This window comes from Cardiocondyla obscurior, linkage group LG04, assembly GCF_019399895.1.
Source record: "Cardiocondyla obscurior isolate alpha-2009 linkage group LG04, Cobs3.1, whole genome shotgun sequence".
Classification (NCBI taxonomy): Eukaryota; Metazoa; Arthropoda; class Insecta; order Hymenoptera; family Formicidae; genus Cardiocondyla; species Cardiocondyla obscurior.
In genome coordinates, this window is record NC_091867.1 from 5,234,402 (window position 1) to 5,357,299 (window position 122,898).

Sequence of the window (122,898 nt, forward strand, 5' to 3'; positions counted from 1 at the left end):
TTTCCGTATTACGATAGCACTTAGCATTAGACCGGGATTGTCTCCGAGATAAATTCGCAAGCAAGTCACGCACGTGCGCGTGTTTATTCCATTGAAAAATAATATCTGTTATTCGAGCGTAGATTAAATGTCTCCGAGCATCTCGCGGGCTAAAGTAAAGCGCATACTATTTCATTTCGCGGTGGCAGGCTTCCTTAACTTGACTCCTTCGTATCGCCGAGCATTTTACCGCCAGATGACCAGTAGTCATATTACCGGGTTGCGACTTCCATTGGAAAGGAAAGCGCTGACCGGTCACTTTATTATATCGCCGTCGCACTTGGTAACCGGTTCTCGAACTCACGGCACGTTGATTTACTTCCGCGCTGAATCGCGGAAGATATCATGATTTAATAAGAGCTTGCTTTAAAACATAAATTATAGCAAAGATAATTGGAGAGATTTTTGAAAAAGAAAAATTTTATTTTTAAACGAAACAGCACGTTTCTAATTCATTCCGCGAATAAATTTCTATGGTCCGCGCGGATTTAATTCTCAATTGCGAAAAGCTCCAGAAATCGATTGCAATAAAAGACATTTTATTTACGATTATCGTCTCGGTTTGGCGCGACACGCGGAAAAATCCGCACTCTCTACTGTTCGTTTAATCTAATATCAGAGATCGCAGGCTAGCTAGTGGAAGAAGTTACACAGCGAGAGAGCAATACGGTGCGAGCCCGCACGCGATCTAATTCCGCTCCCGCGAGAATGTCTAGTCTGCACGATCATTACAAGACTTAGGAAATTCACGAGCCCGATCCTTCTCGAGTGTGCAGTAAATATTTAAGAAAAATTAAAAGCCTGGTATAGATTTTAATTTGAGAGCAGAAAAAACCTGCATGTTGTTTTATAGATCGAACAAGCAGCGAAAGCTAAGAATCGTTTCCCATTTATATTCTTTAATTAAAACCAGATCTAATTCCGTCGGCCGGTTTTATGAAAGATACAAACGCGTATAACGTATAGCGCGCGCGAGCTTTTGATTGCATCGCTGAGTCATTGGCAGCGGAAATTTATGGGAGCGGGGGATGGGATTCTTTTTCGCGTGCGGATAAACGGGTCAACTCTGTCCATTAATTCATTTTTACGCGTTCGCTCGCGCGTATATTGCGGCTCCATCGGCAAAGATTTACAACTCGCACGAACAGTTATCACGCGGCGATGGCGACGTACGGTAGCCGCGAGTAGACTTACGAGTTTTCCTAAAAAAAAAAACGTTACCGGCAAGACGATTATTGTGCGTGCAAGTCGCGCTCGTAAGTTCAACACGTTTTATTAAGACTTTACGTCGGTGTCGATTTATTCTCAGAGCGTTTTTAGTACAATCTACCCCATTTTTCTTTTCTTTTAGAAACTGTTTTATTTCACAGATATTTATAGAAACCGTTTAGAAAGATCGCTAGGCGCCGTGCTCGCATATCCGAATGTCTCATTTGCCGTGCCGGTAATTCGTTACTTTTCAAGTCGACGTCCGCATACAAATTTCCGTGAAACGAATCGTGGAAGATCGCGAAGCGGGCTTTTATGCCCGTTCTCAAGTCCATTAAATGTTTATGCATTTTCACCAGCTGACGCACTTTCACCGCTAACGACGAAATGATGATTCAGAGAAACCGTTATTATTTTGTAATTTATCACAATTTAAGATTTTTTTTAGTACAAGCTCTTTAAAATTTTTTAGCGGCCCCTTTTACCTATGATTATTTCAAAAACGCATATTGAAACGTAAAGGGTTAAGAGGTAAAGGTTTTAAACGTACGACTCGTAATATTAAACCGTGATTTTTATTCACGACGATTTAATTAATATGCATTTATATAACATAACGATTAACAGTAATTTTATTCGTATTTAACTACTGTTTTGCGCTCGGCTATTAAAGCGAATCATGACAGAATTATCACTACCTTCATCTTTAGTTATTGCATGGTTAAATGCACCACCCCCGCCATCGTCCTCGTATCCGACTTCATTCGCGTGACGTTCTTGATTCCACAGAAATAATTTATACTTCAGCCATAGCCTCGCTTAGCTGACGGTTGAATAATAGTAATTTATAGCAACGATTTCCTTGCTTAACGTTAAGTAGTACGAGTTATTGATACACAAATTGGTGCTCTTCTCGTTAAAATATTCATAATTTTGCAAACTTTTATTTCCTAATGCTCGACAAATTTATCGCTTCAAATTAAATAAATTCTTTCCTTATTATTACGACGTTCCAGAAAGATATAAATTTTTTTAATGAACATATTAACGTCAGCTTTATGTTTGTTGAGGGCGGGGGAAAAAAAATTAACTTTGCGTTTACAATTAACACGTTCTGTAAAATCTTCACGAAATTTCTTCTCCGCGGGGAAGGCGCGCCGATTAATCTCGATCGCAATCTGCGACAGTCGCGTTTACCGGGAAATGAAAAACTATCGTCTCAGCAGCGCGGAGGTAGTGAGGCTGTGTTTAAGTACTGTCCGTTCCCCGAGCAATTACTGCGAAGTAATCTGCACCAGCAGCCGTTTGTATCCTCGCGAAGCATTCGTGAAAAGACTTTGCCACAACGTAACGCTGGCTTAATTACGAACCAGAACGCTTAGCGTGCCCAGGGCAGTTCGGTATCCGCGGTTAATCAAGTACCGGGAGCGAGGATGAGGGCGGCAAGTGACGATGGGGACGCTGGTGCGAGTACAGACATCGGTTTCTCTGATCCGAATACAAACGCGCGCTCGCATTTGCTTAAGTAAACGAGTTTCTCCGGGCTGGTCGATCGGTCGAGCGACCGTCGTCGCGGGTACTACCAGGGGGGGTCACTTCGATGTTTGCGAGTTCAAGTTCCACTTTGGAAGCCCTCAGTAAACCGCAAGCCGCATGCCGTATTTCCCTTTGAGCCGCCTCTCTTCCTTCGCATCCTTCCGCCACGCTTTTACCGCCGTCGTTCGATCCCATCCACCGCCTTCCGCCCATCCGGCAGGCTTTTCCGGCTACGGATCACCGTGGAACCGCGACGAAAATCTTTTTCATTTCGTTGAACGATAACCGCGTGGTCTCTCGTGACGTGCATAATTCGGGAACGTTTCTTTCGGCGTATTTAGAGATAAAATTGAATTTTCTACAACTTTGTGCCTTTTCGCATATTAAAAAGTTTAATTTACTTATTTAAATTTTTGCAAAATAAAAATTTAAAAAGAAAATAGGTTTGATTTCAATTTTATTTTCATCGTAATCTCAGATAATTTTTATGTTACCGTGGAGGATTTTTTTTTTGTTGTTTCGAATCGCGTCCACGATACGTGCAACGTTTTAGAAGCTTTCTATCTCTGACTTTACTGGAAGAGCCACCGATAAACCACAGCGACTCGTCCCAATTCCCTTTGAATGCTCTCGCGTTTCCTCTCTCTTTCTCTTTTTCTTACCGCATCCGATCTCTATCGATTCCTTCATTTATCGAACATGACGATTCACCGTTTGGCGATGGTGAGACGGGTAAAATATCTTCCCGCAATCTCTTCTGCAATGTATGGAATTTCGCCACTATCCAAAAGAGGATAGACACGAAAACTTATGTAAATTGATGACCCCGGCCGATTCCATTGCAGCGCTATTGAATATACATTATTTAACCTCCCTCGAGCAATCAAATGCTAAAATGTCGATCACCGGCACTTCACGTGGCAGCCGTGTCACCGTTTCGTCGACCCAGATTTCGATATGAGGCTCAAATATACGATAAACTCGGTATTATACCGATAGATCGATAAATCCGCGATTTGAGCAGAAAAATACTTTAACATTCGCACATCTTTTCCGGAGACAGTTGTCGGCATTATTAATTAGTCATAGCGCGGACGGAACGAATTCTGCTCTGAACTTTCTCTGTGAACGAATGATAAACAGCTTCGTAGATTCGGCTAACTACGACGAACACTTTGATTGAATGTACCAAGTGACGGAATAACTAATTGGTCCATTTTAGGAGAAGTTGAAAGTTCTCGCGGATGCTGTCGTAGATGGGCGGAAAAGTGTTGGACGATGGATAGTCGAAAGAGCAGGCGGCGGAAAAAGAGATAGAGAGATAGAGAGAGAAAATGGGGACGTCTAATGAAAAGTTTGCTCATCTTTTTGCATTCGGCGTCGGGGAACGTTGGGCGAGACGCGAAGAGCAGGGAGGGAAGCTATGTAGCTTCATAATCAGTCTTAACTCGGAAGGATGTCGCTAATTTGTTCAGGCCGCGGAATCACGACGGTGGTCGACGGAGTTTGCGGCTGGTGACAGGCACGCGGGCCACGGCGAGTTTCGAGACGGTCGCCGAAAGTGCCGTTGTCGTCGGAAAAATTCCCCGTCAGAGCAGCGACTACGAAAAGAGAGACAGCCAAAATAAAACGTAACCGTCGGGCGCGACGACGAATCAGAAGCGGGAACTAATTTCGCAACACCGACACAAACAGAGGAGGAAAAGGAGCGAGATTTCGGCGTTAATTAAAAGTTCCCCAAAACGTAATGCCATCCGCCATCTGATTATGATCTGAGATAGTCTAACGAGTCTTCTAGGAACTTCTACCTCCTAACCTAACCGACGTTGCACTTCGATGATACGGGCACCGGCACGAAATCCCGGAATACCCGTTGTACATGATGCGCAATTATCTCACCTCCTCTTTTCTCTCTCTTTCTCTCTCTCCTCTCTTTGTCTGCTGAATCTCTCATTGGGAGTACGTGCTAAAGCGGTTGATCCTATCGTCATCGCGCTATCATTAGAGGCACGCGCTTTTAACTCTCTCGTTGCACGTGATAACTACGTCGTTCATAAAGAACAAAGACGTATAGACGAACGAGTATTTTATGAAATATTACATGTGTATTTTCTGAAATGAGAATGCGAGAAACTAAAGCGCGCATTGTTACGTAACGACGTTAATAATGTATTTTATTTATATCGCGTGTCAGTCGCGGCGCGTTCTAGTATAGACAACCGTGTAATCCGAATTTATATCGCGTGGAAGAAACATTTCAGGGAGCGGGGGAGAGAGAGAGAGAAAGAGAGAGAACTATGATCCAGAATGGAGAAGCGATTGAAGCTACCACTGATGAATTATCTCGACAGCCGCATCGCGCGGAGCGATACGCGGCAAGGGGGTGATGGTTTTCATCATTAGTTTACAACAAAGGTTCTCTAGAACGTTGCATGAGCAAAAGCCGCGCGCGTCATCATTCTTCATCCAGTTAGATCGGCTCTGGGAGGCGTTGACAGGTGAATCGGCCGTAAATTATTATCAATTTCGCCACCGACGATTATTTATAATTGACCCAGATACACGCGCGACATATGTGGAGCGCATTGTTATTTATGACGCTTATGGGGCGCGCCATAGCGCGATAGTTTAGCGCTGCGCAACACCCTGTATTCTATCACCGCCAGCTGTTTTGGCGATGCAATTCCGAGATGATTTATCCCACCCGCAGAATTGACCGAGGGATTTTTGCGCGATACGCGTGAAGAGAATCGTGACTCACGATCCGTGAGACTGATATGCCGTAGATTTTTTTTTTTTTTACCTTTTAACCATTAGATGCTTAAATTTTCGTGAGAACTGCACGTTTCTCATAATTCGTTATAACTTTCAACCTACTCTGTTAGGGGAGGAAGGCGGAGGACATAGTTATTTCACGTCGTCCGTGGTCTTTTCATGTCGTGGCAAGATACGCCCGGTAGATCTCTGACGGGAGCGGCTAGTCGAGCGCAGTCATCCCGTCGTAACGAGCACGTCACGCGATTGCCCAACAGTGAAGATACCGAGGCGGAAAGCAGGGTGAAAAATGAGCCTCCGGGTGTGGCCACAGTGGGTTTCGAACCGTCGTCCGATGCACGAGAGTTCATGATCGATGAACTTCGGCGAATCTCTCGAAAATACGACGGAAAGCTCCCCCCCCTCTGCGCGCGACAGCGACGCGTTTTATAAAACCGCCGCATCTCTTCTTGATCTTTGACACGCGGCTTTCTCTCGCGCGAGATCTCGCGATCGCGTCGCGCCGCACGATATCATTTTGAACCACGGCGGTTCTCACTGCGCGGATAATCGCGAACGATGCTTTCATGCAGAAAATACGAAATGGCTGCCGAGTTAGAAACTGACTCTATGTGAAATGGTTGAAATAATGATGTAATTTGCGTAGTACATTTGCGCGATCTGAACCAACGGAAAGCGCGGTGTAATATCGATCGTACGCGGACGATGGCAATCTAATTTCGAATGGCTATGAAGAGTACGTAAACGCGCTAACGAGGAAATGACACGTGCTTGAAATTACACCGCGCCGGACATAATCCCTCTTCGTAATTTAATGTTGATATTGCGCATAATAACGCTAACCGCGGATAATCACGATCGAGACAGCGCATAGAAATTTGCCAAACTGCGTGTGTTTGCACTGATCATTAGTAATTCGCGTAAACCGTATTTCCAACAGTCGCAGCGTGCATATTGATGCGCGATGAGAAAAATGTCGCCGCGATTGAGCGGCGGGGGGAATGTCATAAACCTCCACTTAGCGTTCTAACCGTGCAATTCCATTTTCCCGGTAGCTGCCTCGCCTTCTTTTAGGATCGCTATCAATATTTTAATGCCGATCGATTTTTATCGCCGCTGCGACCGGTTACTGCTGAATGTTAAAACGGTATCTCGGCGCTGGCACCTTCGGGAAAACGGCTGTGCCGCTGTAAAGACGAGTCGCTATCTTGTATCTCCGAACACCCGAGCTAAGTAGTCTCGAGCATTTCTCTTCCAGCTGACACCCGCTCGTTCTTCTCCCGGAGACAAGGCGAAGAAAAAGAATGACAGAGCGGAGGGGGCGAGGGAGGGCACGACTGAGCGGCGACGCTTCGTTCGTTCCAGCATTAGGAGCCACCCCCGTGGTAAATTCGATTAACGAGGAACAGATCCGGCGCTATTGAATCACAATCGCCGCGCTTTGATCTTTGTTACATTCACGACTGCAATTCGATTTCATTTCGGGGCGCGCCTCATCCCACCGGCCGACGTAACGGGATGAAAACATCGTGGATATAATTCGAGGACCCGTCGATAATGGCGCCGATGGATCGGACGCGATAAAGGCTCCCCGGGCCGGGGATTAAGATACGCGAGCCGTCGATCGACGGATTAAAGGATCACAAAAAGCGTCTCGTGTTACGAGTCGAGTCGGATTAAGCAACGTCGGGGGGGAGGGAGGTGTGTAAGAGAGGTGCGATCGGGAGAATTTCCTCCGAGTAATTATCGACGGTCGTACGTCTCGTTCGCGGGATATCCTCGCGACGGGAATTGGAGTGGAACATGGAGAGACATTTCGCACGACGCGTTATCGCACATCCGACGCCGTTTTCGCGCGCGCTGAAAAATTTCGCGACGTCCCGAATCCCGTTGTAGCCAACGTCCGCGCCGTGCAATTTATATACATAGCGATTTAATTATCTTCCCACGGTTGTTGCAACGGTCCCCGGGCCCGTGGAAATCTCGTTACACGGGAGGCGTTGAAGAAATGCACGTAGGCGCGTACCCGCGATTTGTCATAGCGCTTTCCGCCGCGCGACGCAAAGTGACTAATGCTGATTAGCTGCCGAGCGATCCGAGTATATCCAATTATGCCGTCGCTCGCGCGTCCAGCCTCTCGTCCGTTCGCGGACTTTAATCCCGCGGAATAATTTGCTTCCGCGCGGTCAGTCATGCGCCGTCAGCGAAACAGGCACCGAGCCCGCACACGTCGGTCCGGCTAAAAGTGCGTTCGCGCTAACGATTTCTTACCTCTTTAATTCTTTTTTAAGCCGCGTGCCGAAACGATGCCTTCATGCCGCTGACAATTCGCGTGAGAAAAATAAAAAAAAATAAATTAATAAAAAAGAAAATTGAAAAAACGCAATATGCGCCCGCGAGTCTTGCGTGATTTTTGGCCGAGAAACGACGAATCAATTAATCCGCCAACCGATCCGTTAAATGATTTCGCCGCGGTCGAATCGATTCGTCGAGACGTCCGCCGGCGCCCTTTATCGTCCCGGAAGAAATCGCGTAATCATCGCGCGTCAGCGTATCCTTGGCGGGATCGGTCTCGCCGACCGAGCCACGGATATCCAAGCGATCCCTATTGTACTTCTCGCGCGACGAAGATAAAGCTGACTTATTGTCGGATGAATCTTGATATACGATACGACGAAACGCCGGCTCGCCGTTATAACGCTCTCCTTTTCCCCGCGCGGGACTTTTGTGCCGATTTATCAAACAGACGGCGGACAATGATACGTTAAGGAGTAATTATATAATAATTACAGATTGCATGCCAATAAATTAGAGGCGGTGGAGAAATCTAACACCTCATCATTAACTTATCGGGGAGCCCAGAGTCAATTGCAGCAACGAGGCCAGTCGTGCGTTACATCGGCCAGAACTCTCACTTCGAATGTCTAGCTCGGCTTCGCGATTCCCTCGTTCGCCCGACTCTTCTTGAAGCCTTATTATAACGTGCTTCTTTCGCGGCGCAACGGTACTTCCACCACACGACGATGATAATATTATCAAGCGGGCCGTGCCGTCGGACGTGCAAATTATATATTGTTGGGCCTAACGATGCCCGCACGGGCAGCTCTTCGTTCGCTCTCGGCCGCATTTCGCGGCGGTGCATCCCGCGCATTAGGGCGGATCGCGCTTTCTAATCCGCGTTCGACATCGCGGCCGAACAACTCGGCAACCCGTTGTTTGATCGTCAGCAAAAGCAATCGCAGTCCTGATCTCGCGTCTCTTTGACTGCTCGAACTTGCTACACAAAGAGACCGCGACCGCACTTTCTCTCAGAGATCGGCCGGTTTTACGAATTTTTTTCCTGCCACCGAGTTCTCGTGATCACTCAAGCGCAATTATTTAATTGACTTTACCATTAATTTAACGACGGATGTTGTCGAAAGAAAATTTGACCTGCGGCCGTTTAGCTGATTTGACAATTGACAATTGCGCTCTTGAATACAATCTATCCTAGTCTACCGGGAACATTGACACCTTTCCTCTCACGGCGGCTCGTCCGTTCCGCCGTGTTTCTCGAGCATTGTGTCTCTTCGCGATCTCCGCGACGTTATGCGCCGGACAATAATCGCCGATGTCAGAAGAGAAAGAGAGAGAGAAAAAAACGATAAGGCCCTTAGTCGTCGATGCTGCGCTCCGGACAATGAACGATCGCCGCACGATGGATCGCCTTTTAATTCCTTACTCCCGCAGCCCTTTTTTCGCGAATGCCGGCTTGCTAGCCGGCGTCGATCAAATGGAGCGTGAAACCATAGCGTGCCCTGTTCTCCACGAATTGCTTCAACCCGTTGATCTCTTACCGTCTGCCGTGCATCTTTTTCGATTTCGCGACGACACGCGAATGGCGCTTTCGCGAGAAAAAGAGAGAAAAAAAAAAATGCGATCATCGTCATTGTGCGAGTATGTAGCGAAAAGCGATGTTTCGAAAGTACCGTATCGAACACGCTTCCGAAGTGTTTTATCTTTTAAAAATGTTCCTTGAGGGAAAATTTGTATTCTTTGACGTAGCCGTAGTTACTTCTTTCTCAATTTGTAGTCAATTTTAGCATGAATGAAAATGTCGAGGTATCGATAGCTTTAGAACAGGGTAATTGAAAACGGGAAGCCTTGCACGAATTAAACTTGGCATGATACGCTTTGTGCTAGCTCAGTCGGGCAAATTCAGAGAGTGCAAAGGGTAAAGTTATATATCGACAGGATATACGAGACTTTGGCCTCTCGCGATGGACATACCGAGTAAAATGGAAACCACATGAATGTATATGATCAGAAATACGAAGACCTTCAGCGATCTCTTATACATTGGGAATTTCGATACAAATTGTAATACGATTCGAAACGACGAATATGCGTCTTTAAAATCAAATACGGACTCTCGTTCAAATATGAGAGCCTTTTAATTATGCGTCATTTTATACTCGGTTTACAACATTTCCTTTCACAATTTTTTTTTTTTTTTTACCCCTGACAGTTGCTGTACAAAATGCAAAGTATAATATTTTACAAACCGCTCTTTCATTTCGAGTTTATCTGCACCATATTTTTATTTAACATGAAAATTGGGATTTTCCACGCTTATCAGTCATTTCTATAGAATTGGCTCGTTTCATTAGTGTTAATTTTGCCATATATATTTGCAGACCAATCACGGGATAACCCAAAATAATTTCACTGTTAAGTCATCCGCAAATATCGTTATTTAAAGTTTTAGTGAAAACGTGTACCTACTGTGAGATCTGCTTTGAAGTAATTAATGAAACAATTGCACTTTTAATTAATTAAGAAAGATTATTCGTATTCCCAACTTATAATATGGGTCAAGAATATTACTCGAGAACGGGGAGGGAAATGTTATTTCAATGAAGAAGTATATGTATATAAATATTATTAATTTATGGATATTATTTCAACATTGTAATAATTTTATGCTTTGATGAAATTCCTTTGAGGAAAACAAATAATAAACTTAATGAATTTCTTGCTTTTTTTCTTTATTTTTCAAAGCAACGCAATATTTTTCTAGTAATTGAAGCGAATGCATTATCAATTTACATAAGACAAGTAGTAATTGCTTTTTTTTATTTAATTAATAAAATCTCTACTAATTCCTATAGTCTTACGTACAATACAGATCTCGTTATCATATTAAATTAATTAATAATTCTGCTTTGTGTCCTGTTTTATGTATAATTACGCACATCGCGTTAATATTCGTATGACAAGATTATATTAAAGTGGAAGTAAATATACCATAATCGGTTTTGCGTATCTGTGTACAAAAGGACGCATAAATTATTAAATACAAAGGAACTGAATACACTATTAAATATCTCTAATAATTTCGCGTTTAATAAACCGTAGCAGCTTCTATACGATCAATTATCCACGTAGCTCTGAAAATTTATTGTTGACGATTCCCATAAAACCCACATAAAATACCTACGTGTTATAAATATTCCGAGCTGAGAAGGGGAGGAGATTTTTTTTTCTCGTCCGCAACTTGCTCGCTCAATCGCCGATACTATCAGCCTACATAATGTGCGGTATAATAAAACGCTGAGTACTGGACCCTTGTTGATCGCATAAATAGCGTTATACCGGAAATGCCGATTGGCGTCATCGGGTCGCGCAAACCGTTAAAAGTGCCGGTCACGTAAAGATACTGAGGGAGGAACGCCAATACTCTCTTTTTAAGAAACTTCGCCGCGAAAGTAACGAGTATATGCGGCGGTGAGGCTTTCCGCCACGAAAAACGTCTGCAATCGGGTGGAAGCGGACCATTTAGAATCGCTTGACTAGTTTATATTCAAGAGTTCCGTTAATTCGTCGCGCTACTACTACTGCCGCTGCAAGACGACGCTAGGGGCTTCGGATTATCCAGTGGAGTTGGAGCGCGTTAGCGCCGCCGTTGCGGCATAAAGTTGGTAATCCGGACGTGGCGTAAACTAAATGCATAAGTAAATCCGATACTTTGCCGCGCCGTTCTCGCCGGGTGGAGGTAAGAGCAATGGATCAACCGGTGGAAGAAGAGGCACGCATACCAATGCATTGTGCATCGTGAAAACGTATCAGTAATAAAAAATAGATGTTTGATGTTATCGTAAAAAAGAAAGTTGGCGAAAATCAATTTCCTGATATATCTTTATAATAATTGTCTATCAAAAAAAAAAAAATTTTTGTTTCAATGAAACGTCCGTACATTTTGAGAGTGCCATCAGGATTACGTTCGGAAACGATAAAAAACGTCATAGCAGTTTTTCTCCCACCCCAATTTTGATAAATTTCCACCTGAATTTGTTCAAGTGGCAGTAATGTGATTAGTGTTAAATAATAGCAGCTCTAGATCTTATTACGTTAAGGCAAAGACATTTTTAAAGACATCGCCAAATTTTTACGTACGTATACTTCTACAATTAATGGAACGAGAGATTATACTCGAAGTATTAAAAAAGTGGACATTAAATTCTAAATATTTGAAAGTAAGAGAGAAATTTGTTCTCGTACATACGTACACGATGACGTGCACGAGCGAGCCCGGTCGCTGCCAGAGTTATAATTTCGCCATTCCACAGCGATAGCTACTTTTCAACGATCGCCGCCGTCGTCTTTTATGCGCTTGGAAGCGTTCTGAGACGATGGCGTTACAAGATGATCTTGTAGGAAAATGCGAGTCGCGGTGGAAGCGAAAGCGAGCGAGAGAGACATGAAATACGACAGTGGAAAATCAGGAGGCACTTCGCGACGCTCTTTAAGTCTCCTTTCGGATTAACGTCGATGACGTTAAAGTGGCTTTAATCACTTGCTAAGCACGTACTTTATTTAGCGCGGTTGTTTCACGAAAGTGCGAGAACGCGGAATAAAGTAGGGTGCGATATCGCGGAGAAAAGAATCGCGCGGTGATTAAATTACCCAATAAAATTTCATTTTAATGCGGGAATGTATTCGGGATGTGGCAACGATTCTTAAATCGCGTATTATGAATCACGGTAAGGCTGCGCTGTACGCAGCGATGCGTGCAAATAAATATATTCGCTGGACTTAACAGAAATCAAGCCGTAATTGCGAAATAAACAATTTGATAACTATTAAAATAAAATATATAAAGTAACAAGCGTAATAATATAAACGATGTATTAAACGAGTGTTAATTGTACGACACTCGTGACATATCGCTATAATATTTTGATTAGCGTTAAACCGGGCTAACGAGAGGATCGGCCGTTATCGCGATTAATACCGCTCTAACGATTAATTTCGGCCACGGTAAATGTTTCGAAATTTCCGTATAATTAGCCTTTTTCGTAAAAGTGTAATTTATGTATGGATGAAACTGCGCTTTTCTCCGCAAAACGGACACCGACCTCGCTTATTTAGCATGCTTTTGTTGCGGCGTGTTGCACAATCTCATCTGGAAAGCACTATAGCCGCAGAATGGTCCGTGATGTGTTTTTAATTAAACGTCTATTTAATTAAACCATTTAATTAAGGCCTCATAAATGTCGACTGCTCAACAATAACGTCGATGCTTTTTACTCTTTCTTTCTCTCTCTCTCTCTCTTTTTCTCTCTTGTTTTTAGAATTTTAAACGCTATTTAGAAACGCCATTAACCGATTGCTAAAATAACTGTAATAATTTTTATTTTATTTTTATTGCGTTCGCCGAAAAAGTAAAAGCGCTCGTCCGCGTTAAAAACGTCAACGAAAAAGCAAGCTAATTATTTTTTTTTTAACCTTAAATTTATTACACTTCGAAGAGTGACGTTTCGAACGAAGGTTACAAACGCGAAAAAATTTATTACGAGTTTCATTACCGAGAAATCATGCAGTCTGATATTCATCCCGGCGCTTTTCTTTGCGTTTTACGACGATCCTGGAAGACGATAATTAAGTGGAACGAGTTTAATTGCGAACAATAAAGTACAATGTAGTCGAAAGCCGGCGATACTCTCGTGTATGTCTCGGAAAGATTATGTCGGCAGGCGTGGTTCTTTACGCGCATACATTTATTGGCTGCTAATCAATGAAATCTGCGATCGAGGACTCGGATTTTCTCACGAGACTGCGAAATTCTCGCTGTTGAATCAAATAACGTGGTCCGTCGCACGTGTCTCGAGCGATACGGGCATTGATTGCGGGTCGAGCCTGTGATTCGATTATGTTACACGCCCGTGTAATAGTGGCGGGACGTCTGCAGTCGTGAAATAATGTCGCGCGATTGATAAATACCACCGGGCGCAATCGAACCAAACCGTAAATTCGCTCCTTCGTAATTTATTGCGTATTTGAGCTCCAGGTTATCCGGAATGGTGCAAGTTACACGAAACATTAAACAAATCGAATGAACGTCGCGTTGTGATGAAATTACAATGGCATTCCGATACCCATCCGCGCTGTTTGTCATCCAATTGAGGCCTGAAGGTTTTGCAGCCCTCCCCCGTATTTAACTACCGGATCGGAAACATTATCTCGACGCCCTGTGTCGTTTTAGTCTAATCAACGTGTATCTTGGCTGGTGTCCAGAAAATCGCGAACAATCGGCGGGAGCTGGGACTTGCCAGCGAAAGGACGATGAATAATAGCAGAAATTTAATTATGTCTGACACCCCGCGCCGCGCGTAGAATATTGCGCATAAATCCCGAATGGAACGGAAACTCAGGTGATTTGCTTAATTGAGACTGCCTCATTCGCCACCGCAGATCTTACGCATTTCCCGGTAGGCACGATCAGTCGAGCCGGCTTCTCTTTCCGTACGTTCTCGGTTTAACGGCGACGATCGCGCTTGATTAATCGAGCTCTGATCTGGGAATCATCTCGTATCTCACGAGCTGTTATCCGAACCTCAGCCGCAATTCTCGCGGCGCGTTATCACTATCCCTGAATTTTCTGACAACTGCCCGGCAACTTCGCCGGCGAGCGTCTTCGACACTTGACCTCCGGAATTAAGAACGACGAATAGTTCTGCTCCATTGATTACCGTTACCCCGCCGGTAAAATATACCGGCGAGGCGAAATCTCGCCGCGTGTCCCGTTATACGATTGATAATACTCGTCGGCGCTCACGGGCCGATTTATTATACACTGTCTATGCGATGTAAATCACACCGCGCCGCTGCCGCCGTTGCCGTGACGAAAATATCTCACTGTTTTGCGATAATCTTAGTGTACGTGTGTGCGGTGTGATTTATCTCGCGCACGTAATCCATCGCGATCAAATTGTCGGGGATAAAATCCGACGGAAACACGCCCGTAACGCCGTGTGTTATTGCGCAAAACTCTGGAAGATGACCGCTTTGCTAGTACCCGATGATTCAAGGGGATATCATTAACAATTAAACGCAGATTTTTCAGACGGAGTCGCTTAACGAGTAAATCCAACGATCTTTAAATAATTCGTACGTATTCTAGCAGCGAGATGTAAAAAAATGAAGCTCTCGAGAGGTGGAAACAATAGCCTGCGGTGATATCGAGTACACTAACGATATTGTCTCGAGTATATGAAGGAGCCGCGGCAAGCGTGTAGCATACGCCGCACAAAGGACGGGCCAACGTGCACCGGCACACGTGCATTCAACACGCAGGGTCGACGAGACGTGATTCTGGACGGGTCGAAGACCGACCGTATCACGCCTCCGCGCACACGGTCAACCACCAAGGAGGTCGGGCTAATTCCATTACACCCTTTGTTGTTTACTACGCCCGAGGGCTCGGCCGTCGGTCACCCTCCCGCCACCCTTTCGCAAGTACTCGCGTAAGGGAGATCGCGTGCATTACGCTCGCGCGAATGCCCGTCCGACGACGACCGTATCGCCGAGCCGCGGGGAATTCAGATCGTGCGGCCTTTCGCGTAATACGCGCGTCTCGCCTATCTATCTCTCTCTCTCTCTTGCCTCTGGTCACGATATCTCGTGTTGCACCGTACGGCGATTCGCGTGCCACGAGCCGACAGGGAGGCGCAGTCTGACTCGCGTTTACGTCCGTTTCGTGAAACCGCGCGTGTCTTCTCTCTCGGACGGGATATGCGCCAAGTACTTAACCGTTCGTGCCAAGAAGTTCTCCCGAGCATCTTCCGAGACAGGCGATCTCGATAAATTTCGCGCCGTAATGGTTATTCCACCCCCGCGTTCTTTTCCGAAAATAACACATGACTCTTAAATGTTTTATCGCGAAATAACGGCGTCCTATCTCTCCCTCGTGATAATTCGTTATACAAAAATAGTATCGCTGATGAGTTTTTTAATAATTTACATTGCTATTCTGTGTAATCATATTTAGATGAATTAGGGAGATACGAGGAAAGAGGTACAATTGTTTGAAATGTTTATTCGTGCGGAAGATAAAGGTACGACTACATCATGCCGACGTGCCGTTAAGTATTTATATAATGGGTTCTAATGATATTCCACCTTTATTCGAACGAAAAGAAGATAAATTCTTTATAAGAGAGGATTCTTCCGTTGGTACACCGATCACGAAACTTAAGACTGTCACAAATAGCACTGTAACATATCGTATAGTATCTGGTGATGAAGACAACCCGCTTTTTACGATCGACTCTCACGGTCAAATCACTTTGGCGAGACCATTAGATCGAGAACTAAAAGACAGTCATTTGATCGGAGTCCTTGCTGAAACAGACTCAAGCCCTCCGCTTACAGCTCTTGCCGAGATCTCTCTTCAAGTATCGGACGAAAACGATCATGCACCGAAATTCGAAAGCAATCCGTACGCGATTAATTTGGCTGAAAACATCGAGGAGGGAACATCGATATTAAAAGTTATTGCGCACGATATGGACCTCGGTAGCAATGGTGAAGTACGTTACTCCTTCGGATCCGATATAGGAGAATTGGCGAACGTTTTTGCGGTAGACGCTTACACCGGTTGGATATCGACATTAGTACAGCTCGACAAAGAAAAGCAGCCGGAATATAAGTTTCAGGTAATATAGATATATATAATTTAAACTAACTTATATATAATTAAAATTTATTTATGTATAATTTTTTAAATATTGACGCTAGAAAATTTAAAACGTTATTTGTGCAATGATTTTTTTTAGGTGGTTGCCACTGACAATGGAAATCCGAAACACTTTGCGAGAACATCGGTGCATGTCAAATTAAAAGATTATAACGACAACTCGCCTGCTTTTGTCAACGATCGTTACGAGGCTACAGTGAACGAAGACGCTTTACCAGGAACGGTTGTAGTGAAATTAATTACCGTCGATAAAGACACAGATGTTATTACGCCGATAGAATTTTATATAACATCTGGCGATCCTAGATCGCAATTTCAAATCAGATCTACCGGCGAAGTGTACGTGGCGAAATCTTTAGACCGAGAAACTACCGATCGTTACGAGCTTCAGATCGTTGGGACTGATGGAAAATATGTTTTTGAGACAAAAGTAACTGTGCAAATTTTAGATGTTAATGATAACCCTCCGTATTGTCTCAGATACCGTTATAGAGAGATACTTTCCGAGGGTTCGCATCCTGGTACTTATGTCTTGACCGTGTTAGCCACCGACTACGACGACGAACCGAATGCGAAATTACGATTTTACTTAACCGGCGACAATAACGATAAATTTTCGTTAGATAAGGAAACAGGCGTGCTAAAAACTGTCGGGCAACTCGATCGAGAAACGCAAGCCAAATATTCTTTGACAGCTCACGTGCAGGATCGAGATAAGCCGGCTTGGGAATGTTCGTCACAGTTGGAGATTCTCGTTTCCGATCTCAATGATAACGCACCGAAATTTACTATGTCAACTTATAGCAGCTCTTTGCCCGAGGATGTCGAAATTGGCACACTCGTGACGAAAGTACACGCTACAGACAATGATATTGGTATTAATCGGAAGATCCGGTACGAATTTATTGACTCTGCGGATGGCCATTTTCATATTGCGGCGGATAGTGGAATAGTCACGCTGGCTAAGCCTTTGGACAGGGAAACGAAGGCTATGTACAATGTAACAATTCAGGCGCTTGATCAGGGCACTCCTCAACTAATGGGAGCCGCTTCTCTTATCGTTAATGTACAGGATATCAACGACAATCCGCCAGAATTCACTTCCAAGATTTACTTTGCAAAAGTGCCTGAGATTTATGCAGTTGGTACTGAGGTAGCACGAGTGCTCGCTACTTCTAAAGATACAGGTGTAAATGCCGATATATATTATTCGATCGTCGGGGGAAACGAACATAAGAAGTTTCAAATAGACGCCAAGACGGGCGTTTTGACTATTGCCGAACAGCTGGATTATGAACGCGCTCGCGATTATTTTCTCACTATTCAAGCAGTCGATGGAGGTATTCCACCGCTAAGCAATCACGCTACCGTTAATATTACCGTCACCGATAGTAATGATAACACACCTATCTTCAGCGAAGTATCGTACAGAGCTTTCATAAAAGAAGATGCGAAAATTGGAGAGCAAGTTACACAAGTAAGTTTTTTTGAAATCTAATTACTTGCATAATAAATAATGTATAAATTTATACTAATTATTTGAAAAATATAAATTATGTGCAATGCAAAAGTATATGTCTTATTTATAAAAATACGTTGTTTCAGGTATATGCAAATGATTTAGATAGTGAAGAGAATGGTAACTTATCGTATTATATAGAACGTGGCGATAGACAAAAGCAATTTTCCATCGACAGAAAAACCGGACAAATAACTGTCGCCGCGCCATTGGATCGAGAAGAAGTTAGTGTCAAATATAATTAACCATAATATCTATTTATGCTTATAATTATAAACATAAATTAATTATTAAACGTTCTACTTTCTTTTTCAGATTGCGAATTATATATTGGAAGTTCATGCTCGTGATAATGGCATACCGACACTTTCAAGTTTTGTGATGGTAAATATCGAAGTTCTGGATGCAAATGATAACCCGCCGTTGTTTTCCCACCCAAATTACACGGCTGTCGTGCAAGAAGATAAACCACTTGGGCACACGGTTTTACAATTTGTCGTCACCGATGCGGACGTTGAACCGAATGCCGAACCGTACACTTTTGACTTCCGTTCTGGGAATGAGGGAGACGCGTTTCGATTGGAACAGGATGGTACTTTGCGAACGGCAACGAAATTTAATAACAGAGTAAAAGATAAATACGTATTGCACATCCGAGTATTCGATAATGGTAGCCCGCCACTGTACTCAGACGCATGGGTTGTAATCAAGGTGATTGAAGAATCGCAGTATCCACCGGTAATAACGCCTCTTGAAGTTATTATTAATTCTTACATGGATGAATATCCAGGTGGCATTATCGGGAAAGTGCACGCGACCGATCAAGATCAATACGATTCGCTTCTATTCAGTTTAATACCATCCTCGCTGATCCCGAGCACCGATCTCTTTCAAATAGACAAGATCGATGGCACGTTAGTCGCTTTGCCCAGACTCGACGTGGGTGAATATAGAATAAATGTTAGCGTGACGGACGGCAAATTCCACTCTTACTCCGTCGTGAAAGTTGACGTCGATCTGGTAACTGAGAAGATGCTCGAGAATTCGGTGATCGTGAGATTTCGAGAGGTTAGCCCAGAGGATTTTATGTTGAGTCACCGCAAAGGTTTCGTTAGAACTGTTCGCAATGCAATGAACTGCCGACTTAAGGACATAATTATTATTAGCGTGCAGCCATCATCTGATGAAACGAATTTAATCAAGTCTCGAACGATTCGTCAGGCAGTTCACAATGATCTTGATCTTCTATTTGCCGTAAAAAAAGCCGCGAATCCTGCGGGTTTATCCGGTTTCTATGCATCGGAAAGCATACGCGAGGCATTGAATCAGCACGTGGAGGAGTTGGAAGAGTCGACAAAGTTAGTCGTCGAAGAAATCGTCCGATTTAAGTGCAATAAAGGTTACTGTTTCTATGGCGATTGCCAAGACAAGATTACTCTTGACCCTGCTCAAATCACACCTGTGTCTACTGACGTAATGAGTTTTGTATCGCCGCGGCACAAACACAAGATGGAATGTAATTGCAAGGAAGGGTACGCCGGTAATCACTGCGAAGTAGTGGTCAACGAATGCGCCAGAGATCCATGTCCTCTGTTCAAAGTTTGCGTGCCAGACTCTTCCATTCAAGGATACTCGTGTCAATGTCCTGAGGGATATGCTGGTCAGACTTGTGATATAGATATTTCTAAATGCCACGACGAGTCGTGTTACATTCCACGGAATCCGATATCTTTCAGTGGCAAGAGTTACGCGCGTTACAAGATTGACAAAGCATTAATAAGACAAACGATCGAAGACCGTCTCAGTTTATCCTTGAGAATCAGGACGATGCAACCTACTGGTAATCTCATGTATGCGGCGGGTAAGGTAGACTACAATATTCTTGAAATCGTTAACGGTGTGATGCAGTACAAATTCGATCTGGGCAGTGGCGAAGGATTGATTAGAGTGAGTAGCGTATACGTGAGTGACGGGCAATGGCACGAAATCCAGCTGGAACGAGAAAGTAACAGTGCTCGTCTAACAGTAGACGGAAAACATATTGCTCACGGTTCCGCGCCCGGTATCAATGACATCTTGAACCTGCAGTCAGATGAATTGTATTTAGGTGCCGAGGTGAGACAGCATCCGTCAATCATTGGCTTTGAAGACGTGCAACGCGGTTTCATTGGCTGCATGGATGACGTCAGAATTGCCCGAGTTTCCGTGCCTTTGCACATGAGCGGTGCCAGTAGTGTAGCAATTCTCAAGCGATTCGCCAACGTTGAATTCAGTTGCGATACGACAACTATTCTAGTACCGCCGGGTGTTTGCGGCTCGCAGCCGTGTCAGAACGGCGGCACTTGCAAGGACACGGGCAGCGACAGCTACGAGTGCCAATGTCACAGTCGGTTTGCCGGTTTGGCTTGCGAAATCGATACGGATCCGTGTGCTTCCTCGCCCTGTCTTTACGGCGGGCGTTGCAAAATTTTTCCGGAAGGTGGTGATTACGTCTGTGAGTGTGTCGGACCAAATCTCAGCGGCAAACGGTGCGAGTTCGGCAGGTACTGCAGCCCGAATCCGTGCAACCACGGAGGAGTATGCGAGGAGGGCAACAATGGTCCGATATGCAAGTGCCAGGGCTTCACGGGTGATCGCTGCGAGACCGACATAAATGAGTGCGACGCGAATCCGTGTACGAACGGCGGTACCTGCGTCAACGAGATCGGCACGTACAGATGCATTTGTCCGCCGAACATGACCGGACTGAATTGCGGCAATCCCGCCTTCTCCACGCCTATCATATCCAGCCACTTCAACATTCAATGGGAGCATCTTGTGTGGATCGGCATCGCGGTGCTGTTAAACGTGTTATTTATCATCATATTCGTCGCCTTCTGGCGAATTCGAACGAAGCGGACCAGGACGCGCGCCAACAACATTAACAACGAGACGCGAAAGCAGATTGTTCTGAATTCTGCAAGACCGCACGAGCACGAGTTCAAGCGCAGCTCGAAACTGAGCAATTTGGAAGTCATACAGGTATTACCGTTTTTTTTAATTTTTTTTTTTTTTTTTTTTAGACTGATTAGCCTTATCTAAAAGCATGAATTTTTCGAGGGCCAACATATATTTGTTCGAAGGCATTATTTCAATATTCGTCTATATAAAAATTGAGATTTTAAAAAACCTCGTTTACAATTACGACGTAATGCCTTCAATTCTTTGTGGCATATAATCGCTATTTTTTTTTATTATCGACATTGCGTTCGGCGAAACAACCGCTCAGCGAGTGCTCAGTGAGCTCTTGCATTTAATTAGTGAATATTTTCAGATTTTAAAGAATATTCTAATCAGATGCAAGAGCTCACTGAGCGTTCAGTGAGCGGTTATTTCGCTGAACGCACTTTAACGTACATTAATGCTGTTTTATTTTTCGTTTGCTACCATTTGTTTTGCCGTCGTGATACAATCCTTCCCGTGCCCTCGTCGCAGCGGTGATCCCGTTTAAGGTCTACGTGATTCTTTTTTACAGAGAGAACCTCCCAATGTCCTCCCAGACCCGCCTCCTACACCCCGAGCTCGAACAACGAGCCTGCCACGTACGGTAACTCGGCGGCGGTGGCTTTAAATAACTTGGACACCCTGCGAAGCTACGGTAGCGCGGGCGACGAACTTGAGAATTTCCCGCCGGATTACTTGCGAAATCTGAATCGCAGCACTCCTGTACCACCCCCATCCTTGACTCTCGCTAATCCGGTCGGTGGAAACGCAACTGGCAGCGACACGGACAGTCTACACAAGCCCACCTGGCAAGAGCAGATGCAGCTGGCCTCCTTCATAACGGACACTACCAAAATCAAGAATGGTGAGTGTTCCACTTTCGCGCCCGGTGAAAGAGGAACCTTCCCGGCTGCGTCCGGTAGCTTTTTACTTTTGATTTCGCTTGTAGCATGTGATCGTAAGGGGTATAGCATTAGGCGATATCCCGGTCTCATCATCTCTTTGACGAAACTTTCCTTTCTCTCGCTCTGTCTTATTCTCTTTAGTCTCCCGTTGCAATCTCTTCGTCATTAGCGTAGCCAATTATTCAATTAACACTAGCGTGTTTCGTGTTGTGTGCACTAACAGACCTGAAACGAGCGAGCCCAGTGGTACCAGAGCTGACCACTGGAGGACTACTACTAAACTCTTCTCGACGGACGTCTCATACGGTTGGGTCTTCCGTTGCCTCCGTCACATCCATCGAGGATGATCCTCGCATCGTCGGTGGTAAGTCGAGATAGCCCGCTCGTACGGCTCATAATACAGAGTATCCTGCGAATCACCTATTGTAATTTTAAAGTTAAAGATTAATCAAGTTTTACAAGCTTATTTACAAGGTGATTTTAAGATACTCGGTATATATACTTGAGTCTTTGCTTTTTCGCTTGTACTATTTGTCTTCAATCAAGTACTATTATTTACTTTCGCACCGTTTCCGCCTCTCACTTCTCTCAGCACATCACTATTCTGCATCGCATGTAGCGTGTCAGAGTACAGTCGTTGTCTGCAATGCTTTTAGGGTATCACTGGGACTGCTCAGACTGGGTCAGACCGAGTCAAAATCCGTTACCTAACATCACGGAGGTACCTGGAAGCGAGGTCCCAGACTCGTCTAGTTTCCATAGCAATGAGAGTAATGAATCTAATACTCATCAGTTACCAATGAGTAAGTAATATAAGTGCATGCGTATTGAGTTACCTTTTTTTAATTCAGCATGGAGTGTTCGATTATTTAATTTTTTTAATGTACACCACAATTATAATATATTTTATGTATTATATTTGTATGCAGCGTTTTTGGATAGAAAATAATTGAGATCATACGGATACAGACAGTAATAATGAAATTAATCAAAAACTTAAAAAACGATTAAATGTAAAATCTTCCATCACTACTTCGACCGCCACCGGCAGATCGAAATAGTAATGGAAGTCAACTAACGCGAAGTCAAACATATTTTATTAATCATTTTGTTTGTATTATATTATATTTTGTTATATTTTAAATTTGATAGAATCGAATGTATGTGATACTGTTCACGATACAACAAAGAAATTTAATAAAAATTAACAACTTAATATTATAATTAACCACATCGACATTTACGCATGACGAAAAATATTATCATTACTTTACTAAGAATATTAATTACAATAATTTTAAATTTTCTTATAATTTGCTGCTTTGTATAAAAATATAACATGAATAATTTTATTATAGTGCACGGTCCGATAGATCCAACGAGGGATATTGAGACTTTAAACGAAGATCAGGAATCGGAATATGTCGGTGATTCTGAATGCGGGACTGAGTTCTCAGAGCAGTATCATTGTGCGGAGACGCAGCGTTTAAATCCCCTCGACAGCGGAGGTGAGGGGGAGTATAAGTACAAGGGTTCCGAGAGCTATTTACGTCATCCAAACACGTACTTGCCTCATTACAATATTCACACTGACACGGAGAACGAGACGAACCCGCTCAACGGCCGTCTTAGCACCCTCGAATCCGACGAAGAAGAAGACGACGTAGTGCCTTATGGTTTTCCGAGCACCCGCCGTAACCGATGCCACAAAGTGATTGAGGAGGATGAGATTGGGTCTGTCATCACCACGTTGGAGGAAAGAAACTCGTTATTAGGCGGCGCAACTAGTAATAGCGATCTCTCTACGAATCTCTGCGAGATCGACGATTCAGAGTATGAGATCGCGGATCAAAAGAGCAACGGGCGCCTATGGTTATCGGGGAATGGCATCACGCAAACCTCAGTGTGACAAACGGAGGTGCCGAAGTACGCGAATAGACTGAAGCGTGCGAGAGTGTGTTTCTTCGTGCTTCTACGACCGAGACGCACGGATGTCTGTGAATATGCAATTTTGTACATAGAGTGTTACATTGTCGTAGAGAAATAAGACAGACTGTACAGGCAGCTATGAAATAAGAAATTCGTTTGTGCGAGCCACCGGCGTGTTCGAAATGCACGCCACACATATACGATGTATGCCGTCGCGGAAATACATCATGCCTCAAATCTCCTCCTACACAGGTAGAGTTCAAGGATCAGCGTACTTAATTCTGCAAATTAATCGCGAATAGTTATGTTCTATGACTGCAGTGAGTACGTCGTATTGTATCTAAATTGATAAAAAATTTAGATCGTTTTTCTTTATTTATCGGACATATTATATGAATATTTTTTTAAATAGTAATTAGACACGTATATATGTATATACCCGCCCTTTGTCCTCCTCGGAGGAATTTAAGAAAGTAATTTTCCTCTCAAAAGATCTAGATTGCTAATGGAAAAGTAATTATTATTTCCATTTGTAACAATTAAAAAATATTAATTTTCTTTTAGCTCTACCAAGGAGATGAGATTTACTAGAGAAAAATAAACTGTGGCAATTACGAATACACGCGTAAGAAATTATCTTTATTAAAAAAGAAGGAATTCATTACTCGAGAAAAGTAAAGCTAATCACGACCGTGTCGTCAGACCAATGACTATTGTTTAATAATCTATCGTTTAAATTTAACGTGTTAATCCAACAACTATAATTCCAGTGCAAAAGATACATAGGTACATTTATGTATTTTTACTATTTGCTAACTAACTTTATTTTGATTACGTATAAATGAACCGACGGACTACTTAATAATGCATATATTGAGTAAGAAGTAGCAGATTAGCGTGTAAGTAAATGGACTCTAGTGAAAAAGAAAAGCAACCTCCTTCGCGTTACGGAGCGGCATGTGCGCGACTGTGCACGTGTTTATTGCACAGATTAATAGTTAAAAAAAATATATGAAATATTTTTACTGTGATGATAATAATGTTTATACGATGATCAAATATTATAACTTGTATCATAATAATTGCAATGTTAATTACCCAACGTTTTATAACAAATTTAAGAAAAAAAAATGAAAAAACGATGGAGGAGGTAATGTCCTCCTCTGCGTATACGTAAGCTAAGTCAACGTTCCGTTTATTTTACTTTTTTCCCCCCTTTCTATCTTTTTATTCGTCAGCCACCATCAGTACGACCGATAAATCTGCATACATGGTGCTACTATTTACATCACGCTTTATCGTCTATCTACACTAATAAGACTGCTCAGCGGCGCGAGATAATTCATCTCGTCGCGCCCTTTACCAATTTGCCATTTGCATCTCATATATTGTTCATAGGAAACTCCATATAATATATAATGAAATACTTTTTAAAACTGCCAATTAATTCTTAATGCCATATAAGCAATGCATTTTTTTCGATTAATTTATAAAAGATAGAAAAATCGAGGAACAATCTGTTATGCGTCCAATGTTTTTTACTCATTGTCACTTCCATTTAGAATACTTTTCCTTAACGGATATTGTATAGCGGCAGCTTATTTGGGTGAGGTATAGATGTTCTTTTATACACGTAGAATTTTGTTGAGAAATTCGACTTTATGTTCCTGTTCTGTAAAGGATGCCAGCTATCCTGCTAGTTTTGGTAGGATACATTAGCGAATCATATTAATAATAATGCTAAACAGGGTGATTTTTATGTTGACCAAGAAAAAGCATCGTCTCTCGTCCTTGCATAAGTTAAAATCGACTGTGCGTCTACTTTCTGAAATTTAAAGCATTATCATTCATGTTCGTACAACAAAATTTTTTACTGATTTTATATTAAAATCGTATAATAATACAAGATAAAAGAAATATAATTGATTTTATCAATTGTAAAGAATTCAATAAAAGTAATAGGTGATCTAAAATTTCAGTTAGTAACATGAGGCACAGGTAAATATTATATAATATATTTAGATTAGTTTTATTTAAAAAAAAAAAAAAGAAACGATGAAGCACATTGGTCAAAGACTGTAAAGTAGAAGATATGGATGTGACAGCGGACTTTTTATAAATAGTATATGAATCATTTAGTAATCTTATAAAAATTGCAAAAACCCGCCTTTTAGAATTTTTCAATTAATAAATTAATAACAAAAAGCGATCATCAGTGTTTTAACGTAGTACAGAATTGATTAAAAACTTATATAAATAATTTGTACATATAATTTTCAGTACATTATTTATTGCTCCAGGCCTACTTATTCACGAGTTGCGTTCTCGAAAAATTAAGAGAATGGGGGAATAAATAATTTTATTAAATATTTACGCATATTTTATATAAAATTATTTCGTAAAATTATTTATTGCTTGCCATTTGAATAGTTAAGTGTATAACTTTTAAAATCATAGATTGTGAATAAAAAATATGGGAAACATGGGTACAATTTCTAAATTCGCCATAACATCTAGCCCTGCTAATAGAATACATATCGATATCATGAAATCTTTAAAGAAAACTGAGGAACTTGACTTGTTATTATTATAAGGCTATAATTAATTTGTACAAGATCAACCTATTGTAATAAAGAAACCAATCTTGCCTACAATAAGTTATATTCCTTTATCCAAATATTTTAAATCATAGAACAATATTAATATTTCGCTTTAATATTTTAATATTTTTGCAATGCTAAGGTAAGTAGCTCATTCATTGGTGTCAATAGTATGCGCGGATCTTCAATTAGACCAGCACCAATCATGGCACCGGTAAACAACTACAATAATAAATATTTTGTTAATAACATATTTAAAAGACGAGCCTTAAGTATTCAAATATATTTTTATTATAACATACCTGCTGTATTAGAAGATTAGCTAATTCGGTGTTAGTAGTTGTTAGCTTACACAACTTTTTGATGAGAGGATGATTTGGATTTATCTCGAAGCGCGGTTGAAGCATAGAATATCGCATTTCTTCGTTCATTTGATGACTTTGCATACGGATAAAGTGCCTTGCACTTGCCATATCCTGAACGGTTACAACGCAAGGATGTGATTCTAAACGATTTGTCATTTTAATATCGTACGCCTTCTTATCGAGAATCTTTTTCATATAACTTATAAGATTGTCCAGTTCATCCTTATTTATGATACCTGCATGAAAATTATTTTTAATATGTTTTAATTAATTTGCAAGTGTGTAAAAAAAAAATATTATATACCTAAGTTTTCTGGTTTATTTGCTTCTGTATCATCCCGCATTTCTTTCTCCACGGATGTTAGAAAGTTAGACTTATATTGTCTCAAATGCATTAATACTAATTCATCATATGGTTCATAACAAAACAAAACTTCAATATTTCGTTTTTTCAAAGATTCATAATATGGCGATTGCTCGGCTAGAGCTCGACTGTAAAATAAATTGCATATCGTTAATTAACATTAGCACGAGTTAATCAGATTATGTTTTAATATACCTTGGCGCAGATAAATAATATATATCTTTTTGATCTTTAGCTAAACGGCTGCAGTATTGTGGCAAACTGACTAATTCTCCTGGAGCAGCAGCAGAAGATTCAAATCGTAGAATTTTGCCTATATCTTCCTGTAATAGAGCATTAAATTAATAAATTTATCTGTGCTTTAAATATTTATGTAGAACATAATCAATTACCTTTTCAGACTGATCAGAACTAGTTATAATACCCTCTTTTAAAAATAAGCCATAAGCTTTGTAAAATTCATTATATTCTTCCGGTTGCTTCGTAGATCGCTCGTGTAAAAATTTTAATATACGTGCAGTCAACACATTTCGTAATTTTCTATCAAAATTAAACATTATACATTTGTATATCGTAATATTAAAAAAAAGAAAAATATCATACATTTATTCTTACCCAATTAATGTACTATTTTGTAGTAATTCACGACTTAAATTCAATGGTATGTCTTCCGAATCTACTACGCCTTTAACAAAACGTAACCATTTTGGTAAGATATTTTCTGCTTTGCTTTTAATTAGAATTTTTCGGTTGTAGAGTGATACTCCACTGGTAGTATCTCTCGCTAGATCAAATAATCCAGGTTTTTCCTCTGGGAAGTATAACAGTGCCTTAATACTCAATGGCACGTCTGTTGAATAATGTAGTATAAATCTTGGTGAATCAATACAATTTCCTATAAATCGATAAAATTCTGCGTGTTGCATAGGAGTGACGTCTTTCGAATCAAACATCCACAATGGCTGTTCCACATCGACAGAAAAGAATATTTCGTTAGAATATTTCTTATTATATAATATTTGTTACAATATTTATCAAAAATAGAGATAAGATAAATGCGTAAGAAATTATAATTAATAGTACCTGAATCGTATTAGTTCTCTTTCCATTTACGAAAATAGGGCTTCCGACAAAATTGCTGTACTTATTAATAATACCTAAATAGATTGATATTTTATTAAATATGTGTAAAACAATATAAATGCACATATATTCTTATTACTAATGCACTTACGATTAATTGTATTCTCATCACTGAATTCTCGACTATCTGGTTTCAAGTGTATGACAATTTTTGTGCCTGGCTGCACACCATCTGCATTGGAAATTTCAAAGATACCCGATCTGCACATGAAGATATTATTTATAATATTATATACTAGTATTGTTAACAATTTTATTAATCGTAAGAAAAATAAACGATATTTCTTATTACCCATCTGAAGTCCAACAAAGGCCTTCTGCATCTCTTGCAAAGGACTTTGTAAATACTTCTACTTTATCAGCAACCATGAAAGCACTATAAAATCCAACTCCAAATTGTCCAATAATTTTGGAAGAATCACCTGAGTTTTGTTCTTCTTTCAATTGTTCTAAAAACGCCTAAAAAATATATATATATATGCAATAAGAGTTATGTATTATACATATATACATTATAATCAAAACCATTTTTAATTATACTTTAAAATATGTAAAAGTGTAATTTTTATTTTCAATAAAATCGAAAATTATTTAAACAATGTGTGTAATATTTACTTTAGAACCAGATCGAGCTATAGTTCCCAAATTGGCTATCAGTTCATCTCTAGTCATTCCCACACCAGTATCTTGGATTGTTAGAGTACGATTTTGTTTGTCAGTGCCAATATGTATCTCTAGACCTCTATCACCTGCCACTTGTGCAATCTCATTATCACTCAAACGTAGGTATCTTAATTTTTCCAATGCATCACTAGCATTTGAAACAAGCTCACGCACAAATACCTAGAAAATAAATTTATCATTGTTTAAATTATTCCTGCATGAACTATTTACAACTATTTACTTAATTACCTCTTTATCTGAGTATAAAGATTTTGCAACTATCTGCAGTAACATTTGTGTCTCTGACTGAAATTCATGCTTAGCACTCTCACCTACAAATGACAAACCATTTAATCTATTATTTCCTTTCAAGTAGTTTTAGAGATATAATTATTTCATCAACAATTGAAAAAATTACCTGTGGATTTTTCTGTATCTTTTATAATATTATGATACTCTGTAGTTTGAACTTCTGGTTGAGATGACCAATGTTGTACATGACTGTAGATGACTGTAGAGTTAAAAATATTTAGTTCTTTAATAATCAATGAAATAGATTTATAGAGGACTTACAAAATAAAATATACATCGTTGAAGTGCAATGAATAGATGTAAAATATTAATGGACATGTGATAAAATAAAAAGTTTGACAAACCTGGTAGTCGCTGACATTGCGACTGAATCAATTTCTCTTGTAAATTCCTATTTAACGATCTCGAGAGAGATCTTCCTAATTTAATAGCGTGTTTAATTCTAAAAGCAGCAGCCATTCTTGAGTATGTACATGTGCGTTACTAATATAACTGATAATGAATACGTCTCGCAAAAGTTACACATACTATTGCATCACGATCACACATTCGGCGCATGTGTGGTTGTATGACGATTGGTGCGCTGTTTTTGTTGCACATCCAATGAAAAATAATGTTAGCTTGTCCGGACTGCTATTTCGAGAATCTCTATTTCTTTCTCCAACATAAGTCATTGATAATAGGCGAGTCTAGTAAATCACTCGTTCATGCCGTTGACGGCTAACCATCAATTGGCTCCGTGTTCAAAATACGTTCGGCCCTCATTAAACGTAAAAAAAATCGCGTTCGATGTTTCGATAAATTATCAAGTGACCGGTCACGTGACTACACCTACGAGGGGCACCCTGGCAGTCCGACCATCAGACACGCGGGCACACACGGAGGAGCAACCTAGACGATCGTTTTCTGTAACCGCGACCTGACCATTTCACACGATCGTCTTTCCGACTCCGAATCACCCGGCAGACAAAGTTTTAGGCAAATTCGCACGATTATTTCGTCCCACGACTCGCGATTATGATATCTCTTCAGTCTCACAATCAGGTTTGCCCTCCCGATGTTCTGGAATTGCATCATGCTTGTAACAGCATATTTCGCATATCTCCCGCATATATATATCATGCAGATATTTACCGTCTTTTAATAATACAAGAATATTTTAGCCTCTGTTGAGCATGTTTATTTATGTACCTGTTGGCCTGTTTGGTCACACGATGTAAAATCAGTTTCTTTGAGATTGCAGATATATGAGATAGATATGTGCAGTGATTGCAACATACTGTCAGATGCATTATTTCTATGCTATATTAAGATTAGAACGTCCACAACAATTGATAATAAAGTGGCGTGTTATCGATACAATAAAAAGTTTTAAAATCAATATTTTGCTTAAAATTAAACTTGTTTACTAAATTTTGGTTACAGCTATATATATGTTGATGGTTATAATTAAAAAATAAAATTTATGATTTTTTTTTTACTGAATTTAGAATAATGTAAATATTATGTAACATTTTAATAAGTTAATTTTTGACTTTTAGGTCTTGTACCATTTAACACAATTGGCATTAACTGCAAGTCCTAGGACAACTTCATATTCGGTTCAAGTTAAGAAACAGGATGAATCTTTACAAAATGCAGAAGAGACTACAGTTTGTCCTGACAGTCTCGAAGAGGTATTTTTTCAGCATCTATTTTTTTAAATATAATAAATTTGTATATTAACAAATTGATTACATTTAACTCGGTATAAAAAATATAAAAATTAATTATTTTTAACACTAATTTCTTTTTTATGCTTGTCTTATTATATAAAAGATAGTGGTATATCTCACTGTTTTTACACGTAACACGAGACGCTATTGCGTCTTTTGATTGTAGTAGTGAATAATATAAGCGGGATTTTTTATTTGTTTCAGGCAACGAGAAATTGTACTGAGCTACCAGAAATAAATTTAAACACTTCAAACGTGTTACGAATGAAAGACAATAAGGTGTGCTTAATGCTGGATAATGTAGCAATCAGTTTATTTAGAAGACCTTTGGAAGAAAATAAGTGGAAAGTGTCGTATTTATCTGGCCTAAGTTTTGCTGAGAACAAACGAGACTTTCCATGTTCTTCCTTTACCGAGCCTATTATTTTACCAGTCATTCATCTAGCATCGGAACAACAACACAGATTACTGCACACATGGTATAGCAAAAAACTGTACAATCATATGCCGATTCGTACATTCAAGTCCCAGCGTAATATAAAACTGGAACTAGAGCAAAACCCACCGTTGATTAATAGAATAAAAAAATGGCTTGGCTTATCTTCTAACATACAAATGGTATGAACAATTTTTATATTATATTTAAATGATTTAATTTATTAAAGCATGCCTTGTAAAAGCATTTTTATTTAACAAATAAAACGATTTGATTTTATTTTCTTGCAGGGTTTAATACCCGAATCAAAGGGTGCAGATTATGAGAAATTAAAACACATTTTCAACAATACTGATGCGACAATGGATGAACAGAAGAGAATAAAACTTGCTTTCGTGGAGGGATACGAGTCTGGGTTACAACGCCAGATGCGAGGCCGAACAATGTGGTTGAAAATTATGCAGAATATGATAACTGTTTCTGCTATTATTGTCGTAATTTGGCTTTATCGTACGTATAAAATATAAAAAAGTATCAAATTTTTACTTTTATTGTATTAAAAGTCTATATTGACTAAATTGTTCATAATGTGCAGTCAGCTATCCAGGAGGAGGAATATTCAAGCTTCCAATGAGTCATAGAATTGAAATTGATCCTGAAGATATCCATGTTACTTTTAATGATGTTAAAGGAGTAAGTAATAAATATTTTTTAAAAGGTTTATTATTTATCTTTGATAATTGTGCTAAATTAATTTTATTTAATAACTAAAAACTACGCAAATTCTAAACAAATCTCTGAATATTTATAAAAATTATAGGTAGATGAGGCAAAGCAAGAACTACTAAATGTAGTAGAATTTTTAAAAAATCCCGATAAATTTTCGGCTCTCGGCGGGAAGTTACCGAAAGGGGTGTTATTGGTTGGTCCACCAGGAACAGGAAAAACATTACTAGCACGTGCTGTCGCTGGAGAAGCCGGTGTACCATTTTTTCATGTAGCTGGTCCTGAATTTGATGAAATTCTAGTTGGCCAAGGTGCCCGACGTGTCAGAGATTTGTTTAGTGAGTAAAATTTAATAGCATTAATTACTGTATTGTTAAAATTGTAAAAAATATATTAATATTTTATATAATTTTACAGGAGCAGCAAAAGAAAAAGCACCCTGTGTAGTGTTTATTGACGAAATCGACTCTGTGGGAGCAAAAAGGACGAACTCAGTTCTCCATCCTTATGCGAACCAGACAATTAATCAGTTACTTTCTGAAATGGATGGGTAAGTTCACGAGTTGTTAAAAATTAAACGTAATTATATAATTGAATATTTTAAATTCTATTATATTACATATTCCTCGAGAAATAAATATAGCTACAACTATATATAAAATATTTTATAAATTTTATATTTTACTATGAATTATTAACTTATATAGTTATATTTTTTTTAAGTTTTCGTCAGAACGAAGGTGTCATAGTTCTTGGTGCTACAAACAGACGGAAGGATCTCGATAAAGCGCTTATGCGTCCTGGTCGTTTTGATGTTGAAATTTACGTTAATAAACCCGATTATTTTGGACGTAAAGAGATACTAGATCTCTATCTATCCAGAATATTAACACATGAAGTCGATACAGTTTACTTAGCACGCTGTACTACAGGATTTACCGGAGCAGATCTTGAAAACATGGTATATAAGAAAAATTTTATTATACATGTAGTTCTAGTTATACTATATTATTTTTTTAACTTTAAGACTTAAACTAAATTATTAAAATTTGTTTTATTTTATTTCGGAAATTAATGTGTATAAAAATATTGAGTTTTTAAATTATAATATAGGTAAATCAAGCTGCATTGCGTGCAGCAATTGATGAAGCAGACTGCGTTACTATGAAGCATTTGGAGTATGCTAGGGATAAAGTATTGATGGGTCCAGAAGGCAAGCTAAAATTACGTGATGAAGAAGTCAACCGTATTACAGCATATCATGAAGCAGGGCATGCTTTAGTAGCTTTCTATACAAAAGATGCTACGCCGCTTCATAAGGTTACTATTGTGCCACGAGGACCATCGTTAGGTCATGTATGTAGTCAACATTTATATCATAAAATATGTTGATTAATTTTTGAAATTTGCTTCTAGAAAAACTTAAAAAATGTGTACATAATTTCTTTAATTGTAGACTTCTTATATGCACGAGAAGGATGTTTATCATATTACAAAATCACAGTTATTAGCTAATATGGATTCTATGATGGGTGGTAGAGCTGCAGAAGAATTAGTATTTGGTCCAGAAAAAGTGACAACAGGAGCTTCTTCTGATTTAGTGGTATGATCATATTTTGTAATAAGTTTAGAGTTTTACTTTGTAATCAAACATAATTTAAATATTATTTATAATATGTAAAATGTACAATAGAGATATTTATTACTTTTTTTGTGCAGGAGGCGACGAAGATAGCAGAGATGATGGTAAAGATTTATGGTATGTCGGAGAAAGTGGGATTCAGGTCAATAGTGGAGAATAAGAAGCTTTTCGGTAGCAGTAGCACGTACGCGCCAAGTACGAACGAACTCATCGACAATGAAGTAAAGCGGCTTTTACAGGTAAATTTAATGTTCTTGCATTTAAAAAGTGCAAGCAGATAAAAAAGATTTTTATTTAAATATGACACAATTTTATCAATTATTTTAGTAAAGCAAAATTATTAATTGTAAGAAAATAATAACTTATATATTTTTTTAATTATTAAATTATTCTTTATATTTGTTTTATAGGAGTCATATGAACGCGCAAAAGCAATTTTGAAAATGCACGCAAAAGAACATAAACAACTGGCAGAAGCTTTATTGCAGTATGAAACATTGGACGCAGATGATGTAGCTGCCATAGCAAATGGTAAATAGATTGTATATAAAATTAATGCAATTTGTGATATAACATAAGATATCATAAATAATAAAAAAATTTACATATATCCATAAATGACAAATATATTTCATTGTTTCAGAAACGGGACTTAGCAAACGAGAATCATCTGCAGATTTAAAAAGACCGGCAAAATGATCTTAATCTAAGATTATTAAAAAACAATTTAAGTAGGTTCTACATTTATTACAACTTTTAAACTAATAAAAACAGCTGTTTAAAAATATTTGTTATTAGACAAGTTACGTTTTCATTTTTTTTTTTTTTTTATACAGTATTTTCGCAATTTGCATTAATTTAATAAAAATTTAGGCAATCCAATTTTCTTAAGAAATGGAAATCGACGAGATTATCAACGAGAACCGTTATCGGCAATTTCGTCTTCCCTTTGTACTCGAGATTCGCAATCGAAGAATTGTAAAGTGCCCGACGAAAGTATGTCGGAAATATAATAAATTTCGATTTATTATTAAATGGACATAGATATAAATTATATTGAATGATGTATATACATATACCTATTTATATACACATATCTCAAGACTTTTGTATGTTATTTTATCCCTTCTAGTCTTCCAATACTCGTAATGACAAATCCATATCAATTTCAGGGTTTCTTGGTGCCGAGACTTCGAAAACGATTGAGAAATAACGAGTGTAAGATGAGCAAAAAGATAGTCGAAGTCAGAGCGCCGTTCCCGATGTTTTACCGTTTCTATTACTATTAAGTAATATGCAACTCAAGCTTCTCACTGTTGATCAAGGATGGCGCCATGTGGTACGTGAGGTGCCTTGACTTCGGCTATCTTTTCACTCTTCCTAACCTCTTATTTCTTCTCGAGCATTTTTTAGTTTCGACATTGAAAAATTCAGTGATTAATACAGATTCATCATTTTGTTTAGCATGAATTTCTCAATTACCTATATGGGCGTATGATTAAATTACCGCTTCTGTTTAATTGTAATTAAAGATTAAATATTATTCATTCAATTGCTAATGTATTTTTTAATAATATTACTTTCCCGGTAAGGGTATAAAGAAATCGAGAAATATCGGGGCTGAAAAAAATTATTAAATGTAAAATAACTTGCTTTAAGAAAAAATAAATGATAAATAACGTGGGCGAGGCACGTTGTATCTAGTTATATAAAATCCTCGCGAGTTATTTCTAGACTCGATGAAAACCTCCGTTTATCCGTCAGTTTTATGGAAAAGCGCAATTTTCCCTCCCTTAGCGTCACGATAATCCTCTTTTATGAGCTGCGAGGAAACGGCCCTCCTCGCCGCTTTTCATTCTTCGGTGGGAAAAATTTTCGGCCGAGCACCGAACATTTTCGCTTGTATCATCGTCATCGGCATTCGTGTTGACGATGTGACACATCGGCGCGGGAAAAGCGCGCAATTTACGCCGCTTTACCGGAGCCTGTGTCGGGGGGCTTTAGTATTGCAATTATATCGGACGTGGACCGGAGATTGAGTCGGGGGGGCTCATAACTCTCGTCGGTCGTAACGTTCAGCTGCAGGCCGTTCGTTCAGCCGTGCCTGCATTTCATAGGCCGCCAGATGTTACGCGTCTACATATCAGCGGGTCGCACACTTCACGTGTGCGCGGTACGTACGTATTCATTACTAAATTACAAGCAATGCGAGCGAGCGACGCGACGCGGCCTGCGCGAAGCGGAGAGACCGGTGCGTTTCAACCGCGAATCGCCGATGGCACGTAAAACAACGGCGGGCAATGTTTGTTCGCCCGTGACGGAAACCCACGGCGTTACACAGCCGTAGCTCGCGCTCTCTGTTTCTCTTTCCCTACATTGTGTAAGATCGTTTTAATGTTTTTATAATTAAGTAAATTAATAACGGCGTAATAAATAAACGGACCAGTTGCACGTACGTGCCAGTACGTCCGCGCGTTTGTGGATAATGTAACAATGAATCAACCCGTTTTATTCAAAATTACTTGCAAGACAATTCTTCGCAAAAATTCTTTGTGGATAAAGAAAATTAATAAAATAAATAAAATAAAAAGGTGCTTTCTAATAGTATAAAAAAATAATTAAGTCGATTATATTATAATGCACAAGGCGTGGTGCGTAGACAATATAGTGATTTATCCGTTTTTTGATTCCGTTGCCGTTTTTCGAATAGATATTAATAAAAAAAAAATTTACGAGGGTAGGGTGCAAATTTGATTTTAAATATATTTTTTCTAAAAATTATACCTCGGTCGAATTATGATAATTTTCTCACTTTATATTCGGTAAACAATAATCGGCTGTCTATATAGAAATTATAGTGAGTAAGCGAACGATCAATTCATTACTTAACTCCGTTCCGGCTTATCGCACTCAGGGATTATCTCCCTCTCGTTCCTTCGTCCGTAGAAAATTGCTCGCGCCCCCAAAACAATCTCTAAACAATCCAAATTAATTCGGGCGGACGCGCGCGATGATCGCGTTTTCTGCTCGCGGGATAAATCGAGGGCTGAGGGAAGCGGGGAAGCTCGAAGAGCACGGACTTGTAGCGAGCAGATACAAGTGTGGGCGACGGGAAGGAAAGGGGTGGTTTCTCAGGGGTTACATTGTCTGGGGAAGGCGAACACTATTTGCCGGCAAAGTAGATTAGGTCGGTATTGATAGAGACGGAGCGGCGGAAAGAGAGAGGAAGTAATAGACCGATAAGGGTTGAAGGAGGTTGGACGCGGCGGGGATGAGGGAGGAAGACAGAGGATGGATGAAGGTGGGCTCTCTGAGACGGCCAATATAGGATGGGATATAGCAATAGAGTTTCGCTTACGAGGTATAACCGCGTTAGACGATGCCCTTTGTTGTATCAGTGCGCCGAGGCGCAATTGCCTTAAGTTCTGATCTCACGAGATGTCGGGATGCTGGATGGCTCGGTCCAGCAGGGCGAGTCGGCCGGGTTTTTTTCTCCCTCGAATTTTACGTACGTCCCGAGCAGCGTTACATTGTTACGACGATAAACTCGTTCCGGCGTGCGCTTATTAAATATACGTATAGATAAATATATACTTGAATATACGTTATGATTAGCCAAACCCAGAAATTATTTCAAAGATTTTGCCGTTTCTAAAAGGACATACTCGCGTCATTTAATTCTCTTCATTTCCTGTGGCGCAGTTTTCAATTTTGCATCCCCGGGCATGCTTTGCATGTTATATAAATTAATCCTTTGTTAAACTTTATTCATCGATCGGTTATTTGAACGTGCTCGCGCCGCAATGCCTTCAAGAACCGAGAACGTTTTCCTCAGAGACTGAAAGAGTGCTTTAAACGCGCAACCGCATTTTCGAATGCGCTCCTTTATTGAATTCAACATCGTCGCAAGATCTTCGTCCGCAAATCGTTTTGTTGCACGCGATGCCGCAGCCCGTGCATATAAAGTAACTCGATGTCCTTCTTCGCGATTACACGCATATATTTCCCGACGGCCGATCCCCCTTCCCTTCCACCCTTCGTGCCTTTCCCTATGGTGCTTTTCTGTTTTCTCCTTCTTTTTTTTTTCTATCTTTTTTTATGTATTTTTATTGCGCGGGGTGTACTTAGAATGGTACATGCCGTCACGTCTGCCGGGTTAATCAGAATTTTTACGGGCTTGCCCGAAACTCTGCGCAATCAACATTAAGCTTTACTGCTGGCTACTAATGCGTCGGTATCGCGATCCATCAGAACGTGGTCGCATTTTATTATGCAACATCCGCCGCGTCCGATTCCGCCTGCATCAAACCCGCGCGACATACTTCCACTCTTAACTTTTCTCCCGAGTTGATTGCTCACCGATTAATGATACGTCTGTATAAATTAATAACGTGACGTTTTAAGTAACACTTTCGGGAAATAAATATGTTATCGTAATTTCGAGATTATCCCTTAAGACTTTTACGGAACGGCCTAATAACAGTGCTAATTATCACTTAGTCTATTATCGCGCATTAAAGATTGGATCGAATGTGAGACGAGAGATTACTGATCGCAAGTAACATTTTCCTGCAAATGTCAAGTAGAAAGGACAGGTCATGTCGATATAAAACTAATGATTATTTAATCGGATTCTAAACTTTTATCACTTCTATTAAAAGCAATCTTTAACGGCATTCTGAAGATCTACATATGGAAGAATATAAAAATCTATTATTGTAGCAGCTCTGCTAAATATATGCCGTAAATATGGTTACATTTTAAAATAAAAAAAAGAAAAACATCTTTGAAAATTATATGTCGCTTCATAATTCACAGCCTCCCAAATTAGAGAGATGTACAAATATGCCGAAATAAACTCCCGGATAATTTTATCTCCCGCCTATAGACATCTTTGGTCTCTTGCACACTAATATTACATTCCCTTTTTGCAGCCTGCATGAAGTTACGCACTTTTTTCAGGAGAATTCGAGCAAAAGAAGCGCGGCGGCTGGTGGTGCGCGCCGCCCTTCCGTCACGAAGGACTTCGCGGGGAGGGTGTGTAAAAGAGGGAGAAGGTAAGGGAAGCACGGCGTAGGAGCGTATAATACATAATGTTCTTGCCGCCCCTTAGAATGTACAAGGTTTCGGTTCGTACATCCATCTCCCGCGTCATAAGCACGCCGACTAAAACATCGTCGATTTTTCTTGCATAGGTGTTACGTGTTTTTGATAAATGGCTGCTCGCGCGATCCCCTCCGGCCCTTTCCCTTCACCCTATATCCCTCCCCTCACCGCCTCTTTCTCAGCCTTCTTCCGAGGTCCCTTGTTCTCGAAACGCACTAATATGCACTCTCTGCGGCCGAACCTGAAAGTCTGATAACGCTGTTTTAACGAGACGTGCTGTTCCTTCTTTCAATTCCTTAGCATCCGCTCTTTTAAAACAACGAGAGAGAAAGAGAGGGACCCCCTGACTTGGACGAAGAAATGAATGGCGCAGGTGTTTTGCGCGAGATTTTTATCTATGAAGTCAATTTTTCCTTGGCTAAACTTCTCAATTTTCGATATTACACACGCTTCTACAGCTCGGAGCCTTGAATAAAAATTTTGTTAACGCCTATATATGAAATTAATCGAAGAACTCAGTTTTTCCATCCGTCTTTGATAGAGAAATGGAGAAGTTAAAGGAAAAACTTTTTTTTTTCCCGGAGAAGAATTTGTCATTAAATTATAAAGCGTTAAAAAGGATCACTTTAGTATGTCTTGGGTGAACTTTGGTTTTTTTTTCTCTCTTTTTTTTTTTAATGAGTCAAATCGATATCGTACAAATTTAAGAATACGTATGTAATCGAAATAAAACTTATCTTACGTCTTTTTATGTTCTTTTTGTGACTGGAGAGAAGAGTTGTGTGAACATTTATGGAATATACGCCTTCGAGTCGTAGATACCGCTGCAATTTTGTCGCTTGATTAAAACTACTCTTTTATTGGTTATCGATCCGTACTAATATGCCTATTTGGTACGTGGCGCGGACGTTATCGATCATTCGCTTTACGACCAATAGGACTTGATGATCGCAGCAGGAGGCTAACCAGGGCGATATCGGCAGGACGAGCAAATGACTGGCGCAGCACGCGATCTTCTATTACTTACCGCGTTAATTGATATTGATGTGACGTAGTCTCTTTCGAGAAAACTGATCGATATTAATGTGACGCACCCGCGGCATTAATGAAGAAACCGATTGAAATGCGCTTCTCAATATTTTTATTGTTAATTAACGCGCGCATCTCGATAGCGTATCTTTTACAAATGTCACTATCGCTAACAGAGACAGACGACGTTGTAAAAGAAAAGGCAATGTAATAACGCAATAATATAATAATATAAATAATTGATTATAAAGAAGATTGCGCGACGTTGTCGCTCGAGGAAATTCAGTTTGTGCGATCGACGGTTCTGACGGTGGTCAAAGCAATTTATCTCGTAAGGTTTCCGATCCCGTTGATTCGCACAACGTTCGCAAACGAGGGCGAGGAAAAGGAACCCGCGGGAGAGGGCGGGAAGATTGAAGGGCGATGAAGTGAAAGAGACTTATCAACCGCATCGCCTTGTTTCTGGCAATTAGTCATGATCGACGTCACGCGCCGAGTGTTTCCAAAGTCCATCGCGACTAATTGCCGCGAAGGCGACAGCCACGAAGTAGCCATCGGAAATTTGTCAATTGCAGGTAACTTTGGCTCGTTCCGCGCGCAGTTTCCTCGCAGATGTTCCTGATAGGCCAAAGTTACGGGCTACGCTTGCGGAGCACCTTACTTCGACGGCCGTTCCCTTGTACACCAATTTCTTTATCCCCCTTGTCCGCGTACACACGCTCGGGTACCGCACATAGACGTACTTTCGCCTCCACCCCACCGTCTCCCAAGTTACCCTCGTTACTTTCTTTGTTTTCTTCCGCTGTCGAATGTCGCGATCGTAAAATCGATACCCACGGCGGCACCAACAGCCGAATCCGAAGGGAATTCACGCACAGATTTGTGAAAATTCGGAAAATTGCGACTGGCTACTTTTAATACAAGCCTAACCGAGAGGGAGATTCGTGGTCGGATGTTCCTCGGAATAATTGTATCTCTCGTTTAAATATGATTGTCTATTACATTTGATTAAAACTCCACTTTAAGGATATATGAATTCTCAATTAATTGTTGAACTACATCTCGAGAAGCATAACGTTTATATTGACAGATCTTAAAAAATATAGCTGCGAAACTTGCTTCGCAGGAAAACATCAACTCATTAAGTGTATTGCTACATGGGGAACTATTTCGAAGATGACGGGAACCATTAGTGAGTAACTAATTGAGGGGTTCTGAGGTAAAACCCGGTAAACTCGAGCAACAGACATTTATGTAAATGTCAGTTACCTGATTTTACGTCTGAACCCCTTAATTAAACACAGTTGTCAGGTGGACATTCCGAGAACTTAAATGGGGAGTTAAAGAAAATCTCACGCAATTGTGCGGACCATCTGACGTGTTTTTAATGAATTAAAAATGTAGGCAATGATAACAATAGTACGTGACGTGGCATATTGCGTTCATTCATAGACAGATTTTATGGGGTTTGTACAAAAAAAAAAAAAAAAGAAATGGAATAAAAAATAAATAAAGAAAAACAAATAAAGTTCAGTGAAAGGAAAAAATACAATTTTCAATTTACTACGCATAGAAATTGAAATAAAAATATTTTTTATCGTTTCATATGGGAAATAATTACCTGCCGAATCACCGCCTTCGCTTCTCGCCTCGCATACAGAATTATCCATTTGAAAATCCACAAGAACCTTCCCTCTATTCTCTCACGCCATTATTCATCTGTCTCTCCCTCCATTCTCTCTCGTTTCCATTTGAAAATTGTTAAGTCCATTTAAAAGCTTACCTCAAACCCCTATTCAGAGGCCCACGCTCGTGGCTAGGCGCGGTCAAGCGTCTGTTTTGCCGTATTTTCTCAGGAGTCTTCTCGTCTCGCGCGGCGCGTCGCGATGCGTCGCGACGAGTCGCGTCGCCCAACGCGTTGTCGACCGGATCTCGCGCGTCGGCCACGTGACGTGGCACGTATACGCTGGAGCGTCGGCAGGCGTCGAGACGCCGCCGGAAAAGGGGCGTCCGCGGCTTTATGTTCCCGTTGGGAATTCCGTTCTCATGCCTCACGGCGTTTCGTTTCACGTCGACGTCCCGCCGTTGCACGTGAAACTACCCGTTCCCGTGCACACACGCGCGTACAAACATATATACACACACACACATTCTCACGCACACACGTGCGCTCATGTTCCAAAGCCGTACTGTCAGGCCGGACACGAAACTTTGCCGGATCGCCTGCCGTGATCCGCGAGTCACGAGACGCGATACGCGTGTCAGGATCGGCTCCGCGAGACGATCGCGTGCGCAGATGTATTAGCAGATTGTTGTTGCAATTTAGCGTTATGTGATTAGCGTGGCGTACGGCGTGTGTAGCACTTAGTAAATTGGCCCAAATCAAATAGTAACGATATTTTGGGAATTACATGTATGCTGAATTTAGAATAATTTTCGATTATTTTTACCCGTATAAATTTTTTTATTTTTTTAATTCATGTAAATTTGCAACTAAATCGTCTAAGTTTATTCCACTGTGTCTAAGATAACTTACATTACAAAGTTATATGTGTCAAACGTTAAAGTTTGCAGGAATTTTAATTTAATAACGTGTAAATGTGGAGATATGTATTTTGTATTGAATTGTTAGATACACATACGGTCTGAATTTTTGAGAATATTAATTTTAGAATTAAATTGCCAGACTTCTGGTTATAGTTTCAAATCTGCATATTTATATCTTTATGTAATAATCATTTCGTATGTGTATAAAAATGTGTACTATGCATGTATCGATTAACGAATGTATGTTGATTTAATTTTTGTCTGTAAAAATAGACTTGTATTACTGTGAGCTCCAAAGTTGACGTACGCTACGCCTTCTATATGTGCAAGTTATTTACGTAATCTTATTTTCATTGTCTATCAATGCTTTAAAAATAAAGCCACTGTTTGATGAAGAAAGACATAGAAATGTTCATGTAGCAATCTTGTACTTGCAACTTCAATTTCTATGAGATAAAATTTCAAACTTTGCTTTTCTTAAAGCGAAACTACTGAAATACTTAAAATTTGTCAATTGTAAGTAATTAAAGGAGACATTAAATCTTAATAAATATCAATTTCGTTAAGCGTTTGGATTCCGCGTAAAATCCAGTTAAAAGGATTCTTTAAAATTACGAGATAAATGAGGGAAGTGATTTTGATCGCATTACCCTTTATATGACTTTACATTTTTCGTTTTACTGTCGGTTATTATTGCTTTTTTATGTCGCGAGCGTAAAAAAGAGAGAATCCCGCCGAGGTATCAAGGAAACGTCCGACATAAACGCGTCGCGCGCGAGAGAATCCTGTCGCTGAAGGAGGAATTTAAAGTCCGTTCGTGAAATTCGAGCATCTTCGCGCCAGAGTATGCGCCAAATAGGAGCACCCTCGAATTTAAGGATGCTCGAACAACTGTTGCGTGCATCCTTCGCAGCTTCTTCCGCGTCGTCTCGTCTTCCGCACGACTGCTCGCGCAGCATGCGTCGCGGCGCATCGCGTCGCTCCGCTCCGCTCTGCCCTGCTCCGGAATATGCGCGGCAGGTACGCGCGTGCGAGAGGTCGCCGCGGGCGGACGGGACGCTCGACGTCGCGACGCGCGGCGTCGCGGCAACGGGTGCCGAGCGCCGCGTCGTCAGTTTGCGTCTGCCTAGGCTCGCGACGTCCTCGCTTCCACGCTGGTCACCGAGATCGCACCACTCCGCTTCGTGTACGCGATCGAACTACCGACGAACGACAGCCGTCACCGTCGACGACGTCCCGACGAGGGACACCAGGAACAATAACGTCTCGATCTCGATCCATAAAATAAAGGCCACGTGCCTGATCGTCGCGAACGGCCTACCTTTCTCTCTTTCTCTCTCGGCGATCAACTAGTCCGGGATAAGTTCGAAGGAATCCTCGGGTGTTCCGGGGTGACCTGAGAATTCTCAGAATTCTCCTAGGATCATCGAGAGTCCTTAGAGAAGTTTGCAAGATAAGTCGGGACTTTGCTAACACTCCGGAAGCAACTCCGGGCGTCAGGAGATATCTCGCGGAAGTTTAAAGAGACATAAGAAAGCTTGCAGATTTTTAGATAAGTTTACGAGATGGCGAATTAGTTTGTAAAAAGCTTGAAAGTCGTAAGTTTTTGAGGAAGTAGATCTCGAAATTTTGAGACGTGTGGAGCAGTTGGAAAGTGTTTGGGACATTATCAAGAGCCACTGAAAACTCCGGCAAGTTTTTCAAGAATCCCCGAACACCTCGCAGAGAGGATCAGGAATTCTTTAGCAATCTCCGAAAATTTCTACAAAAGACCTAACACAATTTCAGTTTCAGCTTTTGAGGATCGTGTTCCAAGGTTACGGAATAACTTTTACATCCCGTAGATTTTTGGTCACGTGGCCGGGCAGTTTCGAAACTCCCGAGGATCTGTCCCAAAAGTGTGCGGCATCGCGCGTTTTATAACGTCGAGAGAAAGAACTTGCTTAATTTATCGATATTTTTGTGAAAAAGAAAGACAGATTAGTCAAAAGCAAAACTGATTAAAAATGAAATCCATAATGAATTAATTTATATGGTGTCTCGTATCTTTCACGGTCTTATCAATCTATTATCGGAGACTTTGTTATCAAGGAATCGCCATCGCAAATTTTCAACTGACGAGCGTGCTTCTTTAAGATTCCAAATCTTCACCGGGAGATATTTTCACTCCGCGGTTCAAGAACCTTAAAGTGAAAAAGACTTGACGTTTAAAGGACTTCTAGGTTATCTTGCCTCGTCATGAGTTCGAAGAGTTCTGTTTGAATAGTCCCCAAATACAGTAAGAACGACATAAGTGGAATTATCGAAGACCAATAAGGCCTTGAAGTTGATCGATTTGCAGCCTGATATTTTTCAAGAAAAATCGTCAAATTCAATTCAGCGACTCAAGACGACAGAGGGTAGATGGATCTATTTTGATATCTAACAGAACTGTTCTCTTTTCACTACAGAAATTTTGGTAAGTAATGATTTTTCATACATTTGTATTTTAAATAGAATTTTGCTAAATTGTAAAACGATATCGCCAAGAAAATAGTGATATAATCTTTATATATCACATTTGTTTCTTTATCTGTTATATTATAAAATAACTTAAAGGGTTCTCTTTTTAAAAGTAGGAGCATATATCGACAGAAATCTAAATTTCTATATTACAAAAACATTATTATTAATGTATTGGTGTATTCAAAATGTTAGTATGCAAAATAGATATTTTTGAAGTAAAAATTCATAAAAATTCAAATTTTTTATTCAGAAAAAGTAGTTTATGCTACGTATAAGTAAACAAAAATAGTTACTTGATAATACAATTCTTTTATGTAAATGTAAAAATGTTGTATATATTATGTAAAGAATCTTAACATTCTTCGTATCTATTTTTAAATATTTAAGCTTTTAAAATATGAAGAAAAATATTGAAATATTTTTGTTAATCCAGCAATTTAAATTTAAACGCATAAAATCTGAACGCATTTACGAATTCATGGAATTTTTATCGTGTAATTTATTACATACTCCATGCTGCACCCTCGAATATATACCGCCTGGTATTGTCACTTGTTTCGAGCGACATAGTTTTACATAGTAATAACATAAATATTCAAATATTCACAGATATAAATATTTCAAAACCGTACTAATAAAATAAATATCAGAATAAAACGTGAAAAAATATTCAAAATTTTCGTGGATATTTAGTTTAGTCATGCCAAAATTTACAATTTTATACATATATAATATAAAGCTGTCAAAGATAGATAGCAAAGGAACGTGAATATATATACATAAAAAAAAAAGTTTGATGTTTCGACAAATTAAAACGATTTACAAATTTTAAATGCACAAAATCTAATCTTATTTACGGATTAGTAAGCTTTAATCATCATTTATTACCACGTGCCACGTTATATCCTCGAATGTATACCCCGTCGTATTGTCGTTTGTTCCAAGCAACGAGTTAGATTACTGCTGGGTGAACTTCACAACTTAATTCTCTTTCGCGTCGCAGCAGCTGCGAATATCAGTCTACGCGATTGCCCGCGTAGCTTACGCGCCTCACTCACGAAATCTCCGGGTCGGATGAGCTCCGGCGCGACTCGCAAAACTTGGCACTAAACTCCCGCATTACCCTTGTCGTTCGCTCTCGCAGACTAGACGACGAGCACATTCGCTGCACTAAAACTCCGTTGCCGGAAAATTCGTTATCAATTTCTGCTTATCGGGACGTGCCGTCGTTCCCGAATAAGGACCCGTTCATCCACTCGGACAAGCCCCGAAAGCGTGCGCGGGGATTAACTTGAAATCAGCGCCGCGGCGTGTACTGATTACGAACAATCGTAATTAAATTCTTTCCGCGCTAATGACTGCTGGCACTTGAGCTCCGTGCAAATGATATTTAAATTAGCACGCGCCCCGTATACTAATCAAAAGCCGAACCTCTCCTCGCGCCACGGACGTGCTCCCTTTCCGCCGAATTATTAATTAATATCGTATTACGATCGCATCAACTTTGCGTGATTTATCTGGAAAAAATTGGATACTCGAGAAAATCATTTGAATAATAATCACGATAATCTTATTTTCGCACACAATTATTATTGTCATCACATTTATAACAATTCCTTATCGATCCTATGAATTTTAACGAATATTAAAGATAAAATTATACTGCGGTAAGGAGTGCATTTTAAAATTTTCAAATAATTGTAAAATTAGTAATAATTAGCAATTTGAAACCTTCGTTAAAAAATTAAGTATTAATGAAACGTGTAATATTTGACGATTTTAATTTTAATTAATTTGATTAATTTAATAATAGACTTTTTCGGTAAAAACCAATTACAAAAACTAATATTTTAATAAATTTTTTAATATTAAATATATCTCAGGTATATTTTAAAAAATGTTTCATATAACAAATACCTCAAAATATCTGATTCGAATAATCGTTCCGGACAAGATTCGAGGAATGTATTATTCAGAGTCGCGCGAGAATATTTCGATCTATATCGGACTATTTTGGACTCACCTTGCCCGATCGCTTGCGTCAAAGTGGAGGCAATATTTTATGTGGTTTATTAGAAGAATGTTTACGAAACGAGGATAAGTGGCTTTCTCGTTAAACAATCACGATTGTTTACACAGAGTCTCGCGAACGTTGCAACTCTCTTACTAAAACAACCGCTGGCCAATATATCTACATACAAACATTTTTCAAAGGCCAAAAAAATAATCGCCAAATGTTAACCAAAAGTTTCGTTTCACGCAAAAGCAAAATTTTAAAATAATCGATATTAATTTTCTTTTAGAGAAATTAAAAATAACAAAATATTATCTGCACTTTTATAATGGTATGCTAATGATAGTAAATTATTTTTCTAAATATGTTTTCTAAGTTTTCGTATACTCGATGATTATGCTTTAACAGCTTATACATTTTGTTATATAATTTGTTATATAATTAATATAATTAAAAAGAATTTTTTGAATAAAATATATCGCAACGTAAGTTCAATGTTCAGAATGCATTAATAAAGTTTTGTAAGTATGTCTGTCGAATATCAATAGACAGTTTCAAAGCATATTTCAGCGCGATTGGTTAATCATGCGTACAGAATTTTATCAGAACGTTGTGAATATAAAGAACACCAATTCTCCATTTCGATATAATGTAATTGATTTCTGTTGATTTTTAAATAACGGCTTTATAAATTTCCATGTTAAACAATATTAAACTTATTTCAATACCTATTGTATAAACAAACAAATAAAACAATACAGTATATTTTTTTTAAATCAAGAGTGATATAAATGTTCAATTAAAACTATTTTTATTTGATAAAATGGGGTGTATAGATATAGGTATACGTATTAATATATGTATACACATGCTTCGATGCACGTGTATTTCAGCTCGCTTTATAAAGTACAAAGATTGAATGTGAATTATTTTACACTAATAAAGGGATGACCCACGGGCAAGATATGCAACGTGCAGATATAACGTAAATAATCGCGAGAAAGATCGGCGTATACGCTTCCTAATATAATCCACGTAAGAGTTCCGTATATGCCCGATACAACACTCGCGCGCGATATTAAATATAAACTGAAACGACAATTTTCCGCAGGACAAAATGCTACAACATAGTCCAAATGGCACGCGGCAAAAGCAGCTGCATTCCAGTTGCGCAGAAGTGCATCCCGAATGCAGCAGTCGGCTGCGCAACATTCCGCAATACCTGCGGTCATTTTGAACATGCTGGGTTAGCCAGGAATGTTAATAGAAAATACTCGGTGTCTCCAGACTTTAATTATGAGGCGCGAATGGTGATCGCGAGGAAGTTGGGCCAGGGTAAAGGGGTGAGACAGTGAAAACGGGTTTGCGCAAGAAGGTAGGAGGGTAGGGAGCTTTCATCCCTGAGAGAAGTCTCGAATTACGCAGAGGGTGAAAATCGTGCCGCTTGTTCGACGGAAGCGTCGCGCTTACAACGAAGAAAGTGTTGAGAATTAGTGAGATCTCAAACTGTTGACGAGATATTGAGACAAAACGGTAAACCTAGAGAGATCCCAAACAGCTTAAAGAAAATGCATCGCGCGCGGAAGGAGAACATGGGAAATGAGGAAAACGCAAAGGCTCAGATAAGAGAGGAAGATACGAAAGATACGAAATGAGTCGCGGTAAAATACTGCGAAGAACGTTGAAAATGAAAGAAAGAGGACGGGAGGATGAGATTACGTGAGAGCGGGCCATCATTGTCTGACGTTAGATTTCGTCTCTTCTCTTCCCGCGACTTCGCGTCGAGCCGATTTTCAAGGTTGATCTTCGAAACGAGCCACCGTTGCCGCAACGTTAAATCCGCGATTAAAATGCATTGCGTAAAATCAGAAGGGCGGCCTGTGCTCCGTTTCGTTCCTGCACGGCGAGTAAATTACACAGCGCCGTCAATCCGGCTCGGATTTCTCCAAAGCCCCGGGTTCACGCGAGACGGAGCAAAGCGGAATAAGGGTGAGTAGAATGGCGTGAGGCTCAACGAAGCAAGTTGAGCAAGGAAGGAATAGAAGGACGCGCGATGTCCTAAGAAGAGGTGAAGTTAAAACCGGAGCGCAAACTGGACCAAGAATAGAAAAAAAAAAGGGAAAAGGGAAAGCACGATAGTACGAAACGACGTAAAAGTAAGGTAATGTAAAGAAACGAAGCAATGCAAAGCAAACGGTAATATAGTGGAATGAAAATAGAGCAAAGTGGGGTAAAATAAAGCGTATAAAGAGCGAAAAGGAAGTGGAGAGATTCTAAGCATGAGCAAAGTAAATCGGAGGGCTGAAGAGAAACGGAATGAGGAAAGTAAAGCATAAAGCATGGTAAAGTGCAGTGAAATAATGCAAAGCAAAGTAAAATGTATCAGCGCAAATACAAATAGAGTAAAATAGAGCGGAAATAAGCACAAGTAGAAGAGTAAAATGGAACACAGGCAAATAGAATAAATCAAAATATATCGAAGCTGATAAAAGTGAGAAGAAAACTGAAAACAAGTATCTAATGACATAACGTAAAGCAATTATGGATAACAAGCATTATTACATTATAATTACGTTAGTAATCGGCGTTTCTGCACCGGATGTTTGGTGGCAAGTTTTAATACTCGATTAATCGAATCAAAAATTTTGAGAAAATACAATCCTTATCTTCCATAACGGCTATTTATAAAACATATAATCCAAATAGCATAAAAAAAATTTATCACAGCGATATGACGAAACGTACGATGCGCAGCGTAGATTAACCGCTGCCCGCGTTTTATCTGATGCGAAATATGTACGCGTTACTAGTTGTTTAACGCAGTTTTCGGATATAATCGAAGCGATTTATATTATTTAGACGAGTACGAAGGCGCCGTTCCGGAGTATCGATAATATACGCATCTGGTAAAGAGTGGGAGGAGAAATCGCGACAATGAAAATTCGTTATCCGTTGTAAAATGAAATTTACGCGTCGGGCGCGATACAATGGATCATCTCGATCCAAACGTATCGCTTTTTGCAGTCGCGAGTCGAGAGGGCTCGACAATTCCGCTCACAAGCTGCGTGTGAAAGATGTGCCGCGCGGATTTATCCGCGAGCGAGTCGCCACAAAAGCGGCCCCTTTCGCCGTTCTCGCGTTTACGTGCCAAAATGCGTCACGAAAATACGTTCGCAGCTGCCAGCGTGTTCGATTGAGTTCAAAAGGATCCGAAGATTTAACGGTTTTGCGATCCTGGACCACGGGACGCGACGGTCCGAGTTTGTAAAGATGCGACGCGGCTCCGAAGCTTCAGATATTTAAGTATCCAAAGCGGTGTAACGCACAGAGATATTCCGGAGTAAATCGCTGCACCACCAGCACCCTTTTATTCATTTCGCTTTGACGCACGAGTATATCACAAGTAAGTTTACAGTTGCAAATATCAAAATCTAAGGATTTAAAGATCTAAGGGGAAGACATCGATAAAACGTGCATCTCGCGCCTTATTCTTGCACCATCGAGTCTGTAGAAGCTCGGTATTTATTGGTCTAAAAATTTTTAGACTTTAAAAATTCAAACTTAGAAAAGACATTCTTGATTCCACAATTCGCGACAGACCTGGTAAATATTTAAAGATTAAGTAAGTAACCTTTTTGAAATCTGAAGTGTCAGATTTACGAGCGCAGCGACGCAAATCTTTAAATGCTTTTGGTAAAGATGTGGAGCGTCAAGAATCTTCAAACTTTGTATTTCTTCAAATATTTAAGTTGTTATATACGTTCGAAATCTATTCTCTTGAAAGTTTTATCTACAGTAAACGCTGTCGATCTAATGCTTCGTACAAGTGTAATATATTATTTAAAAAATCAGAATGGAATAATTTTGATTACTACATACAGATGTTACAATTTCAAATTTATTTTTATTATTACCGAATAAAAAGAAGATGAATTTAATTTATCAAATTTCAAGAAAAAAGCAAAGTTTTAAGAAGATTATCTTTTACAACCGACCGACATCGCTTCACAAATTTTATCTCATATTTTAAAACTTCGATTATTAAGATCATATATTTTCAAGCACCTGCGGATTCATAAATCGCAAATTCGTATCGAGTACACAATGGAATATTTTAAATAAAATATTAATAAAAAAGAAATCGTACGATCCGACCGGCATGCAAGTACGGTGCCCCGACGTAAGGACGAAAGTCTCTATTGTTTGCATTTCCACGTATGTACGGCTCCTTGGAAAACCGGGTCCATAATTTTAACGTTTTTGCATGCCTTCGTATCTCCTTCTCTTTCTCTCTTCTTCCACACTTTCCGTTTTCTCTTTCTGTTCCTTTATCATCCGAGAACGGGATGAAAGCTCCGACCGCATGAAAGCGCGCCTTTTTGCCCCGGGAAATAAAAATTACCATGTCAGACATAAACCGCTCCGTCTCTTGCTTTTTTCCCGCCACCCCTTGCGGACTTTCTTCCACCTTCAACCTTCGTCGTCTCATCACATTCGCACCACTTCGTGAAAGAACAAAGCCACGATAGGACTGATGAGCTTTATTAGCGTACTTGATTGTTACAAAAATAGCTTTTTTTATCGAAAATTTATCAGATTTTTTTTCAAAATTAACGAAAACTTTCAAATTTTGTTGCATACATACATATTTAAGATTAAATATTATCAAAATAATAAATCTCAAAAATATAAAAATTGTAAGACAAATGTCTGCAATCAAATTTTTTTTAAAAAAAGAACTTGTAAGTTTCAAATATCTTTGCAACAGTCATTAATTAGTCCACATCTCGTTTACCATGTTTCTACATTCAAGTAAATTTGTGAAATAAATGATATTTATCTCTAAAAAAAAATTGAAATTAATTTCTACTATAAAATACTTGTAGATAAATTTATTTTCAAGAATTTTTGCAAGATAAAACTAATCTTTTCGCTTTTCTATCTTAATTTATCTTTTCCTCATTTAATTTTTTTCTTTTAACAGTATTCGATAACATAAAATTAGCAATCTTCTTTCCCCCCGTTTTTATTTTATTTTTACTCAAAAAAGAAGCCATCTACGGTCCCTCTTTACCGAGTTTTATCTTTTTAATGAAGAACTACATCGACTTCAAGTTCGTTCAAGAAGGAATCGAATTTCGACGACGACAGACGGAGAAATCGGCAGAAGCTTAAAAGCTGTCATTCGTCGGTGCAGTTGCAACGGAGTGCAAGAAGTGCAACGTCGGCTGCATCTCGTCTCGCATTTACACCGGTAAGGAGGATATTCTCTCTCGGTTCGCCAGCAATCGAGTATTCCAAGGAGTTAAATAATTGCTAACTCCCGTGGAAACTTTCCTAGAGGCAGATCGGACACGTGAAAGATCGCGGATCAATGACATGGAAAATGGAGAAGATCAAAAGAATTTGGAAAAGATGCGGGAGCTAAAGAAAATGAAAAATATTGCAAACATAAAGATCTTTTAGAAACTTTGGATCTTAAAAGACGTGGAAAATTCTATTTTGGAAAATTGACTAATCCAGAAGGTAGCTAAAAATCGAGAAAGTAGGGAAGCGCAAAACTTCTTGAAAAAAAGGAGACGCGAAAACTCAAGATAGAAGTTTCGAGGCAGGAAGAAAACGAATAAAATTCGAATATTACAAAGTGATATATGGGAAGATAAAGTAAGCACGAAGAATACAGAATTTCACAAAGTAAGAAAAAAAAAAGAAAAAAAACGAGAATGGATATCAAAACTATAATTATAAAATTAAATATGATCGAACAATGAAATGTAAGAATAAGAGAATTTCAAAGTTTACGTGAGTATATTCGGAGATCACGAGGAAAGTATACGGGTATAAAGAAAAGTATGTTCGGGATATTGATTATGGCACGTGCGTGGTGTCGACATATATAGCTCTGTGGATGCACGTGTGCAACGCACACGTGTACACGCAAAACGCATTTCGATGCTTCAGACGGTTGGACAGTTATTGGTACTTAGAAGAAGAGCATCGGAGAACCATAAACTTGGGCGATCGGAGGTTACAGAGGACGGTTTAGGGGTTGCACGCGGGACGATGGGGGTTGGGGAAGCGACGTCCTCGATCCGCGTGCAGGATGCATCTGCATTTAAAGTGGTTGCGCTTGCCAGCTACTCCGCTGCGAAATCACGTGATGCGTGATTTCTATTGTTTCCTCCCTATCCTTTCTTTTCTCTTCGGATCGACGGCATCCCGATATCACGCCAGGCAACATCAGATTCTTGGCTTTCATTGGGATCCAGGATTTCTTCCCGACTTCGCGGATCGCGGATTTAGACTTCTATCCGCCGCGAATATCCCGTGATGCAAATTTATGAGGTATCTCAAGGTCCAAGCTTTAAGATTCGGGATTTCCAGAATTTTGGGACAATTTAGATCTTATACACGGCCCCAGCGATTCTAGTGGAATCAAGCGCTTTTAAGAGTCAGGATCTCCTTCAATCTCGGTGATATTTTAAATCCAAATTTTTAAAAGACAGGGACATTTAATTTTCTTACAACGAATAAACGTTTTAAACAAGTAGGAATAAAAGGCATATATATCAATAATAAAAGTAAGTGAAATTTTAAGCGAACCGGTCGATTGAATGTTTCATTAATTTTCTTTTTCTGCATCAGTCATTTTTACTATAAATTAATCCTATCGGAGGGTAAAATATTTTAAAAGATATTTTGCAAAACCATGTGAATATGCGTTCAAAATTATTGGTGTGCGCTTTCGTTTAAAAGTACGCAGTATAATGCACAGTACATTTTATTTGTTTTTGACACGATTTAATATTTAAAAGTCGATATAAAGCAGTCAACGCAATTCCGCTTTGTATTAAAATCTGATTCAGTTCAATTCGTTTCTGACTGTGTATGCAGCCTTTTAACTCCGAATAATATGTCTGCGAGCTATGGACATTTCGATCGGACGCGGGGATCGCGCAAAAGATTGTTCTCTCGTGCACGGGAAAAAGACGGCCGGCGGCGATTAAGCGCGAACGCGCAGCTCTCGAAACCGGGCACGAAACGAGAGACCGGGACGTATCGATGCCCTAAAGTACACCGTGAAACTTGCATACACGCGTGTGTGAATAGCGCGAGAGGAAAAATTATCATCATCCTGCGAAAACAGAGCACGCTCATTCGCTCGTTCGTTCGCTCGCAGATTCTGTGCGCCCGAGATAACTATGCAAATACGCTTCCTCGCCGGCTCGTACCGAGGGCTGACAACGACAAAACCCAAATTCTGACTCCGACGGCGCTAAAGAGAGAGAATAAAGGTAATTCGGAGACCGGGGCTTCAGGGACAAGAGCGAAGAATATTGAAAAAAAGACCGGGGTCTGTCGCGTGATATTATATGGAAAGCCCGTGAGGCAGGAAACGACGCTGAACAAACTGTAACACTTTCGATGAAAATTTAATAATTAATTGTTGATTATTAAATGTGTTTCTTTTTTGTTTCGAGATTACTAATAATAAAATAATTGAAGTAATTGAATCAAATAAACAAAATAATACCTAATTTGATTACGATTAAATAACTAAAAACTGCTGGCTAATATAATGTGAATTAAAAATTATTAAATCGAGAAACCTTCCTCGTAACTCCAATCCTTTGAAAATAGATCAATTCAGAAATAGATCAGTTCAGTAAGAATGATATTTATTCACTTATAACCGAGATGTTTTTAGCCAGATAAATTGAGCAAAGATAACGAAAAAATTTATCTATAAGAAACTGCTTAAAGTGTAGATTGGATTTTCCGGCTCATTTTTATCTCGCCTTTAAAAGAGCAGAATTTGTCACACATATCTCAAAATATACCCACCCGCTTTAGAGACCTTTCACTTGAATAAAGTTCGATACTTTCGGGCGTCTCCGTAGTGTCGATTCCTGACAGTGCCAGGCTTTTGTCGCGGTCAGAGGACGAAGGGTGAAAAGTGAATTTCGTGTCACGGAATCAGGAGGACGGTGGATTCTGTACGCGCGGAATATGATAAATCGCGCTATAAAGCATATCCCGGGGGAGGGAAGTGGTGCACCCGCGTACCTTGTTGCTCAGCCGATGACGCATGGGCGTCGCGACACCATCGCGTTTCCAGATTCGCGCATCATTTGTCAGTGGCCGAGCGACACAAAAAATTCAAAGTCCATTCTTTCTTACGTTCCCACTATCTGCTCGCGATCGTCGATCATTCGCCAACAATGTCGCTGACCGACGCGTGCCGGAAGTCTCTGATCTGAGTCTCTTCCCTTTTTCATCGTCCTTTTTTTTTTATCACCGTAACCAGAGCGACATTTCTCACACCGTGTTCAAACGCAAAGAGGATTTATACCGCGAATTGAAAGAATCGTGGCTTGTCGACTCTTAGAATTAGTCTCGAAATTCATACTTTTTTTAAAATTTCTATTTGAGTACTTAAAAATTTAGAGATAAATGGTTATGATGTGCTTGAAGATATGTGCATTTCGTTGCTTTTTAGCTATCGAGCTAGATTTGTAAAATTGACAAGATACTAAGATTAATTAATTTATTTCTAGATCGTAGAATAGGAGCAGATGTAATATCCGTCTGTAAGCTCTGCGACATAAAATTCATTTACATTATTTATTTCTAGTATATTCGAAACTTTATAAAGCAAACCGTTTCTGATGGCTGAGTGTTATATGTCACGGTAAAGTAAAGAATTTACCAATGTTCATGTCAGAATGTTTGTAGAAAACTGAGAAATCTTTATAGCGTTAGTTTATAATTTTAAAGTCCGGGGTACGATCCACTAAAACAGCTCGTAATGGAATTTATATTCTATGCTTAGGAAGAATCAGATTAACATGAGGAAAATGGATGTCAGTCTAAAACGGAATATGAATATACGAGTTATGAAACTGGAAATGTTTCGGATCTTTAAATCTTTCCACCCCTTTAAATTTCTTACAATTGCTTGAAATAAAATTGTAAAAACAGAATAATGTGATAATGATGTGAAAATTATGTAATCATTATACATCGTACACGTTTCTCAGAAATTATCTAGCCAGACCGCATTAAATTTATCAAGCACCGATAAGAAACATTTCTATAAATCAAACATTTTGAAAGATTGAAAAGTTTAATAAGCTTTTCGCGCAGTCGTTATTACCGCTGACGAAGAGTTATTTAATTTTTTTTTTTCTTTTTCGCTATATTGGAGTTTAAGGGTCGCACAGGAATTTTCATTACAGCGCACAATGGTAATTGGTGCTTTTCGCGATCTACATGGAGAAGGATGAGGATCGTGACGCTCGACGTATCGTGCGCGCGGAGAATTTTGCCCGCGCGTATTTCGGCGCCTAACTTTTTATACGGCGTTTTCGCGCGCGACGAAATGACGTAGTAAATCCTCGTTTCGCGAATTTAGTTCCAGAGCGCGAATAATAAAGCGCGGACGTATCTTCGCTCAGCGTTTTACCGTCGCTGGCGAGTACGAATGTATTTCGAAAAACTGCTTACGCGCTTCACAGTTGCTGTGAGAGTTCGCACGCGTCTGCGACGTCGGCGTTGCGACGTCGGAAAATGATATCGCGGCGCGATAAGAAAAGGTAAAATTATCACTTATTGGCTCGTTTCAGAAATGCAAAAGTTATTGTTAAGTCTGAAACTTTTCAGTAAATATGTTGTCTCAGTATAATATTTAACAAACTTTGTGCGAGCAAAATTATTACAAGTATTTAATATATTTCTACTTTTCTAATAAATGTAGTAAAGAGTAATTTGTAAAGTTGAGGCCTTTACTTGCGACAGATTAGTGCGTAAGTAATATAAGTTTTTACATTACAAAAATGTAGAAGGTTTCTGCTAATTAAACTTCAGAAATACGAATAACGTAGCAACAAAATCTTTCTTTTCCGCGGTTTAATATTAGACTTCACTTTAACTCTCTCTCAATGTAATTCGTTGAGAATGGGAGGCATCCACGAATATCTGGAAATTTTAATCCAAAACAAAATATGAATATACATTTCCTGCAGAAATAATACGTACGTATTTTTGTATATTATGGAAAGAATGTCTAAAATGTCAGATATCATATATAAAGCACGCTTCAAGCACGTATTCTCGTTTTGTTGTCTGGAGGCAACGCGATACGATAGATAGATTAGTAGAATTTAGTTTTAAAACTTAATTATAAAAATTTTCAATACCTGATATTAAAAAGCTATGGAAAGGTCTGCGCCGATGAGAACAAAAAAAAACATAAAGATATTTAATTTTAAATTAATAAAAGAATTATAAAACAAGCGAAAAATTGAACAAGATTTTAAATAAGACAAAAATTTGCAAAGTTCTTTTTTCAATCTCTCACTTCAAATAAACCTTCGTGAAATCCATTAAAAAGATAAAAATGAAAATTATTCAAGACATCGTAGATAAGAAAATAAGTGCGGTCAACATGGAACACTCTATATCCAACTAAACTGACTACGGTCCCGCCTTAATAAGCTTTTATAGGCCGCAAGCTCACTGAGATTGAAGTGTTAGGCACTTCAGTGCTTAATAGACACCTAAGCTTGAAGTGGTCGGTCGGTGTGAAGAGGCCCTTAAAGTTCCTTTAGATCTTTATAGGTTGTTAGATTTTCGACGTTCATTATAGCTGCGACGAAAAAGAAAAAGTTCAAATTTTGAAGTTTTTACTTAAAGATTTTTTACTTCTCAACAATTTCGTATATCTCAAATTTCCCAGATCTCTTTTGTTCGCGTAGATCTTTAAAGTTTCTCAAAATATAGTCACGTAAAACAATAGAAAATAACGTTTCCATTATTCTCTTTATTATGTTATTAAAAAGTACACGCTTACTTGTTAAATAATTTTAAGCGCACAAGAGTGAATCTTTTTAAAGACATTATGATTAAATTGATAAACAGAATTAAAAATGTATGCTAGAGAAAACCGATTTAATCACCATTAAACGTAACAACGTTGACGAAACAATAAAAAACAATTTCTTCGTGGAATCGCGCATATTCTCCTCCATTTCCTTTTAATTGTACAATAACGAGACACACGGTGCAACAGTATCGTAACAACAAGCTTGTTTACGTACTGTAATAATTTTTCTCTCGTATTTGCATCGGTCGGCATACTTTCGCCTTGCCGCAGTCGTTCGCGCGAAACCTACTCGCCACCCTTTGCTTTAAACGGAGATGGGTTAAATTGAAGGGTACCTCGGCGAAACAGCGCTAATACCACATTCCACCCTCGAAAAAGAAGCACTCAGACCGTACCAGCTCGTGCCACCTTTTACCCCCTTTCGCCTCCTTCCCTAGTCCTTTCGTTAACCCCTTCTCTAATATGCAGTAAAGAGACTCACGTTCAAACTTTGGGCAGTAATTAATCCTGGAAATTACTCATTTTCGGTGTTGCGCGAAGCGAGGTTTTTCTCGCTACTGAGGAATGCCCGGTAACCAAAATTCGCCGTCTTCGCTATTCGATGAATTACTGAATATACCATCAGTTAAATATTTGGCTATTTATCAGTTAAATATTGTGCAAATAACTAATATTTAGCGATCAATTATAATTAACCAATAATTAAATTATTATATGCATGTAATTTATAAATAAATACGCATGGAAAATCAAAATAAACTGATCGCGATAAATTGTAAACTATATTACAATTCACTTATGAATATGTCTGTATAACAAGGGGAGGCCGTTTACTTGTATAAATATCTGAATAAAATCACGATATATTTTCTCGATTTTGTAACTTTGCATTTCCACGTATGTGCGTAAGCCTATTAAAATATTTAAATATTACGACATAACTATGACACTATCATATTATATCTAAAACGTAATCACGATATGATCAAAACGCAATCATAATATAATTACAAAATCGTAATTACCAGTGGGATCAATTTATGTCGTTGATTCTAATGCGATTCAATTGTTAAATTCCGTCGTATTCGATGGAATCGAGTATATCGAAATATTGCTCGTACCACAATCTGATATTGATGCATGTTCAAATGATATTCATATGATAGCAACGCCATAGAATTACAATACTATATAGTTCTCGATATCTCATCGACAGTATTATCAAATGTTTACCGTTAAATAAGTAATAAATGAAGAACGTTGACTACCATTAGCACGTTGATTAAATTTGCGGTTTAATGATGTATAATAACAGTATTATCATCGAATAACCAAAAATTATTCTGAATTTAATGAATAAAGAACCAGTTATATAATATGTATGTTTTTAAAAATAAACGTTTAAAATATGCAGTAAAATTTCATAACCAAAAATCATGTATAATCGTTGAATTAAATATTAGTAAGCAGAATCATAAATATCATTTACGGATTATAATATATAATAAGTACCGATAATTGTAAAATTTTCAAAAATTAGTGAACAAAGTACAATGTAATAACATTATGATTTTGCCTGCCGTTGTCGTTTATTCTCTCGGCAAAAGAGAAATGTGATGAAATTCTATTTTTGCATTACTTCCTCAGATTTTGTATACTGTTTCGACCATGAAATTGGCGGTACACGCTGACAGGAAGTGCAACAACGGCGCGGAAGAAACGCGTACGGGTCAAGATTAATAGCCGCGCGGCACGTTAGCATCGCATTGGGATAATTAACATACCGTATTTACATAGACATTAGACAAACAGTTGATTAGAAAGATATAGGCGGCCGGGCGGCCGCCGTTGGCGTGCCGTTGTAAATACAGCTGGTATTCTAGCAGATAGCCACTGTGATTCATGGGGGACAGCCGCCACGCGGCGGATCTATAGATCCACCCTCCGATACCGAGACATCCCACCCATCCCCTCGGACAACTTCAACCCTCCTACCCTTCGGGCACTACCGCACGCGAACAGTCCATACGTTTCACCTGGATAAGGCGCGTCCGTAATCTATGGATTACCCCGAAGAAGTTAATGAAGGCACCCCCTGTGGGAGCGGAGGGCTGAGTTTGTTACTGAAGGAAGTCGTAATTTTGTCGGAAATTTGGAGAAATTATCGGTTGGGGATTATGAGCTGGATAATAAAAAGAGAAGAGTCGTATACAGATTTGAGTGTCGTGGATTATGAATGTCTTAATTTTTTTGAAAATTTTTTCGGGAAGAAAATAAAAAGTTCATTTTAGAGTAAATTGTTAAGTACACGTTTCGAGAAATTCGGTCCTTTTACTTTGACACACATCGACAGTTCATTTTATTTCATTTTTTTTTAACGTTAAACTATTGAAAATCTTATATCTTAATAATTAATTCAAGAGACAAAATCTTTTCAATCTTTTTAAAGGTAATATAAGAATGATTCAAATATTTATCACATATCAAATTGAAAATTGTCAGAATTATTTTATCCATTAAATTTAATATTTAACTAAAAATTCATGAATGTTATTTTAATTCCTAATATCTAAAGTATATTAGAATAAATTTTTCATGACAAATAGAGGGAAAGAAACATTGAAGATAAATTGATTAAATTAACTAACGCAGTAATTGAATCAAAAGATTAAAATATTTAGATAATTTAACTTGTTTAATTTTTCATATTTTCGAGACGTTAAAAGTGCCGAACGATAGTCGTCGTTGAAGCGAAAAAGATATTACTTTCCGATAGCCTCAATAAGTGGACTTAGAGGCGAAACGACAACTGAAATATTTATGTCTCAAAACATACACGTATGCGTCGATACGATACAAAATGCGGCATCGCTGGCGCATTACGCGGTTATATACGCGCGGCGATTACTCGACGTAAGATACAAATCCGATACTCCATCATGGTGCGGCGCGCGCTTGTTCATGGAGCCATAAAGGAACGTCGCGATAACGTAAATGATGAAAACCGAGAAGTACGTGCCGCCCGCGACGAGCAGTGGTTTTACAACTACTACCTACCGATATATACATATACATATATATATAAATGATATATACATATAAATACGTATATATTTCTACGTTTTACTATTCGCGTTTTATTTAATTGCCATATTCACGAAAAAAAGAAATTTCACAAAATTACCTAAATCATTTATTATACTCTACTACTATTAAACCAAACATAATTTTTAATTAAATATATCTACGTACGTGGAAGTGTTAATTTAACGTGTATTATGCAAGATTTTTTTCGGGATAAATGAGCCATGTTTAACCATTATTTGTTTTACCGAAAAATGTTATCTAATTGTTCATTATTAATTCGTTTTAGCAAAAAAGTATTTATTTTCTTTGTTTTTGTTTTACTCTCGTTGGAAAATGTATTTTCAATAAAAATGCAAATTTGTGTACCTTTTTTATACATTCTTTTGACACATTATGTATATATGTTAAGATATTATTATTAAAAAAAAATTGATAATTATGCAACAAAGTTTTTTTTACTGCGGGATCTTAAAGGAGTAGTTTTTAATGTGGACAACGTGTGCAATATATCAAACGTCTATAGCACTGTTGGCAACAAAAATCGTTTGTTTTTTAGTGTTCGATGTAGTTGATATCTATTGTGCAGTATTCGGATTGCGTTGTCCACGTGATTTGTATAAACAATCGATTTGTTTGCTTTGAAACAGACATCAGTCACATTTTTTTTTTGTAAATTGAGTTAACAGTGGTTTTTGATATTCTAGATCTGTTCCCTGTATTGCATTAAAAAAAAAGAACATGTACTAGCTCTATTACCGCGGTACAGTTAATTTTGTAAATAATAATGATAGTTAAATATTTATTCTGACATAAAAATTAAGATTGATAAGCTTTACTGAGTCTAGACATTTGTTAAAAAAAAAGTTAAAGCAAAAGAATGTAAAGTTTCATAATTAGGTTTTCACACAAATATTTGATAAAGAACTTCGACTTTTTATCAGAGCAAAAATATTCATAACAGACGGTCAAAACGTTTGATAAAAACGTTCGGTAAAAAGAAGCGGACCGCGTCAGTTAAAATAATTTTTCCTGAAAACTGCGCGAATAATAATAAAAAAAAAAGATTTTAATTACCACGTACGTGTCAAATCTATTTCTTCGCTATATTATAATTTACTTGAAGACTCTGTATAAGTCACGCTATTCTGTTGTATTCTGACAGATATGTAATTAAGGCCCGTACTGAATCATAAGTGGTGGATCAGTCATAAAACATCAGAGTACCTTGGAGGTTCCCTCACGACGAGTGATGGGTTAACCGCAAGTACAGTATCTATATCTACCAAGCAGTCCCAACTGCCATGTTGTACCTAAGCTGCTTGTGTCTACAGTAGTAATTCACAGATCTTTGCCTGAAGTTACGTACATATTTGGTATCGTGCCGTCTTTCTCCGACATGTTAAAGCAGACGTAAAAGACAAAAGGTAAAAAACATTTCTTAATATAGATCGGTGAGCAAACTCCGATGGCGTAAAACTTCGTTATTAAAAAGAAAAGAATTTACACTCTCGGGAGACGCATTTATACACACTGAGAAATACTGACGATCGAATCCAATATAACGATTTGTTCTACCCATTGTTCTGGCCCCAAGGTGGTTATCACTCGAGTACTCACGGTACTTGAAGAGATGACTCTGCAATGCGTGAGTGAGGTGAATACCTAAAGGATCCCCTGAGAGTTCTTAGGGGGAGGGAAAGAGAGTGAGAGAGAAAGAGACTAAGAAGAAGGCAGAGATAGAATGGAAAGGTCGAAGGACACCTGAGTGACGACTATGTAAGCTGCGGATCGGTTTCTAATAATATTCTATTTCACTGATATCAATTATTTAATAATGAACAAAAATAGTGTTGCAATTAATTTGCTTGAAATAAAAAGCAGGAAAAAACCGTAACACAACGATATTACGTTTATAGTTTTCGTTTCTAATTCGGGAGTCTTTTCGATATTTGGCAATAAATTATTCCGGGTAACAATTAACATCTCATGGCTGCTTTTATTGGTACGGCCACCAATATCTCACCGGCCGGAAGGACATCCGTTATGTTACGCGACATCCCGCGACGTAATTACCTTAACGTGTGATAATCCCGAAATTTTTTCCGGGGAATTTCGAACGCGCGGTAAAGCACGGCGAGGCTTGCAAGCGCCGCGTCGGCTCGATTATCGCAACTAGAGCGTCGCGACGCGGACAATAAATAATGCGACGCTAATAAACCCGGCCGCGTACACACGGCGCGCACGATGCAATTTCACGTGGGAATGCGTTCCTCTTTTTTTCCGCGCGAAGCGGCGCCGCGCGCTGCTCCGCGCCGCGACGCATTGCTCGCTGTTGCGTGAAACTGTGTTGAGCGGAAAAGCGATGCCGACTTATGCAAACGACGCGCTTTACGTGCGCGTCGCGACGCGCTCGACGAACGCCGTAAAGGTAATACAACCCTACGCGAAGCCGATCACTAGATTTTTTATTACATCATTTAAATACTTTGTGCCTCATGCGCGAGAGCTATAAGAAAATTCCTCTCGCCAATCTTTTTAATTTAATTATTCACTGTTATAAGAGTTCTTTAACCTTTATTTTAATCTATTTTTTTCCCCCTTTTTTTTTCTCGTCGCATTTCTTTCATTTATCTTTTATCATTTATTATAGGCTTTTCCTTGACAAGAGCACGCAGTTTTTTTTAAATAAAAATATTGTATAATTGACAATAAAGGATTATATTTTAAACCATTTATATTTATTTTCTGAATTTTGCGCGTTTCAACCAAGAGTTTTATGAAATTCCTTTTAGGGGGAATAAAACCGTAATTGAATAATTTTTCGAATAAAATATTCCACCGCGGATAAAGCCGTTATCAATTGCACGATCAAAAACTATCCGAATATTTAAAATACCGCGACAATTAATATATTGCATAAAAAGTCCGCAATTTTGCGAAACAGTTTCCACTTCCCCTCGTTCCACCTCCCTCCCTCTTGCTTTTTTGTTATTATTATCTCACAAAAAAGAAACGTCGCTTTTGCCTGCGTTTATTTTCCGAGAAGCGAAATACTTTAAATTTACAGTGAAATTTAATAACTCACCGAACGCAGAGGGAATTTATATTTTTGTTAATTAATGCGTGGCTCGCATATCTAGCTTATTCCTGTTTTTCTTTGCAAGTTAAAAATTAAACATTCAAGCAGAATTAAACGACGGAATATTTTTATCTAATCAACAGGTACGTTTTCAAGGCAATGTCAAAACGTTATTCAATACGTTGCGGCGGAATTCGACTATGTCATCGTCGGCGGTATCGCATAAATAAATATCGAATCTTGTCTAATTCCGTCGTGAATTTTGGATGATCGATGGTACCGCGCGAGTACGCTAAACTCTGTCAGAACGGGTCGGGTTAATCGATAACAGTATTTATTTACAGACAATTGTATGTTTAACTGCCGTATATCATTGTTGGTCTGCTATCCTTGCTCACAACTACCGTTATTTATCGACGGTACCGAAATACGGATTGCTGAATAATACTAAATGTAGACATGAAGTTTTAACGATTGCAGTAAAAAAAAAACCCCCCACAAAAATTTAAATATAAACTCATGTATTTTTATCAAAAGGTATTTTCAATAAATTTTAAACAAATTATTGTTCTTTTGTGCTGATTAAAAATCATGCTTGTCAAAAAAGCTACAGTTCTTTTGTTAATTTCATATGGTTTTTATGTCGTTAGAATTTTGATTAGAAGTTTACCTGTTACCGCTTTCATTCTCGTTGTAAACTGCAGTTTACGTCTACTTCGCGATTTATTTTCGTTGAGAGAAGATCATTGTGAGCTTTTATTGCCTATTGTGAAGAATAGTTTGCAGATGCCAGTAACAATTTCTCCTGTTACATGGCTGTCAAATATACTCGAAAACATATGCCAGGGTACCTCATGTTATAACGTGTTATTAGGTACAGCGTATAGTTATGTTATACGTAAAGTTTTTTCGCAAGGTTTAATCAAAATCCTATTAAATTAAAATTTATTTCAAGTTAAATAAATATAGATAAATCTTTATAATATTTTTTGTTCCTGTTTTGAAAAGTAATGATTACAATCGCGATCGATAATAATCGACTAAAATTTTCCGCGCGTTATCACACAGTACTTCTATTTACTCAAATTCTCATAACAAAATCACTCGTCTGATTTATCGAAAGGCACTACGGAAATAAACGACCGACAAATCTGCAGGTTGTTTTTCAATTACGGCGACGAGAGCTTCTCTGGATTTTTATCTAAACAATTTTATCAAAATAACAGTTTTGCTTTGATAATATCCTATTATCTAAGCCGACCAACTGCGACAAGACATGTTCGTGAGAGGAATTATTTAATAATTCTGCCCCTTGTCACGACGTGACCCCTATGAACCTGCCAATCCTAATCGACGAAACGCTAAAATATCGTGTCGATCTAACAAAGTATTTTTTAAAAGGTTCCAATTCATGTACATCATTGTAATTGGAAACATTAATTAATTATAATAATTTTTTTAATAATTAAAATTGAGTAATCAGTGGTCGACGACGTTGCCGGTTTAAGAAACGCAATACAAAACTACGAAAAAAAAATCATGCGACTTACCAATCTGCATGAGCTTCAGCGGAGTTGTTGAGTTCTGCCGGTGACTGTAACATAAAATGCAAAATATTAATGTAGAGATGTTGGTATATTAATTAATAAAGATAATAAAAAAGGTAAAATTTTTTTTAATTAAAGATTTTATAAAAAAGAATTAATTTTCACCTAAAAGTTGCTCCGCCGAGGCATGATGCCCTTCCCGGGCCTGCTCCTCCTCTCAGATGACGACACTTTCGTTGATAGTAGTAATGCAGCTGCGTCGATCTGTAACAAAAAAATATATATAATTTAATAAACGGCAACAATAAAATCGATTATCAGTTAATTTTGGCGTTACATCAATTTTTTATAGATAAGATAATATAATATTAAAAAATAATTTTAGAGTGTATATCGGATATAAACGGAATTATTTACAACATTAAAAGAATTTATACATAAATAATTCACGCGAGGTATTGACTTCGGAAATGCTCTCCGCGCGAAGAGTATTTATCCTACTAGTATATACTGTGCGTACCAAAAAAATTTCGTTATCAATTAATATTAGTATCTAATTATATTATCAGCGTTTACTCGATGAGCGATTTAATTTTTAATATAATATACATATATTCACGCGCGTCTCATCACGCGACTCGAGACTTGTCGATACTAGACAAGACGATACACGTATCACGTACGCGTCCCAGCCATGGGCTTTGGGTTGCAGCTTCACGAATACTCGGAGATTTTTAGAACAACACGAAATCCTTCGTGCCTCCGTCCCTCAGAGTCTCCTCGGATTCCTCCGTACCTTCTTTCTCTCTCTCCTTCTCTCTTTTTCCCTCCTTCTCGCGAGAATTACGAAATCCCCTAACACGTCGCGTATAATGCACGCTGGTGCATCCGGGATGATGTGGATACGCGTACGCGTGTATGCATGAGTACGTGCGTGCGTGTTTCATGTCTCGCCGCTCGTTCGCGCGCGATCGAGTTTACTCGCTCGCGCTCGCACGTCGGCATGAGCGCGTCGGCTCGTTGAAATTTAATTTGTCCCGACGCAAAACTAGTTCCATCTCCATTTTCTACGTTATTCCTGAAACACGCAGCATGTCTCGAGGATAAGCAGGATATCGTATCAAAAAGCGGAAATCGCAAAAAATGCGAGACGATGTCAATGATAAATTGGGACAGACTTTCCTGACGATCCTAATATAAGCATAATTCTAGCATTTCGATCTCGTTTAGGAAAAATACACAGCAATCATTAATCATCGATATCTATCACCGAATTGATACGCGGTAAATAATTAAGGGCTTGTGTCACGGTAATCATTTGAAATAAGAAAGTAATAAAAAAAAAGAAGACCATAAAGTTAAAGTCACTTCTTTTGCCTTACTTTTACTGCGTTTTGGTAAAAATATTTTCTAGTAATGTTTAATATAGGCATATAGTTTAGTATTCTATGAGATTTATTATGCGCCGATGCGAAAGCATATATGCATTCGTAACAACGTAAAACCTCTTAAATTTTTCAAAATGGCCAGTCGATTTGCTGTTCACGTAAGTTCATAAAACGGAAATAGATGGTATCGCTTTGTTTCCAGCCAAATTTTTAAATATTTCATCCCTTCGCTTCTAAATAAAATAGCAACGTTGTTACCATTGGTCTTTGCACGTATCGAAAAGCTCGGTATACGAATCGAAAGCTCGGTTAAGTATACAATTCGCGAAGAAAGATACAAACGTACTACTTCCTGGTTATTGTATGATATCGATCGTGTATTTGTGAGATAAAAAATAGGTATGTACTCAATACTATTTTTTATATTTTTTATCTTTGTCCTATAAACATCGTAGATCTATGTAAATGCATTTTAAATTTATTTGACATTTTAAATATTGATTTTCTTATCATTTCAAGTATTATCGGTAGTGTATTTGTGAACAACCTCAGAAATTATGGTTGTCTGATTTTCAACGTTACATATATTCGTTTCGTTACCTCGTTTTTTTAGTAATAAATGTTTTAAATTAAAAAAAAAATTATTTAACATGTTTCTGCACAGCGTAAAAAACGTTGTACTAGTATTTCTGTTATTCCCAGTTTACGCAAAAGAAAAATTCTTTTTTTTTAAATTTATTTATTGGCAAATAAAATTTTATTAGACGTTTTTCTTAGTTTTAACTTTGAAAAGATCGATAAAATAAAATTTATTAAATCAAAAATTATTTTAATTTATAATTAAAATGTAAGTAGGCTGTGTTGAGATTATGAGAATTTAAAAAGTAGAACAAATTATAAAATTGTGATAACAGAAACAGATCAGAGGAAAAATATACATATAATATATTAATATATTCTTGCATTGAATATTAGTATAATATAAATATACTTTTGGTTCTCTATGCTCGACATCTCTATCTAAGGATCTTTCTGGCATACGCTTGATCGAAGGATGCATCCAAGGGTATGGTATCCTTGGATGCATTCTCGCGAAGGCTAATGTACGAACATTCGTGCATTCGTTCCCCGTTTTATTTATTCGTACTTTTATTTCCGAGATAAACTCTCCCTCTTGCCTTCCGTTCACGGCGTCTTCCTTCCAGCAGATTTCCGTCTTATTGTGTCGCGTAGCGTTTCTCTCTGATAAGAGAAACGCTCGTGAAAAGCAGCGTTCGAAGGTAGAACGCGCGTTGGCGTTTTGGTCTGAGAGATTTTTGTTAAAAAAATGCGCACACGTTAGCGGAATAATAAAAGCGAAAAGCAGAATAAAACTAATAATTAAAAAAAAAAATGAAAAGAAACAATAGTAATTTAATGATAATAAAAATGAAAGTGCTAAATAGAAAATTAAGTGAACATCTGCATTATTTTATTTTAAAGGAATATTTAAATATTGTTCTATGATAGTTTTATAACAATACGAGGAATAAATGTATTTTCATATTACAATTTTCTTTAGGCAAATGTTGCATGTAAAATTTTTATTTTGACTTTAGAGAGTTTAATCATCGTGTTATGCAACGTAAAAGTATTCTTTTTCAAATATATTAAATTTTTATAAGGAACGAGAGAGAGTTTTATCACAAAATAGCGTTTTTCTCCGTGCTTAAATTTTATTAATTTTTTTCTTACGCACGAATCTTCGTACAGAATTATTAAAAAAAAATTAATTAAATCAATATTCATCCTAATTAAAAAGCCTAATCGCGAAGCTGCATATAACACGTAAACGAGAAATCATATGATCAATTATGATCGCGCGCGATTACATCTGCCACGCTTGATAAACGCGCATTACCGTTCATAAATAAAAATTATATGAAAAACACTGAATCAATGTTCACAACGTACCCATTTCCGCATTTGGTACACGCGTATCACGATTAATTACAACGCAATTACATTCGGTTGCAGCACGATTATACTCGATTGCTCGTAAGCGCGACTCGCCTTCGATAAATGAAATTTGCGAGCAGTTTTAAAAGCGTAACTCGAAACTCGATCGCGAGCTGCTGATAGAAAGAAATATTGTTTCAAGAAATTCAGAAAAACAATGAGAGAATTAGTGCATCTGTGAAATATATTTGAAGTTTATAAAAAATATCGCGACTAATGGAAGGTTAATGCGCTGTTACGTCTAACGCGACGCCCGTTAAGCGATACGTTAAAAAGACTTGATAATAGTCATGGCATATAATCTGTGTAATGGTACACGTAATTTAATATTTTTTCAAATATTAATTCGTACGATGTTACTGCAGAATAAAATCTGTGAAGCTGTAAAAATAGCGAGAAAAATATGCTTGGCGCTAGATCATTTCGCGACGTTTCGATTGTAATTTTTGCGTCGGATACTTTATCAGATTATGTTAAGATACGATTTAAATTGTCCTGGTGACTCAAGTGATACTTAATATACTTCTGAAATATTTATAAATGTCTCACTTTTATATAAAAAAAATATATATATAAAAATAAAAAAAAACGAGATTAGGTTTTTAATAGAGATCGCAACTCCAGACGATTTGATTTCGCAACATTTGATCGGATATCTCGAATTCCCGAACACGTTATTAATACATTTTGCACTGGAATTATCATTCATTAACTGGATCAACTAACATCCGTCCAATACTCGATTTAATGTTTTCAATACGTACACGTTTACCGATTCGTACTACTTCGTAAGATAGTAATCATGCAAACATGCTGAAAACATTGTGAAATATATTTCGCTTTCGCACGACGGTCGTTCAACAAGACATATTTCGGTATTGTTTAATACCTCGCAATATTAACGCGTACATACGCTATTCAGTTTTGCGCAAAAAAAGGGACGTGGTGGAAACTTTTTACGAAGCAACAGTAACAATGCGGTGAGCAGTGGCTGTCGGCGTGCTTGAAATTTTTATACTCTCGTATGAATTCAAATTGATGCAATAATTATCATCGAATATTTCGAGCATGCAACTGTTTTAAATTAGCTCCAACGGCGCAAGGAATCTTTTCGCAATCCGTATTATACAAGATGTAGTCCGAAATAGGTTCGATAAAAAAAAAAAAAAAAAAAGAGAAAAGAAAAAAATTACGAAGACACCGCGAATACTTCAACGACGAGCGGCGCCAGAATCGCAGCATGTTTCGTTATATTGCATGAAGGTTAAGGTTAGCTTTTGCACGTCGGACTAGCACGTTACAAACCGCAATGCACATCGCGACTAATTATGACTTTGTAGTGCATCGTACTTGGAATTCGGTCCCTTATCGACGCTCAGCTCGGCATTTCTTGCGAGATGTGAAACTCACGAAGCAACGGTACGGCGACGCCGAGAGCATTTTGCCACCGTATCGTTCTGGATGTTCACCGGCGATATTCTCTGCTCGTTTAGCACTTCCCCCGATCGATTCGCTTGTACTTTGATATTAATCAACACCTCGCGGTATCGACAACGCGTGTACGCGACTCATTTTTGCGCAAAAAGGAACGCAATGACGCTCTGCGTGAAGCTGCGCCGCGTCAACTGACGACAATAACTTCACGCGGCTTGAACTTTAATGCCGTATTTTCATTTACCTGATATAATAATCGCTCGTCCGATGCCAGATTTGACACTCCTGATACAAGTCTATCACGTTTGATCCATAAAAATTCCGCGTTAGTAAACTGTAAAAAAAAATTTATTTCACGGATTGTCTCGTTTTTGCGTAGCTTATATCTATACTATTGCATTCAGCACGGCGGGATTAAAATTTTTATGGCTTATATCCATTTTTACCAAATATAAATTAATTTCAATCTCACTTTAGTCATTTATCTCTTTCTATTCTAGCTTTTTTCGAAACTAAATTGATAAAAAATAAATTATATCAAAATAAAATCAGAAACAAATTTTAATGTTATAAAGACATAAAATTAATTAAAATAATTAATATCGAAAATTTAATACGTTGAATAACGAACAAATGCTCAAGAATTTTAAATGCAGTTCATTGTTGAAGATCAGCCTATGCAATTTTCTTTAAAGTAATAGCAAAATTAAGAACGCAAACTGAATTTTTCATACAGACGCCAATAACCCGCAGACGGAGCGCGTGTCAAATTTATGTGACATTTTGCATCTAGCGATTCAATTGTGCATATATGTCTAGTGATTTGGTCATACATAATATGTGTGCTAGCACACGTATACTCGGCGTATAATTATTAATGAAATCAATTAATTCAACACGTCACGACAGGACGCATTAATAATGGCAAAGTTTCCTTACCACGGGATCGAATATTTCAACAGCCAACCAGCAATCTGACGCCCCGGACGGTCGTGTACTTTACATATCGTTGCTAATTAACATTTTGCGATAATCACGTAATTTTCTTACATAACCTTATTCGTCGTATAAAGAATATCGTAGAGTTGACGCGAAGCTCGCGTCTGCAGATCTGCCGTCTTCGATTCCGAGTCTGATCTACTAGAACTGCACTTTTAATACTCCCCACCACCACGCCAAGAGCCAATCGCCTGTCAAAAAATTCGGAGCACTAGTTGATATAATAAGGTGCATTTTGCACTTGCAATTCAGTACGTATTCAATCGCCACACCGTTTGCATCGTTCGCATCTTTTAAAATGAGAGCGGTCCTTTTAAGGATAGCTACTCACGATTGAACATTGATCTTGTGTATGAAGATCTTCATTTCGTTCTTACAATACAGCCATCAAATATCATACTATTTCAGCCACTTTATCTTTTTTTAGTTTACATCTCGAGATTTAATGCATTAATTTGATACAATTTTTACGCCACGAATTGAGACAAAAAGAACGTGCAGACGATATTCGTAAAAAGCCAAAGAAAGCTTCGTAAAATTTCGGTCAAGAGTTTATTCGGGGGTTAATTAATAATAATTTCGACGTGAGATAACGGATATGCGAATTACGGGGCTTCTCGATTTACCGTCGCATTTATTATTTCAAGATCGGAAAACGATGTATGTTTTCATATTAAAAGCACCATCGGCTAGACGATCACTAATCGATGCATTTTGTTGCAATTATATCACGATCGATAATTGGGAGAAGTTAGGTTATAGAGCAAGCGTACTAGATTCGTATGAAGTTGCCCCCTGATCTTAGTCGTCGCGATGTGAGAACGCGTCCTAGCGTTCCAAATGTTGCAACGTCCCTTTCGTCGCGCCTCTCGTCGCGCCATCTCGTCGCGTCTCTTTTAGCGTAAAGGTGTCTCTTTCGCGTGAGTCACGGTCGCGTCTGTCAGTACTTGATCACGGATACAGCGTCGAGCAGAGTAACGTAATCGTGCGAGTGTCAAACAGTGTCGATATCTGAGGGAATCCGGAAAGACGGGCGAGTGCATTTAGCAGAATATCTAGCTCGCCGCTATCGTTGCGTCCCGTTTCGCCGGATCTCGCCTCGCACGAGAATCGGAGTGATGTACGCGAAAGAAGTGTCAAATTCGTCAGGCCGCTGGGTATACTGTTCCGTTCGAGAGACTTAACCGTGACCTAGACACTACCGAGCGACAAGACTTTCGTCCCCCTCGCCGCCGAGCCGTTCGTGCAAGGAGCACCGTACCGCATCGCTTCGCCGCGCCGCTTCGCCGCGTCGCGTCGCCTCTGTACAGAGCCTCGCGATTTTTTCGATGGAAGCGAATCGAGCGGCATAATGACAAATCCTAATCCTGGATGGCGATCGAAGATGTCCGGCAGCGCGGGATCGTGGGTGCAAGCTCTATATGTTGGAGGTTAAATACGCGTACGTTTCGGAAATGCGGAACCGTGTGTGCGAGTTTTTAAATCGGAAGTCGAATATGTGTAAGTCTCGGGAATGCGGAATTGTGTGTGCGAACTATATATTGAATGCTGAATACGCGTGCACACAGATACGTCTCGAGAGTGCGGAATTGGGAGTGCGCGCTCGAATGTCGACAGCCGAATGTGCGTACGTTAAGGGAGTGCGGAATCGTGTGTGCGTGCTCTAATGTCGACAGCCGAATACGCGTATGTTGTCGGTGTGCAGAATCAAGTGTCCGTACTACACTTCTCGCGATTCACCTGACTCTCACTCGTCGGATAAATTTGAACGTTCCCAACAATCTCGATGGTTTCCGGTGTGCGATTAAGGACGAAGGATTAAGATTTCGACATTGAACTGATACGTGAATTGATTGATTCGCGATTGTTGAAGTTCTACCGGGATAGAATCCCCGCTTCGTGGAGTCTTCGTATCATGAATCGTCTCATGAATCGTCGAGAAATCTTCGTCGTTGGAGCTAAGGTTAGTTGTATTCATCACAATACAGTTAATTTTGTAGTCACGGAAGAGGGAATATATTAACTGCGCGATACGAGCATGAGATTTTGTGATCACGTCCAGCCTTGTGAAGATTTCTAAACTAATCTGATTAAATAAACGAGGATATTTCTCTCGTAAACAATTAAGACTATTATAAATTTCGACACGTTAAAAAGTGCAATTGCATAGTAAATATTGCGAAACGTTAGCGTTGTCTCATTTATGCTCGCTAAATTTTCGAATAACTTCTAAACTTTTAATACCGGAAGTTCAATACTTGAAATATAGACACGTGCAACGGAAATGAAATAAGAAACGAATGCCATACATCTCTTTAAATGTCGCAATTTCCAAATAGCACTTACACTAGTAAAAGATTGATTTGCCAGCTGTGCCCATGATTTTTTAATAACCTTAATTTAGCGATTCGAATTTGTGCGATATCAATCAGAGTTTAAATTAGATTTTCTCGCTGAAAAATTACCCGATTGTTTAATTATTTCAAGTTTCCACGATTCGATGAGAAAATCGTTTCCGTCCCGACGCCTTTCGTTAAGACAAAATTTGCATCGGACAAATAATTCCGGCGCGCTGTGTATATTAAACGATAGTAATAATAACACATGCAAATGCAACAGGAATCCCGCACGGTCCGTTGCGGGAATTCCTCGCCGCAAGAGGGTTTGCGGGGGGTGGTGGTTTCCGCTTGTTTAAGCTTGCCGGATTAATTTGGCCGTTGTCGATGGACCTACTCTCCCTCTCGCCCCTTGCTACAATCCTCCGCCCCCTCTTTTATTTTTTTTTTCTCACTCGCTCGCGAAGATGCGCGCCGGGATTCACAACCTTGATTTATGCCGAAATCGACGCCGTTTATTATCAGTCCTCCCCTTTTCCCCTCCCATCTACGCCGACTGCCCAAACTGTTCCCGGGGCTGCTGAATGTGTGCATGCGTGAAATTGGAAACGCAGACAAGCGTCCATGCAAATTTAACCCGTCCGTCTGTCCGCCATTCGACTCTCGACAAAGAAGGAACTCCGTGTCTACCACCCTTCCCTGTTCATTCTTGCCATCCCCTTGTCCTATCCAGCAGCCTACGTCTCGTCAACGGGTTCTCGGGGGACGCAGAGGAGCCTCCAGATAACCAATGTGGCTTATTTTGGAAAATTTTTGGTATACTCGACAAATGAAAAGAGGATGAGGCTCTCGCGAATTAAAATGTGCGTAAAACGTTTATCGAAATAAATGGGTCGGGCTCATAAATTATTAAATTATTAAACATTTTGTCTTTTATATTTTATATCGATTAATATTAACTTTTCACAGATTTATTTAAAATATCTATATAATTATAAATATGTATTGCAACCGAATGAGTAAATTGCTAAATTTTATTTCATTTTTTTATACGCATCGGTAATTCTTTCATACGTTTATTATTTATTCTAACAGTTAAAATTATTTGTTCAATAGTTATAACTTTTTCTAAATTTGAAGATTATTACCACTGAACATGTTAAAAGAAATAAATAATGCTTTATTACTTTTCAATAATCTTTATAACCAATTTAGTCTGAAATATATTATTCTAAAATTATAAATTTATAATAAAATTTATTTGACCTTATTTAAATAATTTAATTTTGTCACTTATTTCTCTTCTTTCGGTGCTAATTTTGCTGAAAATATATTCTTTTTTTTTTTCTTTTTAAATTAACTTTAAAACTGTTGTACAATACATTTTTAATAAAAGATTAATTTTTATTAGAAAAGATAGAGTTTGTAATGTAAAGAACATATCCATATAATGTTTTTGGAGTATTCTATATTTTTTCTATTATGCATTTATCGAAACTCAAGGTATCAACGTGTGTGAATGTATATAGGAATCGCTTAAAGTGTAATATCCCGCAGAGTAAAACAACATTATATAGTTACCTAGTGTGTCAATTACTAAATGTGGCAAAGTCATGTAATGGACGCAAATCTTGTTCTCAATAACAGACCTCAATTAATTTCAGCAGTGTAATCGTTGGTTGTATAGTCTCCAATCGCTCGCGTAAGTTTATTCTCTCGTAGCCGTGAGAATTTGAAGTTACAGTTTGAACGTTTAACAAGTTAATATTATATTTAGTTTAAAACTTTTATTTTTAAGTTTCTCTTTTGATAATAAATAAGGTGAGTTTTAACAACGCCTTATTTATAATTATTAACTATTGCTAGATAATTTAGTGTTACCAAAATTATCAGAATAATTCTAAATAAATAAATAATCTTATTATAATAAAGCTATGTGGATTAATATTCCACATGAGTGCTTTTAATAAACAGAGCAGTTTGGTTTACTTAGTAGGTACATAGTGTGCTCTAGATTTAATTAAGTTGTGATTAATTTACCAACAAAAGCGATACGGGCTGTGATCGTTTTAATCCTTTTATGTTTCTACGGTTCAATCTTTATAACGAGTTTTGTTTTAATTACGAGCAACAGTCATATATCAAGAAAATTTATCTTTTTTAAACTTTTTACTTCGAATCTATTTGTATTATAAAACATTTATAGATTTTTAACAAATTAAGGATGAACATTTTCATTCGCGTACAATAAAAATTTAAATTGTAAAATCATTATACATTAAGTTTTTCTATTTAAAATTTATGATATTAGCATATTTACCGTAACTTTAAAAAATGATAAGTTTGTTATTATGTTTGCCTTAATTATTAGTAGGCATAATTTGTAGGTGATTAGGATTTTCAGGTGTTGCGTTTAATCGCTCCTGCTGTGTCGAACATTCAATACTAATTAATTAGCCACTGTCACTTACCATTAGTGCGTTCGTCATTTACAAACCTATCTGCCCCTATCGTTCATTCTCACGTTTGAAATTATATATAGTTCCATGAGTAGACGAATTTTTAATCAAATGAGTAAATTAATTCTAATCGGAGATAATTTTTAAATAAAACTAATCTATTTTACGCGGAGCAATAATGGTGGTTGAAAGAAATCTTGCTACGTAAAAAAAGGGGGGAAAAAATTTATTTATTTTGTAAAAACTTAATTTAGAAAAAAGTTGTCCTGCGAATAATTTTATATTTTAATAAACGTAAAAAAAGAAAGTATACGATGCCAAAAGTAAATTGACTTGAATAACTTGCCAATGTTTCTAAATACGCGAGCGAAATGCTGATGCATCAAAAGTCACAGCTACAGGTGCCTAAATGACGTGTAAAAGCTTCCTCTTTCACTGCATTTCTTTCTACTTTTTTTTTCTCTCTTTCTATCCCCTCTCTTTTTCTCCCTACATTTCTTTCTCGCTTTCTTTTTTCATTCTCTCCGTCTCTCTGCTTCCTACACAGATATTAAAATCAATACGGTATGCGTTTGACTGGTACACCGTATGCACCGCCATTACCGCATGCACCGGCCGCGTATGTACGATCCACCCCCACCTACGTTTGCCCCCCACAATCATTCCACGCCATACCCATCCTCTCTGTAATCCTCCTCCTCTTCCTCCCCTTTGCGGATGCACGCGAGAACTGCAGCTGCAGCTGTAGCGTCTTGCAGCCGACATGGTGGAGAGGATGAGTTGAGGTGCGAACTGTTAAGGGAGAGATGAAGGGCTTGAGGAATTTGACGTCAAGTCAAGGGTAGCTTTAGCAGAAAATGACGAAGGATTTGATATAATAAATGATCCAATCAGAGTGTCTAGTGCAACGAATCCTTCTATTTCGAGTACCAACGTTTTGAATGAATTTTTAGAATGTTTGACGCTCCCACTTCACGCCTTCGCGAGCTATTTAAATCCTTGAGTAAATTAAATCTCCGAAATTTTCAATTTTGAAAGACTCAATGCAAATATTTAAAGGAAGTTTAAATTAGAAATTAATTTTCTCAGAAAAGAAAAAATGGATATATTTGTTAACGTGGATAAATTTTAGAGATGTTAAATGCATCGTATAAATTTTATTATTATTATATATTTGATATGTTTGAGTAATTCCTAAAATTATTTTTTAAATATCAGTCTTACATTTTTTTCTCATTAATTTAATTTTTATGGTATATTATATAGTGTTTAAATAGTTCTGCCCCTTAAATCATTGTAATTGATAAATTGCATTATTAAATCTTTGAGATTTTAGATGCTTGAATAACTCGAGTCCTCTGAATCATAGAGTTCTTAGATACTACATAAGTCTAGGTGTATTAAGGGGGTATAAAGACGGAACATAATTTCATACCAAGTTAATCAGACGCTCAAGGAGTCTCCGGGGAGATACGCAACGTCAAGGAGGACTGACGAAGGGGGAGGGATCAAATCGTAACCCACGACATCAAATACTGGCCAAGGCGTGCCAATGTCATGTAACAGCTGTTACTATTCGCTTGTTTAACTAAGCTAATTAGAAGGTTAATTATTTAATTGCGACTATAATTATTTCGATATTATATGTTTCACAAACATATATTTTAAACTTTAATATGCTAAAACAATGCTTAAAGTGTTTGAAAGCTGTGGCAAGCTACATAAAACATTTAGTATTATACTTGAAATATATTATATATATATATATATTTTTTTAAACAAGCAAACTTTCGCCATAAACGGATTAAATTTTAAGCGACTACGTCATTGATTAATTGCAGTTCTTTTCCCAGATCAGATAAAGCTTATTAAAAAGTCAAGAATTTTATCTATCATAATTAATTATACATTTTATTGAATTTCTCAAAGTTATACGCATTGTTACGATATATTTTTATAATTTAACTATATGATTTTTTACGACATTAATATTCTTCCAAATAACTCTTCGAAAAATTATAAATGTAATAGTAAAATTGTGGGATCTGTTAAATATTGAAAAAAAATAGGTAGTGATAGGTCTGGACAGTACAACGGGAAAGGTTTTAGAAATATAAGTCCATGATGTTACGCGAATGTAGCTCGCTTGCGTTGTGCATTTCGCTGACACCTCGTAAAACTGTAAACACGTTGCCTGCATTGGTTTTATCGCGCATTCGGACGGGATTCACGAGCCGCCATTTAGCTGGAATATTATTTCGTCAGGCCGCCAGCCGGGGCAAGCGGGCGAGTTTAAATTACTCGCGCGATCGTACGGTGCAATTAACGAAGAGGATTTATGTCGAAGTGAGTACTTCGAGGCGAAACGTTTTACGGCTGTTAACACAAAGAATTTGGCGAAGATTAAACGATGTAACATATAAATGAAAGAAAGAAAAGTGACTCTTTTTTTTTATTGCAAACGAGCATCGCAAATTTTAATTTTATGTGTTCTTCAAAATAATGGAACATATGTAAAAAAAAAGATTAAGAACATTTTTTACTATAAGACGCGGAAATGTCTGAAGGCATTAATTCTTTATAAATAATTCTAATAAAAAATGTTTAAATTGTAATATATGTATTTATTACATATCAGATTATTATTAAATCTTTATATTCTGTTTGCAGTACCGAGCTAAGGATCGATCTTGGGACTGAGGGCGTGGATCGTGCATGTCCGAAGTCGGCGATTCACAAGTAAGTCAATTCAGCGCAGATCGCAATGTATACTTCTGTCTGTTTTCCGCAAAGCAATAATTGCGCGTACAACTGCAACTCGCAATTAATCACGGCACGATCGCATAATCTAATACAGAAATTGCACGTGCAACGTATCGCGGTAATATACCGGCAATTGATTGCATGAAATAGAACATGCTCTAATTCGCACGATTGTACATGCTAAGTTCGGCGTAAATTTAAATTCGTTAATGCGCATCCAATTATGATCTTTCGAATATTTATGCCCTTGGGCTTATAATAAAATATTAACATACATTAATAAATTTGAAATATAAATGAAGGAAAATGGTACAAGTTCAAATCAGTGAATTTATAATTATTGGTAACAAATTTTTTTTTTTTTTTTTTATAAGCTGGCAATTTGAATAAAATTCAAACTTTTAGTTTGATTAACAATGCTTCGGTAGAAAATTGATTATTCGATTCAATCGTGACATGAAAATATCTCTCCCTGTCTTCCTTCCGCGATTTTTCTTTTGCGTAATGGAACGTCAATCGAGAAGCAAGCGTTGTTAGTATAAAATGCAAGAGTGGGCGAACGAGGAAAGAATGGGGCGTAGTTTTGCGTCGGTACCTTGTTAACTCGTGATTGCTGCTCGTCAATTTTAATTACATGCTTTTAACGATGATAGGATCTCAGAACGTTTTCTTGTGGAAAACTTCTGTAGAAATATAGCACTACGCAAATTATTTTAGATTTTGTGATTTCGCTAAATTTAAAAAATTAATCATTATGTCAAACAATTAATTACTCTTGAGAAAGGATGATAGTGGATTAAAATTGGTAATTGCATGACACAATCGTACATTATTGACGTTGCAATTATAAATACTTCCGCGATGAGATTGCAACATAATTATTAAATTACTCGGCAATTTATTAAACGTAAATTTATTTAATCATCATTGAGTTTTCCGAATTTGTTTATTTCAAATTATAAAGTTCGTCAAATATACGAATGTAACGGTGCCGACGGAAATATTAAAAGAGCGTTTAATCGCGAAATTTATAAATACGATACAAGTAGATAATGTTCCAATTGACAAAAAGTCGATATATATATTTTTTAAAAGTTTATTTAAAGTTTTATTATATCCGAGACAGTGCGGTAAATAAATTACGGATTATAAAATGAAAGAGTCAGTGGGCAGATTTTTTTTATGTTTCGTAAATTAATTTTACTTGAGAGAAAATAAGTAATGCAATATTATTCGTTATTAGATTTCTGGCGACTTTTATTTTATAGGATTTAAATTTCAAGCTCGAATGCTAAGACTTTGAACACTGCGAATTCGAGAAGTTGTGAAAAATGATTCTTTTTCTTGACATTTTTACCAAGGGAAAATTTATTTCAAATTTTGCAAGAAACTGCGAATATATCTCCATTTGATCGAAATTTGAGACATTCGGTCTCAAACTACTTTGAGTCTTTCGACAACATTTCGACACTTATCAATCCCTATCCAAATAAATGATTTGGCACGACCATTCTAAATTGTCCTATGTAAGGCTTGATATTGCGCGCGCTTCCGGCTATTCCCTCTTCTCCTACCTTTTGCTGTCCACTCAGTGTACAACGATTTGTCGCAGCCAAATGCAATTGTCCCCCTCCCCCTCTTTTCTTCGATAATTGCAAAATCGGTCGAAACTCCCTAAAGCGGAACGACGAAGGTTATAGGAGAGAAAAATTGGACCTTTCATCGGTTATTTCACTGTAATTCTCGAGAATTCAATTTCCGAAAATATATGAAATTTTTTAAAGAATCATATAAGTTAAAAACAAAGTTTATAAATGTGATACGCGTGATACATTTAATTTATAGTTTTTTATCGTATTTATTTACGTGCTAGCTACGTGTATAATATTACATAATGATATAAATAACGGTACAATTTATATTTAATTTTTTATTTCTTTTTCTATCAATGTCATTAAATATGTTTCCACTTTTAACGCTACGTTTTGCAACGTGCAGTCAAATATTCTAAAAATCGTGACGACTTAAATTTCGAAAATTACGTGTTTACGTCCAGTTTGCCATATGGCTTACGTAAACACGTGTTAAGCAAATCTATAATAGCGCCGTAACCCTATCTTATTTCGCGGCAAGAAGGTAAAAAAAACACAGAAAAAACTTACTCGTTAAGGCACTTGTTAACACTCCGATTTATTAAGAGCAAATGATCGACCGATCGCGAGTACGGCCACTGCGTTTCGGCGAGCGAGCGAGCGGCCTTTTATCGATCGGTGGGACCAGGAGATTTACGCGTGCATGCCAGCCGTGCCTCCAACGAACATATGTCATGTTATTTACGAGCCGGGCATTACTCTCTGCCCGATTTACTATATTTTATGTTACGTGGATGGACTCGCGATTCTTTCGGATCGGACCGGACGCCAGTCACGTCGCCGAGGTGCGTGCCCGCGCAGCGATCATCACCGGCCGATACTCAGTTTAATTGCAGCGCCTTTTACGAATTACTATTTAAGTAGCAATGAATGATGAAATAACCAATAAAAGTTCAACTCATTTCTTTTTCATGAAACTTTAATTATTCCGTTTTAGAGAGTATTGATTTATTTTGAAACTATCGGAGAAATGTAGGACACTCGCGTTATAATTCAGTCAAGACGATATTTAAAACAAGGTTTGAATCTTGAAATACAATATTTATTTTATACGTTGAATTCAGTATGATTATAATTGAGAAAAAGTCTCTCATACGTTACGCTAATTATTATAAATTTGATCTTGCAAAGTTTTCAGTATTACGCAATATGTAAAATATATAGGATTATATTTCACTGGGGCTCTGTGTGTGTGTGCGTGAATTAAAGACCATATAAAATGGATTTAATGTTCATGTTTCTAGTTTTCGTATTTGGAAGTCGTTTCTAAGCTAACAAGTACGGTTATTATTCGCGGATCGTTAAACGGAAAGTCTAGCAATTGTCGAATTTTAGAGCGACATAAGTTTCTTAGACTCGTAATCTAGAGATCTGCAAATGTTGAACTTCTCGTGATGCATTTACACGACTCCTCACGTTTGGAGAAGTGCCTGGATCTTTTGGTCGCAAAACATCAGATATTATCTAACATGCATTACTAAAACTTGTGCTGTAGCTCGTTAGAAATTCAAGTTTCACAATTCTCGTCTTTTTCTAAATTGAGGGTTAACGTTCTAATTCGAAATTTCTCAAATGCGGGTGTTAACAATTTTTCAACGCTCGGGCTGCGTTCTTCCAGTTTCTAAGAGTTGAAACCTTAGTTTAAGAGTTATTGGGTACGCGTTGAAGCACGAAAAATGGATGCGTTCGAATTGCCGATCGTGGCACCTCTTTTGTATGGAGGCCATTAAGGATCGTTCGATCATGATCTCGATACTTTGAAGTCGAAATGGGAATCTCGGGGTGCTTAATGGTAGCCATTCGGAGGTCAGCCTCGTAGCGAGAATTTATGTCCTCATATTTCGACGAAGTGTGTCGCGTGGCGCGGTCCCTTTCGGCAACGTCACTAGCTGCCTTTCAATCAGCTGACGCGCAATTCGGACGCTTGATCCCTCGCATTTTTACTCGCTTCGAGAGGTATAATGCATCGCTCGATCTCTACCGTAAAGAAAAGCTTCTCGAGGATTTTAGGAATCAACCCATTTTTTCCAAACTTTAACATAATGCTTTTTTTAAGTGTACAAATTGACTCTTTGTTATTCTGAAATATTCTTGAAGAGATAAATTGCATGTACAATTGTACACGTTCTTATAATTTATTTTAAATGTATAAGTAAGAATTATTTTACTGCTGCCGACTACTAAATTTGAGTGGTTTAGTCTCTTAAAAGTTTAAAGAAAACCTTCGTGCAATATACAAATGTTCAATGACCCTTTTTTTTTTCCTACAAGTAATTTTCTTTTTAACGATACTAACAATATAGGAGTTTAAAGTTGATCTCCTCTCATTTTACATTAAGCGAATTCGACGAAGGTTTACAAATCTCTGGAGCTACGAGTTCTTTGGTATTTCAGCCGGATGCATTTTCACAGCGTATAAAGTACCCAACAACTTCTCCCTAACAACAGTTTTCCCTGTCTGCGACAAGAACGGATATACAGTCGTTTGAAGTCACGTTACACTAAATAACGCTCAGATTGCAAACTAAATAAAAGTATTTTTTGAAGCGGCGGATAAATCGAACGGCTATACTACTTAAAAGCGCGCGAAAGTTTGGCGCTTTGCGAGAACGCGATTAAAAAGCGATTTCCAATGAAAGGCAGGTCGCGAGGGGATGAGAGAGCGACGGACAGGGGGCAGAGGCGTACGACACTATGCGGCGGTGTTTTTATTTCACGGGAAATTTAACTTTAGGACTGGCGAGTCGGGGAGAAATTGCGATGGACAGGGCGAGTTCGGTATTGGATTACGACAGAATGATTGCGCTCTTAATTAAAAGGGGTGGAGGCGGGAAGGGGTTCGACCCTGTTCGTGTTTCCGCTAAAGGGATTAACTTACTAAATCAGAGTTATGGCCTCATTGTCAGTCGCGATCATAAAGCCGATAGATGTTAACAGAAGTTTCCTCGGGTTTGTCTTCGATCCAACTTCTCTTCGGAATTGATTGATCGCCCCGTCGGTTTCCGGTATTTCATTACCATTACTTTTAATGATTGTCTGCGCGGATATTTAACGAGTCAGCATTTCGTATCGGCCTTCGCATTCTCATTTAATGTTACACGCGCCAATTTAGATTTGCAATTTTAGATTTAGTACCGCTAGTAATTATGGATATACTCTTTCTTTATCAAACTTTCTTGAAAACGGTCTTTTTGCCTCTCATCGTCGTCGATTTTTCTTTTATCGTTTTCTCTTTATTTATTTTTTTCTTTTTTTATACTTTTTTTTTATTTTTACGAAAGTTTTCACCTGCATTATCTAACGCGTCAGTAATTAGACTGCTTTATTAACTTTTATTTTCCATTATATTAATTCGCGCAGTGCTTCCATTGTTCGTGATTTTGGATTTTAATATGCGATTTTATTGGAAAAAATTTTAATGACTTTAAACCTCGAGAGCATCTAACTTACTAGCTGATATTGCTTGCGGGTTATGCTTTTATTAATGTTCTTATTTATATTCATCCCCCGCGAGGCGCAGCTCATATAACGCGCAATGATGGAACGCGCCGCCCTTCTTCATCCTTGCCCTAATGAAAAGCGTATGCGTTGCGCCCTGTAACTTTCAGCGTCACGTCGTGACTCATTCCCTTCAGAAACGATTTGCTAATCTCATAAGTACTTCACGTAGAACTAAATATGTGGTAATTAATCCGTGCCAACGTTTGTTGTAATACATAGATGTTCTTAATGAATTCGTTTCTAACAATTAACGATTAATATTTTTAACCAAATAATTAAAATGTGTGCAGTATTATATAATTTTGTATGCGCTTATGTTAACAATGTTTAAAAGAACCCTACCATAAAGAATAAGTAAGACCGGTGAGATAACAAGCGTATAAAAAAAAATGCAAATTTTTGACACGATAGAATGTCGTAACGTGCCAAAGAAAGAGAGAGAGAGAGAGAGAGAAAAAAAAATTTGATGCGCAGTTCAAGTGAACCTTGTTTCAACCTTACTTTCGTTCTGTGTCTTACCCGTTCCCGTTAGTCGAGAGGCATTCCCCTTGGGATACGATTGAGCTAGCCAAGGGATCGATTGAAGCCTTGATTCGAAAATCCAATCGGTACAAATAAACGAGAAATTGACCCTTTATCACCTTCCGTGCCACAGCACACATAAACCTATCTTTTCCGTTAAAAGAAACGTTAATAAAAGTTTCTTTTTAGATTAAGCCACACGTGTTACATTAAAAAAAAAACTTTTATTTTTATTCTTTAAATTCGTAATTAAATCTAGATGAATAAATCGAAGTAAGCTATTTTTTTTTGTTAGTAGCATATAACCTAATAGTTAATGGTGTATGTGCATATAATTTTCATTAATTTATTTCTCGCAATTTTTCTCGTTTTATTAAAGGAACGACTGTGAAACAAAAATTCAAAATCCAATTGTATTTTTTACTTCGTATACATGATATTATCTGCTACGATGTATATGTAAGGACTATAAGTATGTCCAAGTTTGTGTTAGAATATTCCACGCCCGTCCTCCCATAAATATTTAATAATGGCGTACCGAGGCAAAAAATCTCAGACACTTATGATTCGTAAAATTCGCGAATACTTTCTTCGTGAGTAAATAATTCCGTATCGGCTGCGGCGCCTGCCATGTAAACTTTATGTTCCTCCCTCGACGGCCATGTTGTCGGACACGTAAAATCCGTTGCTTTGTGTTCCCTCGCTACCCCGGGATTTCCACAGGAAATAAGGAAACGAAATTCGCATTGTTTGTTGACTTTATATTTTGCGATAAAGCGCAGTGAATCGCGGTGGATAATATGCCGGAAGATTAACGGAGATTATTAATGATCCAATGATTCAAAAATAAACACGAGAAAATAACGGCAACTTTCAATCTGTTTTACGTGCTTTGTGTCGAAAATATAAAAAAAAAAAATATTTTGTTCTTCAATTAATACTATTTGTTTAAAAAGATATCAAAGTAATACGATATTAAAGAAGTTTTATTACGAAAGAATTAATATAAGTTGGTTGTTTTGCTAAGAATTAGCGGGGAAACATTTTGATAGATATTATTAACTTGATTAGAGTTGATTTAATAAGGATCAATATAAATTATCCGATGACAGTGTAAAGAGCCTAAATTAAATTTGTGCTGAAATTACGCTGCAAAGCTCCTGCTTGATTTGTTTGCAACTTTTCGCGCGATCGACGATAACGACGTTTGAGCAAACAACAAAGCGCGCGCGTTGTAACAGCGGAACTTTCGAATTAATATGACGCGCCGCTAATTTGTTAACAACAACGGGATAATGCTTAATAGACTTTGCCTTGTTATTTGCTAGATGAGTAAAGCCGATGCTTGTAATTAACTTTAATTAATTTTATTTAGCATATTCAACTAATTTTAAGTAACTACGTACAATTGTTTTGAAGAACATAGTTTGCAATATCTGGATAAATAATTATATGAAACAATCAAACATTTCATTAATTATAAAATTAAAACGGAGAATTATTGTAAATCATTTTTCAACGCAATCTAATTTATTATATTAATTAAGATTTATTTAGATCAATTATTTACTCTATTGGAGAAGGTATTCTATTGTTACTTGTTTTATTTTTCCGATTACAGTTTAAGTCATAGGTAGCGCATATTATATCGCGCGGTCGTACATTTTCCGCGATAAGTCTCTTTTCAACAATAGGAACATTATTGCGTTGCGGCAGATAATTACGAGAAATAATGGTAGCGCCTTCGTGGTACATTTATTAGATTAAGATCTGACCTCCGCGCCCAAGAAATTATGGCGGGGATCAAGCCACCGGATTATTAAGCGAACAGTTTCGGAGCACCCGGTATATAACTTCGCGTTGTGCATTTCTCAAAGGTCCGTAATTCCATTGTTGTTGCGAATTATTAAAAAATAAATATGTAATTATAATTTAAAATTTAAATAAGTTTTTTTTTGTTCTTATGCACTTTTTGATTAATATAATGTGATCCAATTTCACGAATATAAAAAACATTTATTACAAGATTTAAAAAAGAAAAAAAAACGTTTTGATAATAATGTTATTCTGAATATAGTTATTTTTTATAAAATAATATAATTTGACCCACGCACATACATATAGTACTATACTTTGATTTTCTGTAGTAACTTATAATAAAATATACAATATGTAAATTCATGCATCTTTACGGTAATAATAATTATATAATTATTATTAATAATGGTAATTATAAAATGCATGCGTAGTAAACCTGTTAATCATGCATTATATTATTTAATTATCTTTTTCTATTTTATTGATAATGATAATTAGCCGCTATTATTAGCAACAATTCGCGTTTTTATTGCATGTTAAATTGGTACATGTATAATGATTACATATTCATTTCCGTCATGACTGATTAATAATTAACATGTAACAATATGAAAATAATCAATGATTTACATACATAATGATACACGAATAATCTTAAAATGTGCAGTTATTTAAATGCAACAAAATGAGCCTCACTAAAATTAATCTATCTCTATCACATATTGTCAGTAATTATTCGAAAGTCTCTTTAGGCTTAAAACGAGATCTTTGGGTGAGCCATGAAGATAATCGTATCCGATAAGCTCGCAGCCTTGTGCTGCGGAAGTTGGAATTATCGCGCGACGATTTGGCACCCAACGAGAAAATTAGAAGGAAAAGTGCACTTTTCCTTCGAAGTTTCATTATTTTCACCGTGGATTAAAACTTTATCGCTTACGCGCGAATGAATTTTCATTCGCGCAAGTTTGCATTCACTCTTCAAGAATTTTTATTTGACGCCTTTGGCTACGTATCGATCAATTTACATTTGATTTTTACAATATAAAGTCAATATTTCTCAACAAATTATTTTTATATAGAATTACTCGAAAGAACTCGTTAAAACAATATATTGATCTATTTATATTGTAATACTCCTAATCAATTTTTATTAACGAAGAGAAAAAGTAATAATGATATCTGAGTTCCGGATATACTTTTCGTTTTCTTCAAAAATATTATAAATTACAAAAAAATTAATTTTAATGTGATAGATATTAGTGTTTATAATACATTGTTACGAACTGCTTAAAAAGTTTTTATTTTTTTATTTTATCAGTTTTAAAGTAACATGTATGTATATGCGTGGGTGCACTAAAATTATAAGAATATAATAAATAAACATCAAACACTCATAAAAATAAAAAAAAAGCGCATACTGCTTAAAATATCTGATTTTTTAAATAATTAATACGTACAACATTGGACATATATGATTCGATATTTTATATATGACAACGTTTTATTAATTATTAAAAGTTCTCGTATTTTAAAATGAATACGTAAAGCTAACATATAAAAACACATAAATACATAAAGAGAGAATTTTTCTTTATTTATATATCATGTTAACAATTTTAATTAATATCGTCTGGGATGCCGGTTGTTCTAGATTACTCAAGTTACATAATGATTTATTTATAGTACGCCGTAAGAATCGCGTATCGGGAAAACATATATAAATTGCATTTACATATACTTTGCTGAATTCCTATTTTCGCCACGTTTTCCTGACAGTTTATCGCGCACGAAAGGATTAAAAACGGGTATATCCGGACATGATTTGTTATTCTGTTTCACCGTTACCTTCTCCGCTACATTTTGGCGTTATGTCATGAAAATGCAAATATTGTTGCGCCATGGAAACCTAAACGCTATTCTCTTTGAACGAACGAGCCATCCGCCAAGGATTAGTCGGTTGGAAGGAGGAAGATAAATGTAAGATTCGCATGTGATACTTTGGAAGCGTTCATTACGTGACAGAGCTAGAATAGTTGTACCGGGTGGTTCTTAGGGGGAAAAAAAAGTAAAATTAATCAAAATTTGCTCTTTAATATTATTAGTAGTTGTTCCATCGTATTGATAATTGTGTATTGTAAGATTATTTATCTAATAATTAAGAAAGTGCTATAAGATGTAAGATCTTAAAAGTACCATGGCACAAATTACTCAGTTTTTTTATTATTATTTAGTTTCTCAATTATATGATTTTTTTATCTCTCAATTACCATCGGAACAAACACGTACGTAACGATCTACGAATAAAAGTTTTTTCTTATCGTCGCGATCAGATATATTGGCTTCCGGTTTGTGTTACGTGCGATCTGAGACCTCATATAGTAGGCGTGTCGCGTAATTAAGCCGCTTGAGATTTGCATACGATCCGCCTTGTAAACGCGCGTGAAGAAGAACCATCCCATCGCTAAATGTGGGTGGAAGGATTGCTTGAGGCTTGCCCCCCGGTCTGGCGAGAGCGTTCTGACGCAAATAGATACTGCTTTTTGCATGCGTTTTATCCAAACGCGATCTAAGACGCTTGTGTCTGAATTGCAAATACTTGAAATTGAAGAAATCCTTTCTATTACTAACACGGAAAAATAGAAAGGCAAAGAAACAGTAGCAAAAAAGTAACATTAAATTTTACTCCTTTACTCTTTCAATAATTTGTCAATTTTGTAAAATCTAATTAAGAATATTTTATAAAAGTGTTAAATAAAGAATCGAGACAAGAAGCAGATATCTTATCGCATAAAATAAAGTTAAGAGAAAGTGAGTAATACGAAGTTTGAATATAGATTGAGAAAAAAGACAAAATATAAAATATTTCACTTAAAGTATTCGGTATTATTTGATCCCTTAAGTTTCTTACTCTCTTCCATCGAGCCTTTCCCCCTCCCTCTCTTTCTCTCTCTCTCTGTTTGCCTTTATTGTTCTGTGTTTAACAAGTATAATCACGAATGTTTGCGAACTGAGGTGTCTCTGCGCTGCCATAAAAATAAATGCAATTGTAACGCGAATCGTCGATACGATTGCATACGCATTGCATTTAATATTTCGCGGGAAACTCGATAGCTCGGTGAACCCGCGATTGCAATCTCGCGGTTCGATTAAAATGGACGCGTAACCTTTTTATCAAAATCGCGAATCTCTTTCTCGTTTTCTCTTTTTTTCTCACTTTGCAATCCCGCGTGGTATTACGTTTGCTTTATAACGGTCAAAAATATCAACGCGTTTACAAATACAAGGCTGTTTGCCGAAGCGAAAATTGACTAACGCAACGCAAACCTGCGCTTGTTGTGAACAATGTCAATTGCAATGTCTAACAAGCGTAAAATAAAGCTGGGCGATACTACGCGGTTTCGCAAGATGTGTTTGTAGTAGCTTTTACGTAAAGAGTTGAGACATTAAAATTATGGCAAGTTTATAATTAAATTTGTTCTTTTTTTATTTTTTAAATATTTTTTAAATCAGAGTACCGATTATTATTTTTCTGTTACAAATTCTAGTTAAAATTAAGTTCTAAAAATTTTGAATGTTTCTGACAAATTGCATATTTTATATAGTTTCGAGCAATGAACGATTTACTGCAATTGTGGTATTACATCCAACGCATATTTTATTTTGTAATCTTAATTAATATCTACATTCTATGATTCTTTTCAATAACTTCGCAACGGAACAACAATACAAGCGCCACAAAAGAAGTGCAGATACCATAAAGAGTAAACGATTCCATGGAATAATAGAAACGTCTGTCTTTTATTACTTGAAATCTAATTTATGAAACGACATAACGGTCTGAAGAAAAATTTTAATGGAAAAGTGGAATTTTAAATAAATAAAAACAGTATTTGACGACTACGTGTAATATCGTTGTCGTCTAGTGTTGCTGTTATATCGTAATAACGATGATGTTATATATATAAGTAGGTTTAAGTGTCATTAAATCGAGAATCATATGGAGAAAAATCGATCGTCGACGTATACTGCGATGTTGCATCACCATGAGTTTTTCACGTTTCGTCTTCATCGGCTAAAGTGCACCGTACTTTATTTTATCCAACGCTATATACCGCCGACTTATGGACATGTAATGCAAGACAACCCTCCCGACCTCTCACTAAAAATGCGCTGTAAAGCCGCGCAAAAACTCACCCCGTAACTGCATCGATACGCCAAGTGCATCGAAAGTGCACTCATGTGATATAAGTGCCTACGCGTTTATTTTTTTTAATAACGTGTAGTGCATCGTGCTGAGTAGGGAACCGAAGTTATTGGAATAATCGAATTGTTCGCGCGAACTGCGCCATGATCCATAAAAGACAAATCAAATTTCGCAGTAAGAACTTGATTCACGGTTATTCAATTTTGATACAAATTCTTTACCTCTGGCATTTGAGATCTATCGTTTTCAAACTAGCTGCTAATTCTTTTTCTTACAAAAACATCAATTGATTTTATTTTCTCATACCTTTTGAAACGTCTCTAAACGTTTTTTAAAATCAACGAGTTTTTTCATTTAATGTCGTATTATTTAGTAGAATTATTTTTTAACGGTGATATATGTATATATATAAAAAAAGAAACATTTTAGATTGCGTTAAATTTGTTTACTATGTAATTAAATTTATGTATATACATATAAAATTTTTTTTTTTAATTTATATACGTTATTTATAATGAATAATTTGCATTTTTGTTTCAGATCACGGTAAGTGTGTAATGCTAGCAGCGTGCAACGCAATTAAGCGAAACCATTCGCGAGAACGAGCGACTGCAAGGTAAAATTAGCTCGAAATTTAGCTTGTGCATAAGCAAGAAGACACGTAAGTGCCAAGAGTATGTTTAATATCTGAGTAATGGACGCTTTTACAAGTTCTTAATGCGTCAAAGTGCGTGCACGATACGGAACGGGACGTCCGGAATTTTATTTATCCCTCAGATCCGCGCGCGTATTTAATTACTTTTCTTCTAATAATTTTTATCCTGCATTTCTCCGCTACATTTTCATTATATAAATACTGTGTAATTTCGTGTTTTACGCTATCTTTTTTTTATTGCATTTAACGGAAAAATTTAATTAATTTACGATCTTTTATTTTGTTAAAAAAAAATTTGTCGTAAATATTTTATAGTCGGTATTTCCCACTCGTACATTTTATTCTTAATATTTATAATGGGTGCTTCATTATGGATTTCGTATACACACGCATACATATAAATACTTTTTTGTACGTTCTATATTTTTTAAATTTTGTCTTGCCGACGTATAGCAAATTCTAATTGATCCAGTTTTTCTTTTTTCTCTTTTGATTTCTTTTTCCTCATTTAACATTATATCAATGAGTTATGTAATATTTTCTTTAATTGCATAATATGTAATGACAAAGGTATAATCAGTGTTCTCAAATACGATATGAAACAGAAAGACGTACTTTGAACGCGACTTTGGTCCGACTTACAAAACACCGAGAATAGGTTGTCGTGAGTTAATTTAAAGTCTGTGCTTATTACGTACTTCGTTGTAATTAACTTGTCTAATTATACGACGAAATCCTTCAGTTTCCACGATGGTGTGAAGTTTAACGCATGAAGCCATTAAGAAATTGCTCTACGACTCTTATTTTCCACTTCGTTAAAGCAAAAGCTATTTTTACCTATGCGTCAAGTTCGAGGGCATGCGATTATTTTAAGCAATATTCTTCATTACATACGTGTAATGTTTCTTTCATCTTAAATATTTTTTATTTTAATGAAAATTTTTCATATTTTATTTTAGAAATACAACATTGTACTATAAGTACAATATTGTAATAATTGATATTTTCGTGAAATAATATTTAACTTGTTATTCAAATGTCTATATTTAACATAAATGGAATAAGATTAATTTAAAAATTACGGATAAAATTATTACAATCTTAGGTATTGATTCTACCGCAATTTAAAATAAATGGCTTAAATCTCTAAGTTTCTTCAACAATTATTAAATAAATCCGAGATGATAGGGTTTTGCCGGGTAATGACTTTCCGGTAAATTAGAATCGATAAACTATCGATATAGCACTTCCGGAATCCGCTAACGATCTTTTTGCTGACGGGAAGTGTTCACCGCAAAAACGCGATCGCCATCGCGTCGTATTGAAAGTTTAATTATGCGAGCGAGATGAAAAATCGTCAGGCAACTGCAGCGAGATACTGCGACCGCGCGAAACTATCCAATGCTTTAGCGACGCGGTACAACGTAATGCAACATGCGATATAGTACCCATATTGATTATAATCAGTCTAGTTCCTTTTAACTGCACTTGCATAACTGTATTTCTAACAGTGTTTCTTTTCACCCGCGTGTGAATACACCCGAAAATCAATTTAAACTTTAGCCGTCCAAATTTTAATCTTTATTCCTGAGAAATATCTCAATCCGTGAAGAAACGGTATATAAAAACAAATAATATTTCTAAATCGTTATTTTAACGACGCTCGATAAAAACGGAGTAACGGGGTAATTAAAAATATTAATGTCCCTATTAATCTAATTTTCATTACTAATTGAGAAAATATTGTTCCATTTGAAATGTACGATTCCCCGTATTCAATTTCCCTTCGTAAAATTCGAAAGCGATTCGAAATCTACTCGCCGCTCTTCCTTGAACTTAAATCAACATCATCAGACACGGTTAGATCGATGTAATTGCAGGTGCTGCGATTTAATGGTCCACTCTTCGACCTGCCTCTCCTTCCTCCGCCTTTCGGGCTCCCTTCTTCGTTTCCGCTTTAACTCGATAAAACCTGCTTTGCAGCTCGCAACGCCAGCCAGCCGGCGCTTCCTCACGAAAATTGAGAGTGCAATTTGTAAGCTACCTCACTTCCCTACCTTTCCCCTCCCCTGATATTAACCCCGATCGATGTAGCGAGCCACCCTTTCGCTATGTTTTCCCTCGGCGTGTTGCAATGTTTCGCGTTCGAATAATGACGGTATGCCGTCTTCGTGCAGAGATTTCGTGCGGAAAGAGGCGGAAATTCATGGATTTGTGAAATTTTTAACCAACCGTTTGGATTACATCGCCGTACGGGTTGTTTCAAAGGTTAACATTAGCCGGCAAGAATCTCTTGAACTTTTAGCGAGTGAAAATTACCTCTCAGAGTGCACATGATTCATTTACAAACATATTATATGTATGTATACATATACCGTTTGTCTGTTTTTTTAGAGTGATTTTAGACAGAAAGAAACAAAACGAAAATTCACATCTAAATGAATTTAAGGGACTTCAATTGTTTAATTACAAATTTTATACGGGAGGGTTTGAAAATTAAGTATAAAATAATTCTCGGTTTATTTCAAATATTATTACGTGAACAATAAAATTTTACAAAAACGTTTCTGAAAACATGTACTGCAACAAGAGACAATTAGTTCAAAAACTTCTCGAGTAATTTCGTGTATTTTCGAGCGGACATTCGACGAACATTCGATATATTCGAGCATTCAATTGAATGCGAATGGACGTGCAGAGATTGGCGATGGTTGTACATCCCCCCCTCCCCTCTAAACCCCCTTCGTTCCTTCGTGTAAAATCGTTGGCTCAGATGATGTATTTTTTTATAATTTTATTGACGGTCCGTTATTGCACATATTTATCCATATATATCGCAAACGTATAGCCAGTGTAGTTAGCAAATCTTTCGTTTGTCCGAAATTTTACATTGATACGGATTTGACGGATTTGCGTAAAATTCAAACAACGCTATGTCGCTTTTTTTGGCACAATCGGGATTATATCGAGAGATTCTCAACTGATTGCCGCGCTACCGTAGTTGCTGTGATACTTGGTAAACAATTGAGCGAGCACTATGTACACCAAGATAGAACAATTCTTGTTTTTAGTAAAATCGAAATAAATGAACCATCCCTGCGGGCAAATACCTTGATCGAAATATTGATAAACGGGGGTTTGATCCGTAATAGAGTATAAACATTGTAAAAGGCGAATTTTAAGTCATTAATACCAGCTAAACTGACAATCGTAGTATAATTAATCATTATTATCGTACTTATTTGATTGATTTTAGTTGTTATTACTAATTAAATTACAATTAATCTGTCATCATTATTTTAAATCATTTACCTGTTATAATATATTACAATTGGCCAACGTTAGTACTAAATTATGAAAATTTAATCGTCATCATTAATTATTGTGTAACTAAGTTTTCATCGTTAATCGATCTATTAAAACCACATGTTTTGAATCTGACCGCTGTCGCGCCGCTGTTATATTATAATCAGTGCAATTCATAACAAACTTCGCGAACACTTTTATTCACCTCCCAGCGCACCAACAGTGCAGTTCGTTTCGCGAAGCTCTCCGCGAAATATCGACGTGATTTCGATAACTTATGACCGCTGCTAGTTCCAGTGCCGCCACTTCTATGGTGATTGCCTTTTGTTACGGTTGAATGGCGTCGGCAACCCCACGGGCTTTTCTCTGTCTGTAAGCCAGCGAGAAGGGAACAACCGGGGGTGGTGGGCCTCGCCCGGAGGGACAACTCGTTCCTTCGGACGAAACTGACCGCGGCTGAGCAGGCGGTTGAGACTTGCGATAGATCAAGTCGAAATCGCCGAGACCAGTCGGTATTTTGTCGACCCCGGTGATTCTCGAATCACGGACTCGCGAAGGCAGGATTAAAATTCTTAAGTTGTGAAGACAACGATGGATCATAACAGATTTAATATTAATATATACACACATCTATTTTGTGATTTTCTGTAACGTAATCCTTTTTTTTTTTTTTTTTTTTTGGTTGGTTTTGTATTAACGCTTTAAAAAAGATTAAAAGTAATATTTATTAAAAGATTGATTTAAAAATGATTAAAAGAAAAAATTAAAAATGTATATATTTCTTTCTTAAGAACTTAATTTTAACTTTGATTAAGATCTTAATAAAAAAGAGAGAAATAAATTATAGAAAACCACAAAATGTTTGATGCCGTAATGCCGTAAGTAATCTATTAAAAAAACTTTTGAAACTTAAATAAAGTATTTTTACAAGTTTATACTTTCATATAAATACTTTTACATCTTTAACGTATGAGAAACGTGGATCCAAAGTTGTCCGCAACTTTTCAGTTCTATTTTCTGCAAGACACATTTGAAAATTATGCAGTCGTTTATTAATAAAAATAATAATTTTTTTTTTTCAAAGAAAGTTGGTCGCTCGTTTTATAAGTTTACTCTAGAGCACGAGCGGTAGTATGCGAAAAATCTCATTTATTTCAACAGCAAGAAGACTGTGGTTTCTCGCTTCTAAAGTTATAATCCAACTACGTACTACAGTGTCAGAGTTTAATTTTTTAATTTTTTTTATTTTTTATTTTTGTTTATCGATAATATTGACGGTATAAATATAAAGTTTGTATATTAATTTTTTATTTAGAATTGCAAATACTCTGCCAAAAGCTAAAAAAAAATTTTTTTTCGAGATATCTTGTTACCTGAATAAAAATATCGAACTTTCCAAAGTAGAGATTAGTTTAAAAACCATAATAATTGTACATTTTATACTTTGCTGCTTATGAAACTTTCATTTGCTTAAGTTAAATGACGGAGGTGTTATAACTTAGGATAAATCTTGGCAAGTCGTTATTAATGTAGGGAGGTATCACAGATCGAATATCTCCAGTGAATATCTCGCGAATATCTAACAGAAGCGATGAAATCGCGGGATATATTTAGAGATAACCTCGTTACCGCAAATACACGAATAGAAAAAAAAAAAAAAGACTTAGATCAATATCTTCACCTTAATCGTGAATTCGTTTCTTTATTCGGATACTATTTTTTTATATTCATATTTTTTGTTTAATATCTGTTACTATTTTTTTTATTAATTGTATTTAACTAAACCTTAATATATTATTAGTCGATACATTGTACGTTTACATTGTCTTATCATTATAGATATAATAAGACGCTAGACTTTATCCGGTTATTCTTTGATCAATCCGGAATTAACTTTTCTTTAGCGAACATCTCATTGAACAGCGCTTTTTTCCATAACTCTGTAAGTTTCATTATTAAATATCTCAGATTAAAATTCTATTAAAAGCAAAGTCCACTTTAAATTAAACGAATAATAAGATTTTGTTAAACATTTTTTCTCGTAAAATTTTATAATATCAAGATTTATTTATTTTATTTGATTAGTAATTATTATTGAATTATTTATATTTCGATATTTTTACTTAGAAAATCAATGATTTGTTATTTAAGATATACACTTAGACAGTAACGATTTATTAATTTATAGAAATTTCATATATAGGTATGTTCTTATCTTAAAAACGCCGTGTTAGGTCGACCTACACTAATTGTTATCACGCACGATTCGCATTTGGCCGCCGATTTTTGTTTATGTACTGTGACCAACACCTCTACGCAGTTTAACGCATTATAAAACATTTATACACCGTATATTATATCCAATATTCAGTTTAATGTGTCGCAAAATTATATTTGGTAGATGCGTTACGGTGCTTGTCGATTAAATCAACCGTTTGCAGTTTTCGTAATCAGTTTAAAGAAATAACGAGAAGCGTTTGAACTACAAAGTTAAATACACACATTCGCAGTTTATTACTGAAAATTATTAAATGTAAAATCGTTTCCTTCAACGTAAAAGAAGTAAAAGACGAGCGCGAGGCGCGCGTTTTATAATGTCCAGTGATATATAAATTTCTAACGAGTTCAATTGTTTCCAACAATTTACGTGTAAATTGTAGCAGAAAGATTCGTTTCAGATTTATTATCGATTTCCCTTAATTTCCTTTCTTTCTTTTTTTTATTCTCCTTCGTTCTCTCTCACTCTCTACGTCTGAAGAGTCGCGCGGAATTGCGGCGTCCCCTGACGTTGCGATGCTCGAAAGCTCGATTCGAGAAAAGTTCGGCCGACGTTTAAAAGCGTCGCAAAACTCGTCGACCCAACCAGTTGCGCGCGTTCTCACCAGTTTCGTTCGTTCGTTCATTCGTCCGTTCGTTCGTTCGTTCGTTTTCACGGGTCAAGGTAAAAGTTTGCGAAAGGAAACTCGTAGGAATGTAAGTTTCTTTAGAAAGAGGATGTCCGTGGCTTTTCTCAAGATTCCCTATGGAGATGTCTCCGAAATCTTCATGCACGTATGATGATAAAGTCGCGTTATTTAACCTCAAAAATAGATGAGAAATATGATAATTTCTAACGTTTTTTCAAACGCAAGTACATTTTATTTTGTTGATTTTATCAATACTGTACGATATAAAAATAAAATTTTGTGCGTAATAGATATTATTATTAGAAACTTTTTCCGGAGTCTCGTGCTTAAAATGAATATTTATAATGCCTACGTACATCCAAAAACGTACAGTCTGCGAGTTTTTCAACTAATATACCGCGAACCCTAGGACTGGGGGAGTTCGGAGCATCATTTTTCTTTCACTTTGTATAGTTACGCGTGAAATCGTTTCTTAAAAGTCTTTTGAGGATACTAGCTTCTCGACTATTTTCAACCTCTTTTACCCGACTTCTCCGGAATAGATGGAAATTGCAAGCGACAAATTCCGCGAATGCAACGATTAAGAAAGGAACGTGCGATATCTCTTAACGCTAAAAGTAAACTGGACCTACATAATGACGACCGCTGCGCGAAATCAAGTTTCGCAAACTTCGGGACGCATATGTTGCATACTTTTTCATGCATTCAGAAACTTCCCTCTGCAGGTTCATAGTTTACCCCCTGTGAAGGGTACCGTCGTCCAGCATCATAGCGTTCGTCTTTTATGTCCCCTCGCGCTTCTAAACATGTCCCGTGTCACTTGAAAACTTTGGTTCGTACCTTCGTATTTCCATATGGCTCTTTCAACGTTTTCGTAAACGCCTGACGCGAAACTTGATCACACGATGCCGTTTGACATTTCGTTGCTTCATTATCGTAAAAGGATGCGATGTTCCCAGTACGAGATATAAATTTAAATTACAAGTTACGCGCGTAAATTAATGACATTCCTGTTAGAAGACAACGTAGTAGGAGAAACTTGATCGCAGTCGGGCGAATAAAAGAACGACGCGGAGAAAGGCGGGATTTCGCCAGTGGCTGGGAGATGTAAAAGAGAGTAGCTAACAAGAGGGGGAAGGAAGAAGCTAAATCTCAGTTTGCATTTCGTAGTATAAAATTAACAATAAATCGCGAGCTTTTGTCGAGGGCAAAGATAGTTGGCCTTTATGCGCATCAGAATGGCACACATTACTGTATTTTGAATCAAGAATGAGACGAAGAAGATAGACGGAAGAAAGAGCTATTTGTAATATTCGCAGCGAAAAATAGGATTTCCTGCGAACGTGCACAAATTCAATTCAATTCTGGATATACATCGCGATTCTCGAATCACCCCGGCTGCATTCCCCTCTGCCTGTTACTCCTATAAAGACGATCTTTTGCCGCCTAGAAAAAGACGTGCATTTCGACCCTCTAATTTTTTTCCCTCTCCGTGCTTTCTATCCCTTCGCAATTATTCTCTCGCCAAAATACTGAACAGATGTTAGCTACAAGGTGACTAAAATTATTTGCGGTCCCGCGTTTATTTACGTGTCGCGGTCGCCGGAAATTATTGGCGACAGCAAGGAAATTTCCAAAGATTCATTAAAATGTTTTCGCACATTTAAAATAAGATAACGGTGCTAATATTACATGCAAGTTTTTATTTAATCCTTATTGATTGGTAGAAACATGTATGTTTTTTTCGTGAGTGAACCGCGTTTAAATAACTGAACTTTGGGATAATTTTATAAAGAATTTTTAGCCAGAATTTAAGTTTTAACTTGATTATAGTAAATACGACAGGGAAATGATTGAGTGTCGTTTAACGTTTATCTCGTCTTATATTTAAATTTTTTTTACATTTTTTTGTTTGTACCGAGCAGTAGCATCAATGCATGTAGGACAGGTAGATATTCAATTACCCTTAGCTGCACAAATATATGTACTTAATTGCGTACACGTGTACATTTCCCTACATGTGTAATAAACATAGTACAGCTAATAACGCTAATAAAGCATAGCTAATTATACGTGTGCGCGTGTACTCGCGTAGACGAGACCAGGGTGAGATGTCACAGAAGCAAATTGCCATAATGCGAATACTGTGTAAATTAGCAGGGCTAAAAAATCGCGTCATCTACTTTATAATTCATTAATTCTTGAAACGAAACGTCTGGGAAAAGTTTACTAATTATTCCTCTATTATGCTTTTACGACAATTATATAAATATATTTTTAAAACTAGCATCCTATTTCATAATGGATGATTCATAGGCCGAAGATTACTTTGTAAATTGGAGATTCCTAAAGTATCGTGGCCTCTTTTTAACGTGACGAGGTCATCTATTTGTAGATGAGAGGACGTAAAATTATACCTTCTTCTAACAGAAAAGCTTATACATAATTCTCCAAATTCAACTTGTGCTATTCGCGGAATGTTACAGACGGGACAACTGAATTCCGGGATTATGAGTTCCAAACGTTAAGTAGAATGTTAGTAGGTATCACAAAGTGTAGTTAGGTAAATGGCCAGAAATCAAGAGACAACAGAATGCACTCGCAGACATTTCGACAACATTAAATCTTGAAATGAAATAAAATATGTATACGCACACATACACACGAAACAAGTGTTTTTAAACAGTATTAAATAAAAAAGGAAAAATATTTAAACAAAAAATTCGCCATTTAGCTAAAAAAATTTTTTTGTCACAAAATGTTTTCAACACATTAATATTATTAACTAAAATATGTTTCTGCAAAATTCTATTAAAACTGAATTATTACTCTGAAAATAACGTCGTAAATAAACGTAATAAAAATATTTCTGCATCTAAATGTTAGCTTTGTGCGATAAAAATATCTATCATATTTATCAGATTAAAATAAAAAGAATATTAGTTTTAAAATAATTTTTAGCAATTTAAATAAACAGTATATCTATTATATTTTAAGAAAAAAAATTTTTTGACATTTTTCTTTCTTAATTCAAATCGAGTTATCAGAAATAAACTATAATATAAATATCAAAAGAAAGACAAAACAATTTTTATAGCCTAATATATTTCTTTAAAACGTATCAAAGCTTCTCGTATTGTTGTTACTAGCAATAGAAAATTACAATGAATATTCTAGGACTATAAAGAATTGTGTGCGGCAGGTACAACAATTGTCCATTTGAGATGAAGTCAATCTTCATTGGCAATCTCTATTGTTGCTAGGAGAGAGAAAGAGAGAGAGAGAGAGAGAGAGAGAGAGAGAGAGAGAGAGAGAGAGAGAGAGAGAGAGAGAGAGAGAGAGAGAGAGAGAGAGAGAGAGAGAGAGCGAGAGCGCGAGAGAGAGAGAGAGAAAGAGAGAGAAAGCCCTGTTAAATTCCTAATAGATTTTCACCTGCCATAGAGTGAAAGCAGCCCGACGTCGCGCCGCAGAGTCGTACTGTAGCCAATCGATCAATTAACCCATTCCGCGTAGTAATAAGTAAGACAAGTGAGACCGTTAGCCCGTGGAAGCCCCGTTACCTATAAGCTTTATTTATTACGCGGATTGTAAGAGCCGCATAGTGGATTGCGAGCTTGTACTACCGTGCAATGTTCTTTTTAATTTTCGAAACGTATGTTAAGAGAATGTATAAAACGATATATATATTTACGGATATTTATGTTCTTTTATACAGCAGATTCTTTTTTTTCTTTTTTTTTCAAATCTCCTGCTCTGATGAAGAAGCGCGTTTCGTAATTGGCAATTTTCATTTTAATGATAAATTTCAAGACAACACCGCGAATTTGGTGTTGACTTTTGCTTAATAAAAGTTATTAATATTCGAGTAAGCTATGGACTTTACGATATATTCCGACGCAATCCGTTGTGAAGTAACTTGATATAAAGTTACGATGTTACTAAGTGGCAGCAGCTTGGTCACGTTTTAAAGTTTTCCTCGATGTTATCGCGGATTTCTCTCAATCGAGAATAAAAGTGAGATAGCAATAATAAAATCTGGAATTGCCGGACTTTGCTATTCTATAACATGAAAATGTGTGCCAATATGATTCACATACTTCACGCTTTTTTATTATATCATATTTCCCGTTCAAACATTTTACTCGGACTATTTTTTTTTCCATATTTTACAAAGCCATCATTTTTAAAACGCAGCAAAAAATGAAATTCCTACTTTTATTCTTTGCTTATGTACCTACATATTTATTATATACTGTGATAACGTTGTTTAAACATTGAAGGAATTTATAATGCAATATTGGTAATAATCATACGTCAAAGGCATCGATGTTCAAGAAAAGTGCTATTTTCTCGGGTTTTCTCAGGTTTGCATGAGAAATCTCGTTTGCATTCGAACCGTTATGCCAAGAAAAATGTGGAATTACGTGGTGACGATTGAATCAAGTGGTTGCGCGGCTTATTTGTGGGGTGCGGCTCTCTATGTAAAGTCGGAATGCGATGTGTGTGCCACGCGAATTGACTCACCGAAGCGCGCACTAATTTTAGCACCGGCGTAACGCTACGCGCGTCGTTGACGTTAGCGGTGGAGACGATTGTTCGTCCAGAAAATGCGGCTACATTCCACCGAAAAGAGACCACTCATTCCTGACTTTTTTCTTTTAACGCTTAACTTTTACTTGGAGATTGATGATTGGAAAATTGATACCGGATTTTCTTTTAGCGCGCGGTGAAAATAATTATTAAACGATTTTTAAACGCAATGTATAATTAAATATAATGAAGATAGATTAAATAATAAAATATTATAACTTTCTTATTAAAATCACGAAATTAAACAAATATTGATTTACAATTAACAAATATCTCTTCGTCTGTCACATATAACATATGAGAAAATATATACTTATGAAAATTATTTGCCGTTTAATCGGAAATGCGAGGGAAATATTAAAAACACCAACGCGAATAAAATTAAAATTTATATTTGTTTGCAGTCGATAATCAAAAATCCCATCTGACGTTTCTTTTTCATATGTAATGAACGCTTGAAAACGGTAGCGATGCCGTCCGATCGCATATTGCTAATTAACATCTGTTTATGCTATGCATGCCAAATTATTTATAAATATTCATGGTGTATGAACGCAGAGCTCGTTCCGTTGAAAGTTTGATAAAAGTTAATAGATCGGATGCATAATTAATGCTCGATCTTGAAAGGATCGTTTGACGTAAACAAATTGCAGAAATTGGAAAGCAGAATGTTGCATTTTTGACATCGCATTTTACATAATATTTTATAAAATTGTAGCACCGATTCATCGTGTGAATCATTACATCATGTTGAATATTCAACGTCATCATATGTATAGCAAAACTAAATTAAAAAAAAAAATTTTTTTTGAGCAACAGTTCTGTTTTTTATAAATAGTCATCTTCAATAGTCAAACTATTATCAAACATGCTTTGTATGTTATTTATCTCTGATTGATTTTTGCTAGATTGTTAAGTCTATTATAACATTATCTATTGCGTTCATATAGAAAATATAGCTCAAGCCAAATATATTGTGTTCGAAAAAAGTTTATGCGATGCATGTTACGAAATGTTAGCTTAGCAAATATAGCGGAAAGGCGAAAGAAAATAAAATTGGGAGATGAAGCGTGATAAAAGTAAAAGAACAGAGACAACGTAGCGATAGGATGTAAGAGTAACTGCTTTCTAGCAACCACGACAGTTAGTAAAGTAAGATGAAGCGAGTCAGGAAAGAATTTCTAATTTAAAATCCAATTCATCCTCTAATCTTATTCATTTGCTGTTATTTTGAATTTAGCGTGGTGTTCATTCATTCACTTATACACCTACACACGTATAGTTTGTGAATATTTGAATTTTTTACATGAATAATATGAAAAGTGTATAAGTTGCAATAAACTTACGTGACTTGTATTGCGAATACGTAAAAAATAAATTGTATTACAAATAGAATTGCAGATGATAAGATAAAAATCACCATACGATCACATTATTAATAATTAATTTAATACAATAATGGTATAATAACATTTATTCAATATTTTTAATTTAGAAATTTGGTCAGTTTCATGAAAATTTAAAGTGTTTTAATTAATAATAAATCAAAGGAATAATTTTAAATTATAGTGTTGATGTCTATATATTTAAATATTCTTCATGTATTAATTATAATATTTTTATCTTTCATCAAATAAAATTACTTAAATTTGATTGCTATTTAAGACGTGGAATGATATAAATTGATTATTATAAGTCATATTACGTGAATATAAATCAGATTTTCGAAATCTTGTAGATTCTTCAAATATTTGATTAAATATTTCTTCCCTTTTTAAATACAAAATTTAGAAAAAGTGTTATGTAATAAGGTACATTATTATATATTACAAACAGGCATAAGAGAAGTATGGCAGGAACTAATGTAAAACTTTATTTGCACATTACAAGGAAAACACGAAAAATATGCGACTATGCTAATATGCGATCTTTCCCTTTGTTTGAAATATTATTTCGCATCTTTAATCTATAACAGTTATCGCGGAATCGCGCCCGCGGATCTATCGTTACGACAAAAAGAAATTAATTGGATCGTGCCCGGACATTTTTCTGATTTATGCATTAGCCGTACGTGACTAACGAGGCGTCTTAATGCACCTCGAACAGAGTAAGACGGTTTGGATCAACGCCAATGGTTACCCGGCCGGCTCGACTCGCATTACTTCGAGTGTCTTCTCGTCTTCCGGGTCCTCGTTATTCCACCCATCCCAATCCCTATCCGCGAGTTAAATAAACAGAATGAGATACATTTAACTGTTAAGTGCATCGTTTTACACAGAAGAGATATTTGTATCTCGAAATAAATTTTTTATACTTCTGGCTTTATAACGAAACACGTAAAACGTGTAATAGGTCTTTTACTAATTTTCAATTTTCTTTAATTATTATTTAATTTCTACAAAGTTAAATTACTTTTACGTTGAATTTGAGATCTAACCAAATTGTCTGTTTCTTTTTTTTTTCTTTCAAAAATTGACTTTCCGAGAAGTTAATGTAAATCTACACGATTCGCTCTGATAGAAATTTACGTATCACCGCTTCTTCCCCCGTTTCGATCCTCCTATCCCTTTCTCTTTCATCTCTTTTCGTACCGACAATTACGTCGTAGCTACCCTACCCGTTTCTCTCTCATACATTAAAGATGTCGCCGGTTTCCTGACAATACCTGCCAAGATTGCGTCATATGTTTCCGCGGCGGGAGAGGGACGTCGGAAGGCAATTTGAATTTTGCATTAAACATCAATGCGTATATTTCGTATGTTTGGATCGTGCAATTTCGTCTTTATTGGACACCACCGCGGATTTTCGACTTTGCAGTGTCGAATGTCACTGACAGTCGTTCGAGATAAAAAAAAAGAAAAAAAAAGAAAGAAAAGACCGATAAAACATTTCAGTGATTATAAATAGCTTAATCTATAAAAATTAAAACCAATAAAATTGAAATATATATTATATTATCATTTACGGTATAATTCATTCTAAAAATACGTATAATAAATCAAACTATATGTGTTTAATTTTATTTGTTATATATGTTATGAATTCGAATAACTGATTAATTCACACTGAATGAAATATCACATAATAATTGCGCAATTCTAATTCCTCAATAGCAATCTATCGTCTGGCGAGGCAGAAGAATGCGTCAGTATTAGACTGGTTGGCGAACTGCCTAATGTTACTCAATCTATCATTAGCGGTCTTATTTCTTTCGTTTTTTTTTCCCTAAAAAGCACGTGGATTTCTAACATATTTAATTATAACAATATTTTTAAAGAAAACTAATAATTTGTTATTTATAAAACTAAAAATTTATACAAAAATTTATAAAATTTATTATGGAATTTTTTAGTTGAAGTCCAATAATTTTATTATTACCGTTATATACGGTTATAACGAACCTGTGAAATTATACTGATTGACAGTTTATTTAATTTAGCATATCATAACTATATTGAATTAAAATGGAGAAAATTTATCGTGTCTAAATCGTATTGAATTGAGTCATATTTTATATAAAAAGGTTGATAAATTTTAAATATTATCGGTTGACATTTTGCTAAAAAGAAATTTACCCTAAATTGAGTACCTGTCATCGAAATTTAAGTTCGCGAGTGTAGCATATCTATATATTGACTTTATCTTGTTTTCCTTTGCATGTGATGCACGGCTATGCACGCGGTAAATAGTACGAGTTCGCTCGTTCAATAATTGTAGATAAAGTGCATGTAACTCAGTTGAAATAATTGGGGTGCAATAGAGCCGCGAATCTGTATTCCCGCTTATATGTACATGACTTTTTGACGTCTATTTTGAAGTTGCTAATTAACGGCTGCAACAAAGTCTCGTTGCGACAACATTGCGACGAAGTTGCGACAAAGCGACCGCTGGAATTATGGGAATCGCGGACGATTCCGCGCGAACGACTTGCTCGCGATTTCGTGAGCTAATGCAAACAGCAATATTGCTAGACAGACAATGTGGGGTTCGACAATATGCAATAACAAGTTCGCACCGCTAACGACCTCGCGAGCCTCGAAAAGGGCTGACATGACGATGATGTCGGCGCCCTTTTGTTCCGCGTGAAACAGAAGCCAAGCAATGCGCATTCGTTTTATTTTAATAAACTATATTAATTATTTAACGATTTTATTTTGGAACGACACGAAGCTGGGATGCGCAAATTAATTTGCCGCTTTGCCCTTTTATGTGCATGTGCGTGTGCCTCTCGCAAGAGACTCGTCGACAAGGTACTCATGTACTGTTATAACAATCCATTGTTTTTCAACAAACAAGCAACATATTAAAACTTAAAAATAATATTTCGGTTGTTATTTGTAGTTGAAGTAGAGGAAGCATTTATATGATAAATCGAACAATTCCGTGCTATGAGAATTTAATTTATTCTATTTAAAGAAGTAAAATTGAAAAATTTAAATTCTTTTTTATTTAATTAAACTAGAATTTTTTTAACATTATAAGTATTGAACATATTTGAAATATGTGCTTAGTATATTAATTTATTATTATTCTAAAACCTTTTCTAAAACCTTTGTTAAATGACAAAAAATTAGTGGATTCAACTATATTGTATGTACAGAAATATGTAATAGTTTTACTGCCTATTATGCAAAAATAATGATTAATAATAATTTAATATTGTTCTATAAAATTGCACGTTTTAAATATTCAAGTATACGTCTGCTTCATTTCCTTCTTCGGATATCGGATATTTATAATGTGATTATAGAAAAAAAACTATTTTCTACTATAACGAAAGAAATATTGTTTTATAATTAATTTGTAAGTGTATCGGACATTCAGCTATATATATCTCGAAAATATTACATTTGCCACTTTAGTCACATATATTTGTTTTTCAATGGAAAAAAAATTAAATTTCTCTCATGAACTGTCTGCTAGTTTGTTGCGTGTGGCACACACGGATACACATATCTGTGAAAATGTTTTTGAAAAAAAAATTACCTTACGTATGTACAAGTTTGCGCGCGTCTATATATGCACACGATATTTATCATGTTTCGTATCAGAAGTAGCAATTGATACATATTTACTGATGTGAGTGTGATATATGATTATTGATTTCGTGTGTATAGCTGCTACGAATTGAATGTAATTAATGCAAATTAAACTCGAGAGTTAAATAACTCGTCTTCGGTATATGTATAATACATTGCAAGAATGTTTTTGATAGTAAAACACTTTACATATGGAAAAGAAAGCAAATAGTGGCTTAATTTTTGGCTATTCTACTGAAATAAATTATAAAACCAAAGGTTCCAAAATTATTGATACATATTATTATTTATACGTTCATATATAATCAATACATTTAACAATCAACTTTACTGATTTAAAGGTCTATTTAATAATGTTATATAAAACCGCGTCTTCGTTTATAATCGGTTTTGCTGGTCAGCAAAGCTATTGGCCAACATATAACTTGATGCATGTCAATCTGCATCCGTTGATATCAAATTGACTGATTGTTTCTCGATACCATTAAATTCTATAAATTGATATCTGATTGACAAAAGAACATATAAACTTTTTATTTTTTTGGCAAAATTATTTTTTATTTAAATCTTAAATTTATCCTACTGTAGTACAAAATTTAAATTTTACTATAATGATATTTGCATTTCAATTATGAACATACTTGCAGTGTCATTATTTAATTCTGGACATTATTTTTTCAATTACAAATATTTTTCATTTTTCTCGCATAAGATTGTCGAATCCCACCCAATATATGATTGACGTTCAGGAAAATATATAATAAATGGAAGTAGCGTTAATTATTGTTCAAGAGATTTGCGATTAAATCTCGTTGCGTGTCTATCGTTAACACATGAATAAGTTTAAGGCGCAAGATGCAACGCAATGCGTGTTAGACGCACCTGCTCAAATGATTCAACGAGCCTCTTAAATTTTCACAAGTCAAATTAGAACAAGGTCTTTGTCTGTGAATCATTCTATTTCGAATATACGAAACAACTGCAACGCAGAGTTGGACGCAATCCAGTCTGAATTAAACCGAATCTGCGACGTGTCCAAATATAGAATAATTATTTATGCGCGCATAGTGTACACATTTAACGCCGAACAACGTATGCAAGTGACGGGAAACGGGGAAATGACGTAACATGAAATTTTATGGAATAAACTGACCAAAATCAATGATGCATCTTTTAGTGTATGGTGCTCGATCTAGTACGTTATTACAAAAATGATGACGCGCGCGTATATTACGGATTTAACAATTATATGCAGAGTGTGTATTACACACAATGCACAGCTTTAGATTCAACGACGAGTTCTGTAATAATTATAGCACTACGATTGCGCATAAGAAATTTATCATGACTAGAAAAATTAATGCAAATTAATATTTTTTATTAATATTTTGCCTTACATATATACTAGCATTGTGTAAGAGTAGCAATCATTCGCTATAAATTTATATTTATGTATCATAAAATTCTAGGGAATGTGTTTGCATATCGTTAAAGAAACTAAAAGCGTTAATATGCTGTTTAATTATCGGATTATCCTGTCTTAATATTAAAGTTTCTCGCAAAGGTAATACGATGATCTTTGCAGAGTTAATAAGAATCACGAATATTTTCTTTTAAAAAATATGAGATTATTTAATTAAGATAAACAAGACACAGATATATCGTAAATTAATATTAAGTGTAAAAGATTCTATTTTTATCAAAATAATTTTCGTAGAAAATACAAACGAGACAAAACTAAAATACTTTAAATATTCATTTCTAAGCTTCTCTTCAGGTGTTCATGTTGCGACAAAAAGTATTTCAAAATTTTACATTATTTTAATTTTTTTTTTAAATACATTTATAGCAATAATGATAATAACATATATTATTTGACAAGGATTCAATCAAATAGCTATACTAATTCGTTGTAAAAATATTAAAATGTATGTGAATAATTAGCAAAATGAATACTTGACCTGTGAAACTCTATCTCAATTAATTAATCGCAATTAGCAGAAGTATGAAAAGACTGGGAAATATTAACGTAACTTTTTTATTTTAATTTATTTTATATATATATATAGCCGTGTAATTTTTCTTTGTCGGAGCCTACCTTTAAAGAGCTTTGTTAGATTGAATTAAATTAAGCGTTGCCGCAATACCGTGTTTATCGCAATGTTGGTTTTATGTTTAGCTCATTTACGGTGGATTAATTTTAAATGTCATTATATTTTTCGCATATAATACTTCGCCCTAATATACTAGCATACGTTATAAAAAATCATCATTTGACTTACTAATCTGAATGAAGAACAGCGGAGTTGTTGTTACAGCAACGACGATCCTGAAACAAATATAAAAATTAAATTGTAGAGAGATCAGAATAATTTCTATTATGTAAAAAAAAATATTACGCGCCTTTAATAAGTTTTTGAATTAAATAAAACCAAAGTCAAATTATTTAAATAAGATTTCTAAAGAAATTTAACTTACTACAGTTAAAAATTTTGTTCTTTACAAAATATTAATCTGTATTATTAAATGATCTTGATAGTACAAAAGCGATAATTTTAAGTAAATGGAAAATGATTCTTACCATTGGGTTGCTCCGCTGATGCATGTGCTCTTCCCGAGCTTCCTCCTCCTCTCAGTCAGTCTTGGATGTCGGATTGTCCTTTCTGTCAGCATAGAACACTCGCGAAACCGTACGCGAATAAACTACACCCGCACGATAATGCTCGGCACTCCCGGTTTCAAAAATCATTCAACAAACGCCCGATACTTTAACGATATTCGCGAAACGGCCGACGAACCACCGGCGGTTCGTTTATTCAGTTCTCTCGGCGGCGAACACTTCCTGAAAATCTCCTTCGGATTTTATTCTAAGCAAGAACAAGAGTTCTGCTTGGATAAAATCCTCGGAAAACTTTATAATGTTACTGACATGTTAAATGAATAAGGTTAGTATAAATGTATAATAACTAAGCTGAATATTAAACGTATTACACGCGAATCACGCGATTTTTTTTATTACCATTATTTTAAGTTTTTTTTTTTTATATTCGCGGGGGGACTTTATTATGAGTTTATTAATATTTTTTTTTACGCAGAGATCTCTTATAGATCTCCATAGTGTTAGTATAATGCAAACATGCAGCTTACTATTTTTCGATGCGCAGCAGCGGAGTTTTTTTGGCAGTGATAAATCTGTAACATAAAAGGATAAATTTACGCGTTAAAATCTTTTTTTTTCTCAACTAAGTATTTAAAAATAAAGTTATCTATGACTGAGTAAGAGATTCTTACCCTGAGGTTGCTCCGCTGAAGCAAGATGCCTCTCCGAGGCCTGCTCCTCCTCTCAGGGTGTTAGGAGTTGAAGCTGGATGGTCCAAGGATGGCCTTCCGTACATTAGAAACTTGCATTTCCTTCGAACTTCCACCTGAAACAAAAAAGAATTTGGTTAGAAACTATTCTACATGGGACACTGAATAAATACTATCCGCGTAAAAATCATTGAACGTAAAAGTTAAGAGTGCCTCGCTACGCCTATACTTGGCGCGAAAGACTACCGTGCCTCTTGATTCGCGGTCGCGATATCGTTAATTATCCATATAATAGAATTACTTTTCTGTATGCATAAAGCCCCGCTGTCTCCGTATGCTGCGTGTGATCTACGCGCCGCGGTGTACTGATAAGGAATGAGGTAGTGGGGGTGGTGGGGAAACGCACGAGACTCGGCCGGTGCGCGTAGCCGAAGGCCAAGGTCTATGTTTGTGTACATTCCGCAACGATTAGGTTCAATGAAGCGTGAAAAGCTTCTATTCTATTTCGAAAATATTACTTTGAATATTACGTGAAATATTATATCGAATACATATTCACTTTAACAATCTTATACATAATTGAGGAATCGTTCCGGCTTTTTATTTCACTGATTGAATTACTTATCGTTTACAAAATTAACTTAAAGAAATTAATACAATTAACGCATGAATGTACATACGATACGAATAAAAAAAAAAAACTAATTTTTATACGTGCAGTTAAAATATTAATTTAATTAAAAAAAAAAGATATTTACCTCTAGGTTGATCTTCCGATGTACAATGCCTTTCCTCTTTACAAAATACATTTTACCTGCCCATCTACTTGTTCGGCACACCCGAATATCGGTGACGAGGGTGCGTATGTAGTTACCGCAAACAAGATTGTACTTATTCCGGGACACTTTATAACGTAACGTGAAAATGTCCGATGTACGAAAAGAATTTATAAATCGGATTCATGACGATTAAATGCTACGTAACAGGTTATTGTAGGTGTTCTTACAAAGTATTCGTGTCGCAAATGCGCTACGGTAACGAGCACAATGATCGACAATTAAATTAATTCGCGTTAAAACCGATAACTTTAACTATTAAATTATTTGTCGGCCGTGCGCGGCTGGAGCTTCGCTATCTACGCACCTCGTGGCTCGCTCTTCCGTAAGGGAATGAGGGGACTGTAGTCGCGCGAACCACCTATCCCCACCCCACTCCACTCGCGCGAGGCACGTATCTCGCACCTGACTCGCGCTAGGCTCTTACCTATTCCACACCCTGCACCCTGCTCGCACCCCCTCGACTTTGTGAATCTCATCTCTACGCAGGCTAATATATTCCAAAGGAATTTATGCATCGAATATTATGCCAAATATTATTGCCGAATATTATATTAAATATTCATTTTAATGTAACGCAAATTTTTAAGCGGTGGATGCATTGCAGTACTTGTCGAATAGATCAAATAAATGTATTTTACGTAAATAATTTAAAGAAATTAATGTAATTTATTCGAATGTATGTATGAGTTGTATTTAAAGGATCGAGAAATGTTTAAAGTATCCCGTAGCTTAATTAACAAAGTCGTTCTAATCCATGCTGTTCGCTGATTGTTACCATACGAACACGTTGAATGTATTTGTTGAAACAAACGGAACAAATGCGAATACGGTGATTTCACACGCGGATTATCATGAAATTATTGTACGGATGGAAGCAACGTACTGATTAATAGTGACGTTGATCACATGATCCGCGGGCATGTTGTTACTGCAATGTATAATGATAATGCAAGGAAATATTCAGATTTGTTTTTCATGATAAAACACGTTTGTATCATTTAAAAAATAATTTACTTTGGTAAAAATAATTTTTTTTTTGACAAATAAAAAATTAATACTTGTATTGCAATGGTAAATTATTGCTTCAATTTTTTTAGTAAATTAATCACTATCATATAAAATTTTATAATAAATTAATTAAAATTAATATATCTATTTAAATGAAATAAATTTGGATATACATTGTATTCAAATTTAATATAATTCGAAGTAATAATGTTTATTCATAAGGTAAATTGAATTTAAATGAAATAAAAGCGATAAAATCCGAATTAAATTTTATGTTAATCTACAAATAAACTCTTAGTTTGTAACAAATTAATTGCAAAATTTTATTTTATATTAAACGATTATTTAATTAATCCTCAATTCACGTACGATTATTTCACTCGCAGTAATTTACATTTCTTGTACTTTTAAACAAGATTTAATTTTTAACCAAAAAATTGAACTCAAAGTAAGTTACTGTAAAATAATAATAATAATAATTTAACTGAAATTCAATTCGTGTTACGGGCAAAATTCGTTTGTTCAGCAAGATCACGAATGTACGTACAGTTACCGTGGACGAGACGGGGGGTTGCCAGGGCGTCGCGACGCCCGCAATCGAAACTGTAACTACGCGGAACTCCGTCACGGCGGCGGCGGATTTCGACGTGCGGCGTCCCGACGCGATTCGTCCCGTCACGCGTGGCATACGCGACAACTAACTTTAATCTATATATCAGAGCGTGATTTCGGTCCGTCCATGCTGTACCCGTCATAGTATTCGCCAACTTGGCGAATCGATTCAAACTTTATATTATTTTTTACTTAAGTCGCTTATGCAATTACCAGTCAGTTGAACTCGCGTCCGTAAAAATACGAACTAATGTATTCTAATGCAAATACAGTGAAAATATGCAGTTTTAAATTAACACCTTTCACAGATCTGATTATTTTTCTAACGTAATGTTTAGTGCAATTCTATTAGGAAAAAATACCAAAATAAATTGCGAATTTTATTATTATTAGTATCATTTTTTTCTTTATCAGCTATTTCAGTTTTCCTTTTTTTTCTTTTTCTTTTTAAAAATTTCCCTTTAAAAATTTCTTTAAGAAAAATTAGAAATGCTTTAGATAGGTAAAACTAAATATATTCCAATTATGCAGATTATTTATCGGGCATAAAAGTTGCATTTATTAATAGTTAATAATAATATAATAGCAACTGATGTACAATTCCGCATATAAAATTTATTGAAGTAATTCTGTATCTTTCAACTGTCATTTATTGTAAAAGTATTTAGGAAAGATTATTCAATAATCTGTTTTGTTACAGTAGCTGTTTCTCTTTGACCCCGCTATTTTAAAAAGAAAGTAAAAATACACAGGAATCAGTAATAATATAATATCCAGTGGTTGATCAAAGCGATCAACAAGTGGCGTTTTTCCACTCACTTGTTAAAGAAGCTATTATAGTCATATTACAAAATAATGCAGTAGTGAGACAGATCTTTATCATATGTAGTAAGTAATGAGTGTTATAATGTTAACAATTTTTTTCTTAAAACCATTTTTATTTTTGTTGCTTGTTAAAATTAAATATTGCACATACGATACCAGATTATACACATATTACACGGTTATTGGTACATTATTAAAACCAAAATTAGTAATTTTAGATTTTATAATTTTGAATATAAACCTTCTTCTTCCCCCTAAAAAAAACAAAGTTCAGAAAAATTTTTAATTTAATATTTTTGCGATGCCGATTGCTTGGCTCGCTTCAAGATCGCCCGAACTACATTATCCTACTCCTCAATGTCCACTACGCCTTCTATCAGCTGATTCCGATTTAATTGAGCCAGCCGTAGCCAATTTGGCAAGATGCTCTGTGCCGCATTATAGGAGCTCGCGTTAATCGGATGAAGTCTGCGGTCTGCGAAGGATATCAGGGACGGTACGAAATGTCTTGAGATCTCCCGAGAGATCTCCGGCCTCCTTCCGTCCTTCCTCTTTCCTCGTCCGTTACCACGCAAGTATTTGACTTTCAAATGGCGGCCGCGCTGTACTCCGTTATAACCGGGCCGCTCCATTTCGAGAAGCAATTCCGGCGGCTGACGAATGGCCGACTCTCGAATGGACGAACGATAACTCGATTCGGACGCGAGCCGTGCGGATTGTGCCGGTGCACCGATGTTGGCGCCGTAAAAATGGTGCCTGCTACGAAGACAGCGTTAACTGAATCGCGGTGGAAAAATTAGATTCCGGAAATAATCGTCTATCTTTGCACGGCAGGAAATGTGCTACGTCAGGTTGTCTTAACGCATATTCGCTAGGGTAGATCACTTTTCGATTTATCACATATTTCTACTGATGCAGGCACGTGGAACATTTCGTATGATAAACGTAAAAGATCTTGATTAAAATGTCGAGTTTATTTTTTAATAGATGCTTGAGGCCACCTCTATTTTCGCGACAAGTATCAAGATAATTGCGAAAAATCAATGGCGCTTTTATACACGATAAATTATTAAAAATATATTGTTATGAAGTATTTTTATATATTATATGAAAACACAACGTCGTTTTGAATGTAATTTAATTAAAATCTGTCAATGGTCGCGGATACAGTTTAATTAAAATCTAAAAAAAAATCTAAATAAAGGGGTATGTATGGATGCTTTGATATTTATATCACATTTTCGTATAAAAAGGTTATTTATATTTTAGTACAATTAAATATTTATAAAACTCTATACAATAAATGTCGCATACAGTCAAATTTATAATTAAAGAAATGAGTTTAATAAATTTAATATTTTTAAATGTTTAATAGTTTGGCTCTTGTAAAATAATTTGAAAGATATTCACAAAATATTTTTAATTTAACGTTAATTAATAATTCTTGTAACTAAATTTAGAATATTTTAAAGTTGTCGATTTTGATTTAAAAACATTTAAAAAATGTAAGATTATATTGGTTTTACTGGCACGTGGGAAAGGAAGTTGCAGGGAATAAAGTTTGATTAAGATCGCAAAAAATAAGTCGTAAATCCACTGCCTTTTTTATTTATATCTTCGCGGGTATTGCATAAATTCGAACTTTTCAAGCATTTCTAGTATTCGATTACTTTCTCGCCATTCATTCGCGCGCTTCTTAATTAATCGTTAAACATTTTTTACTTTATAAATTTGTCCGTGAAACCGCCAGGAAGAAATGTATGAATTTATGAATATTTATGGTTCATAAGCTTAACCGTTATCTAATGATTAGCCCGCCAATTGGTGGTTTATCTCGTGACTGTCTAGCCAAACTGTCCAGCACTGAGCCAGAAATGTAACACTCAAAACGTACTAGGTATTAGATAATTATTACTAGCTGTGCATAAGGTCAGCACATAACAGTAAACTAGTACGCGGTGAAAAACGTTTAGATATCTAGTTTTCTTGCTCGTTATTAGCCAGCAATTACTAGAGATTTTTTTTATGACACAGCTTTACTTTTTAAATCCTATACGGCTGGCCAGATATTCACTAAATAATAAATATTTCCTTACAAATTATGGCTAGTATCAAACTAGCCACCAGCTAAGAAACATGTCTAATCTGCGCGATCTAACCATCAGCCGCAAAATCAGAATAGCTAGATAATTATCCACTCGGGCAATTGCTTTAACTTAGGGAGTTTGTCTAATCCTCGTATTTTTAAATATTAAGTTTTTCCTAACGTAAGTGCATTAAAATTTTTCAGAGAGAAACGAAAAAATAATCTCGTAGTACGGCTCAAACGATTTGGAGGCTAGTTATAGCTATTTATTATATTCGCCGTTTGGCTATTAATATAAAACAATTTCCAGCTATACTTTCATGCCCAAACGAAAACCATAAATCCCGCGTCGGAAAAGAAAAACGCGTCGATAAATAATGCATCCTTTCACCGGCCAGCCGACCATTTTCTAATTCTCCCGCTTTCCTCCCCAACGCCTCAGCGTCCACCGCGAATATTGGATTCCTCATTCCCCTTTACCCTCAAACACGTCGAACACGTTTTTTCTCCGGTTCCTTAATCAAACGGAAATTACCCGCGCGAAGTTGTCACCGGATACTCGCATTCGCGAAATTCGAGAAAAAGTTTAAATCGGAATGCGCCAAATCGAATCACGTACATCCCCCGGCCCTCCGTCGCCCCGGAAACAAAGTGCCGACTGGCCATAGGGATGGCGAGGAAACAGCGAGAGATTCGAAAGAGGAGGAAGATCGCTCTTAAAACGTGGAATCAATTACGCGAGGATTCCGATTGGTATTAACGCTCCCTCCTAATGCTCGATGTGCGAACGCCGTTTTCTTTTTATTCTTTGCAAACGCGAAGATTGCACAGCACGGAAAAAAAAACAAAAAAAAAAAATTTGAAAGCGATTCGACGATTCATTGATTTGTTGCAAGAATCCACAGTCCACCGTGATTTGTTGAACTCGCAGATGCCATACGTCTCCGATATGTAAATTTGTTAATTTGTAGATCGTTGAATCAGCGTTGAGTTTTGCCGATAAGAGAAATTAATTGAGAACCAAGGGAGAAAGACGAAGAATGAACTGACGATACATCGTCACGCCGAGATCTTGTAGAGATCGACTTTTGGAGGTCGACGGAGATTCGAGTGGGTCGATTAATCGAGTTACGCGAGCCGGAAACGGAAGAGGAAAGTTTCCCTGGCAGAATTCAATTTGGAAATTAAAGGATTCGCAGGCGGAACGAATCGAGGAAGTTTCCTTTTTTGAGAGGAGAGGATGAGAGATCCTCGTCTTTGTTTTTCCGTTAAGTCGCTTAAATTCGCGCGCGACGAAAAGTTTTGCTTAGTCGACGGTTTTCGATGCATCGATTTTCTACAGAATAATGCATTGCAGGCTCCTAGAAATAATAAATAAGTATCTACTACTCGCGATTATTTTTCTAAATTGAAGTACTCCCTATCTCTTTTTTTCTCTCTCTTTCTTTCTTTCTTTTTTTTTTCTCAGCACGACTACGTGCGAAACTATGTGAGACGTGGTGTTATGAAAGTTTTAGCTTACACTTGTTTTCAAGTTTTCTACTAAAATCTTTTGCATTCTTCCGACGTGGACAGTAGACTAAAAGATAAATGTAAAAATTGTGGAGAACAGAGTGCATCTTATTAATATTCTGTGAGCTTTTCCAAATCCTCATCTGTGAACGAAAGTTTATCTCGTGTCGTTTAGTTTCTTATTATTTCAAGAATTTTAATTACTTCCTGCTGTGTAACATAGTAAATTTCTTTTTTTTTTTAAATTAAAACTATTTACTCTGGAATGTTACATGTGCGCACTATTTAACATTTTTGTTTTAAATTCCCTTTTTTTTTAAATTATATTATTAAAATTATGCGATATATATTTTAATAACTTGATGTATGCAAATTATACTCATACTAATGTTTAAAAATACAATATTTAAATTGAATATATTTTTAAAATGTGAGACGTTTAATTGCTACAGGAAAATGGGAAACTGCAGATATTGTATTACATTACGTTAATGTTCCGTTATTTATTACCTTTAGAGTTTACAACTTAGAAACGTGGAAACTTGGAAGTGGAGATTTAGGGGGAGGGTGATAATTGGCGCAATTACGTTGGCGCGGACACTATCAGGTAGATGATGAAAGGGACGATAGGGATGAAAGGGATGGATTGTATATTGCGACGCGAAGAAATCGAATTACCGCGGTAAAACCATCCTAATGCATTCGCCCGTCATGGAATTCCGCACGCTTGTTCGCTCGTGCGAATTAATGAGTCGCATTTGCAACGCAAAGCCTTGAATACTTAAGAATAAATATTTCAACAACACTAATTGAAAGTATTATCTATACTTTTAAAATAGATTCGTATAACAGATTAAAGAGAGACACACAAACACATTACATCGGATTTACGTTTAAAATACTATAACGATAACGTGTTACATTACAATATTAGTTAAACTGCTAATTAAAAAGCAATTAACGTAAAATAAATCGTGAAAATAATCGTGAAAAATCGCTTTTTCGGGCGAGCGAGAAAGATATGAATGATTTCATGTTACCCCCGATGTACCTTGTCGCGTGAATGCAATTCTTCCAAGACAATGCATTCTAGGAGTGACCCGCACAGTTCGGGCTGCAATTCGGCGAATCGAGATGCAGTTGGAAACGTGTTGGTGATCACTTTACGAGCCGACGTGATTGCAATCATCCTCCTTTTGCAGGCCGCTGCCGCTCTCGGGAATCCCAGAGTGAACTTTTAATAATTCACTCGCAGCCAAATGCAAGCGTAGTGTAAGGAGGAGGGAAAAGGGTGAATGGCGCATCCGCTTGAAAAAAATTGGATCTTAAGCGGCACACGCGTGAGTGGAATCCTCGAGCGGATTGTCCCGTGCGATAGGTCATAAGGGCGAGTATAGGAAATGTTGGTCTTAGTGCGTTTTACATTGCGGGATATACGTGAAAATTATTCTCAATTCTACGCTTTGTCAAAGAGCATTTGCCAAGAAATGAGACAGATGTGGGTAAACATGAGTTTGAGATTGTATTCAGGCTGAATCACTCAGTAACGATTGACGTAATATTCACTGCTACTGAGACTGTGCGTGTAAAACAATACTTCGAGAAGAGCCAAGAAGCTAAGTTTGCATTGGATATGGACTCGCTTAGCATTGACATTAACGAATAAATGAAGCAAAAGCACAATGGAATTGGTATCGGAACGGGACATTCCACCATTTGACTATTGAAATGGCGTTACGTTCATTGAACGATGAAATTAAAAAAAACACCTACACAAGATAGCGAAACAGTCCTTCGCGCTTCTCACCTTTTTTTTTTTTTTTTTTTTTTTAACAATATTACTTTCGCGAAAGTTGCACATCGTTGAATTACTCGGAAGAAAAATATTGCGTTTAAGAAAGTTTTCTTACGAAATAGCTTCTTAAGTTTCGTCGTAGATTTTAATTACACACGTTTGTTTCAGAATAACCACGTTATGACAGAAACAAACAATTATTAATTGATTGATATTTTTCATTAATCGCCGTGCGTTGCCTACAGCAGATTATTATTGAATACTTTTTTTCGGTTTGTATACAAAATTCAAATTAAAAAAATCAGGTTTAGCTGGTCGTCAGTAAATGTGATAAATGTTAACAAAAATCCGTCCATTTTTTAATCATCTTCAACTCACAAATTAATATCTCTAATATAAAATAATAATGTTAAAAATGAGGAAACCAAAACATGTTTTTAAAGATGAGTTTCCGGTTTTTAAGCCGCAATTGCTGCAGGATACGCGTGGAATTATCAAGCGACTTCGACGATTCTTTATAAGCTTCTTAATTCACGCCGTAAAGTTTACTACGCTGGTCGTCGCGACGTGGCGAGACAGCAGGGAGAATTGAATTTACGTTGCCTCCTTCGCAATTAACATTGCGTCGCGAGTTCGAGATTACATCGAAAGTCGAAACGAGGCTCAAGGCAATCCTCCAAGGTCGTTCTAAGATAATTAGATTTCGCCGCGATCGTAAGTAATTTTGCGTACCACAATTGCGGACTGCTCAAGAATATCTTCCAGCTCTTCTGTTTATTGTTACTTTATTGTTTTCTGAAAATACTCGTGGAGAAAGTTGCATGATATATATATACGATTTCAACTTCCTCAATTTTCATCTAAAACGCTTTTGGATATTGCGAATGAGAACTAACAACGACAATTTTTGACACGAGTTAGTTACTATAATATTATTACAAAATAGACATATTAACTATTTTGATGTTATTTTATTTTATATTTATATCTTCCTTTACCGTTGTGTTAATAATTTTTATTAATTAAACATTAGTTCTATTGTATTAGCGGGTTTTGTTTCCATTAATATGTGAATCTTTCGATAAAATTAATAATTTACCATTTCTTTGTAGTATTGTTAACATTATTATTATTGCATTATTATATGTATATCAATCAAACGCTCCGGTGTGTAGGTGAATAAGTTGTGCTGCATTGTGGTTGATTCTAACAATGTAATCAATTATTGATTGCACAATATTGCGTCACTTAACACAATATACGCGTACGTTTGGTGTAGCATAATCAGTACGCCAACGTTAATTAGTGTATTAGGTCTATTTTAAAATATCTATAATGCACGATAGAATTTGATCTATAATTTTGCGTGTGATAGAAATTATTTCACACGGAAAACTCAGAATTATGTTATTTGAAATCTTTTATTTATTTTTACGAAAAACATTACCGCGAAATCGCGCCCATTTCACTTTATAATTAATTACAATGAACATTTTGCTTTCGGGACGTGGCCCTTCTCAAATATCAAATGAATATACAGAGCATGTTGTATAACACGTTAAATGCGACTAATCTCAAATCATAATAAGCACGTCTCTATATTGCATACTCAATGCAACATCAACAACATAGCATAAAATATGCAATTAAATTGGCTGTTACAGGAATATTTTGTGATATGTACGTTGACATTAATTCGATTGAGTTGAAAGTATTATTAAGGAAAATATTTTATGTAGTTCTTATAACAGATAAACTTACTTTTGTGATGAATAATGTAATGAATAAGTTTATTATCATAATTAATTTACGCATCTAATTTGTAATTATTAATTATAGAATAGTATATTAATAGGTATCTTATTATAAATTATTGCAGATTATGAATTTGCGAGTCTATACGAATACAAATTATAGATTATTACGAAAACGGTAATAATTTATAAAATAATTCGATTAAACGGTCGTTAAACAAACGATTAATTCTAAAATTAAAAATAAACCCAAATCTCTACCCGGAATTTTTGTTCTAATTCTCTAGTTTTTCCATTGCATTTTGTATTGTATTTAATATAATATCGTATTTCCAATCCTTTCAATTTTGCCATCAATATCGAAAGATATAAGTTTGTACTTTTTTTCTTTTTTCTATGAGTGATTTTATTCAAATCCCTTCAAGCTACTTTCACCCCCGTCTTCGACTTCTACCCTCTTCATTTTCACAGTACGGTTCACTTCCAGGGTAAACATTTGTACAACTTTCACCTTGCTTCACGTTCGCTCGCGTCTTGCCATGAATAGATCAAAGTAAACGCGCGTAATTGTTTACTTGCACCTTACCAAGAATTTAAGGTCTTCCGCCTGTCAATTTTCCTAATTAGCGCTAATTATCCAAAAGCATGCGTGCGGAAAGTTACGAGCGGGAGGAATTCCGCGCGCACGAGCTTATTCTGCAATTGATAATAATAACGATATAAAATCATATGGATGCGCGGTTATCAAGATTTTAAATAAAAGTATTATTTTAAATATGTTTTTAATGCCATTTTTTTATTTCTTTTTTTTCTTTTTTTTTTTTTTAAATCTATGACTTCGGTTAGAATCCTTAAAAAATAAAATATATATAACTGTATTATTATCAGCTATCGTTGTTAGTCATTTTCAGCAGGGTTGAACTACGGTATTGAGTATTGTATGAGTTTGTTATGGTAACGATTTATTGATGAAATGGCGTTGGAAACCACAAAGCACCAAGACAGAATCGAACACATCGAGAATTCGGTGTAATCGAAAACCGCAATGATTCAATTTAATTGAATTGAAAATGTAACTCCGCTTTCCGTTATTTGAATATTCTGATCTTAGAATGGATTCGCTGTTGAGAAATTCAAACAGTACTATTTTAGACGTTCATTGAATTTTATAACGTTGATTAAAGTGACTCAATAAAAGTGATTCTGAATGTAAAATAACTTAGAACTCTGCAATATAAATTGTTGCATATTTATGAATTATTTTTGGTGATTATCGAATTTTAAAGATAGCGTCAATACTTGGCTATGGTACCCACGGCACATGGTTTCTATGGATATGTAAAGAGCTGAGGAAGTTGAAACCACTTTGAAATCCGCAAGTGAGAAAATTATCAGGACGTTCAAACTTCGACAGTCCGTAGGATAAAGTTATGCGACAGCTTTTGCAGCTTTTGTTTCATTTCTTACATAAATTATGAATAATCCCTTAAGTTCCGCCTTCCAAAACTTATGTCGTCGTAAAGTGCGCGCGCGGGCGAATTGATTTTATTGTAATAATGATAACTATAATCAGCATATAATAATATTTTCCACGATGTAGAGATATACGCAAAGGAGATGTGTATAACGAAATTAACTTCATAAAGTAACATTTTGTTATGAATACATTTTAGAAAAAGAGAAACGATAAACTTTTACAGAATTTTTATATTGTAATTTAATTAAATTTTACTTCGAAAAAAAAATATGCTTATTATTTGCGTAAGAAATATGTAAGAACAATTAACGTTTTAAATACTGGGCATACCTTTGGCTTGGTTCACGCCGTAAATAACGAACGAGACGTGGTAGCTAAATTCTAGTCCGGCCCAACGAGAACGTAATTAGAAATCTGCCGCAAGAATCATTGCCA

At 36.7% G+C, this 122,898-nt stretch overlaps 3 protein-coding genes and 1 long non-coding RNA gene across 8 annotated transcripts; 3 read left to right on the top strand and 1 right to left on the bottom strand.

Moving 5' to 3' along the window:
* The first annotated feature begins 15,950 nt into the window (after positions 1–15,950).
* Positions 15,951–22,299, top strand: LOC139101741 (fat-like cadherin-related tumor suppressor homolog). 2 transcript variants are annotated; one of them, XM_070655125.1, is made up of 5 exons: positions 15,951–16,535; positions 16,656–18,053; positions 18,182–18,319; positions 18,411–21,116; positions 22,206–22,299. In XM_070655125.1, exons 1-5 carry the CDS (start codon positions 15,978–15,980, stop codon positions 22,209–22,211), a joined length of 4,806 nt encoding a protein of 1,601 aa, XP_070511226.1. In that variant the 5' UTR covers positions 15,951–15,977; the 3' UTR covers positions 22,212–22,299. The 2 variants fall into 2 exon arrangements, with proteins under 2 accessions (XP_070511226.1, XP_070511225.1); XM_070655124.1 differs by lacking the exon at positions 22,206–22,299 and adding an exon at positions 21,610–21,899.
* Positions 22,300–26,290: 3,991 nt separating this feature from the next.
* Positions 26,291–65,927, bottom strand: Trap1 (TNF receptor associated protein 1). Of its 2 annotated transcripts, XM_070655133.1 has the most exons (14): positions 65,842–65,927; positions 65,680–65,723; positions 29,465–29,557; positions 29,296–29,378; positions 28,999–29,226; positions 28,676–28,842; positions 28,475–28,584; positions 28,324–28,397; positions 27,856–28,202; positions 27,633–27,780; positions 27,436–27,563; positions 27,181–27,368; positions 26,814–27,112; positions 26,291–26,733 (listed from the first exon to the last, which is right to left on the bottom strand). In XM_070655133.1, exons 2-14 carry the CDS (start codon positions 65,687–65,689, stop codon positions 26,632–26,634), a joined length of 1,977 nt encoding a protein of 658 aa, XP_070511234.1. In that variant the 5' UTR covers positions 65,690–65,723; positions 65,842–65,927; the 3' UTR covers positions 26,291–26,631. The 2 variants fall into 2 exon arrangements, with proteins under 2 accessions (XP_070511234.1, XP_070511232.1); XM_070655131.1 differs by lacking the exons at positions 65,680–65,723; positions 65,842–65,927 and adding an exon at positions 29,703–29,908.
* Yme1l (ATP-dependent zinc metalloprotease YME1L) lies at positions 30,158–34,981 on the top strand. 3 transcript variants are annotated; one of them, XM_070655130.1, is made up of 14 exons: positions 30,158–30,402; positions 30,900–31,034; positions 31,278–31,691; positions 31,800–32,019; positions 32,105–32,202; positions 32,330–32,573; positions 32,653–32,785; positions 32,959–33,196; positions 33,349–33,591; positions 33,692–33,838; positions 33,955–34,116; positions 34,288–34,408; positions 34,521–34,608; positions 34,714–34,981. In XM_070655130.1, exons 1-13 carry the CDS (start codon positions 30,376–30,378, stop codon positions 34,574–34,576), a joined length of 2,238 nt encoding a protein of 745 aa, XP_070511231.1. In that variant the 5' UTR covers positions 30,158–30,375; the 3' UTR covers positions 34,577–34,608; positions 34,714–34,981. The 3 variants fall into 3 exon arrangements, with proteins under 3 accessions (XP_070511231.1, XP_070511230.1, XP_070511229.1); XM_070655129.1 differs by having other exon boundaries at positions 34,751–34,981; XM_070655128.1 differs by lacking the exon at positions 34,714–34,981 and having other exon boundaries at positions 30,159–30,402; positions 34,521–34,679.
* Positions 43,650–92,348, top strand: LOC139101745 (uncharacterized). The gene is made up of 3 exons (XR_011545609.1): positions 43,650–45,017; positions 78,961–79,029; positions 91,291–92,348. It is a non-coding gene; the product is annotated as an uncharacterized lncRNA (long non-coding RNA).
* Positions 92,349–122,898: the final 30,550 nt, after the last annotated feature.

Coding starts and splice junctions, on each gene's coding strand:
- LOC139101741 (XM_070655124.1), top strand. CDS start 15,978: ATGGGTTCTAATGATATTCCACCTTTATTCGAACGAAAAGAAGATAAA. Junction 16,536..16,655: donor AGCCGGAATATAAGTTTCAG/GTAATATAGATA, acceptor GATTTTTTTTAG/GTGGTTGCCACTGACAATGG. Junction 18,054..18,181: donor TTGGAGAGCAAGTTACACAA/GTAAGTTTTTTT, acceptor ACGTTGTTTCAG/GTATATGCAAATGATTTAGA.
- Trap1 (XM_070655131.1), bottom strand. CDS start 29,817: ATGGCTGCTGCTTTTAGAATTAAACACGCTATTAAATTAGGAAGATCT. Junction 28,585..28,675: donor CTTTGTTGGACTTCAGATGG/GTAATAAGAAAT, acceptor CTTCATGTGCAG/ATCGGGTATCTTTGAAATTT. Junction 26,734..26,813: donor CTAATCTTCTAATACAGCAG/GTATGTTATAAT, acceptor TTATTATTGTAG/TTGTTTACCGGTGCCATGAT.
- Yme1l (XM_070655130.1), top strand. CDS start 30,376: ATGATATCTCTTCAGTCTCACAATCAG. Junction 30,403..30,899: donor CTCTTCAGTCTCACAATCAG/GTTTGCCCTCCC, acceptor TTTGACTTTTAG/GTCTTGTACCATTTAACACA. Junction 34,117..34,287: donor AAGTAAAGCGGCTTTTACAG/GTAAATTTAATG, acceptor TTTGTTTTATAG/GAGTCATATGAACGCGCAAA.